The sequence below is a fragment of the Leopardus geoffroyi genome, chromosome A3, assembly GCF_018350155.1.
Source record: "Leopardus geoffroyi isolate Oge1 chromosome A3, O.geoffroyi_Oge1_pat1.0, whole genome shotgun sequence".
NCBI lineage: Eukaryota > Metazoa > Chordata > Mammalia > Carnivora > Felidae > Leopardus > Leopardus geoffroyi.
Genome location: NC_059336.1, coordinates 4,316,081 through 4,437,976, shown reverse-complemented (window position 1 = coordinate 4,437,976; position 121,896 = coordinate 4,316,081). Strand labels below are relative to the sequence as shown.

The 121,896-nt window shown below is 49.9% G+C and overlaps 2 protein-coding genes, 2 long non-coding RNA genes and 1 pseudogene across 15 annotated transcripts; 3 read left to right on the top strand and 2 right to left on the bottom strand.

Moving 5' to 3' along the window:
• Positions 1 to 249: 249 nt before the first annotated feature.
• On the bottom strand, positions 250 to 30,934 carry LOC123579934. 4 transcript variants are annotated; one of them, XR_006703019.1, is made up of 6 exons: positions 29,878 to 30,934; positions 28,120 to 28,300; positions 23,673 to 23,755; positions 22,155 to 22,318; positions 21,204 to 21,708; positions 250 to 810 (listed from the first exon to the last, which is right to left on the bottom strand). It is a non-coding gene; the product is annotated as an uncharacterized LOC123579934 (long non-coding RNA). The 4 variants fall into 4 exon arrangements; XR_006703018.1 differs by having other exon boundaries at positions 21,204 to 22,318; XR_006703016.1 differs by lacking the exon at positions 22,155 to 22,318 and having other exon boundaries at positions 21,204 to 21,279.
• LOC123579933 (neuroendocrine secretory protein 55) lies at positions 19,060 to 72,869 on the top strand. Its single transcript, XM_045444102.1, has 2 exons — positions 19,060 to 20,308; positions 72,799 to 72,869. Exon 1 carries the CDS (start codon positions 19,523 to 19,525, stop codon positions 20,264 to 20,266), a length of 744 nt encoding a protein of 247 aa, XP_045300058.1. The 5' UTR covers positions 19,060 to 19,522; the 3' UTR covers positions 20,267 to 20,308; positions 72,799 to 72,869.
• Positions 32,682 to 87,723, top strand: LOC123579932 (guanine nucleotide-binding protein G(s) subunit alpha). Of its 9 annotated transcripts, none has more exons than XM_045444093.1 (13): positions 32,682 to 34,557; positions 72,799 to 72,871; positions 76,056 to 76,100; positions 80,388 to 80,442; positions 80,533 to 80,652; positions 82,514 to 82,611; positions 85,758 to 85,812; positions 85,946 to 86,019; positions 86,135 to 86,193; positions 86,301 to 86,421; positions 86,569 to 86,699; positions 87,019 to 87,086; positions 87,313 to 87,723. In XM_045444093.1, exons 1-13 carry the CDS (start codon positions 32,697 to 32,699, stop codon positions 87,457 to 87,459), a joined length of 2,907 nt encoding a protein of 968 aa, XP_045300049.1. In that variant the 5' UTR covers positions 32,682 to 32,696; the 3' UTR covers positions 87,460 to 87,723. The 9 variants fall into 9 exon arrangements, with proteins under 9 accessions (XP_045300049.1, XP_045300048.1, XP_045300052.1 ...); XM_045444092.1 differs by having other exon boundaries at positions 80,385 to 80,442; XM_045444098.1 differs by lacking the exon at positions 32,682 to 34,557 and adding an exon at positions 68,509 to 69,035.
• LOC123579935 lies at positions 57,477 to 65,928 on the bottom strand. The gene is made up of 2 exons (XR_006703020.1): positions 63,725 to 65,928; positions 57,477 to 59,711 (listed from the first exon to the last, which is right to left on the bottom strand). It is a non-coding gene; the product is annotated as an uncharacterized LOC123579935 (long non-coding RNA).
• Positions 87,724 to 95,182: 7,459 nt separating the features above from the next.
• LOC123579783 lies at positions 95,183 to 97,900 on the top strand (annotated as a pseudogene).
• The last annotated feature ends 23,996 nt before the right edge of the window (positions 97,901 to 121,896 follow it).

The window sequence follows — 121,896 nt, the reverse complement described above, 5'->3', positions numbered from 1 at the left end:
GAGTGGACGTGTCGCCTGGAATGTTCGCCGTGGCGCAGAGCAGACAGAAAATTCTGAATGTGGCCAGAGCTGGAAGAGGACATCCCCGTGTGGCCAGGACAGGGGCCCTGTCGGGGGCTTGGGGCTCCCAAGTTCTCCTCCCTGGGGGGGGGGGGGGGGGGGGTTGGGGGAGGGCACAAGACTACAAACCTAACCGCCTGGCGCCCCAGACGAGCAGGGAGTGGGCGACAAGCCCGTGGCTACCTCAACCAAGGTCACTGCATTCCACATTTATTATGCAGCAGTACAAAGTGTTTGCTCTATACGTGTTCCGTTATTAATTTTTCTTTAACAACAGATGGTCTGGAGGTTCCCGCTTTCACCTGATACAGCTCGGTGGTAACCCAGCAGGGTAAAAGTCCTCTCAGCTCAGGTGGCTGTTGGGGGGGGGGGGGGTGCGGGGAGCTGCCACCGTGAATTAATCTTCAAGAAGCCTGGGGGTGAACCCAAAGTAAGCTCAGGCAAGGTGTTTGGGAGGGGCCCCCTTGCTGGGCCGTTCCTCAAAGCTAAATAGGACTCAACTCCCAAGTGACATCTGCAGACGATGAGGCACAGAAACCCTTCCGAACAACGGTTCTGGTAAGAGGCGAAGGCTGATCTCACCTCGTTTGTACAGACCCGTGTCTCTTAGCAAAACCTCGCTTCAGAGCAAAGGTTAAACTCCCATCGAGAAGAGGCTGAAGCTTCAAGGAGCATCGACACACAGTGCTGCCAGAGCTTTAGCGGGGACACGGCTGCCGGAGGCTCCGAGGACAGCCGAGAACAAAGAGGCTGGGGACGGAAAGGATGAGAAGAGGGGGAAGGAAGGGTTAACAGGACGAACAAACCAGACACACAGACACGCGTGCACACACACGACGACACCCCACGGCCACACTCGGGTGGCTCTTCAGCTTGAAGAACAGCCACCAGCGCAACCCCTATTGAGGGGCCATCTTCGGACTGTTGTCTGTTGTGGACTTGAGAGAAGCAGTAACGGTTCTGGAAGTGTGGCCCCTCTTCTGATGAGAGAGACCCGGCGCTTCATGAGATCGGCTGGGAGTCACGATCTCCAAGGCCTTCTGGTGGGACCTTGGGCCAATCGCCGGCTCAGAGTTGACTTCAGAGCCTTGGCCGGTAAGAGCAGACCACAAGAAGTCAAGCTCACGGAAGCCTTTAGGAAGGAGACAGAACCACGGCGGTCCCGATGACGCCGCAGAGCAGGGACAGAGGCTGGGGAACAGAGGGAATGAGGCGGTTGGATCTGGGGCCTCATGCACCGCGAAATGACTGCGCTGCTGGAAACCCATCATCTCCGGACCCAACTGGCGTTCCGGAAAGCCATGCAGGTGCTGTCACTTACCCGAGACCACACGGCCAGATCCAGAGCAGGTCCAGGAAGCGTCCAGGGCCAAGGGGACCACAGGAACCCCTACCCAGGGATTCTCCTGAGAAAGGGGCATCGAAAGCCCCGTCAACATCATCACTGCAGCTGCGCCACCTAGTGGTGAGGGACTGGGGCACTTTGTGCCACCCCCTGAGCCCCAGAAACGTCCCTCACCCAAAGAGAGGACAAGGGCGGGGCTGCAGGAGAACCTAGGGGTGTCCACAAGACCCCTTCACGGTGCACCCACAGGGAGCACGGGCCACCCACACACCCAATCCAGCTGCCCATTTTCATCATGGGCCTGAGGAGGGGCTTCAGGCACAGACCTCTCAAGGCTCACTGTCCGCCAGAAAGTTACAATCAGAAAACTCCTATGACACCGTATCAACAGGTCCTACTGCTCCTTCCAGAAGTGCTGGTGAGAGGGAAGGCACTGCTGGAAATCGGGTCACCACACACACACTGGTGTCCATCCGGCCTGTGGCTGGTCTTCCTAACCATGACATCCCCCCTACCACCCACACCCGTCGGCTCTCCAAGGCTGCCTTGCCCTGAGGCCATGTCCGCTCCAGGCTGGAAGGAACCAGCGAGAGAGAGAGAGAGAGAGAGAGAGAGAGAGGCCTCAGAGGGAAAGCCTTCCCCAGATTGGGCCACCTCAGGAACCAGGCCCCAGCTAACCCAGCTCAGACCCTGGTCAAATTAGAGTGACCTTTGACCTGTGGCACATCCACAGGCCGGGGCCGCGAGCCTCCCAAATGCATCGCAAACATACTCATCATGACCACTGGCGGGTCCAGCCGGGCCTCCTCGAGACCAGCTGGTCTCCCAGCCGCTCCTCTGCCTCTGCCAACCCCTCTTCCACGGGGTAGCAGAAAAAAGCATTAGAAGATGTGGATTCAGACCACAGCTTAGACTCCTCGGCACTCCACACGCCCTCACCCACCCCCGCTCGCCTCCCTCTCAACTCCTGCAGCCGGGCTGGCGTCCCTCTGTCCCTGGAGCCCGTGGCCCGCTCTCCACGACCCAGGGCCTACCCCCAACTGGCTCCAGGGAGGGCTCCTGCCTCAGCCCAAGCGTCATCCCAGACTCCTCCCTGGAGCACCCCCACCTCTCCCAAGCAGCATTCAAAGGCAGTGGTTTAGAAGGTGGACTCTGGAGTTCAGACCCAGACTCTACTACTGTCCGGCTGGATGGCCTTGCACAAGTTATTTGACCTCCCTGAACCTCAGGTTCCCTGTAAAACCGCCGTGAAGATGAAATCAACGTATTTCCCAAACATCTGGGAAAGAGGAAGTCCGGCGAAGGAGCAGACAGACCAGGAGGAAGGGCTTCTCCGAGTCTGAGCCTGGCTGTGTATACACAGGGAAGACTCCTCAGAAGAGGAGGGTCATACAGGTGGCCCCGGAGGCCCAGCTGGGTCACTGGTGCCACGGGGTCTTCCCAGGGGCCTGGACAAGGAAGAGGGAGTCTGAACCGCACAGGACAAGCAAGAGATTCTGCGCAGCAACAGGGATGAACTTGAGGGCCCCAAGACTCCCCCCTCCTCGCCACCGAACGCCCCCTTAGCCTTCCTTCCCGGTGCTAAGAAGCCACGTCCAGGTTCCAGACCCACCCTGGCCCCCTCGAGCCTTCCCAAGCCCCATCCTCGTGACCAAGAGGCCCAGGGCCACAAGGGCGTTGGCATCGCCGCAGTAACTGCCCTAACCCTGTTGTGTTTCTGCTCAGGTTACTAAGGGGCCACGGGGAGAAAAGCGGGCAGCGAGCTGCCTCCGGGGGCCTGGCAGGGGCCTTCGTGAAAGCCAGCCGCCCCTTCCTTTGCTTCCCCCGTCCCAGGCCGGGCCACCCAGTGCTCTTCCATGAGCCCAGGTCTCCCAAGACCAATGTCAGGGCAAAGTCAAGGAGGCCCCAGCCAGCAAGTCAGTGGCTAATTCTGATGGCCCTCGCCCCTTCTGAGATAATAATAGCTCCACTTGACTGCAGAGACAGCAAGTGCAAATGCCTACAGAGGCCAGGCCCTGCTCAGAGGTGAGTGATGGGGCCAGGTGGCGCCCGGCGTGGTCTGCAGCTCGCCGACAGGGGGCAGCCGCCCCTCGGTTACGGCTGCCTGCGGACGAGTCCTGGCCGACCCGAGGCTCCCACAGGCCGGGAGAAGTCAACTCTCCAAAAGTTTTGGTAGCATCTCCCGGTATCCAAACGTTGGCGGCTACCAGAACACCGACGTCAAAGACAATACTCTGTGCGGTTGAAACACAACATGTCGCCGGGTGGGATGGGCCTGGAGGGCGGTTTCCAAGCCATTCCACGATGGCGGTTTTCCACAGATTCGCGTTTGCTAGTAACAACAGCAGCCACCATTTAGGGGCTTGCTCCTGAGCGTCAGGTAGCTAACTCGTCCAGCTTAATCCTCCAGGAGCCCTGGTCCCTTCCCTCCGACTCGGGGGGGGGGGGGGGGACCACCCGGGCAGATCAATGAGTTGCCCCAAGGGAGTGGGGCGGGCACTGGGGTGCTGAGGTCAATGCTCAGTTCTGTAGGACACCAGAGCCAGGAACCTTGACCACAGGGTTGATTCCCCGGCCCGTTCCCCCGTGAGCTCGGGGGCTCCACCCTGCTGACCTCCCAGCTCCGGATGAGTCCTTGGCGTTTCCACACTTGTCCACCTGCCCCTGACCCCACCCGCCAGGCGCCTACCACTTACTTAAATGACCCTCCCGCTCTGTCGTCGCTGAACCTCACGCGCTGGGCTTCTTCCCAGGCACTAATCCTCCCCCCGCCCTCCGGACCCTATCCAGCCACGGTGGTGCGGTGTCCTCCAAATCCCCCTGCCCCTCTGGCCGGTGCCAGCGGAGGTTCCATTTGGCCTGTGACACTTAAAAATATCCGTCCAGCCTTGGCAATATAGAACCCAATACCCCCAGCTGTTTAAATACCACCGCCTCGTTCGGCCGGCACTTGCCTGTGCTTCCGGTAAAAGCGTAAGCTGACCCAGAACAACACGGGGCCACCCGAACCCTCTGTTCCAGTCGTGCCCGTCTTAATTTGGCTCCTCTGTCAAGTGCACCGTCCGCCGGAGCCCATTCCTGACCCTACAAGGAGAAGACAGGCACAGGCCTGGGGGGGCTTTGAGCGGCAGGGCAAGGTGTGGGCCATCTGTGTGCCCGTGACACGGGAGCACATGCCTGGAGCATGGTGTGATGTCCGCCACAGCTGTCCCTCCCCTCTCCCTGGCTTCCGACCCCATCGGGCCCCACGGCCCTGCTATTAATACAGCGCGAAGAGGCCCGGCAGCTGGCCGTGGCAAAATCTTTCCACAGGGACAGTGACAACTGACATCACACTGATTTGGGCTCTGTATGTTCCAAATGTGCATTCTTTTAGAAAGAGCAGAGCCGGGATTTGCCCGGTCACCAAAAATGGGTCTGCGCTACTTTGGGAATCGGAAAAGTGTCCGGCGATCAACGTGGGGGCCTCTACCGGGGGACCCAGGAGAGGGGCGGTGGCTCCAGGAGGTTCCTGGGGCTCCAGGGGTTGGCGTCTCCTCCCCTCGCGAGGGTGCCCTAGATCTGTGCAGGGATGGAGTGCCTCGGGGGTTGGGGGGGGGGGGTGCCGGGAGCAGGCTCAGCTACCTGACTTGCTCTCCTTGGGGTGAAGGAGGCAGCAGTCGCTGACAGGCTACCGCAGCCGTGCGGGGCCCCGGGGTCTCACCTCCACCTCCGCACGCTTGGAAACCTCCGTAACGACAGGCTGACGAGTTTAAAAGTACGCACGTGAGAAAAGAGTCAACCAAAACGCAACAAAATTTGAATTCGACGTTCAAAAATACCCAACACATATTCACAACACATGTGTGGAAAAAACCCCAACAAACTGCTGAGAACCTAGCACGTGCCAGGAACACTTCTCACTTGGTATGAAAGAAAGGGCGGGCGGGGAGCAGAGCCCCGATGCGCCGGCCGGTCACAGCCTGGCCCGAAAACCACGTCCTCGGCCGGGACACAACGGGTCCCCTCCCCGCATGCCCTGGATTCATTTCAACTGTCCCATTCCATTGACCCATGGAGACCGTCTCAACACATACTTTTTAAATTTAGGACTTACAAACACACAATGAGCCAACCCAAGCAAGACACAGCCGGGAACCGCATCCACTGGACGGCCTTTCTCCCCCGCCCTCGCCCACCTTCTGTGCCAAACGAGCAGAGCCACAAATCTCCGGTGTATCCCACGCGTGCCTCGAACGTGTTCCTTTTATCGTGTACGTATTAGCCTAGTTTTGCTTGCCTCTGACCTGTCTGAAAAGCGTATCCTACCCCACTTCTGGATCTGTACTTTTAGGCACAGGCTCTTTTCTGGCATTTTCTGGCATCCACTCAAGAACCAAGCACATGATGGGAGAAAAGAGCCACCTCCCCCCCCCCCCCGCCCCAAATCCCCGGAAAAGCCCCTCGTGAGAGAAGAGGCCTCAGCACAAAGCGGGGGAGTGGGTGGGCCCCTGCGAGGCACGTCGGCAGGAAGTGGAAGGTGCCTGGGCTCGCGCTCCCGTTGTTTGGGACAGAGCTCTGCGGAGGCCAAGGGCATGGGTTAAAGCCTCACCGATAAGCCTGTTTCTTGGCTGCGTCTGCAAACAAAAACACGTGAGGTGACGGCAAATGTCATGGAAAGAAAATATGCCCCAAGTAATTCAGTCCTGTCGGAGCTCAACAGGCTTCAGCGGGTTGGAAGCAGAATTCTTCCTTCCCACCACCTCCTCAGCCAGGAGTTGCCTTACTAGATACCAGGGTCGAACTCTCCGTCCCCGTCGATGGTAAATGTCTGTTGGCAAGAATACGGCACACAAGACAGGAAGTCCACCTGTCATGCTATCTTCGCTAGGGTCCAGTCGGGGATTCTCCCCGGTGGATGAACGGACTCAGCCCCTCACCGCATGCTGCGGGGAAGACAGGGCCGCCCCGGACGAAGGCGGTGCCGAGGGGATTCCAAAGGGCCAAGAGCCATTGCTGTCCATTTTAAGAGCTACGCATTTATCTCCTTGCGCATTTAAAAAATTCTTAGCCAGAAGCCAAGTGATATTGGAATAATTTTCCTTTAAAACTAAATTCATTTACATAAATACAGCAAGGTGATTTAAAGAACACCGTGAAGCATAGCTATAGAATGGGAATAAGGCAAAAATCATCCAGCTAGTACGGAAACAACTGAAGTTTGGGCAAGAATCTCAATACTTCTAAAGGACTATAGATTTTTTTCTAATTTCTATAGTACTTTTGAACTCAGAAAGTTTTTGACTACATTCTCTGCCTAAAAATGGCCATTCCCTCCACACTCCAGGCCACCTCCCACCTTCTCTGTTCCAGGCAAGCCACGTGTTGGGCACTTCCAATGGCCCTGCTAGAGAGGGTACACTGGGCCCTCAGCATGGAGTGCGTGGGTTGGGGAGGGGGGAGGAGAGGGGCCCAGAGTCCTGGCCGCTGATGCCAAACCAAGCCCCCAACAACCATGTGGTCACTTACCTCGGCTCTCTGGTCAGAAACCCCCAGGAAAGGTCTCAGAGAAAGTTCCTGTTTTCTTTCTCCCCAGTTTGCTCTTTTCCTTGCGTTTCCACCATGACTTCAGAAACACAGTTGGGCAAATTTCCCTGTTCATGCAGAGAGTTCAACCAGTTTAACTAACAGGGGTTCCCACGGCAGACCTTTCTCTCTTCGGAGAGAAGCCTATTTTAAAACTAGTTGGAGATGGGAAGTTACTCTTTTAAACGTGCTGAAAGTAATATCAATGTTAATGTCATTAATTTTATGTATATATGTAACAATGTTATCATATTAATAACAATACTAATATCACTATTAAGAAAAGCTAGGATGCCCCTACAACTCGGTTTTCAGGAAAGCCCTGGTTAACCCCTGTCACCCCAGCACCCCCTCCAGTTACCGCGGCTTTTCACACTCAAAAATGTCCGTGTTGGATGATAAATCATAAGGGAACTCTGGTTATGCGCTGTGACTACCTCGTCTATGCCAGCAATGAGCCGGGCAGGAAGGAGGGCGGGGGACAGGGTCCTCGATCTCAAAGGCTGGCTGGAGAGCATTCTTTCAATCGTGGTCATTCCCAATCTACACTGTCTAGATCAGGGATCGGGGGAGGACGTCTACCAAGCAGGTTCGAAATGATCACGTGATCAGAGCACTGCTTAGCGTTCCCGAGGGGACACCGGCAAGAGCGGTGTGTCGATGCTTGTCTCAGAGAACTCCGTCCCCTTCGTAAGAACTCGAAGAAACTGGGCGCAGAGCCTGTTCGGCGGCCTCTCGCCTCGTCTCCCTCAGTGAGGTCTCCCCCCACCTCCCTTGGTGGCAGGTCTGGGAAATCTATCTCACTGAAGTTCAACCGCCAAGGTCATGGCCCTCAGGAAAACAGCTCCAGGATCTGGCTCCAAATTGGAGGGGGTCTGGCCACAGACCTGGTGTCACTGCTGTCTCGGCCAGAGCAACTGGGTGGTGTGAGGACAGACACACACACTGCTGGTGGGGACAGACTGGCAGTCTCGTACTAAAGGGAAAACTGAGTCAAAGCTCCGTGTCTACCTGTGACCTACCAGTCCTACCGCTTAAGATTGACCCTAGAGAAACCCCTGTAAACGTGTGCACAGAAGTATGTGCCAGGACAGGGGACCGAGTAGAAATAAGCCAAAGTGGACATCAATTGGGAAGTGACTGTCAACGGTCTTCTACCGGGACCAGAGATGACAGGGTGACGACTGCGAAGAACAAGGGAGATCCTGGGTGAACCAACCAAGGGCCTCCAAGCTGACTCTGCCAAGTGACAGAAACGTGACTTGTGTTTTTTGCAACAAGGCATTTTTCTACGCGAAGCTGGTAGCCTCGGGGAATTTGAGAGGTGGAGTATGGAGACCATGGCTGGTGGTGGCAGGCCATTAAAGCCGACGTTGGCCTAGCCCCAGTCTGTATCATTAACTTATTTATGATAAACCGAACCCACACGCTCCACGTGTAATTAAACACTGCATTTTTTTTTTTTTTTTTAAAGTAACAGCCAGGAGAAGCGGCTGACACCTCACCGGTTTCACAGAGGAGGCATCTTGAAAAAGGGTCTTGAGAACGACAGATTTGCCTTTCTTGTACGTAATCCCCATATTCTGGGGACCAGCTTTAAGTAATAACCGGTGCTCTGGGACTTGGCTGGATTTTTGAATAACCAGCAGGAAAAGAGTGTCGCCAAATGATCTTAGCTTTAACCTTGCCCGAGTCCTTCCCGGCTGCCGTGTGGGCCTTGCCAGGCCTGAGAATTAAGGGCATGGTATAGTTCTATTTCGAGCTTTGAAACCACTCCCAGCCAGCTCTTGCTTTGCTCTTTCTTTAATAAGGAGCCGGCAGAATGTCAGTTCTAAAGTGATCAAGAGGAGAGGGCGAAGCTGTGAGCTGTCCGTTTGGATGCTAACAAAAAATAGATCTGCTATCAAGGGGGTGGACGTCCGAGCCCTCGGTTCACGTTCTGCGTCTACGGGAAGATACTCCACTTGGTGTGCCGCACGGGGACCGAAGCAGGACGGTGAAGAATCCAGTCTAGGAGGGCTTCTGCCACAAACCAGCGGGGCCGCCTTCTCCGAGCCTCCGTTTCCTCATCTGAACGACCAAGGGGCTACGACTCGATCTCCAGTCCCTCGCAGCACCGGAAAGCTTCTATCCACAACGACTCTGGCTGGAAACTCAACTTGGGGGTCTCTCTTGTACTGCCCTTCCCACTAGACTCCTCCGCTCCCACTCCAGCGCCTCCCCCCGGGGCTCTAGACCCGCCCCATCCTTCTGCCTGGTGGATTCCTCCTCACAGGTCGTGCAGCGCACTTCTAACTCAACGAGCCAGGGACAGAACAGAACTCACCCCACTCCCCACCCCTGTCCCTTCAGCGAAAGGCACGGGCTTCCCTCTGGTTCTGGCCAGGCATCCTTCCTCACACAGCGGACTCCCTGAATCCATGCGGCTGCCAAGCCTTGCTAGTCAACTTCCCAAGTGACTCTCAAGGCCACTCTCACTACCACTGGTTTTATGCCTTTATAGAACCATCGACCTTCCGTAGACCCAACTACTCCCATCATCTCTAGCTTCCTTCAAATTCCAGCCCCCGAGCCCATGGCCAGAGAGTTTTTTTGAAACAGACGGCTTGACTGTGGCACCTCCCAGCCATCAGGACAAGGGTTTCCCACCATCCTAAGGGCGTTCACCACACAAGACTACACGTCGTCCTGGCGGGCCAGAGGCCCGACATGGTGGCCCCCGTCCACCCCCCAGACTCACTTCACTCTGTACCCCATGTTCGCGCTGACCTTCTGCAGGTTCTCCTCATGCCCGTTCGGTCCCTCCCAGCAGAGGGCCCGCGGACACGCTATTCCTGCCCTGGAACTGCACCACCCCCCCTGCCACCACATACTCATCCTTCAGTTCACGGCTCAAGTGTGCACGTATCATTTTCTCAGGGAAGTATTCCCTGACGTGCCCAAATCTAGGACAGCTTCCTCTCCCGTACACTCTGAAAAAAGAAAACACGTTTCTTTTCCAGTGCCCTTAGCTTGGGCTGCAACAACACTCTCCTTAATATGATGATTCATTATTTCCAGATCCCCCACTGAATGCACCAAGTGGAGAGAACGAGTCTGATCCAGCTCACCAGCATATTCCTGGTGCCCAGCGCGTCCGTAGTGGGTCCTCGGTGCCTTTCTGGACCTCAAACCAGGTACAGAAGCCACCACGGGGGAACTGGAAACGTATACGGACAAAACCCGATGTGACTGGCCTCTCCAACTTCCCGGCAGGTGCTTTCTCACTGGGCTCCTTCCCATCTTTACCATCGCTCTCCTGCCTACTGGCCTTTGCCACCACCTCCGCCACCACCATCATTCCGGCCACCACCGTCAGTGACAGCTGCCACCAGTCAAACGACTGGTTCGGAGTTTGCTCGTTACAGACCACTGCTAGGCACTCTCTATCTCTTTTCCTCATTAGATCCTCTCTGTAACCCTGGAAGGCAGGGGTTTGGGCACCTTTAAAAGGCCATTTTTGCAACTGAGGAGACAGAAAGCCAGACAGGTTAATGCCACTGGTCCACTATGAAGCAAAGGGGTACAAGACGCACATCCAGGGCCATCTGGTCCCCAGTCTGGTTTCTCACCTCTTACCCCTCTCCGCCTCTCTGTTGGGGCCCTCTCAGGAGATGCCACCTTGTTTCCTCTTAAAAGTCACCTAAATACTGTCAAAGAAAGGACATTGAGAGAAAACCCCTTTAAAAAAAGAAACACCATGAGGACGTCCCCATCCCGTCCCCTCTTTAGTAAAGGAATAAGGACTCTACTCTGCCGTCAGAGAGCACGGAGAGGCACCAGGGGGGTGAGAAGACCTAAAACATCGACCTGACGAAATGACATGACTAACCAGAAGAATACACCAAATTTATTTTTAAATAAAAACAGAAGCCCAGGGGCGCCTGGGTGGCTCAGTCGGTTGAGCGCCTGACTTTGGCTCAGGTCATGATCTCGCGGTTCCTGGCTTCGAGCCCCGCATCAGGCTCCATGCTGACAGCTCAGAGCCTGGAGCCTGCTTCGGGAGCCTGCCCCTCCCTCCCTCCCTCCCTCCCTCCCTCCCTCTCTCTCTCAAAAATAATACACGTTTTAAAAGACCTTTTAAAAAAAAAAAGCCCAGAATGACCAAATATTACAAACTATACAGTCCAAGAGGACATGGGCTGGAAGTTCCTGATTTAGAGATTTCAGACAATGCTAAAATTTCAAAGAAATGTGAGCTGCCAACCTGGGGTTGCCAACTTTTTTTTTTTTTAATTTTTTTTAATTTTTTTTTTCAACGTTTTATTATTTATTTTTGGGACAGAGAGAGACAGAGCATGAACGGGGGAGGGGCAGAGAGAGAGGGAGACGCAGAATCGGAAACAGGCTCCAGGCTCTGAGCCATCAGCCCAGAGCCCGACGCGGGGCTCGAACTCCCGGACCGCGAGATCGTGACCTGGCTGAAGTCGGACGCTTAACCGACTGCGCCACCCAGGCGCCCCCCAACTTATTTTTTTTAATGTTAAGTAAAATCGTTTAAAAAAATGAAATGAAAACAAAATTTTGAAAAAAGAACCTAAAAAACTCTCAAAAATCTTAAAACAAAAAACTCAAATTACTATCTATTGTGATTCAAGAAGAGAGGACAGTGAAATACTAAGAGGAAGGAAGCTTATGTAGATCCCATTATCAAGAACAGTCTTCGGGGGCCCCTGGCTGGCTCAGTCAGGAAGCGTGGGATTCTTGATCTTGGGGTGGGAGTTCAAGCCCCACTTTGGGTGTAGAGATTCCTTAAAATCTTGGAAGGAAGGAAGGAAGGAAGGAAGGAAGGAAGGATGGATCACTGACTTCACCTCTCTCCCTCACGCAGGAATCCCTTCGACAAAATCCTCTGCACCCTTCACTGAGGGTTTGCTTGAGCAGGCTGCTGGCTGCCTCCTAAACCAACCAATTCTAAAAGTCGCCGAATCTGAGAAAAACGCCCCCAAATCAATACTGTTCCTATAAACACATAATAAACAGCCCGAAAATATAATAAAAAAAGAGAGCCCTTTCACAATGGCAACACAAGTAGCAAATGCTTGGGAGATACAGGATATATTTTCACATCTCAGACTCTACATGTGATGTACCAGAATCATGTCAAGAAAACACAAATCCTTAATGAGAGAGACAGAAACTCAAGTAAATGAAGAGTGAGGTCATACTGGGGCCTAAGGCTCAATGCAGAAAAGATGACAGTCTTCCCCAACTTAATTTATAGAGTGAATGCAATTCCAGTCAAAATATCACCAAGGTCATTACAGAACTTGATAAAAATGGTTCTTAAATTCTAGAGGAAAATAAATGGGCAAAACTATCAGAGGGTTCTGAGATAGTATGCCGTAAGAAGGCATTTGCCCCAGCAGATCTTAAAATACAGTATAAAACAATGATCATTAAGGCTGCAAACCAATCACAGCAAAACACTGGGGAAAGATGTTACGATCTAACAAACGGAGCAGGAATAAACTAGCTATCAGCTTTAAAAAAAAAAAAAAATACACAAGCCACATTATGCCACAATAGTCTGGCTGGATGTTTTTCAAAACCCTCTTATCTCAAGTGTGGACAGGAAGTTTTAGGTTTAACTAATTAAGCAACATCAGGAAATTTCAAAGCGACAAAGATGAAGGTTTCCGACAATCGGAAAAAAGAAAAACAAAACACCTTTCTGCTTCCTCTGTGTTTTCCCACGGCCATCTCAAGCCCCACTGTCTCCTTGCTGGCGTGTTTATTAATGACATCCTCTTGTCGGACTCTACGCATGAGTGTGGGTGAGGGAGATGTGAGAGGCGGACGGACACGGATCTTCCGGCCGGGCTCCCTGGCCAGGGCCCTGCGCCCCGTGTCACCCAGCAGGCCCCACGCGGCCCGGGTTACCTGCTGGTTAGCTTCCTAATGACAAGGACTGTTCTGAAGGGCAATTGGGATTGAAGGCTGCACTGGCCTCAAAGCAAAAGAGACCTCTGCGCGTTGGAAAAACACGAGTCTTCTCTCTCTCGTTCCGTGAGGGAAGAGACGGCTGGCCGTGAGGCCGCGTCTAGACCAGCAAAGGGAAAAACTCCCAACGGACAATGATTTGCAGCCAAAACCATGAGTGGAAGGGGGAGAAGCCACGGCCGGGCTAGGAGTTTTCGTTTCTGATTTTGCTCACTTCTGCTGTTATTCTCCCGAGTTTTAGGACATTGCCTTTAGCACGTGCGGCGTGGTGTCCCAACCGTGGGCCCCGCTGGAATCTGTAGGGTCCCCGCACGGGGACGGGCCTGGAGATCGCCGGGGCCACGTGTCTCGGGAGGAGGGAAGGGCCGGGGAGAAAAGACAAGGCGAACCCAGGGCCGCCCCCACCGGAAGCGGAGGTGGGCGCTGTTGATTGCCTACAGCGCCGCATCACTCTCCCCCACGTCCGCCTGGGCCACGGCGCCCCGTAAAACCAAAGGGAGCCACACACCCCGACACCTGCGCCGGGCCGGATGCAGCTTCACCAGACCGACCGACCGCCTTTTGGAGAAACAAAGCCCGGCTCAAACAACAAACAATGCCTCGAATCCTCTTGAACTCAAAGCAGCGCTACAGTGAATGAGGCTGATCCCCCCCCCCCCCCCCCCCCCCCCGTTACCAGGACGGCCTGATTACAGAGCCCAGAGCCATTTGCCTGAAGATAATTGCCTCAATTCCCCACTTCACTTCGCACGTATAGAAACAGTCCCAATCTGCCAGAGCCTCAGTGACTAGATGTGTAAAATTGGTCTAATCATATTTTGAAGAGCTCGAGCGGAAAGGGCTTCTATGAGCGTGAGCCTGAACCACGACACCAACTAAGAGTTTCTCCCCTCTGGGCTCACTGCTCGCTTGCTCACTCCCCCACCAAGTCTGAAGGGGTGAGTCAGAGTCTCGGCGGATGGGAGAAAAACAACGTTGAGGCTCTGTGTCAGTGCTGCTGGCTGGAGGAAGAGGTGGGGTGGCCAGGAGAGCGGGACGCAAAGGAAAACCACGCACCGGAGGACGTTCCGGGTGGCCCAGTCCTCTGCAAGCAGCAGCCCACCAGCCACAGGACGAGCCTGCTGTGCAGGGCAGGGGGCACGTCTGAGACTAGAACCACCTGGACTGCGGGCGACTTGGGACACTGAGGTGTCAGCCGTCCGTGGGAAAGAACCAGACGAGCTACAGTGTCAGTTGGGGGTGGGCAGATGGGCTGAACCCTACCTGATTTCGACAGGACGAAGGCCAGGCAAATGGCCAGAGTCCAGAGTGCGAACCAGGGACCATATGGAAGCGGAGAGCTAGGGCCAAAGCAGGGCAAGGCAGGCACCATGACCAACAAGAACCTGCAGGCCCAAGCGTATGCTCTGTCTCCATGAGGGAGCTTCCAGACCCTTCCCGTTGGATCAGGAGCCTAGAAATCGCTCCTGTGGCGGAGGAGGGTGGGCAGGGAGGCTGGTGGGTGGGTGTCGGATTGGCGGGAGAACCTCGGTAGAGCACAAACCCAAGGGACGGCAAGGCCACTCCGGGAAGACACCTCCTAACGGCTCTGTACACGGGAACAGGGTTCACTTCTGATCCTGGCTCCCTGTAAAAACAAAGGACACACATAGGGTGCCATAACCCCAACGATGGCCCGGACACGATCCCGACGGGTCAAAAAGAAGGTTATTTTCCCCCTATCATTTGCTTGAAGCTCCAGATGGCATTTCCCCCAAATCACAAAATTAATCTACTGGTGAGAGCCCATCGATACCACTGCAGTCTGAATAACAGCAAAACAGCGCCCCAGAGACATGAGCCAAATGCTTCTGTACTGTACCCAGACCTCTTTGGGGGCCAGGTGGGAGGGGCAGCACCAGATTCTCAGCGGGCCTGAGCCTCTGCGGCTCACTGCCACGGGGCAGGGGTGGGGGATACTTTAAACTCCCTGAATTCATTTCTACCCAAAAGAAAGTTTGTAAAGCTCTCCATCTTGACAAGCAGTCCTTTCCAACGGCTGTCCAGAAAAAAAAACACAAAAACAAAAAAAAAAAAAACCACACAATACGTTCAAGCGTGACTATACCCTCTCCCCTGGCAGAAAAGAACCAATCTTTTACCTCATGTCTCATCTCGGAAGCTGTGTTGGTGTCTAGGGGACCCGTGACAATAGCCTGGCAAGCCTTTTGAGAACCCCCGTACTCCATCTCGGCCTCCCCCAGAGCGACAGCTCGTGCACGGTAGGCACACACAACAGATGGACTGAGAGCTAGCCTCTCACGGCTTCTTAAAAAACAAGAAAATCTCCAAAGTCAGACGAGGGGGGAAAAAAAAAAAAAAACCCACCTTTTTCAGAAACCCACCAGATGAACTCCCCCCTCTGCTCGCATAAACACTTCCTCAGCCTCTTCCCTCAGCAGCTTATGTACCTCGTGTAGGATTTGTTATTTCGGCACCTGTTGGCAGCCCCCTTTTTAGAATTTGGGGGCACCTGCGCTGCACGCGTGTGGGGGGGGGTGAGACCGCGGCTCATCCTCGATTACTATTGTCTCCTCCCCCCCCCCCCCCCCCCACGGTGCCTGCGACAGCATCCCGCTCACGGAAGTGACTCAACTCCTCATGGCTGAAGAGTCAATTTCATTCCTAATTTCCGGGACGGCTCTGGGAGGCAGAGGAGGAGTACAGTTAATAGACTTCACTCATTTCTTTGCTCCGACAAGTGAGTTGTGGAGCCAAGCGCCTCAGAGCCCGGACCCGGCTACGAAAGCTGTGCACAGCGGACAGCCGCTTCCATCGCATACACCTGTTTGCTCATGTCCCGAAACTGCCACCCGAACATTCCTTCCTGTCACTGAGCCGCACGCACTTTCAAATGCTTCTAAAATAGAAGCAGACTCGGAAGGGCATGTCCATCAGTAGAGCCCCCAGCCCCTCTCCCAAGGTCTCCAAATGCCTCTCATGGAATCAGAATCCGAGTTGAAAAGAACTTTGGCACGCATCAAGTTCCAACTCTGCCCGGCTCATGAGTCCCGTGGAAAACATCTCCAACATGTGCTCATCTGTCCTTTGATTTAACACCGCTTCTGACAAAGAGCCAACTGCTTCCTGACAGCCGTTCCATTTCAGGGCCCTAATTGTTAGAATATTCTTCCTGGGGTTGAGCTGAAATCTGCCTGTTGTAACTACTACCCATCGCTTATAATTTTGCCCTCTGGAGCCACATAAAATACATCTCAGTGCCCGTTCCACAGGACAATCCTTTAAGGGGCTGAGGACAATGTTCTCCACAATTCATCCCAATCAGAACCTTATTGTATGATGCTCTGATGGGCTGGGAACCGCGCTTTCCTGTCCGACAGGTTGAGGAGCCTCCCTCCGGCAGAGCGCGAAGGTGACATATGACCACATTTTATTTACCGGCAGACAGACAGAGCCCCTCGCTCCTTAGCCTGCTAACAACACGAGGTCGTTCATCACTGGCTTGCTCCTTTTTGAAATTCACTCTGCAGCAAGCACTTTTTAAAGTCATGCACGTAATGCATTTTAAACAGCATTTTCTGCCCAGATCCATTTGCTCGACCTCGGCCCTAAGTGCGAGATGGAACAGCATTTCAGTGCGGTCCTGCTGCTCCAGGAGCCCGTGCGGAATGCGTACCGAAATGTATTTGTAACCGTACAGGACCGGGGCTCTAAAATGCAGTGTTTTGTTAAGTGTTCATTTGCTGATTAAAATGCATCTTGCAAAGAAAGTGCATTACTAATGCAGAATCTAGTCCAAAACTGCGTATTATGTAACGCACATTTGTTAATAACGCAGGCAATCTCCGTGTATCTGTATTAGTGGATCCGCTCGCGGCTGCCATCTCCATTACAGGCATAGAGCACTCCTTCTGAAAAACGGAGCACTTTCTTATGAACCCTAAAGAATCATAATCCACCTCGTTGCTGACAGCTGGCATTCGTCTCCATTGAAAGGGCATTCACCAGCACCCACATATTCCTGATTTTTTTTTTTTTTCCCAGCGTGCCTTGAAAAACCACTTGAACGATGTCTTTATGTTCCTTACGCCGTCAGGGAGGCTGCGCTAATTGAAACGAATAAAGCAGGTGGGTCAACGTGAGTAAAACCTTTAGAGCCGTCCCTCCTCACCGGGGGCTGAGCGAGAAGGATTGGAGCTGGGCGGCTCCAAACAGCCCGTCCGGCGTCCCACACTAATTTCCACATGATGGTGGGAGCCAGGCACTCGTGACAGTAAAAGGCTTTCAGTTTCTCTGCAGACTGTGAGAGTGGGGCACAGCTAGACTACAGACATGTGTCCTTGTATGGGGCTTGCCAAATCAATGCCACTTGATTAGACCAATCAGTACTTGAATGCCACAAACTAACTCGAAGAACACAAGATGCAAGAGAGACACAGCCAAGAAGCCAGGTCAGGAACATTCTAGAATGTCCCCAGCCAAGATGCAGAAACAAACAAAAAAACCTCAACATGGCAAAAGCGGTGGCTAGAATCTTGCTAAGGCCTATACTCTGGATTTGACAGCTGTATGCGGGCATGGTGCTGGCGATATGAGGATGAGTTCCACCAGGCCGCCTAACCGCTGTAGAGAGAGGCAGGACTCTTTAGACACCAAGAAGGGAGCACCAGGAGGGAAAGCCTGGTAGACAAGCTCGAAAGGGAAACCAGAATTAATGGGAGGTCATGCCTCTCCAAAGCTCCCCCATATTGAGTCAAAGACAAAAACAAAACAAACCAGCAAAACCCCACCTGTCCCAGGCAGAGCAACTTTGTTGACACATCCAGGGCCTCTAGGAAGACGATTTGGCTCTGAATTACACCACTGTGGTCCACACCTCACCAGGGAAGGCATCGTGCACAACCCAGAAGAAGCGGTCGGATCACAGAGGGAACTCAAAAGCTTCTGGAGGACCATCCTTTCCTGAGCAAAGGTATAATGACTCCAGGGATCCCCCTTCAGGAGGACGCATTTGGTCTTGCAGGGCTGAGAAAGAGATGTATTCATTTCCTGCAACCTTTTAGCCTTCGGGGTTCAACAGGGTCTGGGGTGGGTAGCCACCACCTAGCCCCAAGACTCTGATTACCCGATAGTTTTCTCCTGCAGAACCCGAGCTGGATCAAGCATTGGTGGGCAAGGAGGGATTCTGAGTCGTTTAACGTTCTGATTACCAGCAGATTAGTCCTAACTAGCCTTTCCTTAATTAATGTAAGTTTTCGTTTTTCTTTCTTTTTTTTTTTTTTTAACTCCAGCACCTGGAGCAGAGCCTGGCGCATGCTAGGCAGTCAATAAATATTCGCCGAATGAATTAGCTTTGTTGAAAACCTATCTCTGTATGAAACGAAAGAGCTTTAAGGGGTACCCCATGAGATCTGCTTGATAGCTGACCAGCCTGCAGCGCCCCACAGGGGCAGAGAACTGACTAGACCTGCTGAATATCAGCTCCGAACGACTTCTCTTAACTAGTGGTTCCAGCTAATTAAAGTCTGTCTTCCAGCGCCCGATCTCAGCCAGAGCTCATGGCGGTCCACTGATGGGTTTGTGGACTTGCTACCCATCACCCCGCCCGTGGGGGCCCTTCCTTGGAAAGATGCTTGTTTGTCCATGAGGTAATTAACCAGTTGAGACTGGGGGGGGGGGGGGGGGGCGGCGAGTATTTTTCCCAAACGCTCTTAATTACAGTCTCTGTAACAGATCCGCCAAAGGTGGTTTCCTGATTAATGACTGCCTGAGGTTACCATCCTCAAACTATTAAGCCCTTGGAAATCGCCTGTGGCTGGATCATTAATACCCACGCATAGACCCTCATTTCATTCCGCCGAGTATCTGCAACTTAGCGGTCTGGTTTTCAGCTTTATTTTACTGAGGATGCTGGAGCCGAGGAGGGGTATGGACCCCTCGGAGAACCCATACCCACCCTAACCTGTGGCTAGCTCGCTCACTCGTTTTGCTCCTTGGCACCCGCCAGGGCCCCCGCCCCTCGCTTCGCCCCAATCCTTCCAAACAAGGTTCCCTCCTGCCACCTGCCGGCCCACTAGGGTCTGCGCCACGGGCTCGGCGCCACAGCGCAGCTCGCGGGGAGGCGCCCCCGCCTCCTTACTGCACATGCCCGGCTGAAGTCCGGGCGCGCAACTTTGCAGAACCTCTCCGCCGCGTCCCTCCCCGCCTCAGTCTCCTCATTCCTCTCCCAGGCGAGAGGACCAGCGGAGGCACCTCTCCCGGGTCTTAGACCGCAGAGTCTGAGACTTAGAGAGAGGAGCCTGGGAGGAGACAGACTCTCTCTTCCCCCTTTTCCCATCCCTTCTTCTTGCTCAGAGAGGCGAGCGGAGGCGCGGAGCTTTAGAAAGTTGAGTGGTCAGGAAGGTAGGTGCTTCCCTTTTCCCCCCTCACACCGAGGTGGGGCTGGGACCTCCGGACCCAGCTTCTCACCTCGTGGGGTGCACCTTTTTCGGCTCCAGCAGCCGATGCGCACCGGAGCCGCTCTCTGCAGAGCCAGAGGGCAGGTGGGCTTCTCGGTGTGCGCCTAAGAGAATGGATCGTAGGTCCCGGGCTCAGCAGTGGCGCCGAGCTCGCCACAACTACAACGATCTGTGCCCACCTATCGGCCGCCGGGCAGCCACCGCGCTCCTCTGGCTCTCCTGCTCCATCGCGCTCCTCCGCGCCCTTGCCACCTCCAACGCCCGCGCCCAGCAGCGCGCGGCCGCCCAGCAGCGCCGGAGCTTCCTTAACGCCCACCACCGCTCCGGCGCCCAGGTGTTCCCCGAGCCCCCCGAATCTGACCACGAGCACGAGGAGGCAGACCTCGAGCTGTCCCTCCCCGAGTGCCTAGAGTACGAGGAAGAGTTTGACTACGAATCCGAGAGCGAGACCGAGACCGAGTCTGAAATCGAATCCGAGACCGACTTCGAGACCGAGCCTGAGACCGCCCCCGCCACTGAGCCCGAGACCGAGCCCGAGGACGAGCGCGGCCCCGTGGTGCCCAAGCACACCACCTTCGGCCAATCTCTCACCGAGCGTCTGCACGCTCTGAGATTGCGGAGCCCCGACGCCTCCCCGAGTCGCGCGCAGCCCAGCACTCAGGAGCCCCAGAACCCCAGGCAGGGGGAGGAGCCCGAGCCCGAGGACAAGGATCCGAGGGACCCCGAGGAGTCTGAGGAGCCAAAGGAGGAGGAGAAGAAGCAGCAGCGCCGCTGCAAGCCGAAGAAGCCCACCCGCCGCGACCCATCCCCGGAGTCCCCTTCCAAAAGGGGACCCATCCCCATCCGGCGTCACTAATGGAGGACGCCGTCCAGATTCTCCTTGTTTTCTTTGACTCAGGTTAGTTGCCCGCCGCTAAACTGGGGAAGCCTGGGGTCGGTGTGGGAGCCCGCGGGAGGAGACGAGGGAGAAGGAGAGGCAGGTTAGGAGGAAGGCGGAAAGATAGCAGGCTCGGCTAGCCAGCCCGGGAGGTGGGTGGGGGTGCCGCCGGCAGGCTGGGAAAGGCTCCCCTGGGCGCCGGGACGGCGCCGGGGGCGCCCAGGTGGCCAAAGGCTTGTTGCACGACGGTGCGCTCCTGGCGCCGGGCTGGAGACAGCCTGAGGTCTCCGAGCTGGTGTCCAGGACGCGCGCCCAGAATCCCCGGCGCGCCCCAGGTTTCCAGCTGCACACCGAAAAGGCAGGGGTAAGTCACTTGTTTCATGCGCTCTTTTCCCCCTCTTAAACACTGGCCTCAAACCGGTTGGCCTTGGCAGGCGCCCGAAACGTGGTTCGGAGGTGCGCGCGCCAACTTTCACCGTGCGAGAGCGGCCGCGCTGTAGCGACACTGTTGCAATGTGCGAAAAGTAATCACACCGGGATTGGGCAAGAACTCCGGAGACTGCCGGCGCCGGGAAAAGTCGCGCGCGGCGCTTTAAGACACTCCGAGCCTGGAGCCCAGGTCCCAGCGCTGCCAATTTGGAGCCGCGGGACCTCGGCGCCAGTGCTCCCCGCGGCTGTGCGCTAGTCCTGGCCGCCACCACCCCTCTCCGGGCGCTCACGGGGCGGGAGTCCGCTGCAAAGAGCGTGCGCACCTGCCCGCGCGCTCCAGAGCCGACCTCCTCGGGACCGCCCGCGGTTCCCCACGAATCACGCGTACTTGGAGGGCTGGCAGAGAAGGTACGGGAGTCTTAGGGGGTGCCCGGTAGGGCTACCAGGGTTAGTGGCGCGGGCTTGGTCACGTCGGGGCATCGCTAACCTTTCGGCGCAGCTGATCTGGCGGCGGGGCCGGGTGCAGCCTGGCTGGAGAGGTCTGGGGCTGTTTGCGCACGGACCTGGGGATAGAAGAGAGGGACTAAGAGGCCCGCGAGGCGGTGCCGAGCGGAAAGGTAAAGCGGCACAAGGAACGGGGCTGGAGAGGGGATCGCGTCTTTCATCGGGGTACCCTACAATGCGTCCCCAAAGAGCACGGCACTACCGCGCCGGGGAAAGGTGTTGGATCCGATCCGACGCAAGTCCTTGGGGGATCGGTCAAGAGGGGGCAGGGGCCGGCGGCGGCTTCGGCAGCCTCGGGGAGGGGAGGCGGCGCACCGGCCATTTTCGGCTCGGGTGGAGCTAAGTTTGGAATCCGTAACCTGGAGGTGAAACCGCCCTGGTGTCCGAGCACAAAAACGGCTGCATTCCGGTAACGCGTCTTCGGTGCGTAAAGTGTGTCATCTTCGGTGCGTAAAGTGTGTCTTACCTGCCAATCCTGGAGGAAAAGACTGACAAATGAAATGTATTTTACAAAACCTCACCCGGTATGGAAATTGATGTTTTCTTGGTGCGCGCGTGCGTCTCGCTTTGCGCGGGTTTGGGCTAGTCTGCGGAGAATGATTTGGGGGGAGGGGGGAGTGAACCGTTTTTAGGCTGGAAAGGAAAGGATCAGTCGGGTTCTTAAACTCCTAGGGGAAGGATGAGGCCGGAAGGAACACACTTTTCTTGGTCCTCCTTCCAGGTCTCTTCTCTGGGAAAGGCGTCGCGGCGCCCCAGAACTTAGTTATGCTGGCTGCGGCGCAAATGGCTGCTGGATGCCTGTGTGTCTTCGTTAGTATGGACCCGGAGGGCGGTTTGGTAGCAGGGGGCTTCCCTGGGCCGCGGGGAGGGGTCAGGAGTCCGGAGGCTGCCGAGGTGGCGCAGCAGGGCCAGGCGCGCGCTGCCTTTGGCTTACCAGTGTGAAATTGCCTAAGTGAGATGGAGCTCTCCGAAGTTGAAATTTCTACTTCAGGTCACCGGTGGGCATATGGCTCCTTTCTGTGGCATTACGTGTTATTTTTTTTCCCGTGGTAACGTCTTAGCAGCCTGCGTTCACCAAGTACGACGTCTTTGGTGAATCTGCACAAGAAGCCAGGGTTTGCTTGGCTGGGTTTTTGGTGTGCTTTTCCGTGCGGGAGCTGTCTTCCCAGACCGGGTAGTGGGGGGGGGGGGGGGGGGGGTCCGCTCGGCCTGCAGAGCTAGGTTTTTCATTGGAGGAATTAGCATGTTGCCATGTCGCAGGGAGAATACACGAGGTTTTTAGGAAGTCCTCAGTGCCCAAGCCCACAACGTTCACCTCAGTCTTGGTCTGTTTTTGAACAAAAGCCTGGATGTCGAGACACTTGCTTTCCTGTCAGCAATACACATCAAGCTCATTATTGGGGGGGGGGGGGGGTGGAAGTCCCCGTCTAGGAACACACAGTCTGCCCTCTTTCATAAAGTGCCTCCGGTTGGGAAAGCCTGGGACCCACCCACACACCCCTCCCCCACTCAGCTCCCTTCCCCCACCCTCCACCCCTCCCACCCTCCCCCACCCCCACCCCTCCAGCCCCGTGTCACGGTGGAACAGCCATCAGAGATGATCCAGAACAGCTGAGAAATATGCCAGACAACACCCCCCCCCCCCCGCCCCCGAGGAAGTGCCCTGGACCCCTCCAAGGAAGACGCTTCAAACCCTCTAACTACCTGAGACACTGGGGTTCCACTACCTTTTTCTTTTCCCCAGAGGCATTTCTGGCAAGTTCTCCCAAGCATTCCCGACTCACTAGGCTCCAAATTGGCCCTTTGTCTCACCCAGTAGAACTGGGGTTAGCATTTGAATGGGCTCACTTGGCTCTTTCAGTTTAGGTGGGGTGTGTCTGGTGAGGAAATTCGCTCAAAAAAAAAAAAAACCCCTGCTAGTTGACCCCATAAGTGAATTACTAGCCAGTTGTAGTTATTTCGGGGGGAGGGGAAGGAGGGGAGGAGGAGAATAAAGCTACTTAAATATGATGGTGTGCTCTGGCATTAGGATTTTCCTTTGCTCCGTGAATCATTTACTTAATAGAAATTTGCTTTTTCTTGGACAGAGGTCCTCTTAAAACTCAACTTTCTGAGTTGGAAAATTAGAGCAGTGTTCACATGCTGTGTGCTGTCCAGCCATCTGGCCCAGGTTGACCTCGAAAGTTTGGCAAACAAAACTTTTCATTTATGTTTATCAGAATTCAAGAACCGGGAAGTGTAAAGTTTGGAATTGTTTTAAGAGGATGTTTCTTTAATGCACTCGAAGCTGGTTTTCGCCCCCTGGAACTGCTTACAGCCGTTTCACTCTTTAGCCCTCACTTTTAGCAGCTGGGATGGAAGATTTCATGAGGAAGCTGAAACTTCCATGTGGGTAAGAATAAGGTCTTTTTTTTTTTTTTTTTTTAATCTGAATGGAGTTTACTTAATTTACCTGTGTTATCGCCGCTCTTCCTGCAGACGGAAGCTATTGAGAGGAAACTGAGCAGAAACCATGGTGTAGGGGAAAGCATGTATCTGTAACAACAACAACAAAAAAAAACACATTACTAAAATCAAATTAAGCTTCCAGAGGTGAGACGCCGGCTCAAGTGCTGCCCTGCTCTTAGAAATTGCCCAGCAAGAGGGATCAGGCTCTCACATTGTATCTTTAACCCCCCTGTTCCAGAATGAGGGATGGGACACCTCGCCCTCCCTTCGGGGTTTTGACATTCATGACCATTTCCTGAATCTTGCTGCCCCACGAGTGGACAGCAGGACCTGTAAGCCCCAAGGACCTCTAGGCCTGGGCCAGCCCCAGCACCTCACTGCCTCAGTTTCCTCACACGGACAATGGAAGGAACTGAATGAGATGTTCACAGTATCCCCTTCAGCTCCAAATGGCGTGCAGGCCGATGAAGCCCAGGCTTGCCCAGTCTCACTCCGTCCGTGCCTTTAATGCTAACGGAGCCAAAAAAAAAAAAAAGTTGTTCAAGGGTGACCAAATAAAAAGCACCAGTTGTGAAGGAATCTGTTTTGCGTTGTTCTCATTTTGATGTTATCCGATCTGTTTTTGAATGGGTGGCAAAAAAACGGTTCAACAGGCAAGTTAGGGAATACAGAATCCCACTGGGTCCTGTCCCTAGCCTGAGGGGGAAAAATGGCCATCCTTCGGAGCAGATCTTTAAGTGTCTGTCTTGTGCCTGCTTGGTCCCCTCACCTGCTCTCTCCGATCTCCGATCTTCATGTGTGAAAACAAGCTTTTCCGAGTGGGAGCAGGGGGCCTGAAGCCAGCGTTACTGCAGCCTGGAGATGATGCTACCTGCTCTGGGAGAGAGCGGTCTGACAGCAGTGACTCGTGTCAAGTGACCACGAGTGCTTGAATGTATTATTCAGTCACTCGTAAGTGTCCCGATTAGGCCAGACCTGCCAATGCAGCTCCGAGGCTGCAGCTAGTTAGGATAAACCCATTTCCTTAGCTCCTGTGTTTGTTTTTATGATCCTTCCCTCCCAAGAGCTTTTTCAGACTTTTTTTTTTTCCTTAATTGCTTCTCTCCCATGAAATTTTAATACCATAGTTATAGAAATGTACTGTATATCTGTTTCTATACTGCAGGACCTTGTAATGGCTAAGATTTTTTTTTTTTTTTTTTTTTTTTTTTTTGCACTTCCCCCTAAACCAATTTTCCTCCATGGCAAATGCATGGGCTAGCGGAGCAAATGGAGTTAAAAAGAAAAAAAAAAAAAAAAATAATAGTAATGGTCGAACATCCCAGTTTTGGTGTTTTGTTTTTTTTTTTTTTTTTTTTGGCTGCACATTACAACACTACATATAAGATAAATCTTACTAATGTTTGGTTTTCCCTTTTTAAAAAATCTCACATCCCCCCCCCCCCCCAGAACCCCTGGTGCCTATCCTGGTGCTGGTGCCCAGTCGATTCACATAGCAGAGAAGCCAGAATAAACAGCCTAGTGACTTAGTTCTCCCAAGGCCAAGAGTCTGCAGTGCAGGGCCCCTGTCACCTGTTGACAACGCTCAGCCAGTAAAGGCAGGGCATCCAAGATCTAAGAGGAGCTGGCACCACAGCCCCCGCCTGCCAGCAGACTCCCCACTGCAAGGTAGAATTGGGGGGGCCGCTTTCCTGGCCTTGCATGTGGACACGGCCTATTTTTATTCTATGAGCTTATTTTAGGGTAGGCACGCTGCAAAGTAATGGGGCGGGGGGGGGGGGGGTCAGCGTGCACAGATGGTAGTGGTGCCTGTTAACCTGCGGGAAGGTTTGCGAACAACAAAGGGAAAGGAAGGTGTTGGGGGATCACGGAAAAAAACTGGAAGGTAGTGGGAGACACGAACAGTAGGGAAGGAACAGAAGAGAAGATTTGGAGACAGGAATCACAAAGCCCGTCCATGTTAGAGCTATAAAGACTAGCACGCACAAATAAGGGGAGATTCAGGGACAAAGAGATTCAGGGGCAACTCCGTGGCCGTCTTCAAAAATCTGGTGGCAGCAGAGGCAGCGTCAGGAACAGCATTTTTAATAGCCAGGCATAGCGGTGGAGGGCCACCCTGGGGCTCGCAGCTTAGGTACCCTTAAGGTCACCTCTCCCTGGAGGGTCTCTATGGTCTCAATTCCATAGGTACAGGGGAGTTTTTGTACACGTGCCTCAGTGGCTTCAACCAAAATGAAAGATTTTACAACCTAGGAAATGTCGTTTTATAGCTCAAGTCCTAAATCTTGGATCTCAGTTCAGGGAGAGGCCCCGACTCTCACACTGGCCAAGGACGGCGGCCAGCTGAAGACAAGTTTCTCCTCCCCCAGGCGAGAGCCGGTTGCTGAATACTCTGGCTTACGTTGCTGTCTCCATTAGAGTTCAAGAGGAGAACGCACCCTGGGAAATTGAGGCTCTGCACTAACATGAGACCCACCACTCCCCTTAAATGCAGGTTACGGTGCCCAGATGCTCCCAGAGTGCCTGGAAGTTCCACCACGGTTTCCCGGAATTTTAAACAGAGCTCCCGCTAAAGCCAGATTTATCTTCTGGGATTCCCTCTTGCCCTTCTAGTCCCCACTTTTACCCCTTTCCTAGTCCCCTTCCCGGGGCACTGTTCATCTTTTCTCCCCTCCACATTCTCTGCTGCATCATCAGCTAGCCTGGAGAAGGAACCCACGGCCCAGTTCAAGCAACTGTCGAGAATGTGCGGGCCCACCACGCTAGCACAGGCCGTCAGAGGACGGCCATGTGCCTGGCCGCAGCAGAAATGGGTAACCCTTCCAGGTCGAGGGCTGCTGAGTTTAGCTAGCGAGCTGAATGAAGGGGTCTGAATTCCTGGGAGGAGACCCTCCGCCCCTGGGGCTGCAGCACGGGGTTTGTTAATCTGAGCAGATCAAGTGTCTCCCTAAGTCTGGTTCGGCCCATCTGTAATCTCAGCCGTGCACCTGCCCCTGACCTCCATCCGAGGCGTTTTCTCTCCGGCTGGCGTTTGCCTGAAACAGCCTGGTCACGCAGACCCTTCTGCAGACAGGAGGCTGCTGCCTCCACCGGCCGAGGCTGGCAGAGGAGATGCTAGAACGGAGAGAGATGAGCACGGCAGGTCTTAACTGAACGGTGATTAACCGAACAGCTTCAAAGTCTTCTCGCACTCAGAAAACACTGGTCACCGGGAGGTGGAAAAACAGAACAGTTGCCGGAATCCTCTTGCCCGGGTTCTCTCTCCTTTTGGCTTTGGCTTTTTCCTCCCAGCTGGTGAAAAGATTCTCCTTTTCTGCGTTCCAAAGAAATCCACGGACAGACAGCAATGACGGGAGTGGTCTGCAGAAGACTGCAGACGGCCCCCACCCCAAACGCTAGGCTAGGAGGAAATACCACTGCCAAAAAAAAAAAAAAGATCATTTTGCCTGGTTTCTGCTCCTTTCCCTCTCGACCACCTCCTTCTCTGCCTGTTTTGCTTTCTCTTTCTTGGATACGGGGATGAAATGAGAACATTGACAGGCAGCTACTTGAACTTTGGATGCGCCTTGTGCTTTTGGCAACGAGTAAGAATCCCCGAATGTAAGCGTACTAACGGCCATTTGCGGAGTGTGACGTGTGCTGGTGCAGGTGTCAATATAGCAGGAAGATGGGAGTTTGGGAAGCCCAGGGTGCCACACGGGGTCACCGAGGCAGGGGGCCACGTCCCTACAGATGGCGACGGTGCTGTTCAGAGAGCCAAGAGTGAAGAAATGCCTTCTTTCCGCTGGGGGTTACTCGCTTACAAAGAGCCGAGCCTACCTGAGGGACCTGGGCCTTTTGGTGAACGGGCAGACTTTCCTCAGATATGCGGGTTAACTGAAACATAAGCAGTGTTTCCTCTCTTGACTCGTGGAGTGTAGACAATCTATATTCTTTTTAAGTAGCAGGTTTAAGGATCTTTGTAAGGATACGCAGTTTCCCACAGACCTTCACCTGGACTTGACAGCCCGCCCTTTCCTTCTCTGATGGAGACACCCGTCTCACTGCACGCCTTTGCTCCCGCTCGCTCCCTGTGGGGACAGGGCCCAGACCCTGGCACACAGTTTTTGCCCTTGACCCCAGCACCCCCTTCTCTCGGGCACCCTGTGACTAGCCTAGCTTGCCTTCCTCTTCGTCATCGGTGTGAACTCATTCACTGATCTTCCTTCCTTGTTCCTGCTTATTCCTACCAGATACAGACCCCTTTCTCTGATAGAAATCCATCCGGAATTGGCAATGTGGCCTAGGCTACCCACTACCACCTGTCACTGGCCAATCTGCATCCAGGGCCAGGCCCCATTTCTGTCTTGAGCCAGAAAGCTCACCAGTCTAGAGTATGCTCACCAGACAGCACCTCCCCCCCGCCCCGCCGCCCCCAGTCAACCCACCAGCTAATCGCCCCCAGCTCTTACCATAGCGGGGTCCTCAGGTCCCCGTGGCCAGGCCCGCCAGCTGCCGTTCACGTTGGCCAGCTCCTCAAACATCTGGACGCACTTCTGAGGCGTCTCAAGTCCCACTGCTGATCTGTGATGCTTTCAGCTTTGAACCCCCTCACGTGAGTGATTTGAGGTTTCAGATTCTGGTGGCCAGTCCCTACGGAAGAAAAAAAAATAGTAAGAGTAGACAACAGGGAGCATCGCAGTTAAACAGCGTAATGTTTTCTCCCTGGTCCTAATTTACCTTTAAATTACAATGATTCCTACTCCCATCTGAGGGTCCCTTCTCAGCCTACAGCAGTGGTTTCATCCGGGGGCGATATTTTGCCTCCCAGAGGACATTTGGCAAAATCTAACAGATTTTTGGTTGCTACAACTAAGGGGCTGCTACTGGCATCTAGTGGGTAGAGGCCAGGGATGCTGCTAACACCCTACAGTGCCCAGGACAGTCCACAGCAGAGAATGATCTGGCCCCGATGTCTACAGCACAGAGGCTAAGAAACCACAATCCTGATTAGGTACATGGCGCTTCTTAGATCCTCCCCTCCCGTGTACCCCCGCCAGTCCTTCCTAGCCCACTGCTCTCTCCTGAGGCAGCTTTTCTTCTCCTCTAGTGCGCTAAGCACTCAAGATTCTGTCACCAGATCTATTCCTCCCCTTGAGGGTGGTATCTGACCCACTGATTCCATATCCTATAAGGACGGTTGTCACTTTGAACTTGAGGTCTCGCGCTTCCTTCGAAACTTCAGGCCCACGCTCTTAATTAACAGGCCGTGAAAAACTCCACTGCGACTCCCATCCTTCCTTCACCTCTGCCAAGTCCAAACCCAAATTGGCTCCGCCACCATGCCACCCCTCCCCAAGATCCTCCCCACTTCCCTGTGTCACCGGTGTCCCACCGTCCAGGGGCCACACTTTGGCTTCTCCACCTTTTGTGCCTTGGGAGCACAGGAGATGCTCGAGGGCCCTTTGGGATCCCTCTTGAGTCCCCTCATTCAGCCTTGCTGCTTCTTTCACTGCACGTGGGTCTCCCCACCTTAAAGGTCAAGGCCAGCCACCGCGTCCTTTGTTCGCTCCGGTGGGACCATCCTCCACACTCCCTCCATCTTTACTAAAACTAAGCGCAAAGCCTCCCTTGCAGCACAATTAACATTCATCATCTCTGTTTCCTACCAGAACAGCCTCAAGAGTGCTTGCCCTGAAACTTCCTGGTATCCTCAGAGAGATCTTATCTCATTCGTCCCTCTTTACTCCCACTGCGCCTCCAAGACTCTGCGCTGTGGCCTGTCCTCTTTACCCAGCTTCCCCCTTTTGCTCCTGGTGGGCCCACACCTATCATTCCACCGGCCCCTCCCCCCCCCCCCCCCCCATTGGCAGCCAAGGGCCCTAGCCATCCACGGAGGCCCATTTGAAACGCCATTTTCCCCACCAACACTTTCGAGTCCTCCCCCCCACCCCACCACCACCAGTAGAGGTCTTTCCTCTCATTTTTATGTTGCTTATCCTTTAGGATGGTGTGTTGGTATCTACCCGGGCTTTATTCCCTCAGTGTATGGGCTCCCCAGGCAAAGAACCAAAGACACCAAAGAGTGCTGAACAAAGGGGGTCCCAGACGCCCCTGAGGATGTCAAGAGACCCTGTACCCATTCCTTGATGAATAGTGCTTTGGGGAAGCAAGGCCCGGAACGGGAGCAACCCGTCCCTTTGGGGCTCCAAACCCCAATGTCTACTGACCTTCTACTTCGGCAGGGCGCAGCATCCCTGGGGCCTCAACTCCTTTTCCGTCTGGGACTGCTCCTCTGCATCGGGGCAGTGAGCCCTCTCCCTCCTCAGGGTCCTGGCCCTCTACCTCCAGGCCCTGGACATTTTCTTCCTTCTCGCCTGGTCTCAGCAGCGGTTCCCCCGGACGGGAGGGTTGGCCCACCGCCACCTGCGAGACCTAGGGTTGACCCCTGTCAGCCCCCAACCTTCCCTTCCAGCCTTTGTGACTTGTGGCATCAGGAAGAGTGACCCCACGGCGCCAGCCGGCCTCGAGGCGTCCCAGGCCTGGCCGCCATACGCCCGCCCACCAACCGCTTCCAACCACCCCAGCAGCACAACCTCTTAGGGCGTTCCAACGCGGCGCCCCCTATTGGACCTCCCATTCATATCCGGTTTCCGGTCGGACGCCCCCTGCTCATTCGCCAGGCAACCTTGATTGGCGTGACCCCAGCCCAATGGCTGACCCGGCACTGGGGTCGGAGGGGAGTGAGTGGACGGTCGCGACCCAGTTGGCCCATTCAGTTGGATGCTCAGAGGGTTGAGCCATCGCTCACGGGGATAGTTGGACAAAGTTTGAGCCAAAGTTCAGTGTTGGCATTTCCAAGTGTGTAGACCCATGGAGCTGACCTGTCACGCCTTTGGGGGGCCCCACACGTTGCCCAGAGTCCGACTTGGTCAGCTTTCTTCCGCAGCACGGCCACGTGGGTGGCGGATGCGGGACAGTGGTGCGCCGTGGCTGTGGTCCCATCGTTCTAAGAGGGATGCGTTGGACTTAACGAGATTGGACCGTGCGTGGTTCACCCGCCTGCGGCTCGTAGATACAACCACCTAAGCGGTGTTCCCGCTCGCCGCCGCCGCCCACCCCTCGTGAAACTCTTCCTGCCATCTCTCCCCCGCCCGCACGCCAGGCGACCACCTGCCTCCTGCCCAGCTGCCTTGCACCTAAAAGGTAGCTGGCAGGTCCGTGTCACCCGCAGGCGAGACAGCCCTCATGCCCACGTCCCGGTCGTACGTGACCCGCAAGCAGCAATACCCGGCCGCCCCCCCCCCCCCCGCCCCTCCGCGACTCAAATCCTTCCGCAGACACCAGACCCTAGACCCAGAGCAGTGCGCGTGCACGCGCCAAGCCCACCCCGCCGGTGCGGGTATTTACCCCCAGCCGGCTCCAAACCCACACGAGCTTCGGCGACAGGAGCGCAGCCAGGCGACCGCTACACTTGTGGCCGGGCTTAATGCCGCGCCTCTGGGGGCTCTAGCAGTGGAAAAGTAAAGCGACTGCCCTGGGATACCCATAGCGAAAGGAGAGGGGCCGGAGGGGGGCTGGCGAGGGGCTGGAGAGGAACTGGGGCGGCGGACCGACCGACCCTGCAGCCGGCGCCCACGGCCGAGAGCGGCACATCACAGCCGCTGCTGCCGGCGCGGCACAGTGTGTATCTTTGGGTTCTGTGCGCACAGGGTTGTCCAGTCTCCGAGACCACGCTAAGCCAGCCGCAGGTGCCAACACAAATCCCGCTAACCCTTCCCCAGAACAGTCGAACCCCTGGAACTCTGAGGCCTGCACCGGATGGGGTCTCTGCGTGTGTCCCGCGGCCCCCCCCCCCCCCCCCGCCAACCCCCGTTCCGTGCCGCGGCAACTACCGCTTAGAGGGTCTCCGTGGTGCGCGCCCAAGACCCTCTTATTCCCCTGCATCATCGTCCACATAATCGGCGGGAAAACCCTGCCTGCGCCACTCTAGACTGCCGCAGGGACCCCCAGAGTGTGATGGGATGGGGGACATTGAGTGTTTTTACAGGAGCCAGCCTGAGCAAACCGGCAAACAAACGCTGCAGAAGCGGTGGAAAGTACCCTAAGGCGTTTTAAAAACGAACTGTGGGCGCACACGCAGCAGCCCGTCGCCCCTCGCCTCTCTCCGCTCTGCCGGTGGGCTTACGACCACCTGTCGCATCCCCGCGCGTGCCCGCGCCCCCTTCCCACGCGCCCAAAGCCTCGTACTCCGGACTTGGAGCTCAAGATTGGAGGCTGCCCAGGTCTGGGGGCTGCGGCTCAGGGGTTCAGGGGTATCCTGGGGTGATGAAACCCTCCTGCGGTTCCCCCCTCCCCCGAGGAGAGTCATTTGGGTCTGGGAGGGAGGGTTTTCAGCTCCTGCGCTCAAGCAGCCCGGGCCCACGTCTTGCGTCACGTGTCCCGCAACGCAGGAGAGCTCTCTCTCTCTCTGGCCAGGGGATAAGAGAGGAGAAAGACTCCAAATCAGTCAGGGAGAGGAGTGGAAGGAGCCAAAACATCCCTGCGAGGCCTGCGCTCATCGGCCCCCTTACCCAAAGTCCGGGGCTGCCGGCGCCAGGATCCGGCTCCCAGAGCCGCCTTGGCACCGGGGCCGGCGTCCTCTGGTGGCAGAGAGCGAGCACTACGAGCGATTTTCGGACCGAATCGGCACGCTCCTCAGATCCAAGCAGGCGGGGCTGGCCTGGAGCAGAGACAGAAAGAGAGAGAGAGAAAGAGAGAGAGAGGAGGGGACAAGGGCAGGCCAAGAGGGGCGCCGAGGGGCAGCCTGAGGGGATAAAAAGTGGCCAGGAAGGAGCCAAAACTGCACCGGCAACAATAGACTTGCTTCCGCTTTGGTCTTGGGTTTGAGGCCCTCAAGCCCCAGACCTCAAGAGGGTTGGAAAGTGAGGTTGGAGAACTTTCTAGCTGATACTTTGAATTTTTTCGAAGATATTTTTTTCACCCTAGTTCGGTTGGGTGCTCCATCTCACGGGGCCCCAAGTTTATTTTAAGAGTCCGCCACCGTGTTATGGGCGTGCGCAACTGCCTCGACGGCAATAATATGTCAGGACAACGCGATATCCCCCTTGAACTCGGGGAACAGCCCGAGCAACCACCTTTGGAGGCCCCAGGGGCAGCTGCCCCCAGTCCTGGGCCTGGCGCAGCCGAAGAGATGGAGACCGAACCGCCTCACAGCGAGCCCGTCCCCCTCGAGATTGAAGGCGAGGCCTGTGGACCCCCCGAGGTCTCCGGACCCAACTGCCAGGACCTGGGCCAGGCCATCGAGGAAACCAGAGCCCTCGGAGGCTACAGCCCACCTCCTGAGGAAGCCATGCCCTTCGAGGTCGAGCAGCCCAGCCCAGGAGGCTTCTGGCCTACCCTGGAGCAGCCCGGAGACACCACTGGGGCCCATGCAGGCCCTGAGGTCTTCAGCCCAGCGGTCATGGAGCCCGGAGCCTTCGATGATGCCAGACCCGGCCTGGGAGGCTACAGCCCTCCACCTGAAGAAGCCATGCCCTTTGAGTTTGAGCAGCTTGCACAGGGAGGTTGCAGCCAGCCTCTCCTGCAGGTCTCAGACCTCGCTCCAGGAGGCCCAGGTGCAGGGGTCTTTAGCACTCCTCCCCAGGAGCCCGGAGCCCTCAAGCCTGCAACCACAGGCTTCAGAGGAGACTGTAGTCCTCCCCCTGAGGAGGCTATGCCATTTGAGTTTGATGGAGCAGCCTTTGGGGACGACAGCCCACCCCCCGGGCTCCCCCGAGCTATCCCACAAATCGACGGCGGCAGCATCGGCCAGCCCGCGGCAGTCGCGGTCCCGAGTGCGGTCCTCCTCGCTCCCGCCGCGAACGAGCCCCCCCTCTGGGTCCCCGGCGCCATCGGCAGCCCATCCCGAGAGGCTGTCAGATCTCCTCCACACTTCGCGGGCGACAGCCCCCCGATGGAGATCTCCGGACCCCCGCTCGAGATTGGCAGCGCCCCCGTTGGGGTCGACGACGCTCCCGTCAACATGGACAGCCCCCCAATCGCGCTTGACGGCCCGCCCATCGAGGTCTCCGGAGCCCCAGTTAAGAGAGAGCGAGCAGAGGGAGAGAGACCCCCAGTTGAGGGAGAAGCAGCCGAGATGGAAGGAGGCTCAGCCGCCGCCTCTGCTGCGGGGAAAGGAAAAGTCCCCTCTCCCGGGGACGGAGCCCCAGCGGCCGGGGCCGACCCTGCTTCTCCAGCCGCCGGGGCAGCCCCAGCCGCCCCTGCCGCTCCAGCCGCCGGGGCAGCCGCTGCCGCCCCTGCCGCTCCGGCCGCCGGGGCAGCTCCAGCCGCCAGGGCAGCTCCTGCCGCCCCTGCCGCTCCGGCCGCCGGGGCAGCTCCTGCCGCCCGGGCAGCCCCTGCCGCCCCTGCGTCTGGAGCCCGACCCAAGCTCCGCTTCCTCCGACCCCCCAGCCCCGAGATCCAGGCTGCCGATCCGCCTACTCCGCAGCCTACTCGCGCATTTGCCTGGCGGGGCAGGTCTGGCCGCGGCCGCGACGACGAGAGGTCGGTCAGCAGCGACGACGACCACAGCAGCGATGAATCCGACGATGGGACCTCCGGATGCCGCCGCTGGCTGCAGCCCCGGCGAAATCGCCGCCGCCGAAAGCCCCGGCGCAACTTGCTCCGCAAGTTCCTCATGCAGGCCTTCGGGGGCTGCTTCGGCCGATCCGAGAGCCCCCAGCCCAAAGCCGCCCCCAGCCCCAAGGTCAAGAAGATTCCCCTGGCGGAGAAGCGCAGACAGATGCGCAAGGAAGCCCTGGAGAAGCGCGCCCAGAAGCGCGCAGAGAAGAAACGCAGCCAGCTCATCGACAAACAACTCCAGGAAGAAAAGATGGGGTACATGTGTACGCACCGCCTGCTGCTTCTAGGTAATGCGGCGGACTCTGCCCGCGGGGAGCAGGGCTGCCCGGTGGGGCTCGGGGCCTGGCAGCGGGAGGAGGGGGGTGTCCAGGCCGAGGCGGGAAGAGACTGCTAGAAACTTCCAGCGAGGGGCCCGAACTTTGCCCTGGGAGCGGGAGGGGGCCTCGGCTGGGTGTGGGTGGTCGAAGTATGTGCCCTCCAGGGAGAAAAGTGGTGCCGAGCAACACTGAGGGTCGTTTCCGGCTGGACAAGCCAGCGCCAGCGACCGTAAGATGCCCCCGAGTCCTGGGGTGGGGGCCGGCAAGGAAGGCGGGGGCTTCAGGTGAGCCAGGAACTGCCGGGGAGGGGCCCCGGGGTCCCCCGGGCTGAGCCGGTTTGGGGCCGCGGGCGGGGGGGGGGGGGGGGGCTGGGGTCGTTGGGGAAAGGTGCGCCCCCGCCTCGCCTGGCCCTGCTGCTTGGACGCAGACGGCTTGTCGTTGGTGTCTGTTGGTGTCCATATTGTGTCCGCCTGTGCATGATATGCTCAAGTGTCCCCCAGTTCCCATCGCTGGCACCCCCAAATTACCCGCCGACCGTGTACTTGTACTGGGGAACGGGCTGTCTTGTGTTTTGCGCCATGGCGCGGGCAAAAACTTTCCGTGTTTGCACACACTCCGGAGGTACCTGAGCGCTGGCGCTCTGCGGCGGGCGGCGCGAAGAATGCGGAGGAGAAGGTGGTGGGGCATCTCGGGGAATGAGTTGGGCCCCTGGCGCGGGGGAAAGGGGGCCGCCTCTCGCCGGCCTCCATAACCTTTTTTCTGTGTGTCTTTCTCTCTTTTTTCCCTTTGCGCTAAGCGTTTCCTCACTTCTCATTCGTTCGCCAAACCCTCCCGCCTTTACGGTTGAAAAACCAGACACTCAGGTATCTGGGGCGTCGGGGGCGACACACATTAAGTTCGATATTCTGCACACACTCAGCTCACCCGGGGTGGGGGGGGATGGAGGGAGGAGGGGGAAGAAAAGAAACCAACCAACCAACAACCACCAAAACCCCCACTTAATCTGCTAAACGCAGGTCTGGATCCAAACCTACACGGGGCTGGTTCCAAGAGGGTGGGCGTGGCTGTGTTTAAAAAATATGAAATGATTTTTTTTTTCCTAGGGAAGAGCCCGAGGTAAGCCAATCATTTACGCTTTTACAAAGCACAGTAGGAGGGGCTTGGTTTAAAAAGAGTATTAGGCGTTGGGAGTGAAATGTTGTCTTGTCCCTGAAATGCAATTAAAATAAAAAAAAAAATTGTTTTTAAATGCTTCGACTGTATTTTAAGCATGTGGACGAAGTGTGGTAAAAACTGTGAATATGACTTGTGAAATATGTAAATGTGAATCTTTCCAAGCAGCTTTAGCTGGGGGCAAAGAGGATCAAAGGTAACATCCTCTGCCAATGGACTTGGGATACCAAGAAATGTAAAAAGGTCTTGTGTTCTTTAAGCACATCGGGTATGTCCCGCCACCCCTCCGCCTTCCCCTCCTTCTCTTCATCTTTGCCACCTCTCGGCGCCCCCTCCCCTCTCTAGGGCCCTCCCCCCCCACCTCCCTCCCCCCCTTCCTTGCCCTCCCCCCTCCCCCTTCCCCTCCCCTCCTCTCCTTCCCCTCTTCCAGCCTCACCTCAGCTCCCATCTGAGACATGGGCTTCTCGTGTCACACCGGTCATTAGAGCAGTCGTTAGCGGTGGTCTGCATGTGTGGCTTGAATGAAAATTTCCCAAGTGAAGCTCACAGTCTAAATTTCTTTATTGTGTTCTCTAAGACCTTTCAAGGGATTTGAAGATCACAATCTCTAAAGCCGTGCTCCATTTGTTAACCTATCATATAACGTGTGATGGTTTTTTAGTAATGACATCAGGCACGTGACTGTTTGCTTTTGTGACACGTGTGCCTTTCACACATCACAGTTTTAAATGCAGTGGTCATTAGCTGTGCCCACCCAGGGATATCACGACATCATCATTTTCCCAAACACCAATAGAAGGGAAGCAGCTTTAAACGTGGGATGTCCCAACTCCACTGAAGCCACACACAGAGCCCTTAAATGACAAGGCTCTGTGTTTCTGCAGACGACTGGTTTTACCATCACAGTCTCATTGCAGTATTCCAAGCATAGCCCCGAGAAGCTGGCCTCTGGTGAGGAGGGGACACAAGGGGGTACAGACGGGAAGCCAGGTGACCGTGTCCACCTGACCCCTAGTTGGCGCGTCCCTGACACGCTGGGGCCTCAGTTGCCTTGTTTGTGCAGTGAAGCTTTCCCAGCAGACCTCCATGTGTGGAGACCCCTATTCTGGGGGCGGGGTGGGGGGTGGGGGTGTCAGCACAGTCCCCTCAAACCAGGACTGTTGGCTTCAACCACAGATTATGCAAATGCCAGTCCTGCCGCAAACCGTCCATGTCTGGGGCCAGGTCTTAAGAATATTAGAAGCTTAATTTGCTCACCCTTGTTTTGTAACCAGGGTGAAAAATTCACCCTAATGAAAAGAAATTTGCTGGGGTCATCCTACGATTGCCCTGACTCTGCTCTCAGGGTGCCACGGGTCCAGAAGCCCTGACCTCAGGCTACATCAGACATGAGCCTGAACTAGGCAGCCAGTGTCACCTGCTGCAGTAAATGCCATTTGTCCATCCAGGTTCATTTCCCGCCAGGCTTCATTCGGCCAAAGTGACGAGAGAGGTCCCCCATCTGGGTGAGGAGGAGGGTGGGGGAGGAAGGATGAGGACTTACTTACCTTTAGGACAAGAGTTCTCACTAACAGTCAAATCCTAGCATCCTAACCTAAAACAAGACATCCATATAGTTCTGCCACTGAAAATGCAGGTCAAAAGACCATCCTTTGATATGGTTCCTGATTTGTGACGTGCTTAACAATTGTGTGTGTGTGTGTGTGTGTATAGATACCATTTCCATTTTTCCTGCCCAAACACTTTAACCACATTACAGGGAACTTTTTAGAGTAGATAGGTAGGTAGGTAGCTCGTCAATAACATGACTAAAATTCTAGAATATGTAAGAGAGGAAGCTTTTTTCTTATCTAACAGTATTCAATACTAGACTATTTCCATGTTTTTGGAAACCCAACTTGGGTACGAATCCCCCATTTTTTAAGAATTGAGGGGCTTGTAGATGAGAATTTTGTAGTATCTGCTACATTTATTAAAAGTGTTCGGGTAAATGCTGTATATAATAATGGCCATCCTGCCATGACACTTTATTTATACGGTGAATCTCAGTTAACTGTATGATAATTTATGGCACCAGGTGCAACAAGGCTACATTGCGTCCCATCATGCAGGAGCGCCTGCCCCCCACCTCGCCCCCAGCACAGACATTTTTCTGGATTCAGAATGCCTCCACCGAACTCTTTGGTGCAGTGGGAAGGACATAGCTTATCAGGCCACCAAATCTGTAGAATTGAGAGAGACTTTTACAATTTTCTCTGTCTCCCACTAGTATTTCATGCTTCTCAGAGGCCAAAATTCTTCCTTGCCTTTCAAAATCCAATTTCCCATAGACTTCTTGCAAAAAAAAAAAAAACAAAAACAAAAACATAGTTTTCTATACGGGTAGGTTCCTCTTTATAATTTGCCCACATCATGTGTATCGTGGGAACCTGGAATCAGGCAAAGAAAAGTAGGGTTCCTGGGCCTACTGCATACCCCCTCCTGACTTGAAAGGATAGCCTCCCTGCCTTCAGGTATTAGTAAGCAGTAATAGTAATGATCACATAGCCATGATACCACATTCTTTCTGTATTTTCTGTATTTTTAAAAGCCTTTCATCTAAGTCACATTTGCCCTTTGAAACAGCCTTGGGCAATAAAAATGTGATAGGACCCCATTTCATAGGCAAATCAACCAAAAGCTCAGAGATTAAAATGTCAGGGACTTTGGCTCAAAGACTGCAAGGTAAGTGAAGGAATCAAAAGTTCCTAATTCGGATAAGACAGTGCTTAACACAAGCTGTGGTCAGAAGCGATAACGCGTTGTGTAAATGTAAAGCATGATTGTTAAGAGTGCTGTGTGCTCTTCAAATCCCTTGTCAAACGACAGGTGCCTAGTAGGTCTGCTTTCTGAAGTGTAGCCGAGCCCGACAGATCCTGGGTTATAAATGTCCATTGAGTGTACGTGAACCGTGAGCTCCCCCATTTCTGAGATAACCTGTCATCGCTATGGTGATCTTTGGTTTCCACATTTGCTTTAACTCATCTGCCAACACTGCAGTCTTTGTTTGTTGGGCTTTTTTTTTTTTTTTTTTTTTTCTGTTTTCACTGCAGGTTTTCTTAGGAATCTTGTTTAAATCCCCTGTGGTTTCCTTCACTGGGGTCTAAAGCTTTCCTTCTTACTCAGAGTTCCAATAATAATAATAATACAACAACAAAATAGATGTACTTTTATGCATAGGTGCCCTACATTTTTAGTGTTAGACTAACAGACTGTTTAAAATCATCTTGGCCTGGATCTAATAACCCTATGACAATAATTCTTGTTCAATAGTCTTCCTAGTGATTTTTTTTTTTTTTAAGTAGTCCTTACTTTTAGTTGGGGCTAATTCCTACTTACCAAGAGTCAGTACATAGCCTTAGAATGATCACCTTTGACTTTTATGCAGAAATGCTGGTATTAAGCAAAAAGTAAATAAATATATGGATACCTTTTTTAAGAGAAGGTAGCCTAATTGCCTAGATTTGAAACTTCTCATACTGTCATGCCTCTCCTTCTTTTCAGAGTCAGTTTTCCCACCAAATAAAACTGACCCTCACCCCCGGCAAAGCTGTGGCACTTCCAATGCCTCTACCTAAAGTAACTTTCAGGAGGTACAGAGACAGCCCTTCACTCAACAGAATTAAAGTTGGTTTCTACACTTGGTTTCTTTAACTGGTGGCAAAGGGGTTCTTTCCAGACCCACCTCGTGCCTCCTGGGGTTCCTGGTGGAATGTGAAATTAACATGCCATTTGTCCATTTCAAAGTCCCCTTTTGCAGGAAGATTAGGAATTTTCAAAATAGGAGGGGCAGGGCCAATTGGTATGACAGGGTCGCCCCCTACCAAGTGAAACAGTCAAGCCCCGGTCAGCCTCATTAACCCTCTCCAGCCCTGGTGGTCCCGCAGTAACAGGAACTCTGAGACCGTGGCCCTGCTGCGCTCTCCTTTAACAGACTTCATTGGGTTATACCAAAAGGGACTTTGTCCCATCAAGTTCCTAATCTGGCCTGTGGTCACCTTGGGCAGGAGACCCTGACCTCTTCAGGGAAGGAGACTCAGCCTGAGTCTGTCCCTCTTTGGAGAGATTCTCCTACCGGAGAATCAGCAAATCCTCAGTGGCCTTTCCCAAAATGAAGAGGAGAGGTGGGGTACCCCAGATACAAACTACCACGGAGGCCAGGGAGCCTCGGAATGAGGGAGGAGAGGGCCATTTCCAGAAGCCGAGGAAGAGACGTTATTCTTCCTGGATTCTGCTAAAGAGAGGACCAGATACTACAAGTGAAGTTTTCCCTCTAGAAATTCTCAACCCAGTGCCACATGTAAGTGCCCAATAAATGGTAACCATTGTTTTTAGAAATTTACTTCTCAGACTTTTCTCTCCCTGCTCCAGGTAAGATTTTTTGGGGGGGAGGGGGTTCTGTTTTCTATACTCCCCACGAGACGGCTACTTGTCAGTTCTAAAAGTACTAGACGCCCATTCTTTCTGTCTCTACCTTTCAGAGTACACTCTTTGTCCACATTTTATAAGTAAAGGTCAACTCAAGCAGGAGACAGACGACACCTGCCAAATTTATGACTGCGTGAAGTCACTCTCAGGCGAGTGACCTGGCCAAAAGAGGAGGGGAGATTTTTTTTTTTTTTTTTTTTTTTGCTTGTCCTGAAAAAGTTTCCCCCACCCCCCACCCCCCACCCTTCTCTTTTCATTATTTATATTATCCTCCTCTCTATAAACCAACTCCAGACTGTGGTTGAACCCAGGGACCTGAGCACAGATTGTTCTATGTTTACCATACATGCAAAAAAAAAAAAAAAAAAAAGATTGTTTTTAGTTTTCCTTCCCAGCAGCCAGACGGTGAAGCAGGCCGGCCAGTGGGGATTGAAGAGGAGACCTCCATCAATGAGGTAGGAACCACAAGAAAAAGCAATGTTTGACTTTTAATTCTTGTCGATCAACACACACTGCGTTGAGACGTAGGCTGCTCTCTGGTCCCCGACAAACGGCACCCAGATGCTCCCCCTGCAAGTTAGAATTACGGTTGCCCCCCCCCGTGGAAAGCGGGGGGCTGTGGCACAGGCAGAATGTTCAGGAACCGATCTGTGACGGAGCAGTGAAGATGAAGAGAAAGTATGCCTCTCTCGTACTCTCTTAGAGGGAAAATCCCAAATTGCTTTGTAGAGTAATTTGTTAAACCTCAGGAGAATTCGGGAGCCTTTGACTCGTGGAGCTCTGCCCACAGAACTTGAACGTTAGATCTTACTAAATGCTTCCTAATGATTCAATTTGGGGCGAGGAAAGAGGTGTAAAGGTATAAATTGTTATCTGATCCCCAATTTATTATGAGTCAGTCAGCGTTTCCCACATCTCACACATTTGGTGTGTGGGACAGAGTTAAGTACCTGAAGCTTCCTTCAGTGCATTGAAAAAGGGAAGGAAAATGTCTTGTACCCACTCTCTAAGGAGTGCCATGGTCCAGCCCCGTGTCACCAGGAGACCACAGTCGCGTCTCCCCGGGAGGTCATCGGGGCGAGAGGCTCGCCCTTGATTACCACGGCCCTTGCCTCCCCCCAGCCGACAAACCTTGTAGCCTCCCCTCCTCGTTCCATTTTGAACAATTTTTCCTTTCATCAAACTGATTGCTAGCGTGTAGATGACTGTGAGGTTTTTTTTTTTTTACAGGGAGCCCAGATTCAGGTAAGTTTGCAGGATTTTTGCAAAGAAGGAATAACGCTTATGTTGATAGCCCAAAACTAAAGCCAGGCCGAGGCCGAGGCGGCCTGTTTCACCGGCCTTGGCCCAATTGAAAAAGGGAAATAAAAACCCCAACCTGTCCAGAGTAGATGGCATTACTCAGGAAGGATATGGGTATGGAGATTCCTGGGCACATGAAAACGTCGTTCTCACCAGATGTCATCTTCTTGTCTGTGGTCACTCCTGAGTGTCCAAAGGACTTAAGCAAAAGTCTCGGAGGTCCTCGTTTATAAAAAGTCAGACATTTGTCATCAGTCCCTGAGCTTTTTGGCCTTGGGCTTCTCGAATCTTAGAAAGTGTCCATCTTAATTCCTTACAGCCCTGCCTGCAAGGTGCTTAATTAACATATGAACGAAATCACATCCGTCATTCAGGGGTCTTTCTGTCCACTGCCCCCACAGGGATGAGTTTTGCAACGAGTGACTTTAGTAGGGCCCAGAGATGGCGAAGGTGAGTTGATATTTCAGGTGGCCACTAGATGGTGAGGCGGCGTAAGGCAGAAGAAAGGTGTCACATCTATGATTAAATGAGAGGGGAAGGGGACAGGCTGCGGGGGATGGGGGAGGGTCCCGCTCTGCTCTCACCCCCACCCGACAAAGCCACATCTAATAGGCCCCAAAGCTTCGGTCAAACCCGGCCTTTTGTTTTTAAGCTGTGACATCTCCCTGTTGGCTCTGCCCTAGGGTTTTCCGAGCATTTTAGGGGCCGTGTCTTACCGGAGGGCCCTCATAGCAGTCGTATTGATATTCTGTCACGAAGGCTGCCTGTTGGAGGCACCGTAGGATGTCTAGCAGCATCCCTGACCTCTGCCTACTGGATGCCCACCTCTCTCTGTCTCTGTCTTTCTCTGTCTCTCTTTCTCTCTCACCCACGCACGCACACCCACGCACACCAGCCCCCCAACCCCACTACATACGGACACATTGTGACAATCTGAACTGTCTCCAGTCATTGCCAATGTGCTCTGGGGGACAATATCATCCCCAGTTGATAACAGACTACCCTAACGTTATCAATATCCAATTCTGGGGAAGACAGAGATCATACATATCATAACCTGAACACCTTAAAAAGAGAAGATACCTTCAGGGAAAAGGTTGTTGACTTCAGTTACTAATAACCAGTCCGAAATGTTTACTGCAATGGTAGCAATCCTGCATTCTTGGGTGGAAGTCATTTCCAAAACATCTCAGAAAAGAAGGTGACCCAGATGACCCGACACAGAACAGGAAAGGGAATGATTCCAGGGAAGAAAGTAATGAATTGGTCTAAGACTCTGATTAACGAGGTCGGTCCCATAGCTAATCAATGGGCCGGGATAAATCAAGGCTTAAATAGATTTTAACCCTTCCATGATCACTCCTGCCACTCAGAGGTTCTTTCGGGGGCCTCTGTCTGTCGCAGGCTGGGAATTCTCCCTCTGTCTTGTGTCTACGAAATTAACTCCCTCTGCAGCCTAGAAGAAGGATGCCAGGGTAATCAGGACTGGTACTCAGATGTAACATATCCGCGCTGGGATGGCTGGGCCCCACGTCGCGTATGTCTCCCGCAGAACATTAATGGAATCTTAAATTGGGAGTGCGCACGCACACACGAGAATGCAGACTCTGTCAGCTGGGTCGCCTCCGTCCCGGGTCCACAGGGAGCCAGCCCACCGCACGGAGGTGACCCATAACCTTTAGCCACTGATACTTCAAGGCAGGAAGTTACCTTTGCAGGGAGCTGGGGGGCAGTGGAAGAAATGCCTCTGAATGACTCCCTAAGGAAGGTAAAATAGGATCTTCTAGAAGTAAAACGTACTTGTGCCAATAGAAGTGATAACCCAAGGACGTTTCCTGATGGAGAGTCTTGTACTTGGTCTTTGATAAGACGGTTGACGCCCCCTGGGCCATGCTAGGGCAGGTTCTATAAGCAGTATCTCTTGTAGTAATTGTAACGAGACTAGATCATAATTTTATTTTTGAACAGCGGCCCGACACCCCCCTCCCCCACTACCTCGCACCTAAACAGCCTCTCCCCCAGGTAGTTGTAATGGAAGAAGACTTTATTATATTTTGAGCCCAACGCATTTACATTCTTGCCCCGGTCTGGTCTTTTGACAGAACTTTTAGATGTTACAGATTCATCAGAAACTTAATTTTTCTTAAGCAAAGTGGTTTTTTTTTTTTTTTTTTTCCTTAGAGTGTTTGGAATTTGTGGTCTTTAAGTTAGTTGCAAAGTCCAGAAGGGGGGGGGGGGGGAGTAAGAGAATAACTACTCTCCCCCCACAGACGTCTGTACGAATTGAAACACTTTTGCCTTTAGTATAAGGATTACTTTTGGGGGAGGGGCGGAAAGTGATTGGTAGTTTGATAAATTATATATTGGACATGTAAAGTTAAAGCTATCCTTTTTTTAGATATTTCGAGTTTAGCTAAGTGAAGTGCTCCCCTAACTAACACATCCTTATTACAGAATCCTCGAAATATTATCCAAGGCGTGTTTTTTGAATGTTGATTTTGACGTCTTGCCTGGGACCAAGTACAATATCTTTCCAAGGAAATGCTTAGAAGGCTCCGGGCAGAACCCAGAAACAAATGCCAGACATTAGGGGAAAATTTTTAAAAGTTGGGCTGCCAGAAAACTAATAGCTATTTATAATTAAACATTTCTGTGACTTCACTTCTTCCTTTTTAGCTGCTAAAAGGGAAGCGTATTAGATCGTTTGGTTTTACAAACAAATGGCCGGGGCTGGCTTTAAGATTGACACTGGCAGGAGGGTTCCCCCTTTTCCGAGTGGGAGTTTTGGGAACTTTTCCTGACGGGATCCAGTCGTTCTGGAGCACTCTTAGGAAATCCTTTATCGTGGGGTGGTTTGGCACCGGTGATGGTTCTTTGCGCGTTGCTCTGATGGGGGAGGGAGTCTGATCTGATGGGGGAGGGGGTGGGCAGAGGATCCTCCGCTTTTCTGCTTTTCTCGGAGGGCCCTAGGAGAGTGGAAAGAGAGCACTGGCTTAGGCGTTAGGGGATTCTCATTCCTGGGACCTTGGTTGTTTCTAGCGCTCTATTCCAGGATTCCATGAATTTGCCAAGTGACATCCAGAAAGGGCCAAAGTCTGATTCTGAAAAGTGTTGACCAGGCTTCGTTCTGTGATGATTCTGCCTAGTAGTCCTGGGGTCCTGCCATGGGCAAGGGAGGGACTTAAATTTGACGGGTGGTCCAAGAGAAAACCAGGCTGTATCTCTGGGTTCATTTTATATGCAACGAAGTGGGGAGGTGGGCAGGGCTGGGGAAAAGGATTCTGGGTAGAGGACATCAGAACCCTTGCAGACGTCTTCACCTGAGAGTTGAGCTGACGGTGGGGGCGGAGGGCTCTCTTCTTTTTCTTTCTGGCCCTGAAACCTTGACTCCCCAGAGATGGGGTCTGACTTCACAGATGAGGGCAGGCTCAAAACTGGGAGCTGACCTTTCATCCTGGAGGAGGAAGGGGTCAAGAAAAGACCATCGGGGCTAATCCTGTTTCCCACCCCCCCCCCCCCCCGAGATCTGCCCAGCTCAGAAATGGGAGCAGAAATCAGCCTTCTGGGGAGATTCTCTTACTGCTTTCTTGCTTTCCCGTTACTTCTCCTCTCTTTTACGATTTCTTAACACATTAGATTCTTGTTTTAGGGGCGTTTCTGAGCAGCAGAGAGCTGGCTTTGAGGGAAAGAGGTGAGAACCCCCAGTATTTGGGGCTGGGAAGTACAATGAACAGTAAAATTGAGCAACACTGTTCAGAGCTGGCCGGCAGGTGGCACTCGGCTTTTACTGTTGGGAGCCTGGCTTTTCGAAACTCACCGTGTGCTCTGCCTCAGGCGGGCCTCTGTGACGCCTTCCCTAATCCTCTTTCTCAGGGCCTAGGGATAGTCGTCAAGACTTTTTCAGCTGGACAGTTGGTATCTGAGGACAGATTCCTGTCACTTTCAACTAGCGGCTCTGGAGACCTGAGCCAAGGGCCGGAAAAAACCACGATCACCGTGACCTCCACATTCCCAGCCCCCGCACGTGCCCTGGTTCTTCTAGGCACGGGCTCTGAGACCTTGGGCAAATGGCTTTATCTTCTGGGTCTCAGTTTTCCTCATCTGAACAATTAGACGTGTGTCCTCCTCACGGCGAAACTTTATTTCTCTTGTATAAAAAGTTTCACTAGAACAGGTATGCTGGCCCCCCGCCCCCAAAGTGTCCTTTCCAAAATGGCAGGAAAGTTGAGGCCAATCCGTTGTCCTTTGGTAAATAAGTAGCAACGTCTGGGTACCCATTGCTAGGGGAATCTTTGCAGGAAGCAGAGGTGAGTGGCGTATCTTTCCCACCCCGGTCGAGGGCTAGAGAAGAGATTCGGAGGTGGGCAGAGTCCCTTTTCTAGCAGGGAAACCCAGGGATCCTTCCTGGAGGAGTTAGCGTTGGAGACAGTATAGGAGGATTCAATATTGTCTCTCTTACGAGAGAAGGTGTTGGCTGAGGGTGAATTCCCACTGTTCTTTCAGTCGCCGGGGTGTCACTGGGGTTTTCAGATCCTCTGAGATTTCAGGGCCAGTTTTAATTTTTTCATTTCAGCCCCTCTCTACTCAGTGCCACAAACCCACAAGGCACCGAGGGCATTCTTATTGACTGAGGCTTTCCTGCCTCGGGATGGGACCCCATCTTCTACTTCAGGATGTGGGGCAGGCCCTGTCTGCCTTCTTCCGGCCAAGATTCCGTGGAGGGGAAGCTGGCCCTGACAGCATCTGGGGCCAGGTTTCCTGGCTCCAAAAAGAACAGGCACCCTTTGGCCAGTTCTTTCCGTCCCCCCCCCCTTCCCTCCCTGCCCGCAGCGGCTATAAAATCATGAGGTCATCCGTTTGAGAAGGGCCATGTAAGCTTCTCACGCGAGGGCTTACGAAGTCTTGTAATGGGAATTCGTTCCTTTCCGACGAAACTTATCCTCTGCACACGTGCCTGGATACTTTCCCTCACTCTTTTATCGTTGAAAAGTCAAAGGAACTGAACAAAATGTATTAATTTCAGGCATAAGCTTCCCCCACCCTGCTATTAAAATTCTTCTAAGTTAACAAACTTGGTTCTAACATTCCTGCCTTAAGCCCATAATCTTCTGGGACTTCTTTAAAGCCTTGTTTGCTCAGTTCGCTCCCCACACCTCCCAACTTCTAGCCCTGAACCTTGGCCAAAGGGCTAGTGACCACGGTCACCCCTGGGGGTGTTACTCCGGATGTTGGGGGTCCTGGGGAACAGGACAGGTGGGCTGCCCCTGTTGGGAAACACCTTTTCTGGGCCGCGAGAGCTCCTCTCCCACCAGAGGTCAGCAAAGAGCTCAGAATGGCTAAGCCCGCTGGCAGGAAGTGGGATCACTTAGAATTCTCTAGATGGAATGTAGGAAGCCCAAACGCAAAAAAGCCCCACCTTTCAGGGATATCTTAGGTTGGGGTCTCATTCTGTCCTGGGTCCCTGGGGGGATCAGTGTTAACACCGATCCCACCATTCTGTGCTTTGAGGGGAACAGGGGGCTCTGGTCTGTTCATTTGGTGGGTTTCTTTGCCAGTGTGTGCAGCCCCCCCCACTACATACACACACAAACACCCCTTTTCCTTATAGGGGACCTCGCCCTCTAGAGCTCAGAGCCTCCCCATGTGACCACGCTGCCCACTTGGGTTGCCCACAGGACTGGGAATCTGCACCCCATACTTTCCCTGGCCCCTTTCCCTTTCTCTTCCAGAGGGTTGTATTTACTGTAAAAATGACATTATAATGTTCCAGGAAATCCCCCTACCCCGCCCTTATCCTGCCATGATTTTACTTTATCTCCTGTTCTTCAGCCAAATGTATGGATATTTCTAGAGAGAGTATTAAGCACAGTATACACACCATTCTGTGTCTGTTCACCCCCCCCCAACACACACACACACACACACACACTGATTTCCTCAGATGTTTCCCCACGTTCTCCATTGCGCCTTCCACATCTTCTGCTCGCCTAGTCCTTCTAGTCCTTTCTCTGGGGTCGGAAAAGGGGAAAAGGAATCTGAACTCCCTTCCTTTGTGTTTACTCCTCTGAACTTGTAAAATCCCAGAATGCTTGTGAACTACTCACCAGTTAAAAACCCAACTCCCCTCAGCCTGATCTTTACTGTTGAAAGAGCGAGAGAAAAAAAGAAGGGGCAGGAGGAAGTTAAGGGTCAAATACAGAGACTAAATGACATTTTTTTAAAAAGCGAGAAAGAGGAAAGTCACCTCTCCTAAATTTAGCTCTAAGCCTCAGACAGACGGGGTCCCTGCCCTCTGGGAACTTCTAGTCGAGAAGGGCGGAGAAGGGAAGATCTGATTCCTACTGCAGGCTGTGCGAGCAGGCAGAGTGGATGGAAGGCGGCCAACCCCCAGGAGTGGCCAGCAGAGCTGAGGGCCTGACCCGGGGCGGGAGTGGGGAGGCACCATCACTCCCCGTCCCTCTGCACCCCCAGGGTCCCACATTGGTGCCAGGAGCTCACTGAGAGAAACGGGCTGGGTGTGTGTGTGTGTGTGTGTGTGTGTGTGTGTGTGTGTGTACGTACCTGCGTGAGCGGGCCAGGGACAGCGACTCTGACCATCACCTCCATGGCACACAGTAGGCCCTTTCCGCCTCCCCAGTTTCCTTTCCCCGTCCTATGGTGATTGTCCAATTTTTGGATTTTTTTTTTTTTTTAATTAGTAACAAGCCCCTTCTAACACAACCCGATTTTCCAAGCCGTTTTTCACATGCCTACCCCACCCGGTGGCTTGGTTTTGCTTTAAGGAATCTGGCGCACGGTGGACCTTTTTGTCCTTCCAAAAAATCCAGTCTTCACGAGTTCTTTGATTCGATAATTAGTCAAAGCGAAACAAAGCAAATCATAAGTTAAAAGCAAACGCCCTGTACGTTACGTATACGTCTCGGATGTTGAGGAAATCCTTAGAAGTTTACAGGTTGCTGTCCTTGAGAATTTGGCTTCAGCCAGACCGAGTATAGGCATTGTTTTCTTTTTTTTTTTCCTTCCTTCCTCCCTTCCTTCCTTTCTTCCCGCCGCCCCCCCCCCCCCCCTTTGGAAAAACAAGTTTTATTCTCCTGGGTATGTTCATTAGAGAGGGGAGACATTCTATTCAGTAAGGAAGAATGGGGGGAGGAAGGGGGGAGCAGGGCTGTGTGCTGCAGGAGACTCACAAGATTGATGGCTCTGTCTGGGGCGGTCAAGAGTGACCACCACACCCGGGTGCTCATCTCTCTGGCCGTACCGAGGAGCAACAGAACTTCAGCTTCCTGGAGTTAGCGGGGGAAAATATTCTGTCAGCTGCCTCTCTATCCTGGGCTTTATTCATTAACTCAAGTGAAAAAAAAAAAAAAATCAAAGTCTTGTCCTAATCTGTTGTGGCGGGACCCCAGTCTCCTAAGTTTTTGCCCTTTTTTTTTTTTTTTTTTTTTTTAAAGCACAGCCCACGGAGGCAGAAGGCATTTGCTGGGTTGACCATGCTTGAGTCTGCTCTCAAGGGTTAGCTTCTCTCCATCAGGAAAAGTTCACACTCTTCCCAAGTGCCAAGAGTTAGAAATGTGTTACTAATTGATTTGACCTAAATTTGTATTGCTTTGAGACTTAGCAAATGGTCGATCAGGGGCCAGTGCGGGGGCGGGGGACAATTGCTGTTCTAATGGCCAAGAAAAGGGACTCGCCACGAATATGGTTATAAAATGGGCCTTCTATGACATTTAGGAATTGTTGAGGGGAGAAGGGGGTCGTGGTTGTTCTTCAGAAAAAGAGAAGGGTGGCTGGGAAATGTTTAGTGGGAATTGAGCACAAACTGATATGCCTGGTTGAAGAAGATCGTGGTTCCAAATGAAAACAGTTGTCACAAATTAATTTTTCAAATTCTTGACTATTGGCAGATCTGAGGTTTACCTCATAGGCAGATTGTGTCCAACTTGGCAAAGAACATGGAATGTTGCCTGGTTCGTGGGGCAGATGTACCCATTTTCCCTCGCTGATAAGTTATCTCCTAATTTGAGGGTTAAATTGAATGTTGAAACAGCTTTGTTTCCTTTTTGCCTTTCTAGTAGCATCTCTTAGCTTGCAGTAGCCGTGGGTGTGTCTGCCAAGCCTCTCAGAAGGATGAACTCCTTGCCGGGTCGGTGAGTTTGCCTTAATTTGGGCATTTTCATTCATTCGTTCATTCATTCATTCAGTTGTTCAATACACATGTATTGAGTGCCTAAGGTGTGCCCTTCCCCATGGGGAAGACAAAGGTATAAGACTGCGGCTCCTTTGATGGTCTTAGAAGCAGAACAAACCCAGGAAGTCTCTCCTGACTAATTAAATGGTGCACGGATAGAACAGTTAAGATGGAAAGACTCAAAAAACTGACTTCAGAAACCTTCTCCAAGCTGGTCGAGCAAACCTAACCAGGGCTCACGTAAATGATTGCTCCCCGATAACTAAAACGCAGGGAACCTGCAAGGTCTGCTTGGGTCAAAACAAACAACAGAGTCTCCATGTTGGACAGGCACCACCATTGGGATTTCAGGCTGAGGCTGAAACTTCCATCCCTATGGAGCCTTCTATAGTGGGTCACGGTGCGGGCCCCATGGGTGATGGGGCATCCTCCCTGGTTCTGAAACAAGGCCTTCCTCCACAGGTGAAACCAGGGGGCGGCTGGCGTGCTGGGGGGACAGGCTTGCTTTCTCAAGGGCTGCAGAGGCCTGGCTGGGGCTGGTGCAGGGAAATGCCCCTGGTCAGCTTCTCTCTCTTTTCTGCTCTGTCTGGAACCAAGCTGTGCCTTCCAGAATCTTCTAGGACTGAAAACTCTCTTAGGGGATGGGCCCAAAGTCTTTCACCCAACTTAGAGTCCTCTTTGAGATTCCTCTCTGACAGCGGGCTGGGAAAGTGCTCAGAGTGTGCTGCCACAGGTCCTGATGGACGGTGGAGTGCTTTCATTTTAGCTTCTAGGCTGCCCTTTATGTTAGCTCCAGACCTCCATCTTGGACCCTGAGCTTTGTGCCTCTTCTCTCTGTTCTCTGATGCAGATGGAAATACTCTGTAGTCAAGTAGTATAATTAATTCCCAGTCATTGTGGAAGGAAAACACACCTTGAATTCCAGAATTAATTTCCAGCTCTCTTTTAACAAATACCTTTATCTATTCATTACCCTTGGAATAGTGTCTTGCCCATAGGCTTCCTGTAATGCTCACCACATACGTGATCTTTCTATAAAGAAAAAAAAAATGTTTTGTTTTGTTTTTAATATGTGGGTATCTGCAGATAGAGATGCTTTACTTTAGATCTAAGGCCAGGGAAACGCTTTAGTGTAGACCACCGGACTGAAGGAGCTCCCGGATGACAGATTGGATTTGTTCCATGCGTGCATTTCAGGTTTACAGAATTAAGTTTCAGCCCCCCTACCCCACCCCTGCCCCGCCCGACCTTGTTTGCACCCGAGGGGCTCACTGAGCCATCAACGCGACCAAAAACTTGTTTTCAGGACATAAACCGAAGCTTGTGTGCCAGATCAGAAAAATCAGTCGCCCAAGTTCCTTTGAAAGCGGCCTTTATTACAAGTGGCCGCCTCCATAAATGAATTAGTTCTGTGCAATTGCTTTCCCACTGCCAGCCTGATGCTACTCTGCTAATCCCGACCGAGCTGTCGGGATACTTGCAAAGCTGCGTCTGTCCTCCGGGAATTGATTGAAAGAGAGGAGGACGCCAAGGCCCAGAGACTTTCAGTGAGCCCCTGATCCTACAGCTGGGGCTTGGGCCCTGGTTTCAGAGTCCCCTTTCAGAGAGACCTGAAGCAGGGATGGGTGCCTGTGTTTTGCGTTCTGGGCGCCCTAAGATGAGCCTGCGACAAAGACAAATTTGAGACGCGGAGATTTGACCCCAAGCCCCCTTACCTCCCTGCAGGTGGCTGTGTTCGGTTCAGTTAATCCCATTAGCTGGCAAAGGCTTACAGGGCTACCCTTAAGGGAAATTTGCATTTTAATAAAGAGCTCTCTGAGGCCCAAAAAGCAGAGAGCCACATTTTTTTTTTTTATGTTTATTTATTTTTGAGAGAGAGAGAGAGAGAGAGACAGAGCATGAGTGGGGGAGGGGCAGAGAGAGAGGGAGACACAGAATCCGAAGCAGGCTGCAGGCTCCGAGCTGTCAGCACAGAGCCCGACACAGGGCTCGAACTCACGAACCGTGAGATCGTGACCTGAGCTGAAGTCAGACACTTAACCGAGCTGAAGTCGGACGATTAACCGACTGAGCCACCCAGGCGCCCCCAGAGAGCCACATTTTTAATGATGGAGCCCCGAAAAGTAGAATTCTAACTGGAGGCATTGGGAAAGGCTAGGGGAGGGGGCTCTTGGACAGTGGGCTTCCCTCCTCACTCCTTGTCCCGGTCGTACCCCCATTCTCCCCAGCCCAGCACCCCCAATGCAGTGGAATCACTGAATTGGCTTTTTCCCTTGTGACCCTCTAGGACTTGGGGGTCCCTCCCCCCTCCCAGCTCGCCAGGTACAACCACGCGACCTTCCTGGTTTCCGCTTGGCAGCTGGGGGGGGGGAGGGTGCACGCGGGGCGGGGGGCATCTGAGTGGCAGTCAGGTCCAGATCGAAGCCTTCAGGTGCCTGACTCATTTCAGCTCAGATCGATAAGCACAAGCCCGTGTTTTTTTCCGCTAGCGTCCACGGCTATGACACACAGAACAGTCAGGAAATAAAAGGCTCGAGTGCTATATGGTTGTTTTCCTTTCTTTAAAAAAGAAGGGGGGAGAAAAAATGTCGGGGGTGGCGGGGAAGAGGAGCAAAGAGGCAGGCGGCCAGGCCAGGACAATAACCCGGCAGCCGAACCAGCCTTGTTGCCGAGATGCGACATCAACAGCCCCCCCAACTGTCCTGCGTTACAGCCTCGGGAAAAACCGGTGCTTAGTGACACTCGGGTTGATTTCACACCTTAGCTTCCAGTTACTCAGAGATGCATTAACAACTAATGATTCAACGGAGGGAGGCCTGGATTGCCATTTTGACTTGCCAGATATTAGCATACCCTCATAGAAACCCGGAAGCCTGCCAGTTAAGCTCCCCAGTGTAACTCAAAAGGGGCCCTTCCAAGATGTGTGATCTTTAGGAAAAGGAAATTAAGCTCATTTTGAAAGCTCCTGACATACGAGTTTCCTTAAAATGAAAGTAGTTGAAGGCTAGGATGAATATTATGATTTCCTCACGTAACACGTATTTGAACATATGTCATGGATTCCAACGGCAGAGCTCAAAGCTACTCAGGGCCGTGGGTTCTCTCTTCTGGCTTCTTTTTCCTTTTTTCTGGTCTTCCTCATTGTTTCCTTCTTTGCCCTCTTTTGTTTTCTCACACGCCGACGCGTGCCCTACCTGAAATGCTCTTTACGGAAAGTTCTGTGAGGGCCGACGGGATCAGAGTGACATTCTCACAAAAAGACATGAGACGCCATTGCCAGGACTTTAGCAAGAGCCCTAAACACTGCAGTGTCCGTGACAGGCAAGGAGTGTCACCCAGCGGCTCAGTGGTGCTCGGCTAGGAGGAGGAGGGCGTTTAATTATGCGTGTAAGTTACAGCTTTATTTCAAACACAAACACGCAGGCCGAGGACGGTATTAAATACGCAGTCACGCTTTCCCTGTGAGCGTGAAAGGCATTTGGATTTTATCTTCCCAGATCCAGAACCTATTACCTTCCTCCCAAACAGCTTCCTCCTGCCCCTTAGATAAGTCAACGGGGAGAATCAGCCTCGAAATGCGGCTGGATTGTGCACCCTGACAATGACTGGTAATTAGGGAGCCCGCGTGGATGGGAGCCCAGAGGTAGCCGCGGCCGCCAGTCCTGCCCGTTAAGATGGCTTCGCCAGCACCTTGCCGCAGAGAGAGGCCGCTCCAAACATCGATTCTCTCCCCCCCCCCACCCCCCCAGGGTTAGGATTCTGCTTCGAACTCTCTGCTTCCAGCTAAAATTTCCATCCCCGAAGGGTCTGATTTCTGGCGGAGAAAGGACCACTTTAGCAAATGAGAGAAGAGAAATGAGGGGGTCATTTCAACTGCGGCAAAAATCAGCCATGCCATTTTCCCTGACAGCACTTTAATTATGATGAAAGAACAAGATGGTTTTTGGTTTTTACAGAGGAGGCTGGGGGCGGGGGGAAGGGAAGGGGCCTCTGGAAGAGCTGCCGGCTGCGGAGCCTGTCACCCAGTGATGGATGCTCCGGGAGGGGGAGCGCCCCCCTGCCCTTGGCCCCCGGGCCCCTCCCCAGCCCCCCGGTCACGCCTTGCTGTGAAGTGTGAATAGGAAGGGCCCACAGGACAGAGCTCAGCAAGCTGCTGGGGGGTGGCCTCTGCCTTCCCTTCCATGCGGGTGAGCTGTGACTTTCACCCCGAGGAGCCTGTCTTCTCCTCCGGCTTTGAAAGCCGGGGAGGGATTTTGAGCGGTCACACACCCCATTGTTGAAAATGATGTTTTTCTTTAAAGTCAGGCGCGTGACTCGGATGGACGAGCAGGGGCCTTGGCGCCGCAGGGAGGGCCGGGGACCGATGCTCTCTGATGGGCAGAGAGGCCGTGTTTTGGAGTGAGCAGAGAGTTAGCAAAGCAGGTGTTGGCCTTCATTTGGCTCAGGCAAGAATCAGGGAAGGAGCCCCATTTCCCCCCCCTCCCACCCTCCTGGGCTTGTCTGTAATCCCCACCCTGACCTTAGGCATTGAGCCCATAGGGAGCCCCCCCCCCCAAGTGGGTTGCTGCACCCCCTGAAGGTGGCCCTGGGACTCCAGTCTGGCAGCGTTTGGAGAGAAACAAAAGTGAAAAGGAGACTCTCTCAGCTGCATACGGCCTCGGCTCCTGTGAATGAGGACGTAGGCTAGAGAAGAGCAAAACACATCCAGGTTAGCTGCGGGGTCCCCAGGGATGAAGGGAGCAGAGGAAAGAGAAAACAGACCCGGAAGGTGCATGATTTCCTGCCACCTTTCACCTCCCTCCTCCCTTTTAGGGTTCTTTCGTGCCCTGCAACGTACAGAGCAGACAGCTTCCTGAGCCTCCAGCACAGAATCACACAGAACAGGAGAGATGATTTGAACCTGCTCATCTAGGCTGCTTTTGTGTCACTGAATTACACAATGTCTCTGCTCAAAGTGATGTCGCTGCCGAAAGCGCCCCTCGGCCTTGAATTAAACACCGATGGGCATTATTTCCCTCCCAGGAGGCACCCTCTGCAGTGACGTCCCCCAAACAATTTGCGATTTTTCTGGGCTCCTATCCCCCTCGCTAAAAACCGGCATGCTGCTGGAGACACTTCCGATGTTGATGATTATTAACGGGCAGCAGATAATGAAACAGCGCGGACTTAGGGCTTTGTGGTGGATGAATTATGGACATTTACAAGTAACCCCACTTTATTTCTTGCACTTAACAAGAGGATTAACAAGCGAAATGCAACATGTGCAGAATCTTAGAGGAGGGGCCAGCGGTCTGGAAATGGTGAGGCGATACTGCAGGCTGGGCTGAGATGCCTCCTTCCCCTAGAACAAGCACAGTCTCCCCAAGCCGAGATGCAAATCCTTGCTCTAGCTAGACACGCGGCGGTTCTGCCCGCTGCAGAGGTGGATCGTGGAGGCGCCATGATCCTGCTGATTTCAATGGGCCAGTTGAGGGGAGAACGTTAGAAAAATATGCTTAAACCCATTCCCCTCCCTCTTTTGCTTGGAAAATAATATCAGGAGCCGGCAGTTTCGTCTGCAAGGAGAAACATTCCAGGACAGCATCTTGACTTAGAAACCTTGGGGTGGTTTGATATTTTATTTTATAGCTTGGAGGAGAAAAAGAAAACAGATAAGATACAGAAGCTGGCGGGGGGTGGGGGGGGCGGTCCAGGCTAGCCCACTGTAGGAGACTGTGCCTTTCCAACGTCAGAAGAGGGACAGAGTGAGGATTTCATCCCCTCTTTGAAAGAAATGGGCCCTTTGGAAAAGGAAAACATCCCATTCTTTTGAGAAACACAGTGAAGTGATCGGTTCATGTCAAGCCATGGTGGTCATATTCCTATCTGGAGAATTGGTCTCGTTTTTCACATCAGAATTAATATTGGTTGGGATTAGATGGCTTCTTAATTTAGACCATTTGCATTTTATACAGTGCTAAAAAGGAGGGCTCGAGCCACTTTCTGGCCACAGCAACACCAAATAAACAGGAACAATGTAAGCCTTAAAAACATCCATTCTTTCTGCTATGGCTTTGTTCTGGCAAATTCTGAGTCAACTCACCACAATCTGAAAACTCGGATTTTCATTGCTAGGAAAATGGAACGCCTTCCACCATCCTATGACTCCTTATTGCCCCCAAATGTCTCTTCTGGTGACCTTCTTGACTTGAGTTTTTGTCTTCTTCACACTGAAGCGTCCAATGGATTTGGTCAAAAATGGAATTGTGAAAAGGCATCTGGTTGTTTCGTCTACAGACAGCCAGTTTGCCTGAATATTTCAGGGGAACAGCTCATCCAACCACCTACCCTGACATCACCCCAACACAGCCCAAATGCCGTAGGTCAACTTATTTTTTGGAACCAGAGGGAAGAGACCGTAGAAGCGAGGTTGCGCTCTGAGGTACGAGGAAGACAGGGCATGAACAAGGTGTCGTTGGAGGGTCCTGCTTTCTCTGCCGTGGCCATCTGAAGTCTGCAGAGGGACGCTGGGGGTGCAGTGGCAAGCCGGTCCTTACAGCCCGGCTCGGGGAGGCAGGCTGGTGCAAGAGACATCTTTATGACTTGGCTCTCGGCAACATCATCACCGAGGTCAAGATTTGTCTGGTGCCTGCAGCCATCTTAGAATTTAGAGGAAGCTGAAGTCACGCCTGTCCTTGTTTTGCCTTAGGTTACAACCAGCTCAGTCCCACCAGGAAAAAAAAAAATAATAATAATAATAAGGATGAGAAATGTAGCTTTTATGGAAAAAGAAAAAAATGTCCATGATTCAGTTTCTCAAAAAAGCTGACACCCCCCCCCCTCCTTTTATCTCACGGTCCCCCAAACTAGAACAAGATCATCAATCTTCTCTCCTTTTCTTTCTTTCTCCTGTGGATAGCAAATTTAGACTCTCCAGGCTACGTTGTTTTTTTTTTTTTTTCCCCCGGATCTTTCAATGCGGTAAACAGCCAGGCAGGTGGAGGAGGAAGGGGATGAGGAGAGGCAGGGGAAGGGTACCGGCTGCCTTGTCACACCTCCCTTGTGTGCTGCAGCCTTGTGGATTTCATTTCTATTTGCAGACAGCTCAGCCCAGAGCGGAGCATTGCTATTACCCCCAGATACTGTCTCTAACCCGTCTTTCTTCCTTTCCCTCCGGGGTGCGCGCAGGACAGAGCCCAGATGTGCTCAAACCCCCAGAACCACCCAGCCTTGATCCTTTATTTTTATGTCAGAGTTACAGAACCTTGAAAACGTGTTTTCAGCAGTTTACCACATACCGCGAATTTCAGGAGAAAAAGGTCAAAAATTGATGACTTAGATTTATTAGTAGCCCCATTAGGCAGACCTCAGAATTCTAATAATGGGTGTTTGCCGGACAAATCAATGTCACGTTTCTGAAAGGAAGAGAGTGACAGCTGGGTGATTTCACAGAATTACCAGGTATTGGAAGGAAGGTTAAGCAAGGGTTCAATTACGATAAATGAGAGTGATTTTTCTCGTTTGTTTCCCTGGGGTTTGCGTGCCGCTATAGCTTTTAAAAAATTTTTCATTTGCAAGACGTGCTGTTTGGCTTTACACGTTTTAGAAGCGACGCGTGTTTTGTCTCCCCAAATCTCCTGCCTTTGGCATCCATTTTAGAGACGGGATTTTTTGCGGCAGGCTTCCCTCCTTTGGTCCTTTTTCCTCTTTCTTTTTACCGAGTCCCCTCTCTGCTTTCTGTACCGTCAGTAAATCTCGCAGATAACGTGGTGACGTTACGCCAGGTCGAGGAAAACACGTTTATTTAACACATTTAAGAACGTGTAAGGTAAAGGGAATACACAGGTATTTGATATCTAAGATTCCAACGTTAAGTGTCCTCGGGGATCACGTCAGTCAGTCAACAATTTGGTTTTCCCCCATTTTGCATTCAGCCAGCTCATTGAAATGATGTGTTTAGAGGGCTTGCTGACCTAATTAATAGCAAACCATCTAAGAGACTCTCTTTTAAGGCTGAGAATGATTTTCAGTTACCCTGCTCTGGGGCGCCCCCCTGAGGCACTGGGTTAATAACATCAGAGTAGGAATTGGGGGTCAGTTAGGTTTTCCTAGACTTGGGGATGCTTTTAGTGGCTGTGAGTAAACGAAGTGTCCATTTAACTTGCGGATTAGAGGTCTTTGGGTCCCACCTAAGTTTTATATCAGCTTCCTTGGAAAGGTTCTTTCACGGCTCTGCTCCGTGGCATCCAGCTCTGGGGAGCCAATTATGAAGGGAACCCCGGTGCTCACGAGGCAGAGATCACCTGTGAAGGGTAGGAAGCAAAAAAGCCCGACACTGCTTTCAGCCGCTCGACACCTTCCACCATCTTAGAAGCAGCGTTACTAGAACCAGTCTCCAAAGTGGCGGCGTCCGGAGCTGGTCCCCTACCATCAGCCCCATCTGGCCAAGAGACAGGGGCCCCGTGCACACGGGGGACGGACCAAGGAAAGCCTCGTGCAGGATCCATGTCGGCTCGACAAAAAGCCTGGCCGCCTTCCTTCCCTCTGTAGACCGGGACGCCCTGTGGGAGTAGTCAACTGTGCCCAGGCCAGACTGACATTCCAGAGTGGCCCTCTAACCAGCATGCTGACATCAGCCCAGAACGCCCAAGGTTTGGTCTAGAGCCTTACTTGGCTTCCTCCACTGCTGCCAAGTTCCCATGAAAATCCACTGCCTTCGCAGGTGACCGCTGACTTCTCGCCCCAGAGGGGACCCACGGACTCCGTGGAGCCGATGCCCCGCGGCCCCCACCCCCAAGGTGTTTGCGTCTCGTACACGTGAAGGGCTAGTTTTCTAGAGATTTCATTTCTTGGCGTTAGGTCACTGCAACCCTGGGGTAAAAATAGGTATAATTAGTATGTTGCAGATTAGACTCTGTGTTTCTAGCTTGGTGCCACTTCCTCTAATAATACCAATTTTGGTGACACGTCTCCTAGAATCCCGGGCTCGCTTCGGTTGCTAAAACCCTCCAAGAGGCGGTTATAGGACAGACTTGTTTGCTTGAAAACCTGGAAGGGTTTGGTCCTGATCAGTTCTCTCGGCTCCCACCTTGTCTTTCCCCCACCTTCCAGGGTCCGGATTTTCTTGTTTTATGTTCAGGGAGCAATGCCTCCATTTTCCGTGCGCCACCCCCCCCCCCGCCCCCCGCCCGCCACCCCGAGGCTGGCGTTTTTGTTGATGGCTGAGCACACATGGTCTTCTGTGTCTGTGGCGAAAGGCACTTTCCTGGCTGGCTCCAGAGTCCCCTACCAATTAATCGGTGGGGAAAATCTGAGTGGGGCACCACTTCAGCCAAGCTGGGCATTCATTAAGTACACCTGTCACTCGAGCCGGTGTCCAAAATCCAGCCCTGCGGGGCACAGCTGTGGCATTATTTCAGCCTGAGCAATTCAGTATTTAATGTTCCTTAGAAAAATAAATCATTCCAAGCTGCTACTGTTCACCTATTAACCCTTAGGGGATTTCAGAGCGGCAGGGGTGGGGGGGGGCGGTCTAACCCATAGCTCCCTTGGCTTTGCAGGGATAGCTCGTCCTTCCCAATGCTGGCTTGTACAAGACGCTTCCCACATAGGGGAGAACAGGGGCAGTGGAACCCGCATCCTCTCGCTGTGCTGCAGCCACCGCCTTCCCCCGGGGTGGGGAGGGGGGAGAAGTTAGACTTTCATTTCATCGATGCCTTTACCTGCATAGTGCAGGTATTGCTTTCTCCAGGTGGCCAACTTCCTTTCTTTCCGCGGTCGCTTCCATTAGCCTGCCATCGTTGGCAAGTCATAATTTACAATTAAGGAAGTGTGGCGGGGGTGGGGGGGGGTTCATCAATAATCCGATCTTCTCATTTTATGTAAATGGACCCCCAAAGCAGTTTGTCCTCCCGATCGCTGGGCCCTTCTGTCACCTGGGTCTTAATAAATGAACGGGCCATCTGCAATTAATCCACGCGGTACAAGTCGTGAAAGCTGCTGAGTTGTGTGCCTCCTGAAAGAAATCGGCTATATTTAGGTTTTAAGGCAATCCTGCTTTGTGTTCTTTGTAAAGTCAGCGACATTCTTTCAATTTTTTCAGTGTAATTAGCACAAAAGGGGCCCGTAATCCGAGAAGGTAGTAGGGACTCAGGCAACGGAGAGGCAGGAATGTTCAAGAAAGCTGCCCAGCAGCTTTCACAGCCCGGGCGGCGTGCAGAGACCCCCGAGACGCGGCTGCGGGTGGAACTGAGGTCTGGAGCTCGTGGAAACCTCTCCTTTTCATCTGATCCCCAGACGGGGGTGGGGGCAAATGGCCGATGCTTTGGCCAAATGGTTTCCTCCTCCTAACTTGCAGTGGTCGGCAAAGACCTGGGGAAGCCACCGTGCCAATAGGGCTGTGCTGCTGTTGAGCGGGCTCCCGCCAGGCCGGCGGGGCGCGGCGCACCCCTGCAGACCCCAGCACCCGAGGGAGGGTGTCGGCGGGGGTGGGGTGCAGCCTGGGCATCTCACCAAATGGTGGCTGAGTGGAGATTGGGGGGAAGGGGAGGGGGGCGGCCGGGAGGAGAGCTGGGGCTTGCTTGGAGCCTCGGTGCAGAGCAGAAGGCCGCCTTCCCCGTCTGGGAGCCAGGCTGTTTGTGCCCCCTCAAAATAAAAACCCGGGCAGATAGGTGGACCTGAAGTAGAATTACACATTTTTTCTAATTCAGTCTCAACGTGTGTGGGCAAACACAAGAAGATGGAAAGGTAGACCCGTTCCTAGATGAAGTAGACACGTGACTAATTATGTGCCATTAATTGCTTAATTCAGGGTTTACCAACAGCAGGTAGAAGTGAGCCTCGGGAGGGGTTCCAGCGGGGAAGGCCAGCGCCCAGGCCTGGCCGGAACCTCGGGCATCTGAAACACAGGCTGGTCAGTAGTTGCAAGGCTGTTTGAAAGGGGTCGCCGACGTTCCGTTGGTAGGTCGTTCAAGTAAAACCCGAGATGGAAAACTTGTATCTCGAAGTCGTTGCATTGGTACATCGGTAAAGCCAAAGCAGCATTTAATGAAAGGAAACTTACTACCCGGTGAAGCCAGAGCGTTTGACTGTCTAAACTCTTAATTATAGGGGGCTAAATTTGAAGAATTGAACGTGATGGCAAAAACCTAAAATCTTTAAAATCTGAGGAGGTCTTATTAGGATGCCACTCTATCGATTGGGCCAACTGGCTTTTTGTTTCTTCCCGTCGATATTTGTTCAGTAAGATGTTGGATCAAAATGTCACTTAAATAAGGCACCTCGAAAATGAAAACAGGGGCGCCTGGGTGGCGCAGTCGATTAAGCGTCCGACTTCAGCCAGGTCACGATCTCGCGGTCCGTGAGCTCGAGCCCCGCATCGGGCTCTGGGCTGATGGCTCAGAGCCTGGAGCCTGTTTCCGATTCTGTGTCTCCCTCTCTCTCTGCCCCTCCCCCGTTCATGCTCTGTCTCTCTCTGTCCCAAAAATAAATAAACGTTGAAAAAAAAAAAAGAAAATGAAAACAGAAGTTAGCCGGCCCTCCTTCCATCACTCCCCATCCTGGATGAGTCTCCATCCTCATGGCCAACGCAAAAGCTCTAAGCCACAGGCGTTGCCATTACCTTGGCCCTCAAGAAAAAATTTCCCCCCGCGGGGAGTTAAAAATATTTTATGTTTAGGGGAATTAATTTTCCTGCTCTCAAGCAGTTAACACTTGTACAGCTCTTTTTTTTTTTTTTTTTTTTTAACCCAATTACAAACTCCAGTCAGTGGATCCATGGGTCTCTGTTTGATGTCATTGTGCCCCAAGTCCAAAGCGTGTCCCTCTAGAATCTTCAGTCAAGGCTACCATGGGTATCATTTTATTTAGATATAAGTTTAAAAATTTTTTTAATGTTTATTTATTTGAGAGAGAAAGAGTGAGAACGAGTGGGGGAGGGGCAGAGAAAGAGGGAGACACAGAGTCCGAAGCACGCTCCAGGCTCCGAGCTGTCAGCACAGAGCCCGACGCAGGGCTTGAACCCACCAACAGTGAGATCATGACCTGAGCTGAAGTCCGGTGCTTAACCGACTGAGCCACCCAGGATCCCCCTAGATTTAAGTTTTAAAAGGAACTGGGGGGGGGGGGCGGGAGGGGTCCTCTGATTTCAGCTCAGGTCATATCTTGGCAGTTCGCGGGATCAAGTCCCACGTGGTACTCCGTGGCTCACTGTCTGCCTCTCCCTTGCTTATGCTTGATATCTCTCTCTCTCTCTCTCTCAAGATAAATAAATAAACTTAAAAAAATAAAATAAAAGGAACAGAGTAAAGCATATAGTCTCCTTTTGACCAGTTCCGCCTTTTAAGGTCGGTGGTGGCTTTGTTAAAAGTCTACTCCCAACCACTCTGGGACTCTTGGGGATGTTGGGAGGAAGGCACTAACAGCCTTGGGGACTGGGCATCCGTGGAGACCAGAAAGCTCCCCTCGTAAATGGGGCCCACTCATCAGAGTCCAAAAAGTGCCTTCACAGTTGTGCACCGTGGTCTACCATAGATGCTTGAATGGCGTCTTAACGCACTGGCTCGAGGAACTGGGGCCAAACACTTTGGCCAGGGTGCTCCCCACAGTCCGTTTGGATTAGCTGTGTTTTACATTTGAAACAGATTGTTTTGGAATTAGTCAACGGAAACTAAAGAGGGAAAGTTCATGTGGCAGGTAGTTAATTCTTTGACTTCGAATCTTCTGAGATGAAGTTTTACTAACTTGAACGTCATGTGTCATCTAGAACGCAAGTTGAGAAGCACGCTGTGATTGAAGTCGCTAACTAGGGAATATGACAAGAAAAAAATGCCCTGGGTCATCGCTAGGTTAGATTTTAAGAACTTTGTGGCCATAAGCGATAGAACCTCTTTAGCAGGGATTCCCTGGGTCTTGTGAGGCACTTTCATCATCTGTACGGCACAGGCTTCACGTCACATCCATTTGCAACAATTTGATTCTACTTAAATATATTTAAGCGCAGAAGGTGCCTTGAAGACCGAAAACACCGTGTGGAGGCATTAAATGCTATTAAAATCTTATAGCTGAGGTTTCTGTTTCAGTGGAAACCTATTTATTGTTTCCTGGGCTATTAAAATATTATTATATTTTCTCTGGGCTCTTTCCATGACCCCAGCTGACGAAAGGCCAAGAACACCCTTGTCCAAAAACTGAATTACATCATTAAGTGTAACAATATTTTCATGATGCCGAGCTATAGTGAGTCTGTTGCTTCTAAAAGCAGACAAGGCATTCTTGCTCGGACAGGAAAATGTAAAAGAGCCAAGGAACACATCCATCCGTAAATACGAAGCTTACAAGACCACAAAACTCAAACTCGGACACGTGAACTCGCCGTCAAATGTGGCGTTGGAAGGACCTGTCGCTAGGCCGTCGCTCTGGGTAGCCTGTGACAGCGTCTGTCTCACCCGGTTGTATCATCAGGAGACCTCGTGTTTTAGGTTAAGGGTGCGTCATCCCAATTTGCTGGCTTTGGAAGGAAGCAGGTCACCTGAGTCAGGGACCTGTGCCCTCCCTGGACGTTTGATGCCCGGGACATTCTGGCCCTTTGCTCCTCTCTGGAGCCTGAAGTTTCCACGACCTCCATCTCTCCCTGAGCCAAACGAGAGGCCCCCTCCATTAAAACAAAACAAAACAAAACAAAACAAAACAAAACTCTAGTCTGAGCTGTTCCAAGAATTATGCTAATGGATGGCTTGTACTTTCCAAGCGTAAACCAGGTCCTTAAAATGGCAACGACCTATTAGAATAAATTACTAATTCATATGAAAAGGTCACGCATGGTGGCCTCCAAATGTGAAAGCCCTTTTTAAAAATTAAAACTTTTAAGGCCAGGGGTAGGTCAAATGCGAGACGGAAAACTATAGCCGGTGTCAGCTCACCACACCAATTAAGTAAAATCTCGTCTTTCCGTTTGTGTTGGGTGAAAACAGAAAGCCGGACAGACCACAACGAGCTTGTGTTTCAGGGCGCTCGGTGCCATTTGCTTACCTGTAAACCCTTGATTCCACCTGCTGTCATTTATTTACAAAGTAAATGCCTTGTGTGTCCGCCAGCGGCCACAACGCCATATAGGTGAAGCCTATGCCGAAACAAAACAAAAACCCCTGGAGGGTGGCCTGCTGGGTTAGAAGTCGAAATGAGCGAAGCCCTGACCTTGTTGGATACGTTTCCGGGACAATAGCCCCCATTGTGCCTTTGCGTGGAATATGTGTCTGTGTGTGACATGGGACAGCTTCACCCCTTTCAGAGTTCAGGTGTGATGTTTATCGAGAAGGGGGGAGACGGTAACCCAGCTCCAGGATTTCCAAATAAGGAGACTCAGCAGTAGAGTCACCCCAGTGATGTGTAGCTACTGGCATAAGTATGGAGGCCGTCTGTATTGGTTACCCTTTAGCTGTTCCTCTTAAATACAGTGTATTTGTGTTTTGCCACATCAGAAGCAGGAAGGAAGATGCTTTTGAACAAATGGAGCGTAACAGAAACTTCTGGCCTGTTCCTCCTCCTTCTCCGTCTTTGCCAGTTTTCCAAAATGACGATCAGTTCGTCGAATTCAATCAAGAAGTTTTTATTGACTAGGGGAAGATAACCAGTCGTTTCGGGGCTAGTCGGTGAATGATTGTGAGTGAGCCGTGACCCCTTCAAAAAGCCGCGGAATCCTTGCCCGTGAGGCCTTCCTGTCCAAGCGGCCTCTAGGCGCATTTGGGTCTGTCCCTTTACCATCTTCATCCACTTGGGTTTAGGGGAAAAGTATTAACCTCCAACATATCTCTTTGGAGCTCTTTTCAAAAGAAGGTGCGTTTTGGGGTGGAAGGGAGGCCAGGCCGCAGCCGGAAGTGTCATGGGAGACGTGGCTCCCTCTGCGTGCGTGTGCAGTGAGAAGGCGCGCTCAGCAGTTCGCGGAGGTTGGAGAAGGTCGGAGGCCCTCGGAGGCCTAGCAGCTGCAGGTTATGAGGCTCCGGAGCGGCTTTTGCTTCCTGTTCTTCGTGCCCAGGGTCTTTAGCGACTTTGCGTTGCCCTCCGTTGTCTTTCAGAGCCATAAAAAAAGGGGGGGGGGGGGGCCTTGTAGAGCAGGGATAGAGGTGTTACCTGACGGGGCCAAGAGAAATAATAGGTAACCTCTCCTTCTCTCCACCTCTTCTTACTTTTCGGCAAAGGGGGATTTCAGTAGTTCAGTTGAATGGTTAACAGTGTCCTTCTGCTTTCAAAGAAAACTTAGAATGTTATAGACAGTGTACTCAAGGCCTCTGGAAGGATCCACAGCCCCCACCCCTCCCGGTACCCCTAGGTATGGTAAGCGTGTTTCCGTTTACAGGTGGGCTTCCTTCCTTCCTTCCTTTTTCCCTAGCCACCCCACGCTTTCCTGACTGTTGAGAAAGTCAGATAAGGCCAAAAGTAAGGGAGAGAGTTTCATGACCACTTTGCCCGTCTGGGTTTCCTGGCAGGTAGGCCGGCCACGCATCCAAGGCAGTCGCCAAGTCTTATTAGCCTTATCACCTGGGCACCAGGTGGGCCACATGGCCCGACCACCTGTTGAATGGATGAATGAATGAATGAAAGAATGAACTGTACCCAAGCAGACACCCGTGTGGCAGCAAGTGACTCATCCAGGGTCCCAGGAAAAGTGAGCAACGGCTCTGAGGAACTTTAGCGTCGCTGCCCTGAACCCCAGTGCGCTCCTACCACGTCCTGGGGTGGGGACACTTGAGAGTTTTCCAACAAATTCGTGGTCAATAAACTACTTCTCCGTCTGTTGCAGGGGCTCCCCCGCAGTGCCCGGGCCGGGCCGCGGGCCTCCAGGACACCCCTCGGCCCTCCACCCCTCCGGCCTGGGAGGACGCCGCCGCCGCGCACCAACTCTGCGGCCTCCGGCCACCGCCGCTCAGGCTCTCGCGCGCTCGTCGCCGGCGCGCCGCCCGCCTCCTGCTCCTTGGCGGTAGGGCTGGCTTTGCGCTCGCACAGCGCCTCTCACCGCAAGAGCGAAACCCTTTCCAGGCGTCGCGATTAATTAGTCTTGCCGACACCTAGCTCCACGGGCACGCGCCGCCGGGGAAGGGAGGGGTGGGGTGGCGGTCCCCGCGCGCGCTAACCGGGAAACTGGAGGTAAGGAGGCGCGCAACAGGGGTAAGCGCCGCCGTCGCACACTTTGTACGCCGCCCAGGGCTACACCACTCACCGAAAATTGGGAGGCAGGTCTGGGAGGCGGGGTCCGGCGCCCACCGCCTTGGGCGGCCCCGCGCCCCGCGCCGCCGCGCCCCCCGCGCCCCCCGCCCACACCCGCACCACCCGCACGGTGGCCCGCACCCCCTGGGTGCGCGGCGGCCCGTTTGGGCGCGTCCCCGGCGGGCCGATTTTTCGGCTTCCCCTTCGCTTTATAGGGGCCGCCGCTGTGGGTCCGTCCTCTGAAGAGGCTGGGGCGTCATCGGGCTGGTTAGGAGCGCCGGTCTTCGGCGGGGACACTCAGTCGCGTCGGCACCGCGGAGCGGGCTGCGTCAGGTGGCTGGCCCGGCGCGGCGCTCGCCCGCCCGCTCGCTCGCTCGCTCGCTCGCCCGCTCGCCGGCTCTCCGGCTCGGGGCTGCGGCGCCGGCTGGAGCGAACCCCTGTCCCGGCGCGGGGCGGCGGCGGGCGGCCGGCCGGCAGGCAGGCAGGCAGGCACTGCCTTGCGTGTGAGTGCATCTCACTCACATGTAAGTCCGGGTGCACCGTGGCCTCCCGCGGAAGTGCGAGTCGCCCGGCGCGGGGCAAGAGCCGCCGGGGCCGGGACGGGGCAGGGGCGCCCCGGCGCCGCCGCCCTGCCCCGCGCCTGCCGGGCACCCCCCAATTCTCTCTTTTCTCTTTTCTCCTCTCCATTGGCGTGCCCAAGAGCCAAACCGAGGAGCGCCTGAGGGTAACAGCAAACTCGTGCCATCGCGCCTCTGCACTTTTCTTTTTTGAGTTGTTTGACATTTCTCGGTGCTTTTTGGTTTCTCGCTGTTGTTGGGTGCTTTTTGGTTTGTTCTCACCCCTTTTTTTCGTTTGCTCATCCTTTTTGGCGCTAACTCTTAGGCAGCCAGCCCAGCAGCCCGAAGCCCGGGCCAGCCGCGCTCCGCGGCCCCGGGGGCAGCGCAGCGGCGGGGATCGCAGCCGACTCCCCCCCGACACGGGGCGCACGGGGTCCGGCCAGGCCGAGGCCGGGGGCAAGCAGGGCGCCCGGGCCAGGCGAGAGCCCGGCACCCCGAGGGGGCCGAGCCACCATGCTGAAGATGGCCATGAAGATCAAAGCCCGAGCGGCGGAGAGCGAGAAGAAGACGGCAGCGGCTGCGGCCGAGGTGGCTGCCGAAGCTGCGGCGGCGGCTGCGGCGCTGGCCGAGCCGAGAGAGCCGCTCGCGCCGCGGAAGAGCGGGGACTCCGAGAGGACCCCGAAGAGCGCGGCGCGGGAGGCGCCCCCCGAGAAGTTTCTGACCGAAAAGGAGCGCAGGAAGATGGAGAAGAAGCTGCTGGAGCAGCGAAGAAAAGAGGAGAAGAAGAAGGAGAAGGAGAGGAAGAAGCTGGAGAAGATGCAGAAGAAGAAGAAGAAGACGGCGCCCGAAGCCCGGGAGGAGGCCCGAGGCCCGGAGGCCGCCGCCGCTGCCGCCGCCGCCGCCGACGACGAGGGCGCCGCGGAGGGCGCCGGCGGGGTCGGCGAGGGCGCCGGCGGCGGGGGCACGAGTAGGGCCTGGGCCGCGTGGGACACGGACTCGGGCGACGAGGACGACGCCTACTACACGGCGCCGCGCGTGGGGGGCGTCGTGTGGCGGCCCGGGCCGCTGAAGGCCGGCGCGCTGAGCGCCCACCTGCCGCTCGTGGTCTTCCTGGTCTTCTCGGTGCGCAGCCCCTCGTGGGTGCTCAACTTCCTGCTGCAGAAGCGCACGGAGCAGGGCCGCGGCTGCGGCTTCGTGTTCGGCGCGACCTGCTGCTTCCGAGTGTTCCTGGGCTGCGCCTTCTTCTCCTACTTGGGCGGCCGCGCCAAGCGCAGAGGCCGCGGGCGCTCGGGGGCCAGCGGTGCCTTCGGCCCGGGCAGTGGCGCCCGGCGCCGGGGGCGCGACGAGCGGCTCATCTAGTCAGACCCCCGCCCCCCGCCCCCCGCCACCGCCGCCCCCACCAGAAACCACCATCGCTGTGTCGTGTGGATTTTTATTCAGTATTTGTGTGTGTGTTTGGACACATTTTCCTTTTCGGTTGCTCTGTCCTTTGGTTCGTGCTCGCCTCGCTTTTTCCACACTCCCTGCTCTCTGGTTCTCTCTGTGTCTCTCTCTCTCTCTCTCTTTTCGAAAATTTTCCGAAGTCCGGGCTCGGGCTGGCGCTCCCTCCCCTTCCGCCCACCCCGGCCCCTCGGCGGCGCCCGCGGGAGGAGGGGGGGGGGGGCTCGGCCTTGGGGGCCGCAAGGGCTACGCGGCCCGGGGGGTGGAGCGTTGGCGTCGTGCGAGGGGTCGTCACTGGCTCGGGGCCGCCCCCTCTCCCCCCCCCTTTCCCGTGGCCGGGCCCTCCCGGGGGCCCGAGCCAGGGAGGGGGGCAGGGGGGGCGGCTCCCCGGCCCGTCCCGTCCCGGGCGCGGGCGGAGGGACCCCCCTTCCCGGGCACCCGGGGAGTGGGGGGGGGGACGCCTCCCTCCGCCAGCTCCCGCCCTCCCCGCCGCCGCGGCCGCTGCCGCGGCTGCTCCTCATCCCTCCTCCTCCTCCTCCTCCTCCTCCTCCTTCCACCCCCCTCGCCGCCGCCGCCTCCTCCTCCTCCCCCCGCCTCCCCCCGCCCGCTGCAAAGCTTTGGGTCGGGGCGGCGGCGGGCCCGGGCCGAGGCAATAAGAGCGGCGGCGGCGGCAGCGGCGGCAGCAGCTCCCGCAGCTCCTGCTCTGGTCCGCCTCGGCCCGGCGGCGGCCATCAGCCCCCTCGGCCTCGGCTCGAGGGGCGGGGAGCGACGCGCTCCCCTCGGTCCGACCGCCACCACCCTCCCCGCGCGCTCCGCGGCCCGCGCCCCGTAGTCCGCCCCGCGCGCTCCTCCCCGAGGAGCCGAGCCCGCGCCCGGCCCGCCCGCCCGGCGCTGCCCCGGCCCTCCCGGCCCCGCGTGAGGCCGCCCGCGCCCGGCCCCGCCGCCGCCGCCGCCGCCGCCGCAGCAGCCCGGCCGCGCCCCGCGCCCCGCCGCCGCCGCCGCCATGGGCTGCCTCGGAAACAGTAAGACCGAGGACCAGCGCAACGAGGAGAAGGCGCAGCGCGAGGCCAACAAAAAGATCGAGAAACAGCTGCAGAAGGACAAGCAGGTCTACCGGGCCACGCACCGCCTGCTGCTGCTGGGTAAGGGCGGGGCGGGGGGCGCCGGCCCCGGCCCGGCCCGGGGGCCCCTCGGGGCGCCCCGCAGGCCGCGCGCGCCGAGCCCGCCCCCCGCCCCGGGCGCGCGCTCCCGAGCCCGCCGCCCGCTCGCGGGCTCTGTCTCTGGGGGGCGAGGCCGGAAGGGGGACCCCGGGGCGCAGATTCGGCCTGGCGGGGGGGGCGGGGGGGCTCAAAACGGGGCGGGGGGCCGCGGCGGCGCGGGCGCGGGGCCCCCTCCCCTGGCCCGCCCGTTCTCCGTCTCTGTTTCTCTCTCTCGCCCTCCCCCTTGCTCTTTTTCCTCTCTCTGTTTTCCGCGAGGCCTACACGACGCCGGGGGTTTGGGTGCATGTTGGGGAGGGGGAGGGGGAGCCCCACAGGGCTCGGGAGACTGCGACAAAAAGAGGGTTTCGGGGACAGGAAATGGGGTGGCGGGCAGAGGGAGGGGGACCCGCCTCCGTGGGGTGTGTGATTTGTTGGGAGAGGGAGAAGAAAAGAGGGGCCAGAGAGGAGGGGGTGACGTGGGGGGGGGGGGGCCGCCGCGGTGGCGGAGGGGACCTCGCCGAGGGGAGGCTGTGGCGAGGGAAGTGGCCGAGGAGAGTGGGGGGGGGGGGGGCGGGTGACATCAGCCCCTCGGAAGGGATCGGAGTGGTAAAGGTGGTGCAGTGAGGGGGAGGGGGCGCGGGCGAATCGTGGCGCCGGAGTGGGGGGGGGGGGCGGGGAGGAGGGAGCGCGGCGGCCGCTGGGCGCGACTCGGTGCGTTTCGGGCAGGACACACTGTGTGCGCGGAGCAGACGTGTCCCGGGCCGGGGCCGGCCGTGGAAGGAAGAGAAGGAGAATCAAATAAAATGAGACCAAAAAAAAAAAAAAAAAAAAAAAAAAAGGAGTTAGTACGCTAAGTGCCCAGTGAAACCAAATGACACGTCATTTTTACAGTATGACCTTTTTTTCCCCTTCCAGACATGCAGGCTTTTTGAAAAGCAAAGAGAATTAATTGTAGCACAGCCCCCTCCCGCCCCCCCACGAGACACACACACACACACACACACACACACACACCATTAACACACGCGCACACACACATTTTCCTGTTGGTTGGCTACATTGAGAGTGCTTTGTGAAAAAAAAAAAAAAGACACTCATAAATCAGAACTGGAAAATGACATTTGTCTGTAAATGGCTTCTTGGTCTGGAAATGGCGTGGGGTTTTTTTTGTTTGTTTTTTTGTGTTTGTTTTGGTTTTTTGTCCTTCTCAAGGTGGGAGGGGGCATTGAGAGCGCTTTAAGGAGACTTTTTTTCCAGGTGGAAGGAGATGGACAGACGTTAATTAGTTGTTTGTCAAGTGACATTTGGTTGTTTGGTTTTGGGTTTTCTCTTGATTGCGGTTTTTCCTCTTTGGCCAAAAAAAAAAAAAAAAAAAAAAAAAGGCGGGGAGGTGGGGGTTGTTAACTATAAGGACATGGCCTCTCCTTTTTTCTTAAAGGTGCTGATGGGGGTGGGGGGAGGCAAAGTGAAACATAAGCACAAAAGAAATTGTTGAAATGACCACAAGAATGACACAAACATTAATTAGCATGGAAGTTTTCCACTTCCTTAGTAATTTGGCTATCTGAGTTAATTTGTGAATTTGCCAGGTTAAACCCTAGTTGATGGTCGCACTTCAAAAACAGTTGGACTATAAAGAATAAAAACGTAAAAGGCCGATTTTTTCCTTTGTGGTGGTGGTTGGTCTGGTGTTTCTGGATGGGTCACCTCTTTGTTCTCCTGGGTCCAGATTTATATAAAGCAGAAAATTATTAATTAAGTGGAAACAAGTCTGGTGTTCTATGCATTTGCAATTTCAATAATGAAATGATACATATGTTGAAGTCTTGCCTACAGCTTCTGAAGGTAGAATTATGCTATGTGAATATTAATATGCATATAACTTGATTTCAAAGTATCGGCTTGGAAAAGTCTAGAATCTTTTCCTGGGAATGCCATCTTGTTACCTGAATACTAATTAGAAACAAGTGTGACACTTAACAGTGCCTTAAATTTCTAACACCTTTGCTCTGTGAACACAGTCTCCACTTAATTTGAGACTGTTACTCTGAATACACCTTTTAGGTCCCTGTGGGCTCATTTTCCCCAGGTGTCTTAGTCTATATGGCTTCATATTACCATGATTGATTGATAGCCTCTGGCAGGGGGGGGTCTGCAACCAAACTAGTAAGCCCCCCCCCCCCCGCAAGAGGAAACCTCATGGGATGCCCAAAATGCATCTTAATGACATAAATGTGGAAACTGAGGCACAAATCTGTGCCTGTAAGAGGTGGTGCACATTTTAACACTTCTGACAGAAGAATTTGGAGGTTCTGATTAATGCCTTGTATTCTCTGCACGGAATCTCTTAATAGTGCCTTTAATATTTTAATTTATTAGACTTGGGCTCATTAAGATAGAGTGTTTGCTTTGAAATCAATGTTTCTGTGGAAACTAATTTTAACTTTTACAGATATTGATTACAGCCTTGTGAAAAAGCAAGAGAAGGAGGAATGCTTTGCCCTCTGGGCAGTAAAACAAAAACAATTAATAAAATTAAAACTGAAAAAGGGGGGGGGGTAAAAAAAAAAAAAAAAACCAAACAGATTTGTGTGGGAGGAGGGCAAAAAATTTTTCACATACACAGTACTTGTTCAAGAGAGTATACGTTTGCAAAAAAAAAAAAAGAATGAAAAAAATAGCAATCCTCCTTCTTGCTGGGTGGAACTGTGCTTTTTCCATAAAATATATGTTTACAAATGAAAGGTGATTTAAAATGGAGGCATGTGCTCCTTTTTACTGTTTAGTTGAGAAGGGCTCGAGGAATCTGAAAATCCAGTGGCTCCCTCATGATTAAAGTCATGTCCTTTTAACAGTACTTTTCATAGTTGTTGCTGCATGCGAATGTGGTCGTTTTCAAGCACTATATTTGATACCAAAATGTATTTTTCGAGAAGATGACATAAACTGGATGGTCTTCCATTTTCCACCCCCCCCCCCACCCCCCGCAACATGGTGGTTGTATCCAAAGAGAATTTATCTTTAGGAAGATACCCTTTGCGGAAAAGGAGGATAAATGGAAAATTGCGGGTTGGGGTTGATTTTTGAGTAGCCTGAGGGGAGAAAAGCTGTCCATTAAAGAAGCTGAATTGTGAAAATTTGCGGGAGGGAAATGCTGCGTCAGTCCGTGAGCTGAAGACAGCGGTGTCTGGGCATTGTTTGTGAATCCTGGGTGTTTTAACCATGAAACCTCTGACAAACCGGGAATTCTGTGGCTATCTACATGTATGTGTATGTTTCACCAGTGAATGCTATTCAGTTTCAGTTTTGACTTCCAAGTTTCTCCCCCCACCCCCTCAAATGACAAAATTGCGTCATCCTGTCTTTGCCCCCCCCCCTTGCTTTCCCACCCCACAAATTTGAAAACAACCAAAAGAAAACAAAACCCTGAAAACAGCAAGCCCTTTAATTCTTGTTACTGTGATGGTGAAAACACTGCAGGTAGACACAGAGTTGGACATGTTATTTCGTTTTCTCTGCGTCGAAATGCCAAGGAAGATTGCAAGTCTGTTGTTTTGTTTGGTGTTTTTGTGTTTCCTGTTGTTGTTGTTGTTGTGTTGTTTGTTTTTTTGCGTGCTGCTTCTGTGGAAAACACGGCAGCCCTCTTCCCTGCCCAAAGTGTGTAAAATGCCTCCCTCATAACCTGAGACTTACTTTCATTTTCTAGGTGCTGGAGAATCTGGTAAAAGCACCATTGTGAAGCAAATGAGGATTCTGCATGTTAATGGGTTTAATGGAGAGTAAGTGTCAACTCTGTGCTGGGGCACAATAAGATTAACACGTTTTATACTAACCTTTAGGAAGTTTAGGTAGATTTTGGGGGCTGGGCAGCCAATTTTCACTTAATTTTTTCAGCCTACATAGGAGAAAATCCAGGGAAGAGCTCTTTGGAGATTCCCCCCCCCCCCCCTTAGACTCTTTGGTGCAGCAATAAATAATCAAAGTAATAATAAAGCACCAGTGTTGTTGTAAAACTATCCCCCCCCCCCACCACCACCAGGGAGAGAGCACCTGGCTGGCCCCATGACAGGTCTGCTGCAGACCTGCCCAAATTTTGGTGCAGTGGGTCTCTGACATAGCTGACACCTGCTGTGACCACCCCCCTTTTCAGGCAACCTGACCACTGCAGAGAAGCGCCCCCCCCCCCAGCAGATTTCAGCGCAATGCGCCATTGCGGGATGTATTAAACTATTAGGGAGGACATTGTTTCAGTAATATTCTCACGTGAAAACAAAGTTGAAGGAGACAGCCCTTGTTAATAATTCCTCATTCCCTCACCGTCCTCCCCCTGCCCCGCCCCCCCCCTCCCCCCCCCCCCCGGAAATTAACATTATGGGCAAATCATTGTTTCCCTTTCTAAAAATCAGTAGTCTTGCCTAAAGAAAGAAGATGGAGACTGGGAGTTAGGTACTTCCGGCTGGGTCAAGGGGCATTTTTGCCTTTGAAAAGTCCTTCGAGGCATTTGGTACAGGACAATGTGACAATACCACAGTGAGAATAAAGATGAAAAGAGAGTGCGTGTACTAGGGATGTAAGAAATGGGGAGGGGGGGGTCATGCTTGCCATGAAAAACATGCAGAGGGGAGCATTCAATACACTCAGAATTTGCTTTTTCTGCCCGGACCCCAGATGGGCCCTTCCCGTGTGAAACAGAAGGAGCTAAATCTGCCAGCCTCTGTTCTCACTGGATGACAGCGATTAACCTTACAAACACCTGAAGACACTAGTTTACAATTACTAGCTGGTTAGCAATCCCATTCCCTTTCTTAAACCTGGATTCAGTTGAAAACTTGTCTCAGTTTGGTTTCATGGGGGGGGGGGGGGGGGGGGGAGGGGACATTGAGTCAAGGTCGCATAGTTTAATTCAGTTATGCGCCAAAAGCCCCCAGAACAAACCAATAAAGAGGCAGTTACTGACACCTACTGTGCACCAAGCACCAGGCAAACAAAGATGAATTTTCTCACCTTTCAGAGGTACAAGGACTGCGCCTGAAGGCAGCTCTTTATGGAACATTCTAGAATTTCTTAGGTCACATAATCGGGGCTAAGGATGATGTCACACATACAAATGGACGGTTTAGTTTAGGATGCTCTTTATCCTTGAACCTCGAATTCAGAAGGATGGGCTGTTATACCAGTTTTATGAATGGCTCGTTATCAATATGGATATACAGGCGGTTAATTGAAGAGCTCGCTCGCAGCTCTTAATTCCTGACAGCCTTCAATAAAGCCCTCTTACCAGAGATTGCCATCGGTTGATAAACAAAAAGCCAGAAACCGACTTTTTAGCTATGTGAATTTGTAATTTAAAGAAAAACCTTGCATAATTATTTCCCTTGCATCTTGCCGGGGAGTGCTTCTGCATGAGGCGAGTTAAGCAAAAATGATTTGACCATGTACCCTCTAGATAAATATTTTGATTAAAACTGGACATGGCTAGCATTTTTAAAAGGATGCAGCAGCCACTGTTTACCTTAGCTCGAGTCCAGGAGAAGATAGGACATCCTTGCAATAATTTACTTAAGGTTTTATTACTCTACAGACTGCCCTACGGTTTTTTAATTTTTAGAGCAAGGATTCTCCTCCCTTAGCGAGCCAGTCTGTAATGCACATGAGGCATTTAAACCAGAACTTCTCTTTTCTATTTTCTTTTTAAAAAGAGGAAGCGACATTCCCAGTTTGCCTGCCTTGTAGAGGAAGCCATAGGTAATCTCTGAGGACGTTAAATTTAGCCCGTGGAAGTGACATACAGGGGAATTCTTCGTGTGAGTCTAGAAACCTTATTTTTATCTCCTTCAACTGAGCCTCCTTTTTTCTTTTTCCTCACTGCGGTATTGCAACAAAAGCGGTTTCCTTCTTCACTAGGAATTCCCTATGAAATGGTGACATCCATCCACTAAAGGGTGTTCTGCGTGGTGCAGGGGCCTTCTCCTCCTCGCTCCCGTAAATGTGCGCTTTGTTAGGGCTGGGCTAAGCTATGAGATTTGCCTTAACTATCCGCAGACTGCCGTGCTGGTTACATTTTGAGAGTAAGGTGTACTATTAATCTGACCTTCAGAAATACAGAGGTCAAGTGCGGATTTTCCTAACTCAAAGCTAACTCTTCCTTACATTTAGTGCCAGGGCAGGGGTGGGGGGGCGGGGGGAAGGAGTGCCATTAACACTGGTTGAGCTAATAAGCTAATCAATTAAAAAACTCTGTAGAACGCTTAGCCGTCCTGCCCTTCCTACCTTCAAGGAGAAATTCCTACCATTTATGAAGATTGGGTTTTGTTTTGTTTTGTTGGGTTTTGTTTGGTTTTTGGAGGTGTAGTGAGTTTTGTTCTTTTAATTTTTTTTTCTTTTTTTCTTTTTTTTTTTTTTTTTGCTGTCTCACAGTTCAGACATAGTTTTAATTGATGACAGTTATCAGGAACGAGTCTATATAAATAAAAACATTTCATAGGTAGTTTCCCTGACCTCAAGAAGGGAGGAAATTAATACTGCACCAGGAAATCATGGGCAAAAATCACCCGTATCTCTGCCTTTGTGTGTTCAGATACAACATGGTAAAAGATTGAGATCTGGGAGAATCCAGGAGCCTTATGCGCGGCTCTGCTCTCCAAAGAATTGTGAGATAAATCACTGCTTTATCTCCCTAATGCATGTACATTTAGTGAAAGCACAAGAAAATAATTATCCGTCCCTTCTGTATACCCTACCGGAGAGTCTCCAGAGGGCTCGGCTAATCCTGCGGCAGAGGTGTGGTGTTCTTTCCTCCACGGCCTGCAGTCTCAGTGGACATTGCAACTTAGCCAGAAAGGCGGCTAAGAATTAACGGGAGGATGGTGACCGTTTGTTTAGGAATGTAGAGAGGCTGTGTGGGGTTTTTGGGAAATTGCGGTGCCTTGCAGATTAGGTGAGCTTTCAATCTCTCTTTAAAAGGGGCGGCGAAGAGGACCCGCAGGCTGCCAGGAGCAACAGCGATGGGTAGGCACATTCAAAACCACAACAACTTTGTAACAAACAAACAAACATGAAGATCATCCTGGGAAACTGAGGGCAGAGCCCCGGGGAGAAAACAAAACTCATCTCAGGGCCATCAGCCATCTTGGTATACATGTTTGCACATGACACATAATCTCTTCACATTTCGGAGCAAGTGCACTGCAAAACATAATTTTTTTTTTTTTCTGGCCATCCTTTAAATGTAATTAAATCCAGGTGGGGGAAAGTTAACAGATTTCAGCTTTAGACGATCAGTTTAAGATTTCGAGTATTGATGTTTTTCCATATGGTTTCTGTTTCTCCACCCACCCCACCCCCCAGCTCTCCATTTGAATTGGCTACTCGTTTTTTAAAACTAGACTAAATTCCATCCACCCGCTGCTTGGTGTGATGTTAAAATTTCAGACTTTTCGGAGAGGGAAAAAAAAATCTTTTTCCTCTATTAAGATACATGGTGCTGCACCGTCTATAATTTGGGGAGGGGGGGAAAAAAAAAACACCTCGGCACCTTGAGGAGGTCATTGTTAAGAATGGTCCCGAAAAGCCTCTGATCTTTTAAAACTTCTCAAATGTATGTTAACCAGAGGCACTTTGCGTTAGCCAGTGGATAGGTAATTCACGATGGCATCCGCTTTTTATTTTTTTTTTCCCCATTCATTATCAGTTTTGTTTTTCTTCACTTCCTGCATCCCCGCTGCCCATCACACGCCGACATGCACACGCATGCCAGGTAGCCATCGCAGCTCAGCTATTTCTCATGAGAACACGCAGAGCCGACTGACCCAGCCTAGGGCATCTCAAAGAAATAGCTTCTGTGGCCGGGGGTGGGGCGGGGCAAAGGATACCGGGGTGGACAAAGTGACTTACACATGTCTGTTCATCTGTTTCTTTTAGAATGTATTATCCCTAGATGGTGGCTACAGTTTCTCCTCTTCCCGGCTATGCTATCCCACTTTGCATGCTGGAATTGCCTGGTCTTAGGAACCTCTAATAAGAATACTATTCTGTTGTGGGGGGGAGGGGGAGGGGGCCCTACCACCTAACCTCTAAAGATAACTGAAAACAAAACAAAACAAAAAAACCAAAAAAAAAGCACAAAAACCCACAAAACCACAAAAAAAAAAAAATGGAATGAAATCCTTAATTGGCAAAAATGTAGTGTAACAGCAATCAAAAAAAGGCATCTACATAAAAGTGACTAATTGACAGTTTACTGTACCAAAAGTTGGCATCTGAGAACTATGACAAGCCCGTATTGACCCCCCGACTCTGTACTAGATGCTGTGCTAGACCCCTGAACCCTACTAACACCTGCCTGCACTTCTATCTGTGACTCTGTTCTGCAAGTAAATATAAGTATTAACATACGTGATAAATAAAAATTCTCTGCATGTTTCAGCAATCCCTGTATCCTGCGTCTGTCTTCTGTCTTTCTTCTTTTGTCTGTCCCTTTCCCACAAATGCACAAAGAGAAAGGTGTATAGGACCAAAAGAAACTTAATATAGCATAGCCTTTCCCCACCACTTGGGTTAGCTGAAGGGGGGGAGGGAAGGGACTTTTAAAATAAAACCCCAGGCGATAGGCTTCATGGACATACTGGGGGAGGGAGGGGGCCACGTCCCAAAAGCATTTCCAGCCCCACCCAGTGTTTTAGTCCGTCAGATCAAAATTGTAGCGGTTGATACATAACTTGGCTTTGTTAAGTAGTTTAGAGACATCTGAGGAATTTTCTCTGAATTTCACAATCAACGTTAAATTCATTAAGCGATAGTAAAAATGATGATAAACCTGCCAGCCCCAGTATAATGTCTCCATCTACATAGTAATTGCTTCAATGGAAGAATTTTATGTTTTAGTATTACACACCCGAATTAGATTTTAGATTTCTCTTTTAGCTGTTTTATACTTGATCTACTCCCACACCTATTCACATACGTAGATGAATACTGAACACGTTCTCAAAATATCCGTATTTAAGACTGGAAGTTTTCCAATTATCATACTACTACTTAGACCAAAATATCAAACTGAATGAAAGAACCTCCTTTCTGGAAGTACTTTCCTCTTGCTCCATGTACATCTGGGTAGTTAATACCCGGACATCTCTAATTTTAACTACTGTGGGACCTTGAAAGCTGGGGTGACGTAATGGCTCTCATTACCATGGAAATGGAGCCTGTTTTTAATGAATGGGATTTGTCCTGTGGGGTTCTAGGTAAACCTGGGCCTGGGTGCGAACATTAGGGGCAAACACGCATCCTTTCGACATTTCTGACGTCTACGTAACTGACTCAGACTCTAGCGCCAAGTCTGGACTTGGTTCCTGATTTCAGAAATGAGCTTCAGTGGTGCACACACACGAGCAGAAAGGTCCCACAGGGCTCAGGGCTCCCATCCCTTTCCATGGAGGGTGGCGGCAGTAAGCAGGAGTCTGGGGGCCAAGGGCACCCTTGCCATCGGGGCGTGGACGCCACGCTCCTGGTTTGCAGGACCTCTCTTGCTGTCCTGCCTGTTCCTCAAATTCTCCTGACTCCCAGCACTTGTAAGTGGCCGTGAGGGGGTTCCTGGTACGGTCTTTTGCCCCCAGCCTCCCCCGCTGATAAGAACACCTGTAAACCAGCTTTTTAAAAAGTCTGACGTTAAAAGCAGTTGCTCCAAAGCCAGTTCAACAGAAAGCGGGCTGACCCTGCCGGGGAAACGGGGGAAATGAAATCAGGAAGTGTGGACCCACCCCTCAGATCAATAGGCAGATCTTTATTTTGGTAAGAATGAAATACTTAATGCTAGCTATTACAGCTCCTTGAAAAAAGTCCCAAGCGGGATCTTCGGCGGCGGGGGCAGAGCTGTTGGCAGGCGAGCACACGGCCGCCCCCCTCCCCCTTCGAGAGCTCTCTTCTCCACTCCGCACTCCTAACCATGCTGCCTGCCAGGCTGCGGTTGCTGTCACTCCCCCTCCGCGTCTTCCCTACACTAACACACTGTCGCGTTCTGCTCCTGAGGGGCCACGGGTTTAATTTCTACCTCCATGCCGGGACTCCTGGTGAAATCAACCGAGCGAAAGCGTCAAAAATGAGGAATTTTGACATTTTCTTTAAAAATTATACACAGCAAGGAAAAGTGAGCCCCGTCCCCTCTCTTGCCTCTGTGGCGCGCTTTTCAGCCTCAGTTTCCTCTGGGAGGGGGGAGCACCTTAACCTCCCCATGACCGTGCTGTCTTGTCCCGGGGCTCAGTACACCATAGGTATGTCCTGAATATTGGTTCCACGCCCCCCACCCAACACCACAAGGTTGAGGCAATGGGTGTATTAAGATTTATACCCCAAGCAAGAGGTCCTTTTTATCCCCTGAAGACACAAACTCTAGAATGTTCTTTGGTCGTGTCTCCAATGAAGGACAGTTGCCGGAAGACCCCTACAGCACTTGAGTTGATGTAACTGGGTGTAAACATTCCTCCAGGGGACCCCAGAAGCCAAAGGGTGTGACCTTTACTTATGGTCCCAGTGACCCTGAATAAAGATCACCATGTCCTATATGACTTACATTCGGGTCATAATTAAAAGGCCACTAAACCTCTAACCTCCAACCCCCCACCCCAGCACACGAGTCCCAGACCATACAGACTTCTGGGGGCAGAATCTCATTTTATCCCTATTTACATTGAGGGACCAATGTATATTATCACCTAGGAATGTCGTTGCTAGCTGACTGACATGATGACTTAATAAAAATGGCCTCAAAGCCTCAGAATCTGTAATCTCACCATCTGCAGTCACTGGTTCTCTGTATACTAAGCCAGTGACCAAGTAAGCCCCAAGAAGAACCATGAAACTTCTTCTCCTCCCTAGTATGTGATTGACATCACCCTCTTCCCCCCAACACAAACACACACGCACACACAGGGATGTTGATAAGGGCCAGGAGGAGCCTTTTAGGAAGTGTTTGTGTGCAATGGGGGCTTCAAAAAAAAAAAACTGGAACCACATCTGAAATAGTCCATGAACCAGGTCTGACTTCTGGTACAGTAGCCTTGATTCTTATCTCGATGCCAATTTGCTAATCTGCCCCAATCGGGTGTGTCCTCGGGACACGTTTGGGAGGTTATAATTTGAAACCACCTTTATTCAGGAACCTCCAATCTGTACAGATCTGAATCCGCAGGTCTTTCAAGAACAGAATACTATGCTTTTAGTTGGAATATCTTGACTAAAGAGACGCTGTTTGCCAATGTGATGCAATATGATTTCTTTTTCTTTTTAATCCCACTGTAGTGAGAAGGCAACCAAAGTGCAGGACATCAAAAACAACCTGAAAGAGGCCATCGAAGTATGTGTTTGGGTCCTTTGTCTCGTTCTTCTCTTAGCTCCCCTTTCAGATAGTGCTGTCCCCCTGACTGCTTTGCTAAATCATTTTCAGACCATCGTGGCCGCCATGAGCAACCTGGTCCCCCCCGTGGAGCTGGCCAACCCTGAGAACCAGTTCAGAGTGGACTACATTCTGAGCGTGATGAACGTGCCCGACTTTGATTTCCCTCCCGTAAGCTAAGCTCTTGAATCATTCCTTTGCCCCCTCCCCTGTACAGTGGGCGGCACAGGGTGATGAGCTCTGGTGACCGCACACCTGTGTCAGAGCCACGGTTCGGGCCGAACACATTTCTGTGATGCTGATTCTTACAAAAAAGTGAATTCCGTTAGGGCTCAAAATGCTAATCATCATTAGGGCTTTGCTCAAGATGGGTGAGTGGAATTCTGTCACCCCTTGTAAATCTCCCCCCCCCCCCACAAGTAAGCATCACACTTTATTCTCACGACATTAGAATGTAGGTTTTTATAAAGGAAAACGTCGTGAGCTGTGGCAGCCTTAATTATTCCCTCATACACGTCTTGTGACAAACAAAACTGTATGTTAAATATGGCACACAAATGCTAATTGTCCAGTTAAATGAAAGTATCCAAAGATACCAAGGAATGCAGAAGTGAAGTGCGAGCCCTGGGTTTTATAAATGGAAGACATTCTCCTTTTGAACAGTTTACTATTTGACCTTTATTAAGGTTTTTTTTTTCTTTTTATTTTTCTCTAAAATCAGTGCTTGCCTTGGGGCAGATGAAACCTTTTCTCTTTCTTTCTTTTTCTTTTTTTTTTTTTTCCTTTGAAAAAAGAAAAGAAAGGACTTTCACCTAAATTAAAACTTGGGAGAGTTTCTTCTGCCCATCCTGGTTGATGTGCAGGACCCTGTTTACAAAGGTTCTCTGTTCCATAAAGAACTATTTTTAGGGAACACAGAAGGAGCCATACCCAGACATACGTTTTGACCCCTCTGTAGGGGAAGAGTGGTTTATAAGAGGGGGACGGGAAACAAGATGGGAAGATGCACCAGTTTATAAGGCCCAGAAGGAAAAGACTTGTCTACAGTTAGAACAATGAGTTATTGTTGCCTTTTGTCAGGCTTTCCTGGGAATTTGTGTTTGTGTATTTTAAATGGGCTTGGCTGCAAACTTACGCTAGCAGGGAAGCAGTATTAATAAGTATGGCTAGGTGAATTTTTTTTTTAAATAGCGAGTTTGAAGAAAACTCCAGCAGTAAGAACAATATACATAATGCGTGTTTCTAATAGAGGGGAAAATGGCAGCCTACTGAAAATGCACCAGAACAGTAACCTTTTATCAGTCGTGCCGACATCTGAACTTTGTGTCCCCTACCTACTTTTAATCCTTCTCTTGGCTGAATTCACACTGAAGAAAAACCCTCTCTTGCCTTGTAAGGGAAGACTGCCCCCGTAGAATGAAAAATGTGTTCAAATGACACGTGAATCATAACCGACTGCAATTTAAAACGACACAGTTTATTTGCTCCATTGTTCCCATTAGGACCCTTCCCAAAGGACAGGCACTGACAGGGCCACGTTTGCCAGTGGTTCCCAACCATATTACTTTTTTGGTAAAATTCAAATTTTCCTGGAAGGGAACTTCATCCCAAGCACATCTTACAAATGAAATATCTTGTTTTCACAACACTGAATCATTTCTTGGCATATTCTCCTAATGCAGATTAATGTATATCTTTCCCATATAAGCAATTGTGTAAAGAAGCAAAATTATTCGGTAGGTGACTATGTCCCGCACCACCCCCCCTGCCCCCCCAAAAAAACCACACCTAGGAGAACTACCCAAGACCCGTAATTCACAAGAAGAGACAGCAGGAATTAATTACTCTGGCTTTTAATTACGTTTCGCAAATTGAGTGAAAATCCTTTTGAGCATGAAGTCGTTAACTTGGCTCTCAACTGGGAATCCCACCCCATGCTGGTCACACAGTGGACCGCGGTGTGGGGGTTAGGGGGGCGGCGCGGTGACAGCGTGGGCACAAGCTCATCGGTGCTCTCTCTCGTGTGTCTCAGGAGTTCTACGAGCACGCCAAGGCTCTGTGGGAGGACGAAGGAGTGCGTGCCTGCTATGAGCGCTCCAATGAGTACCAGCTGATTGACTGCGCCCAGTAGTGAGTAACCTCTCTCCTGCCTCCGCACACGGGACGGGCACGCCTTGAGAAAGTGCTAGAAGCCTCTACTCCCGCTTGTCAAGTTCTTTGCGGAAGAGTTGCGTTCACAGAGGCCAGCCAGTCATTCTCACCTGCACTTAGAAAGTTCTAGTTGGAGTCATTTGTTCTATAAAGCCCTTAATTACACTTTTTTAGTGCAGCGACATTATTTTATATAAACAATTAGTGCCTTTTAGAGCAAAATGATAATTACTTGCAAAAAGGTGATGCTCGGAATTAATTAGCTTGAGGTAATTAATTGGATTGACCTCCAAGCTTTTAGAAAGAGCGGGCAGCTCTCGTACTTGGAATAATGTAAAAATGCTGTATTTTATTGCTATAATTTAAAAACCTAGGGAAATGGTGAGGACAAAAACATACCTCCCCCCTCCTCGGTAGCTAGCGGTTGCCTTGCTATTTCTGCCATCAGGTAAGTGACTACAGTCAGTCGAGTTAGGTTTTGCGTTGAATTCCATGTCCTACCCTTATCCATCCACACTGGGCTTCGATTCAAGGATGCTTCCCCCTACGGGGGGTGGGGGTGCTTCTCTGTCCCCCCCTTCCAGTGTACATAACACATACCTGGAAAGTTGCCTTTTAAATAGCTTACCACCTCCCTCATCCTGTACATGTTAGATAGCAAATACATGATGGTCAGAGCCGTAAAAAAATTCTTAACATTGCTTGTTGGCTGCTGTTGCACAAACATGCTAAGGGGTCGCAGTTAAAATATTCGGAAGCTGGAGTGTCTTGTGACCGGGCAGGTGGGGGGTGGGGGAGGCAAAAGACATTTGTGGGGTTTCAACCTTTCTTCTATAGGTAGCTGAAACTCAGAAATGGCTTTGCTATTGTGTAGAAAATACTAAGTACTCAGGACCAGGGTTCCAGGCTGGCTCACCAGAAGCTGAAATTGCATTACTGAGGAATGTATCGTGAATACCAGTTGAATAAATAGGAGGCAGGAAGAGGTAGCAGCAAACAAACAGCAAGTTCCCTAGAATCCTGTTATCTGCAAATCACAGAGGCATTCGGTAGGGTCTGTGAAACCGATCAATTTATCTTGCCCTGGTCCCGCCTTCCCATAGGAAGTGCACAGTGGATTATTTCCACTTGTCACATAGAGGGCTGTTTCATGGCTGGGTATGCAGGCATATCTGTGTATTTTCTCAAGGACAGAAAAACAGTCCATCTTGGCCAGTCCCTGTGACCCCAACCCCCTACCACTTCTTCAACAAAGTCCCTGATTTTCTCAAAAGTTTGAACTGAAAGCTGGAAGTGCTAATTATAGTAACTCAAAACAAATGGAAATCCTGGAATTGTTTGCGTTTTGTATTTTGGATCCAAGTCAGAAGTACAGGTACAAGATTAGGAGGGTTTAACCCTCCCAGCTTTCAGTGTTCTGGAAGGGGGAGGGTGTGACAGTTTCATTAACAGTCATTTAGCCAGCATTTTTTTGTTTTGTTTTGTTTTTATTTCACACCATTTAAAAGTTTTCTTTTAAAGCAACTTTAAACTGCCCCTGCAAGTTTATCAGAAAATGGCAACATTTGCACCGTTTATGGAAAGTTTTAAGGAAACTGGGGGGGGGGGGGGGGGGTTGTGGAATGAACACGGCTTAAAACTTTTAAAATGTCTTCCCTGGCGGGATGATTGGAACAGACCTCTGTGCACACTGACCAGCATGTTTCTGGTTGAACTGCCTTTATGTTCAGGTTGCCATCCGGGTACCTTGACTATTTCTTAAGCTGCCTATTTTTATTTGTTGAGCTGGGGTTTGGCTGGCCCGGCTCCAGATGTCTCTCTCACAAGATTTGGTGCTGATGATCTATTTATAGAACTGTGGTTCTGTTGCCATGGCAACGTGCTGGAGGCCAGGGCGGCTGGGGAGCTATTTCTGGACTGGTGCTCTAATGTAGGACTGATTGGGCAAGTTAGTATATCCTCTAAGCCAGACTAACTCTCAAGTGGTAAAAAGGAAGGGGGGGAAAAAAACTTACAGAATTTTGTTAAGTAGATTTTTCTGTCTCGGGGATTTTCTTTTCTGATTAGCCCACTTTTAAAACAAATTCCAAGCCCCCTTCCCTCTCCCCCCCCCCCCCAAAAAAATAACCCCTGGTTTTAAACTTAATTTTCCATATTAATTAAATGACCCCAATCTTTCCAAAGTTAGTTTTCCTAATGGTGTGCCCAGTGAAGCAACACGGGCAGGACCATCCTTGCTTTGGGAAGAAAGTCATGGCCACTGCCTGCTCCTCACAGAGAGCCTCCTTAGCGTGCATGATGGGCTCTGGGGCTCTGAGCCCCTCTTCTGTGCAGGACCCTTGCCACGGGAAGATCCATAACCTGGATGGCTGTGAGGTTTCTGAAAAACGCAAAGTCCCCTATCTGGAGTGTTGTATTTCATGGACCCAACAGAACGGAAGGGCACTGTGTGCTTATTTCCTGTTCGGTGTGGTTAGGGCAGAAAGGGGCCCTTTGTGTCCGCCTCCTTTGTTCTCTTTTAATAAGCGAGATTCTTAAAAAGTAGGAGGAAGGGATACCCATTCTGAGTAATTCAAACAATCTCATTTTCATGAGTCCCTGGAGGGGAAAATCCTTGCTGCTTTTAAGTGTGCCATTTTACTCTTTACCCAAAAAAAGTGGAATGAAGTGGGGCAGCATACAGTTTTTGAATTACTTGTCATTTTAGTCAAGGCCAGATAACTTGAAATTTTTAAATTTTTAGTCCTTATCAACGGCACAAGCTCAGATAGGCCTGATTTCGGGCCCTCTGCCGGTTGCCGGGCGCAGAACTGAGACCGGAGCCAGCCCTGCTCTCGTCCCGTGCTCTCCCTGTAGGCCGGGCCCCCCCCCCCCCCAGCGAGAGCCCATTTTCCCGGTTCCTAGATCTACCAGCCAGATAGGTTGACCTTAAACGCTGCCTGCGCTAACCCCTCATAGGCATCGAGGCCTAAGCGTGAACGACAAAGCCCCCAGTGACTTCCTGCGCCTAACTACGACACCGTCGTTTCCATTGAGCTCAACTAACTGTACAGCGAGGCGGGAATTGCGGGCAAATGCGGCATGAGCTCTTGGAACACCCCGGTGTGTCTGTCTTTTCCTCCCAGCTTCCTGGACAAGATCGATGTCATCAAGCAGGCTGACTACGTGCCCAGTGACCAGGTATGCAGAGTTCTCAGAATCAGAGGACTTGGAGCCCCCTTTCCAAGCTCGTCAGGATCTCTGCGCCCAGTGGGCGGTTGTTAATATTCCAGTTGGATTCGGTGAGATCCACTGACCCGGGTTTTGTTTTTAGGATCTGCTTCGCTGCCGCGTCCTGACTTCTGGAATCTTTGAGACCAAGTTCCAGGTGGACAAAGTCAACTTCCAGTAAGTGAACGATCCCCTTCTCAGAACGGACGCGTTTCCTTCTGTCCCGCCAGCAGCAGAGTGGCGGGACGGTGTCAGCCCTGTGGGGTGACCGGGTGTCCTCTGTCTCCCGCAGCATGTTCGACGTGGGTGGCCAGCGTGACGAGCGCCGCAAATGGATCCAGTGCTTCAACGGTACGCAGGCCGCGAGGAGCTCTGCTCTGGGGACACTCCGCTCTCTTGACTGTTCAAAGGTCATTCTCGCCTCTAACCCACACTGCTTCTGCTTTCTTGGGCCGCAGATGTGACTGCCATTATCTTCGTGGTGGCCAGCAGCAGCTACAACATGGTCATTCGGGAGGACAATCAGACCAACCGCCTGCAGGAGGCTCTGAACCTCTTCAAGAGCATCTGGAACAACAGGTGTGTGGTGCCCCGCCCCCCCCCCCCCCGGCTTCTCCCAGGTCTCTCACCCCGGGGTCCTGTCCCCGATCTCCAGGCCCCGTGCAAGCGCGTCAACCCCTTAGTGCGTCCTTTTCCTGGACCCTAAACCTGCACCCTCTCTGCCAGATGGCTGCGCACCATCTCCGTGATCCTGTTCCTCAACAAGCAAGACCTGCTTGCTGAGAAAGTCCTCGCTGGAAAATCGAAAATTGAGGACTACTTTCCAGAATTTGCTCGCTACACTACTCCCGAGGATGGTACGTACGACCTCCTGCCGAGGGCCGGGCCCTTCTCGGGTTCACGGGGCCTGTACGCTCCTGAATATGCCGGACGTGTCCGTTCCCGGAGTGTTTTCATGCCAGTGGAGTTTAAGAGTCCCCTCAATGAACAACCTCTAGAAGAAAGGAAGCCTCTCTGCGTCCCCGCCCCCAGACTCTAAGGGAGCTTGTAGGGAAGCAAGAGAAGCTTCTTTCTGCCTATTTGCCTACGGAGAGAGAAATGAAGGGGCCCCGGTGATGCCAGCTCTCTGGCTCTGCTCGCTGAATGACCTTACCCTGATTTTTCTGTTCTTCGTAGCTACTCCCGAGCCCGGAGAGGACCCACGCGTGACCCGGGCCAAGTACTTCATCCGCGACGAATTTCTGGTGAGTAGAGACCCTTCTCTGGTTCTCTCTTGTTCTTTTTCTCAGCGGTGTGAATTGACGGACTTAAATGTGGGGACTGACCTCTTCAGTTCCCTTTTGTTTCACCAAGGACCGGTGTGAACTTGAGCGGAACCTCGGTAGCCGGTCGATAGTCTGTGGTAGGTGCCCCGCGGGCGACGGTGGGGACGGTGTGGTCTGACTGTGTCGTCTTGTGTTTGTGCCACAGAGAATCAGCACTGCCAGTGGAGACGGGCGTCACTACTGCTATCCCCACTTCACTTGCGCCGTGGACACCGAGAACATCCGCCGCGTGTTCAACGACTGCCGTGACATCATTCAGCGCATGCACCTTCGTCAGTACGAGCTGCTCTAAGAAGGGAACACCCAAATTTAAGTCAAGCCTTAAGCACAATTAATGAAGAGTGAAACGTAATTGTACACGCAGTTGATCACCCACCATAGGGCATGATTAACAACGCAGCCTTTCCTTTTCCCCCCAAGTGATTTTGCGAAACCCCCTCTTCCCTTCAGCTTGCTTAAATATTCCAAATTTAGAAAGCTTAAGGCGGCCTACAGAGAAAAAGAAAAAAAAACAAAGGCCACAAAAGTTCCCTCTCTCTTTCAGTAAATAAAATAACAGCAGCAAACAGAAATAATGAAATAAAAGAAATAAATGAAATAAAAGAAATAAATGAAATAAATGAAATAAATATTGTCTTGTGCAGCATTAAAAAAAATCAAAATAAAAATTAAATGTGAGCAAAAGGATGGGAGTCCTGCCAGTTATTTACGGTTTCGAGCAAAAGCCCCCTCGTTCGTGGTCTTAACCACGTATCAGAAGTCGTTAACCTAACGTGGGTTTCTGAAAACAATTTGCAGACAAAGTCCACCCCTGCCCTGGACCCAAGCCCGGGCCCCACACAAAACCATTAGCCCGTGTAAAGAATTCGGCATTGACCATCGACGGCCGCCTTCTCCGTTCGATCAGCCTCCCTTGTACATGTCTTCACAGTGTGCCTGCTGGACCTGGAGTCTCCCCCAAATGGGTGTCAGGTCTGGGGCTCCCGGCTAGCTGGAGGATATGGACTCGGTTATGTGGGGGGAAATGGGAGGAAGTCAGTGTTGCCAATGCACGAGGGAAGGTGGGGTTACTCGTGAGACGGTGTGCGACGTGGGCCCGGAGCCAATCACCCCGTCGTGCACTTTACATATCTTAACGATTCTGTCGGTTATCCCTCGAAGCTGGGGGCACGATGGAACGGGAGCCATCGAATAGAAAGAAACGGTTTTGAAACAAATGGTTAAACATTTGGGGGGAAACTTAAGCTGGATCCCTACCTTGTTCCATACACCAGGGAATTTTATGTGGCTCAATCATATGATTAAATACAAACAAGTACTTGAAAAAGGATTATTTTTACAGTTAAAATACTGGTTTGTAGAAGGCCTAAGCATGACCTAATATCCAAAAGCCACGGGGGTGGGGTGGACTATACGATACGAAGATCACATGAAACAAAATATGAAGGGGGTGGAGACTGGGTGAAGATCTCTAACAAAGAGTTGATTTCCCTAATAAGCACAATCCTCTTAAAAGCTAATCAACAGTCGTAGAAATGCAAAGTATGCGAACATACAGTTTAAACAAGAAGACACAATTAACATCAGGAAAAATGGGGAGTCTCCTAATGCACGACAAAGTTGCATTGTTGGGGGTGGCGGTGGTCAGCCTTCATAGGCCCCACATGGAACTCATTAAAGCTGTAATGAACCGTGGCTTGAAGCTGGGGTCCACTGGAGCCCCCGTGATCTTCATCCCCGGGCTCATCCCTTAGGCTTGTGGTCCCCCCGGCACTGCTTCCTGGAGCAGCGGGAGGAAGTGCACCACCAACCACCGCACCCTCTGAAACTGGTCAAATGAAATAGTGAGTTGATTCTGTAAATCAGACCAAAACGCCACTTATTTTCCAGGTAAAGTTAATCCGAACCAAATTAATCCTCTAGCATACATAGCTCATCAGAAGTGAGCAAAATGTAAGCCCCAAGGAGGGCAGAGAAAGTAGCAAATAACCTATTTCCATAAACCCTTCGAAAGCTTCCTATGTAATATTCCATCCACATAAAAACTGTGTGTATGCTATGCAGATTTCATCGCAAAACAACCCTCAAAAGCACCCCCAAATTAATACACACTCCCCCAAATTAACAGCAATCTACGTAAGAGATTATGCAAATATGGCCAAAGACCAGCCCACCAATCCCCATCATCCTCCAAAGTACTCCAAATACATAACTAAAACCTGTGTACCAGCCATCAAGACCACATCCCACCAAGATGACCGACTCTTCCAAAATGGCTGCCTGTATGCCCCCTCCGTAGAAATCCCAGAACCTTCTCTGAATAATCCACATAAGATTACCGTAACACTAGCCACAGATCCATCAAAATTAGCAAACAAATCCTCAGGCCATAGAGCAGTTACACCAAGAACATGATACCCCAGAACCCTACCCCCCTCGCTGGTCCACACTGGCAGACACTTTATAATGACCTCCAGAGGGAGGGCCATAAAAGCCACAATTATCCAGTACCTGTTATGTGCCAACCACTGCCCAATGAGCTTGTTTTGGCCATCGCCACCATTTTACCAAGGAGTCAACAGAGGCCTAGAGAGGCCAAAGCACCTTGCTACGAGAAACATGGCTAGTAAACAGGGAAAATGGGCTTCAAACTCAGGTAGCCAAACCCCACTGCTTGACTACCACACCATACTGTCCTTCTAGAAGATACAGAAAAAAGAGGGAAAGGTCTCCTTTGTTCTTTCCAGGATGCCAGCTGTCAGGAGTCCATGACTTGTGACCCCAAAGGGAAATCCTGCAGGGCTCTCCTGGATTCCAGAGCCAGTCAGGTGGTCATGGGACAGATGGGTTGGTGATGGCGCAGGGAGGGGGTCCTGTTCCCTCAGAGAGTGGCGTTGGACATACTCCTGCCCTCCCACCAGTTCAGAGGTTTGCTGTGGGGCCACTGTCGGTCACTCAAATGTGTCTGAGGGTTCCTTCTATTCCTCAGGACTCACTCCTTCTACTTAAAACATTCCCATTTCTGTTTTCCCTCTGAGCTGGCCCCAAACATAACTTGTAGAGGGCTACTTTAAAATCTAAAATCTAAGATCTTCAGAAAGCCAAATAATTATGAAGAATTTCACTTAAATCTTCGATTACAAGTAGCCATTAGTTTTTAAAATTTCAGCTGAATTTTACATCTCTGTTTGAATGCAGAACAACCTATTTTTCTACAGGTAACAGTTTGTTAATCACAATGTTTTAGGTATCACTTTTGTTACTCACGGTGTTTTAGATACCACTTTCCAAAGGTACACAGACTACATATAACTACGGACCTTTTAGAGAATAAATAAAAACATAGTAATAAACCACCAAGCCCCCAATAAGGCCTAATATGAGGAGGGTCTAGAATTGAGCATAATCTTTTTTTTTATTATTTTTTTAATGTTTTATTTATTTTTAAGACAGAGAGAGAGAGAGAGCATGAATGGGGGAGGGGCAGAGAGAGGGAGACACAGAACCCGAACAGGCTCCAGGCTCTGAGCCTTCAGCACAGAGCCCGACGCGGGGCTCGAACTCCCAAACCGCAAGATCACGACTTGAGCCGAAGTCGGATGCTCAACCGACTGAGCCACCCAGGCGCCCCGAGCGTAATCTTTATCCATCTTCATTTTTATTTAAATGTGGGCAAAATCACACCCCCAAAATGACCACCACTGCAAAACCCTTCTATGTCAAATGGCATTCTCTTCTAATGGTTTCTTGGACATCTGGTCATCTCTTTATACAACAAATGTATGGGGATCCCGTGTGGGACCTCAGCCAGCCACTGGGAGTTTTGCTCTCGTGGGGTTTCTATTCTATCAGGGGAGGCATACATTTACTAAATAAATAATCAAAAGAATTCCAGATGGTGACAACATCTCTGAGCTAACGACAAGACTGGGGCAATGGGGAATGGGAAGTATTTACGGAGGGATTCCACTTGAGGTAGAATAGCCAGAGAGGGCCTCTCGAGGGAGGTGACTTTTCTTATGGGAATGCAAAAGATGAGAAGGGGCCAGCCATCCATATATGAGTAGCTAACATCAGTATTTTTTATTGATATTGATTATTAAAGCATTATAATTGGGGCATCTGGCTGGCTCGGTCGGTGGAGCATGCATTTCTTGACCTGGGGGTCATGAGTTCAAGCCCACATTGGGTGTAGCGATTATTTAAATAAATAAAAAACTAAAAAAAACACACATTATAATTAATTCTTATGGGTTACTTTACCATGGGATTAAGTGCTGTCCTAGGCCCTTTTTGTGGACTATCTCCTTTAATCTCTTCGAAACCCTTTGAGGATGCGTCCTATCATCTGTACAAGATGTACCCAATCTGTACCCCACTGCACAAAATTGTGAAAAGTGATATCTAAAACACTCTGAATAATTTATGCAAATTATGCTTTTAACAACAGTTACACTAAAAACGCCACTGCAGTAAGCACTTAATTTGAGGGATTGCTACCCAGGTTCCTATTTTAGAGTTAGGGGATTTGGTGTCTCTGTGATAATCTTTCTGTGCTTAATTAAACACTCATATACTATGAACAACTCAAGTTTTCTGGTTTTTTGTCCCATTTATCCTCTGTATCGGTTAAGAATGTGTCCGGCTGCACATAACAGACCCCTGACCTGGAGTGGCACAGATGAAAAGAGGCTTGTAACTCACTTCGCAAGAATCCTGAAGAATTCTGAGGGTGGTTTCTGATGTTATTTAAGCAGCTCATCAATGGCAGGCCGAGGCCTCCATGATTCTCTTGGCTTCTCTCTCAGGCTCACAAGACGGTATCACATCTTAGCCCAAGGCAGAGAGGACAAGGACAGACAGTGCAGCCAACTCCCTCTTTTATCAAGAATGCAAATGCTTTGTAGCTGCCCTTCCATTTTCTCCACCATGTGAAATACACACAGATGCCTGGATAGCAAGATAGTTAGATGGCTAGATAAGTAGCTAGGTAGCTGGGCAGACAGAAAAATATATATTTAATAACAATATCACACACACACACACACACACACACACACACACGATTGATAATTTTCTGTGGCCCAGACCTTGAAGGAACATCTAGAAAGATATATCGAGTTCCTGCAGTTCTTAAGGATTGGGGAAGAAGACAGGAAGAAACTTTCAAATCATAAGAGATTAATTTGTAGAATTCTATGGAAATCAGTTTGAAAGCCTAGATGAAATAGATGGTTGTCCAGAAAAAACACTGTGTCTCAAAACTGACCCCAGGGGAGACTAAATAAATAAATAAATAAATTCTAAGCAAACCAGTTACCATAATACAGAGCCTAGTGAAGCATCATGACAAGAAGGCTCGGGGCTCTTGCTGGAGTGGGGAGGCAGTGAGTGGAAGGAAACATGAGGGAGGCTTTGGGGGCATCTGATTCTAGACCTAACTGCTGATTAAACAACTGTGAGAAAATTTATTGAGCTATACACCTATGATTCATGCAGATTTCAGTCTGCATACTTAACAAATGTATCCTTTGAAATGAGAGAAAGGAAGAAGGCACCAGACCCAGGTCGTTTCACAGAGAATTCTACGAAACTGTTAACGATCAAATAATTCTAATGCTGCTTAAATTATTCCAGGGTATAACCAAAGGAAAATTTCAAAGTTATTATTGTAAAGCAAGTATAACATGGATTCTAAAACATGCCAAACACTGCATCCGAAAATAAAATTATAGACCAATCTCACTTATGGTATCAGTGTGAAAATCTTAAAATAGAAGCAAACAGAATCCAGCATTACACTTAAAAAATAATACATCCTGGGGCGCCTGGGCGTCTCAGTCGGTTGGGCGTCCGACTTTGGCTCAGGTCACGATCTCATGGTTTGTGAGTTCAAGCCCCACGTCAGGCTCTGTGCTGACAGCTCGGAGCCTGGAGCCTGCTTTGGATTCTGTGTCTCCTTCTCTCTCTGCCCCTCCCCCACTTATGCTCTGTCTCTATCAAAAATAAATAAACGTAAAAAAATTTAATAAACATTTTTTTTTCCCACGTTTTTTTATTTATTTTTGGGACAGAGAGAGACAGAGCATGAACGGGGGAGGGACAGAGAGAGAGGGAGACACAGAATCGGAAACAGGCTCCAGGCTCTGAGCCATCAGCCCAGAGCCCGATGCGGGGCTCGAACTCACGGACCGCGAGATCGTGACCTGGCTGAAGTCGGACGCTTAACCGACTGCGCCACCCAGGCGCCCCAAAACATAAAAAAATTTAAAAAAAATAATAATACATCATGCCTAGGGGAGATGTATTCTACAAATGCAAGGTTGGTTCAATATTAGCAGAACAGGAATATGTGCCAAAATTTAATACCCATTTATATTTCTGGAAATCCAATAAAACAGTAATCAATGGGTGCCTTCTTAATGTAATGACTACATGTATACTATATACACATATATATATATATATAACATATCTGTGTATAATATACATAGTACACCGTATATGTGCATATATAGTACCTAAAATATACTTTATCTCCTACATGTTTTACATATTAATACACTAAATATTATAAATATATTAATTATACTTAAATATATTATTTATATTAATTGATTATGCAACCAATTACTATAGACATATTAAATATCTATAAAATTTTTTTCTCCCCAAACCAACATGTTACTTAATGAGAAACGTCTAAAAGCAGGAACAAGCAGGAACCTCTAATGTCGGGAACAAGAAACAAAAAAGACAAGGATGCCATATTGCCATACTATTTATCATTGTATTGGAAATACACACTAATTCAATTAGACAAAAGAAAGCAATTAAAGGCTTGAGAACTCGAAAGAAAGAAGTAAAACTTCTATTTTTATCTTTCACTGCAAATGATGTAAGTATCAGGAGTCCCCCAAAAAAATCCACAGAAAAATTACTAAAAAGTAAGAATGTAGTAAAGAACAGGTTTATGAGATCAACATGAAAAATCAGTAGTCTTTCAACAATAGATAGAACATCCAGACAGGAAGTCAATAAACAGGTGACATGAACAATACTATCGACCAAGTGGACCTAACAGATATATACAGAACTTTCTTCTGAGCAGGAACAGGATAAATCAACGTTAGGTCACAAAACAAATCTTAACAAATTTAAGAAGACCAAAATTATTCTAAGTGTCTTTCCCATCCAAAATGAAATAAAACTAGAAATCGCTAAGTAAGAAATGAGAAAATTCAAATATGTAGAAACTAAACAATACATTCTTGAATGACTTTGGGGTCAAAGAGGAAATTAAAAGGAATTTTAAGATTTTTATTTCTTGTTTGTTTTAAAAAATTTTTTTAGGTTTATTGATTTGTTTTGGGAGAGACAGAGACAGTGCAAGTGGGGGAGGGACAGAGAGAGGAGGAGACAGAGAACCCCGAGCAGGCTCCACGCTGCCAGCACAGAGCCCGATGTGGGGGGCCAAACCCACGAAACTGCGAGATCATGACCTGTACCAGAACCAGGAGTTGGACGCCTAGCCAACTGAGCCGCCCAGGTCAGGTGGCCCAGATGTTCTTTTTAAGTAACCTCTACACTCAACACGGAGCTCAAACCCACAACCCTGAGATCAAGAGTCACGTGCTCCACCAACTGAGCCAGCCAGGCACCCCGAGGGGAATTTTACAAGTACCTTGAGACAGACAAAAATGAAGATACAACACACCAAAACCTAAGGGATGCAGCGAACAGAGTACTAAGGGGGACGTTTATAGTGATCAACACCTACATTAAACAAGAGGAAAGATCTGAAAATAAACAACCTAACTTTACACCTCAAGGAACTAGAGAAAACAAACTAAGCATAAAGCTAGCAAAAGAAAGGAAATAGTAAGATATGGGCAGACATATATCAAATATAAAAACAACAGGAAAGAAACCCCAGAAGTTGGTTCTTTGAGAAGATAAACAAAAGCAACAAACCCTTAGCCAGACTAAGAAAAAAAGGGAGAAGACTCGGGAGCATGTGGTTGGCTCAGTCTGTGGAGCAAGTGACTTTTGATCTCGAGGTCCTGGGTGTGAGTCCCAACTTGGGTGCAGAAATTGCTTAAAAATATTTTTTTTTTTTTTTAAGAGAAAAGACTCAAATTTAAAAAATCAGAAATGGGGGCACCTGGGTGGCTCAGTCGGTTAAGCGTCCGACTTCGGCTCAGGTCATGATCTCGTGATTCGTGAGTTCGAGCCCCGCGTCCGGCTCTGTGCTGACAGCCTGGAGCCTGCTTCGGATTCTGTGTCTCCCCCTCTCTCTGTCCCTCCCATGCTCTGTCTCTCTCTCTGGTCTCTCAATAACAAACATTAAAAAATTAAAAAAAAAAAAAAAGAAAGAAGAGTTATAAGGGAATATTATGAACAATTCTATGCCAACAAACTGGATAATGCAGAAGTAGATAAATTCTTAGAAACATATAACCTACCAAAACTGAGTAAGAAGAAACAGAAAGCCTGAACAAACCAATAACAATGCAGGAGACTGTATCAGTAATCAAAACTCTCCCAACAAAGAAAAGCCCAGGACCAGATGGCTTCATGGGTGAATTCTACCAAAGATTCAAAGAAGATTTAATACCAATTCTTCTTAAACTCTTCCAAAATAACAGAGAAAGAGGGAAGACATACAAACTCATTTTATCAATCCAGTATCACCCCGACACCAAAGCCAGATAAAGATACCACAAGAAAAGAAAACTACAGGCCAACATCTCTGATGAACACAGATGCAGAAATCCTCAGTGAAATACTAACAAACCAAACTTAACAGCACGTTAAAAGGATCATACACCATGACCCAGTGGGATTTACCCCTTTAAGATGCAAAGATAATTCAATATATGCCAATCAATCAATGTGATACAATACATTAACAAAACGAAGGATAAAAAGTTACGTAAGCATCTCAACTGATGCAGAAAAACATTTGACAAAGTTCAATATCCACTCACGATAAAAACTCAACGAAACAGGTACAGAAGAACTCACCTCAACCCGGTAAAGGTCAACATGAAAAAAGTCCACAGCTAATCCCATAATCAATGGGGGGAAACTCAAAGCTTTGTCCTCCAAGATCCAGGACAAGGCAAGAATGCTAACTCTTGCCACTTCTGTTCAACATAGTACTGGAAATTGTAGCCAGAACAATTCGACAAGAAAAAGAAGTAAAAGTCATTCCAATTGGAAAGGAAGAAGCAGACGTATCTCTGTTTGCAGGTGACTGGATTCACGTATGTGGAAAACTCTAAAGACTCAAAAACAAAAACTGTTAGAATAAATGAATTCAGCAAACTTGCAAAATTAAAAATCAGCACATAAAAATTAGTCACGTTTCTGTACACGAACAACAAACTATCCAAAGAGGAAGTTAATTTTTTTGTCAATTTTTTTAACGTTTATTTATTTTTGACAGAGACAGAGAGAGAGAGAGAGAGAGACAGAGCATGAGAAAGGGAGGGGCAGAGAGGGAGACACAGAATCGGAAGCCGGTCCAGGCTCCGAGCTGTCAGCACAGAGCCCGACGCGGGGCCCGAACCCACAAACCGCGAGATCACGACCTGAGCTGAAGTCGGTCGCTCAACCAACTGAGCCCCCCAGGCGCCCCAGCGACAGAAATGTTTTAACTCTCCTCCCACACCAGAGGCCTTTTCAATTTGGCCTCAGAAGCCAGAAACCAGCTGTTCCTGGAGGAAAGAAGGTTAACAACACAGGGGGTGCTGTGCTACAAGAATAGACTCAAGATGCAGTGGCCACTGAACTTGGTATCTTGGGAACGGAGACTGCTACTGGCAGAGGCAGACAATCAGAGACCTACAACTACTTGCTTGCTAAGAAACTTAAGAGGAAATCTCAAGAACATACACAAAAGAATTAGACAAACAAGTAGATGAATATATGCATGGTGGCAAAAAAAGGGGGGGGGTCAAAGGAAGAGGAAAATGGGCAAGGTCATCTCACACAGAAACAATCTGTTAAAGAGAGTCTGGGGGACAGACTAGAAATGAACTATCAAGGCCGGTAGGAGATCACAGAGGATGATCTGCAAGAGAAAGTGGCTGATGAAATTTCATTCAGGTTGCAGAAACCAAAGAGAGATCTGATAAGCAGTGAGGCTGACTGGGGAACAAAGGGTCAGCTGAACTTTTGATGGAAACCGCTGAAGTCGCCTCAATGGCGGCCTTTCCACAATGCACGCTGGTTGAAGACCAGGTGGCGTTTTCCTGAATCTCCTGAAACCCATTCCTAGTGTCGATGAGGAGCAAATTAAGGACGTTCTCTGCGCTGGAAATCAAAAGGAGTATGAACATAAAAAGGCTGCTCGGAAGAGAGGAACACAAGCGTTGGGGGGGAAAAAAGATGAAACAAGCTATTTAAGAATCTAGATGTTGGGGCGCCTGGGTGGCGCAGTCGGTTAAGCGTCCGACTTCAGCCAGGTCACGATCTCGCGGTCCGTGAGTTCGAGCCCCGCGTCAGGCTCCGGGCTGATGGCTCAGAGCCTGGAGCCTGTTTCCGATTCTGTGTCTCCCTCTCTCTGCCCCTCCCCCGTTCATGCTCTGTCTCTCTCTGTCCCAAAAAAATAAATAAACGTTGAAAAAAAAAAGAAAAAGAATCTAGATGTTCAACAAGTTGACAAGACATGATGAGAAACTTCTGCAAGTGATATGAATGAGGGGCTGGCCTCTCTCTCTTTTTAATGTTTATTTTTGAGAGAGAGAGAGAGAGAGAGAGAGAGAGAGAGCGTGCGTGCGCAAGCAGGGGAGGGGCAGAGAGAGAGGGAGACGCAGAATCCAAAGCAGGGCTCCAGGCTCTGAGCTGCTGGCACAGAGCTCGACGCGGGGCTCGAACTCATAGACTGCGAGATCATGACCTGAGCTGAAGTCAGACGCTTGCTTAACCGACTGAGCCACCCAGGCGCCCCTGGGGCTGGCCTCTCTTGACAAGCCCCTGGGAGGCCGGGGAGAGACAAAGGTGGCCGCAGAGAAGCCATCAAGGTTGATGATTCTCACGATTTGGACTGGGTATCTTTCAGTACATTTTGGAGCATAAGCCTTTCTAAAATAACATTGTAATAAGCCATTTCTACTGAGATTGCTTTGTTTCACTTTGCACTGATAAACACAAAAATCTGGAGAGAAAGAACTGTTTTCTTGTTTAAAAAAGAACTGCATTTGTGGGGAAATGAATGTGATTGACAGAAACATTTCTCAAGTCTGACAAAATACTTAAAAGTATACAGCAGAGCATTTAGTTTCTCAATCTGTTGTATGTGTTGTTACTAATCGATAATTACTTTTGGCCAGGCCATAGTAACATGCCGTTTAAAAATGCTTCCTTTTTCTAATTTATAATTGCAGTGAATTATGATTGATTTCAAAACATTCAATTAAAGGATCTTAATATAAGGCACATAAATTGTTAAGCTATTACAAATGCATTCAAATTTAGTTTTTCTGTGTTCTAAGAACTTTTAGGCAATTTTAAGGATAGAGACTAAAATTAAAATAGGTTCCTACTGATGGCTTTTCCCACTTATCTGTCCAGAAGTAAATTAGCATCAGAAGCTTTTCAAAGCAGTATTGTTTCTTAACTTTAACTTTGTTTTCGACTTCTTTTTAATTAGCTTGACCATACACTAAATACTACATGTGATCCGTACCTGTGTAATCACCATGGACATTTAAAAATTTTGCAGTGGTTGCCTGCCTAAGACTATTTTGCCTTATGTTTAAAAAGTTGGGTATTAAAAATGTTACTTTGGCAAAAAAGAAAGAAAAGAAAAAGAAAGAAACAAACAAAGAAAAGAAAAGAAGGAAGGAAATCCCATTCACAACAGCAACAACAACAAAAAAATAAAATACTTATGTATAAACTTAACCAAAGAGGTGAAAGACTGGTACACTGAAATTATAAAATGTTAATGAAGGAAATTAAAGACAACACAGGTGAATGGAAAGACATCCCATGTTCATGGACTGGGAAATAAATATTGTTAAAATGTCTGTACTACCCCAAATTATCTACAAATTCAATGTACTCTCTAGCAAAATCTCAAAGGCATTTTTTTTTTAATTTTTTTTTTTCAACGTTTATTTATTTTTGGGACAGAGAGAGACAGAGCATGAACGGGGGAGGGGCAGAGAGAGAGGGAGACACAGAATCGGAAACAGGCTCCAGGCTCGGAGCCATCAGCCCAGAGCCCGACGCGGGGCTCGAACTCACGGACCGCGAGATCGTGACCTGGCTGAAGTCGGACGCTTCACCGACTGCGCCACCCAGGCGCCCCATCTCAAAGGCATTTTTTACAGAAATAGAAAAAAAGTCCTAAAATTATTGTGGAACAAAACACTTCAAAATAATCAAAGCTATCATGAATAAGAAGAAAAACGCTAAAGGCATCACACTTTAAAATATATTTCAAAACACATTACAAAGCTACAGTAATCAAAACACTATGGTGCTGACATAAAAATGGACATATAGACTAATGGAACAGAATAGAGAGCCCCAAAATAAATCCTCACATCCATGGTCAATTGATTTTTGACAAGAGTACTAATGAAGAACAGGACAATCTCTTTACTAAAGGGTATAGGGAAAACGGGATATCCACATGCCAAAGAATGAAATTGGACTCTTATCTCACACCACATACACAAATCAACTTAAAATGGATTGAAGACATAAATGTAAGAGCAATTCTAATTAATGGAAGAAAACATAGTGGAACAGCTTATAGACTGGTTTGGACAATGATTTTTTGGATGTCGCCAAAAGCACAGGCAGCAAAAGCACAAAAGAGACAAATAGGATGACGTCAAACTAAAAGCCTTCTGCATAGCAACAGAAACCACGAACAGAGTGAAAAGGCAACCAACCTATGGAACGGGAGAATGTATGTGCAAACCATACTTCTGATAAGGGGTTAATACCCAAAATATATATCCAAAAGCAGAGCAAAAACCCCAAATAACCCAATTACAAAATAGACAAGGGACCTGAATAGATATTTCTCAAAAGAAGAAACACAAATGACCGAAAGGTATATAAAAGGTGTTCAATATCACTGATCACCAGAGAAATGCAAATCAAAACTTCCATAAGACATCACCTTACACCTATCAGAACGGCTGTTGTCAAAAAGGCAAAAAGTAAGTGTTGATGAGGATGTGTGGAATAGGAAATCCTTGTACGCTGCTGATGGCAATGTAAATTGGTACAGCCGTTACGGAAAACCTCAAAAATTAAAACAGAACGAACTCATGATCCAGCAACCCCACTTCTAGGCAGAGAGCCAAAAGGAATGTAATCAGTATCTTGAAGAGAGATTTACTCTCCCGTGTTCACTGGTGTTACAATAACCACGACAAGGAAACAACCTAAGTCTGTCTAGAGATGAACGGATAAAGAAAATGTTGCACAGATGCACAACAGAATACTACTCAGTTTTAAAAAAGAAGGAAGTCCTTGGGGTGCCTGGGGGGCTCTGGCGGTTGAGCGTCTGACTTCAGCTCAGGTCATGATCTCCCGGTTGGTGAGTTCGAGCCCCACGTCGGGCTCTGTGCCAACAGCTCAGAGCCTGGATGGAGCCTGCTTCGGATTCTGTGTCTCCCTGTCTCTCTGCCCCTCCCCTGCTCATCCTCAGTCTTGCTGTCTCCCTCCCTCCCTCTCTCTCTCTGTCTCTCTCAAAATAAATAAAACATTCTAAAAAAAATGAACTCTTGGGGCGCCTGGGTGGCGCAGTCGGTTAAGCGTCCGACTTCAGCCAGGTCACGATCTCGCGGTCTGTGAGTTCGAGCCCCGCGTCGGGCTCTGGGCTGATGGCTCCGAGCCTGGAGCCTGTTTCCGATTCTGTGTCTCCCTCTCTCTCTGCCCCTCCCCCATTCATGCTCTGTCTCTCTCTGTCCCAAAAATAAATAAACGTTGAAAAAAAAAAATTAAAAAAAAAAAAAATGAACTCTTTTATGTGTGACAGGGAATTAAGAGTTAAAGGTCTGAAGGAATTCTAATCTTTCAGGTGTACCCACTGAAAGAAAATAACGATGCTCCCAGATAATCTAGCCGGGTGGAGGGCAGGGTGGGAGAGGGAGCAAGGGCGTGCCGGTAACGGCCCAACGGCAGGCTCCCTGGCACAGAGGCGGGGGCAGGGGAGTCCTGGTCTGTAGTATTTGCCAATTTCCGCGACGTAAGCACACCCATCGCTCCCAGTAGTACACCCCCCCCAGCACGGAGTTGGGAAGGGAGGAGATCTTGGCAGACGGGGCGACACAGCTACAGCACGTCACCAAGGGGGGCAGAGGCGAAACGGGATGGGCTGGGACTGGATATGTGCTGAAACCGAGTGATGCGGATGCGGGTTCGTTACACTATTCTCTCTAAATTTGTTTACTGAGCTATCACAGACATAACATTGTATTCGTTTTAGGTGCACCACATAATGATTTGATATATGTATACATATCCCAAAACCATCATCAGAGGAAGTTTAGTCAACATCCAACACCACTCATAGTTACAAAACCTTTCTTTTCCTGTGATGACCACTTTTAAGACCTACCCTCTCAGGAGCTTCCAAACACACAATACAGGACAGTAAACTATCTTCACCATGCTGTACATTACAATCCCATGTCATCCTGTATATTCTTGACATTTCAACCAAAAATTTAAAAAGAAAAATCCTTGGGATACCTGGGTGGCTCAGTCGGTTAAGGGTCTGACTCTCGATTTCGGCTCAGGTCATGATCTCAGGGTTCGTGAGTTTGAGCCCCGCATCAGGTTCTGTGCTGACAGCGTGGAGCCTGCTTGGGATCTCTGTCTCCCTCTCTCTGCCCCGCCCCCACTCACTCTCTTGCTCTCAAAACAAGTATTTTTTATTTTTTAAAAAAATTTTTTAACGTTTATTTTTGAGACAGAGAGAGACAGAGCATGAATGGGGGAGGGGCAGAGAGAGAGAGGGAGACACAGAATCCGAAGCAGGCTCCAGGCTCTGAACCATCAGCCCAGAGCCCGACGCGGGGCTCGAACTCACAGACCGGGAGATCTTAACCGGCTTAACCGACTGAGGCTTAACCGACTGAGCCACCCAGGTGCCCCACAAGTATTTTTTAAAAAACAAGAAATCTCCAAAAAAAATGAAAACCCCTAAATTTCAAGATTAAAATGTTTAAATCTTTTTTTTTTTTTTTTTAACGTTTATTTATCATTGAAAGACAGAGAGAGTCAGAGCGTGAGCAGGGGAGGGGCAGAGGGAGAGGGAGACACAGAATCCGAAGCAGGTTCAAGGCTCTGAGCTGTCGGCACAGAGCCCGACGCGGGGATCGACCTCACCAACCGCGAGATCATGACCCGAGCCGAGGCTGGACGCTTCACCAAGTGAGCCACCCAGGCACCCCTAAAATTTTCAATCTTTTAATGTTACCATCGGTCAGTGCAGACGATTATGACTAGGAACTGCATGAGCACAGCAGTGGTCCGTGACTGCAGTTAACAGCTACTATGCTACCTGCTCCACCCTGGCTTAAATGCTTTACAAGGAATAATGCAAGGGGCTATTCGTATCCTGTTTTACAGATGAAGAAACTGAGGAGTAAAAAGCCAAACAATTTCTTTGGTTTATGTTCACGCAGCCAAAAATGCAGACTCGGAATTCAAATCCAGGCAGTCAGGCTCCAGAACTTGCAAAAAATATATTTATATTATATATATTATTGTTTATATATATATACATATATATATATATATATAGTTTATATATATATATACACACATATGTTTATTTTTGAGAGAGAGACAGAGCACGAGCAAGGGAGGGGCAGAGAGGGAGACACAGAATCGGAAGCAGGCTCCAGGCTCCACACTGACAGCACAGAGCCCGACGCGGGGCTCAAACTCACGAACCGTGAGATCATGACCTGAGCCAAGTCGGATGCTTAACCGACTAAGCCACTCAGGAGCCCCCAGAACCTGCGATTTTAAAGTCTGACCCAAGACACTTTATTTGTTTTTATTTATATGCTTTTTTTATTTCCTTAAGTAATCTCTAAGACCAACGTGGGGCTCGAACTCACGACCCCAAGGTCAAGAGTCACATGCTCTACTGAGCCAGCCAGGTACCCCACTTAATTTAAAAAACCACCCCAAATTGGTAGATTGGAAACAAACTCTGTGATGCAGCCCACTGACAAAACACTGTCTAGAACTGTTTTCTAATCGCAAACTTGGTGAGTGCCTCCTTTAGACCAGAACCAGAGCAGATCACGGTGACCAAGGCAGATGTGGCTCCTGTCTTCACGAAGCACGCCTCTGGAGGAAGGCAAAGTACTTTCCTAACGTGGTATTTCACTGTTACGGGGCTCAGTGAAGCAGGCTCAAGGGGACTGTTGATATCAAGTTTGGGGTTAGTCTTTTATCAACACGGTATTCTGGTAGTTCCTCTGCATAAATCTGTTAAGAGTAATTTTTTCTATAGTTTAAAAACACAACAAACAACAGGTGTCGGCGAGGATGCAGAGAATCAGGGACCCTCTTGCACTGTTGGTGGAAGGCAACGCGGGGCAGCCGCTCTGGAGAACAGTCTGGGGTGCCTCAAAAAAGTTAAAAAGAGAACTTCCCCATGATCCAGCACGGCACTGCTAGGTTTTTACACAACGGATACGAAAACGCTAGTTCAAGGGAATACGTGCTCACTGTCGACAGCAGGCAAATTATGCAAACAGCCCCAATGTCCATCGGCCGATGAATCGATAAAGAAGATGTGGTTCACACACACACCGACACACAGGGATAGCATTCAGCCACAAAAAAGAAAGAACGCTTGCCATTTGCAAGGACACGGATGGGGCTAGTAATTAGCGTGCGAAAGCAAAATAAGCCAGAGAAGGGCAATTACCGTACGATTTCACTCATGGGTGGAATTTAAAAAGCAAAAGCAGGGGCGCCTGGGTGGCTCAGTTGGTTGAACGTCTGACTCTTGGTTTTGGCTCAGGTCGTGATCTCAGGGTCGTGGGATAAAGCCCCATGTCAGGCTCCAAGCTGAGAGTGGGGCCTGCTTGGGATTCCCACTCTCTCTTCCTCTGTCCCTCTCCCCTGCGCGCACGCTCTCTCTCTAAAATAAATAAATAAATGGAACAAAACAAAGGAGCAAAGGGGGAAAAGAGAGAGAGAAAGAGAGAGAGATGCCAAGCAAGAAACAGACTCTGAACTACAGAGAACACACTGATGGTCGCCAGAGGGGAGGCGGGCAGGGGTTGGGGTTTAAGGAGCGCATTTGCAGGATGACCACCGGGTGACGGATGGAGGTGCTGAATCGCTGTATCGTACACCTGATATTACACTGCGTGTTAACCATTTGGATTGAATAGAAACTTAAAAAGATGCTTTCACTGTCTGCCATAGCGCAGACTATTTCACCCGCTCGGCAAATAGTTACTGGGCACGTACTATCTGCCCGGTGCTGTGTAGGCACCGCTGGCCGCAAACAGGGCAGGGAAAGCCTTCTCGTTCTAGAGAGAGAACTCAGACAGTAAAAGGGTAACGTAATAAATAATCAAGGTGACTCAGCGGGTCACCAGGTCCACCTGAAGCCCTGCGATGTGGTGGTGGCTGCATCACTTTAGAAGGTGTGATCAGGGAAAAATCAAATAAAATAAGGGGGGCCCGGGTGGCTCAGTCAGTTAAGCATCTGACTCTCGATTACGTCTCAGGTCAAGATCTCACAGTTTGGGAGTTCGAGCCCCGTATCCGGCTCTGTGCTGCCAGTGTGGAGCCTGCTTGGGATTCTCTCCCCCAGCCACCCCTCCCCCCCGCCCCTCCCCTCCCCACCACTTTCTCTCTCTCTCAAAATAAATAAACTTAAAAAAATTTTTTTAATTTAAAAAATAAAAAAAGAAGGTGTGATCGGGGAAGTGTGTCTGAGGGGGTGACACTGGCCTGAGCCCAGAAATGTGGGCAGAGGGTGGGGGCTGAGAGGGGAGCTCAGGCACAGGGCACAGCCCCCAGCAAGGCCCTGGTGCACCCCATGTCCCCGAAGCACACATCTTGAGACCCAAATGTGTGCTTGTAATTCAGGACTTTTACGACGCTGCCTGGGACCTCTGGCCTTGCACCTCGGTCCTTCCTTTCCAAACTGAGGTTCTCCAGAAACACAAACCAGAAGTGGAGAGTTTGGCTGGGAGGGGTGGCCTCGGGGGTGGGATTAGCAGGAGCGTGAATGATGGAAAGACTACCTGTTGGAATGACAGTCGTGGAATGAACCCACTGGAGAAACAGGACGGCATTTCAATCAACTTTCTGGTGAAACAAATAAGCTCGTCAACGTGATGCTCTTGATATCGGGGAGGTGAGCATAGGACTTCCCTGACCCCCACTTACCTAGACCGTTCACACACACACACACACACACACACACACACACGGCTGCTTCAGAGATGAAGTTCAAGTTTGAGAACTGAGTTCAGCTGTCAGAAGGATCCATGAGCCACAGATAAGAATCGGTTCCTCATCTTTTTCCAAAAGGGAAGAAATTTAAAAAAAAAAAATGCTGTGCGGTACCAAGGTTGGGGTACCTCAAAAGAAAGAGAGAGAGTCTCCATTAAATTGGGTTTCAGTGAACAAAGACTTTAAGAAATGGCTAACTGCACACAGGGCTGGGATTACTAAATAGCCCCTCAAACTAGGGATCCTTCGACATTGTACTAAGTGGCCAGTGAGGGCATGTGAAACTACATTCTTTAAGGTTTTATAATTTAATAGTGCTTAGCAAACATCTGAAGACCCGTTAAAAATCACACCGCAAAAACAAAATCACACCGTATTTGGTAAATCTGCAATTATTCAGTACTCCTCCCACTGTTCTGTGTTTCTCAATTATTAAGCAGCCTCTGTTGGCAGTGTCCACAATGACGTTTTTTCTGATGCCTCTCAAGTGTGAAATGTCTCAGACTCCTAAAGTTCAAGGAACCCTCAATATAGTTTCATTTGGGTAATTTGGTGCTACAATTTTTTCCTTAGTTTCAAACTGAAAACACAGGTCACAAATAGATTGGCCATACAAAGATGTGGATCAAAGAAACAGAGGCTCCTAAAGAAAAATGGTTAACAGGTAAGGCAGAAACCAGACTGTTAATACAGAAAGTTTTAAGGGAAAATTCACATTTTCTTGCCTTCACACAGAAAGGAATTATTGTCACTGGAATAGCTAGAATAATTCTTATTTGTCTCCTGGAACACGAGTCCAACACAGAAATGAATACGTTTCACAAGAGAAGAGGTCTTTCCTTAATTAGTAAGTGAAAATCTAAAAATCAGTAGGTAATACAGGTTAAATTCAAAACGACAGTACATGGTAAGAAAGCATTAAACCTTTACCCATAAAATTACAGCTTATTATACAACCAATTGAGAAATTACCCCATATAGAATTCTATAATTGCTTCCATCCACAACTACAAACATTTCCATTATCTTCATAGAGAGGTTCAAATATTCTTATAATAGTTTCAGCAATAAATTGAAGTTGTAATAGTAGCTTATCATTTGCCTTAAGGCTTCTACTCTTATTAAGTAGTAATACTAATATGGAAGCCACAGGAGTCCCAAGTGTGTGCCTGTGACAATAAGAGTCCACGTGACCAAGGTTCAATCCTCAATGAAACCCGCTGATGTGCTGAAATCAACAGCTCAGTCTTGCGTTTCTTTCTACCCAACAAAGACAGAAACAAAGACAGAAACAAAAACCCAGGATTTGCTTTATACCTACCTACCTCAAATAAAAATTCTACTTAAGGGCCACCTGCTTCTTCTGCAGTTAGGAATTTTAAGTTTGCACGTAGAATTAACTCACCTACACCCGTGATCAAGGCAAGGGCTTTTTCAGGTATAGTTCAGTGCATCTTCGGAAACCCGAACCTTCAATGTAAGAGTTTAAATTTAGATGAGCTTTCAGATGCATTTAGGTTTCCACCCACGCCCGCTTGTAGAAAAAGCAATTCTGACCATTGTTCTTTTGCATTCTACTGCTGCTTTGCGTTTGTCAAAGCTGCTTCAACAACTTGGCAGCATTTAGAAGGATGCTGTCGTGTTAGGCTTGCTTCTTGCCCATTTGGTTCTTCCTAAAATGATAGTGAGGCTTTGTCTTCTGACCCTGATGCTTGACACACTACTTATAAAGTGAGAGATGGATTACATTAGAGACAATGGGATCCAGACAACAGCCAGAGGGGTTTACGGGACAGGATCACAAAACTGGCCAATGGGATTCTCCATATCAATGGGTCCAAAGAGCAGACACATCGCGCTGCTCAATGAAGGTTCAAAAGGCATCTGAGTTTGGTAAGTTCTTTGTAGATTTTGGATGCTAACCCTTTATCCGATAGGTCATTTGCAAATATCTTCTCCCATTCAGTCTGTTGCCTCTTAGTTTTGTTGATTGTTTCCTTTGCAGTGGAGGAGCTTTTTATCTTGATGAGGTCCCAGTAGGTCATTTTTGCTTTTATTTCTCTTGCTTTCAGAGATATGTCGGGCAAGAAATTGCCGTGGCTGAGGTCAAAGAGGTCGCTGCCTGTTTTCTCCTGTAGGGTTTTGATGGTTTCCTGTCTCACATTTAGGTCTTTCATCCCTTTTGAGTTTATTTTTGTGTCTGGTGTGAGAAAGTGGTCTAGTTTCATTCTTCTGCATGTTGCTGTCCAGTTCTCCCAGGACCATTTGCTAAAGAGAATGTCATTTTGTCATTGGACACTCTTTCCTGCCTTGTCAAAGGTTAGCTGGCCATACATTTGTGGGTCCAATTCCAGGTTCTCTATTCTATTCCATTGGTCTGTGTGTCTGTTCTTGTGCCAGAGCCATACTGTCTCGATGACTACACTAGTAATGTAATATATAAAGTAATGATGTAGTGGAGGCTAAACTCAACACCCGAAAAACAAATAATCCAGTGGAGAAATGGGCAAAAGACATGAATAGACACTTCTCCAAAGAAGAGACCCAGATGGCCAACAGACACATGACAAGATGCCCAACATCACTCATCATCAGGCAAATACAAATCAAAACCACACTGAGATACCACCTCACACTGGTCAGAGTGGCTACAATTAACTCAGGAAACAACAGATGTTGGCGACTATGTGGAGAAACAGGAACCCTCTTGCACTGTTGGTGGGAATGCAAACCGATGCGGCTGCTCTGGAAAAGTGTGGAGGTTCCTCAAAAAATTAAAAATAGAACTACCCTACAACCCAGCAATAGCACTACTAGAAATTTATCCAAAGGATACAGGAGTGCGGATTCACAGGGGCATACGTACCCCAATGTTTATAGCAGCGCTTTCAACAACAGCCAAATCATGGAAAGAGCCCACATGTCCATCAACTGATGAATGGATAAAGAAGATGTGGTTTATATACACAATGGAATACTACTTGACAATGGGAAAGAATGAAATCATGCCATTTGTAGCAGCGTGGATGGATAGAACTGGAGGGTATTATGCTGAGTGAAATAAGCCAGGCAGAGAAAGACAGATATCATATGCTCTCACTCATATGTGAAACTTGAGAAACTTAACAGAAGACCATGGGGGAAGGGAAGGGGAAAAAATAGTTTCAAACAGAGAGGGAGGGAGGCGAACCCTAAGAGACTCTTAAATACAGAGAACAAACTGAGAGTGGATGGAGGGGTGGGGGAGAGGGGAAAATGGGGGATGAGCATTGAGGAGGGCACCTGTTGGGATGAGCACTGGGTGTTGTACATAAGTCATGAATCACAGGAATCTACTCCCGAAACCAAGAGCACACTGTATACGCTGTGTGTTAGCTAACCTGACAATTAATTATATACATATATATTTTTTAAAAAGACATTGGAGAACTTTGGGTCCCTTCCTGGTTGTTTTTTAAAGCCCTTGGCAGGAGAGTAATAAAAGGGATATCTCCTTCACGTCACGTATACATCTCCCAAGTGAGCATGGGTCCACCAGCCAGCGATATGCTCACCATTCTTGAAGTCAGGAGCAACGAAAACAGTGCCTGCTCTCATCACTGCTATTTAATTCCACTCTGGAAGGTCTGGTTACACTTCCAGTACGATTCCACAAACATAATAATTACTATTGGAATTAAAAACCTGAGGAAGTAGGAGGAAATACCATCATTACCTGTGGATGATATGATCGTACAGCTTAGGAAAACCCCAACGAATAGTCGCTGCGTGTACTGTAATTAGACTTAACACCTACTGAGTCAGCACTGTGCTAAGGACTCACATAGGTACGACTGTGGTGATACAAGCCACCACCGACAGAGGACTTACCATGTGCCAGTACCGTTCAGTATTTTGCTACTCATATACATACAACTGTAATAGTAAAACTTTGTATTTCCTGAGTGTTTACAATGGGCCAAATACTTTTTAATACTTTTATCAATTTTCAGAGATTTTAAATACTATTTGTGCCATGTCGCAAGATAGTACAAATTATTCATAACACATCGCTACAGATGTATTTCTGTAATATGGTTTGTATGTAATTATACATAAGTTATACGCTATACTACATCATAAATTTCATCTTGCTGTAGATTAAATTGTGTCATATTTTGATGTTGTTACATATTTACATAGCTCATATAATGATACATGTATAAGATGCTATATTACATATTAAGGTATATATAACTTATCATTCTACACTACACTAGATTTATGATATAAACTCCCTAACAGGATACACAGTAAACAAGGCATGATTAGATGGTTTCAGGAGGGGGTTCCAAGGGGGAAGTCTTTTTCCCTTTAGTGGAACCCGGGAGAAGAGTTGAGCTAACTGTCACCCCAGGTCCCAGCCAGGCCCTCACTGGCCTGTGCAAGGTCACGTGTTTCGGTGATTTACTCGTGCCCTCTTGGCTGTATCTCCCTTCCCACCATCAGCAGCAATTCTAGTATGTTCGAGGTATAGCCTTTTGTGTGTTACGTGTTCTGGGAAAAATGCGTAAATTGTTTGGGGCACATTATTTTTAACTGATGTAAATGGTGTTGTGGGAGAGATCTCGTTCAGCTTCTCCCCTACCCAGAACTCTTTCTAAGACCTACGCACACTGCTGTGTGTGCCTAGTGCACAGCTTCCAACGTCTACCTGTGGCCACTGTACCCGTCAGCGTCGCTTACACGACGGTAACAAATACGCCCCAGACTGAAATGGTTGAAAGCCACAAAGGCTTACTTCTCATTCATACTGGCTGCCCACTGCAGACTGCAGGAGGGCTTTGCTCACTGGAATCGCCCAGAGACCGATGCATCAGCTCTATCGCTGCCAGGTGCCATGCCAGAGGTAAAAGAACATAGCAAAGCAGGCACTGACTTGAGTCCCGTCCGGAGGTGACACACATCCCCTCTGCCAGTATTCCGATGGCCAGAGCGTGTCACGTGGTTCCACCTAACTGTTAACGGCAGGGAAGTTCAGTCCTACCAGGCAGCTATAGAAAGAGAGTCGAAACAGTCACGGACGGTCCCGGCGAGTGGTCCCACACGCCCTGATGCTGCCTTCACCCCCCTGCCACCCCAAACCTTGATGAACACTCCCGTACGTGTCCCCCACAGGCCCACTGGACCACCGCTTCGGACGTGCGCCCAGGAGTGGGGCTTCTGGGCAGGCAGGCACGTATTTAATTTCACTAAGAGGACCAGATCATTCTCCACAACGGCTGCTCCAGCATACGCTACGGGCATTTGTACCCACATCTTGCCGATGCTTGACAATAACCAGTTTTGAAAATTTTGCCAAATAGGTGTAAAATGATAGCTATTACTGCTCTAAATTGTAGTTCTCTGATTTCTAATGAGTTTAAGTGTCTCTCTGTATGTTTATTGATTTTAGGTTTCTTCTTCTCTAAATTGCTTGTTCATATTTTTTCTATTAGGGTTTCTATATCTTTCTTATTGATTTTCAAGAGTTGCTTGTAGAGATTTTTACTGCATATCCGTTAGTATCTTTTGGACGTGGACAAATACGTATATATTCCTGTTCTGCCAGAAAGTAATCGATTATTTTAATGGACTGCATCTCATCTCCCAGCTCTTTGGGGAAAAAAACCCTCAAGAATGGAAGATAGGCCAGGCTTGAATCAGGAGCCTTTCCTGGACCAATCAAAGGTGAGTGGGAAGGTGGACCTATAAAATGACAGCTTTTACTTTATTCCATTCCATTCCATTTCATTTCAGACAAAGTGCGCATGAGTGGGGGAGAGGCGCAGAGAGAGAGAGAGAAAATATCTTAAGCTGGCTCCATGCTCAAAAAGGAGACCAACGTGGGGCTCAATCCCATGATCCTATGATTATGACATGAGCTGAAATCAAGAGTCGGTCACTCAGCCAGTTGGATGCTCAACCAATTGAGCCACCTAGATACCCCCGACAGCTTCTATTCAAACCACAAGGCAGGAATAGAAGAAAAAACTTTCCCAGAACAAGTTGGGAGGAAGTGGGCGGAGAGGAAGGAACGGACACTCTTCTGGGCAGACAAAGCAATAGATTAGTCTAATCTATTAGACTAATAGTCTAATATTAGTCTAATCTAATCTAAACACTAATCTCTAGCTTAGTGTTTGATGTAAAAACTAAGGTCATATATCCAAGATGCTTCTGACTGTAAGTGACAGACACTCAGTTGAGGCTAATTTTTTGGGGAAAAAAAAAAAAGGAATGCTTTGGGGGCATCTGGGTGGCTCAGTCAGTTGAGCTTCTGACTCCTGATTTCTGCTCAGGTCATGATCTCACAGTGGGAAGACCAAGCCCCCATTAGGCTCCATGCTGAGCATGCAGCCTGGTTGGGATTCTTGCTCTCTCCCTCTGCTCACTCACACCCTCTCTGGAAGGAAGGAAGGAAGGAAGGAAGGAAGGAAGGAAGGAAGGAAGGAAAGAAGGAAGGAAGGAAGGAAAGAAGGAAGGAGTAAAGAAAGGAAGAAAGGAAGGAAGGAGGAAGGAAGGAAGGAAGGAAGGAAGGAAGGAAGGAAGGAGAAAAGAAGGAAGGAAGGAAGGAGAGAAGAAAGAATGGAAGGAAGGAAGGAACGAACGAACGAACGAACGAACATATTGGTTCCAGTAACTCAAAAGTCTAGTGGATAGTAGGACAGTTGGATCTAGGTGCTCAGATAATGTCATCAGATCTCCATCTTTCTTTCCATGTCTCCCAGAAGCTCTCCCAATGTGTGCGTGGTAACTTCCAGTAACCAACACACATAGCACCTTGAAGATTTAAGCCTAAAGACAGTGGTTCTTTCCTAATCGTTGTGGTAGGAGAGAAAAAATCCAATCATAGGCAGAAATTCTGATTGGCCCAACCTGTACGACAAGCCCTGGACCAATCACTGTGGCTAGAGAGAAGGAACAGTCTGATCGATCAGACATGGATTAAGCATGTGTGCTAGATGGGCTCACTCCACCCGACACTGCAATGACGGGTCGCCCCACAGGATGTGAAAGAGAGAAAATACAATGGACAGGCAGGACCCAGAAATGCCAGATTTCTGCCTCATTCTTTATGTCAGTATGTATTCTATATGGACAAGGATTTAAGGGGGGGGGGGAGGAAACCATTCAAGAGCTGGCAAAAAATATTGGCGACTGAAAGAATTAGAGAGTTGGCAAATGCCTTTCCAACCGTGACACTACAATTCAACGTCATAAATAAAGACACAGGCACATACTAAACATCCACAGCACAAAAATAAGCTGAACCACCAGAATCTCTCCAAGCGAGATGAAGGGACTAATGACAGGTGGGGGTGGGGGGATTTGTAACCCCCAGGTCACACAGAGCACACAGAGCACAGAGTACCCCATTTATGCTAAAGAGTTCTTAGAGATGAATACAAGATGGACACCCTGATGGAAGTCTGAAAAAATGACATAAACAAACAATTCTGAAAAGATACGACAATGGAAGTGTGATACATGTGTGAAAGACGTGCATACCAAAGATTTTAAAAGACTGAATTCCCAGTAGAAAAGTCAGCGTGCTCAGGCATGGCTGCTCGAACTGTCAATCGGCCCAACCTTTCCAGAAGACAGGTTGGCTCTAGGTATCATTCACTGGTTCATTCAGCAACTATGACTCGAGCGTTCCGTGTCACGAGACACGACTCCAAGCGCCCGAGAAGACAAGTGCACAAGCAGACACAGTCCCGGCCCACTTGGAGTCCACGTTCTACAGGGAAGGTAAAGGTTAAAAACCAATTGACAAGAGGGGCGCCTGGGTGGCTCAGTCGGTTCAGCGTCCGACTTCAGCTCAGGTCACGATCTCCCAGTTTGTGGGTTCGAGCCCCGCATGGGACTCTGCGCTGACAGCTCGGAGCCTGGAGCCTGCTTCCGATTCTGTGTCTTCCTGTCTCTCTGCCCTTCCCCCACTCATGCTCTGCCTCTGTCTCTCTCAAAACTAAATGAACGTCAAAAAAAAATTGTTTCTTTAAAAAAAGAGAGAGAGAGAAAAGGACGAGGCATACCTAAAGGCAAAAAAAAAAAAGAAAAGAAAAACTTGGAAGAGACAGAGCATCGGAACCAGACACAGCAGGGATGTTGGAACTGTCAGACAGGAAATTTTAAACAATTAAGAAAACACACAGGCATACCTCACCTCCTTTTATTGTGCTTTGTGGATACTGCTTTTTTTTTTTTTTTTTACAAACCGAAGGTTTGTGGCAACCCTGTGTCGAGCAAGTGTATCAGTGCCATTTTCACCAACAGCATTTGCTCACTTTGTGTCTCTGTGTCACATGTTGGTAACTCTTGCAATTGTTTTGAGCTCTTTCATTATTATTATATTTGTTACGGTAATCTACGATCAGTGGTCACAACTTGCTGAAAGCTCAGATTATGGTTAGCATTTTTTAGCATGAAGTATTTTACTTATTTACATGTTTTAATGTTTATTTTTGAGAGGCGGAGACAGAGCACAAGCGGGGGAGGGGCAGAGAGAGAGGGAGACACAGAATCCGAAGCAGGCTCCGGGCTCCGAGCCGTCAGCACAGAGCCCAACGCGGGGCTCGAACCCACAAACTGTGAGATCGTGACCTGAGCTGAAAATGGATGCTTAACCGACTGAGCCACCCAGGCGCCCCAGCGTGACGTATTTTAAATTAAGGTATGTGCATCGTTTTTGCAGAAGTGATGCTCTCGCACACTTAATAGACTATGTCATACCGTAAACGTAAGTTTTATATGCACTGGGAAACCAACACATTCATTTCACTCGCTTTACCGCAGTATTCGCTTTGTTGTGGTGGTCTGTTTGGAACCAGCCCCACAAGGCCTCTGACGTGTGCCCGTGCTACGGGCACTATCAGATTAAGTAGGCAGTGCACAAGAACAGGTAGGCAGTGTGGCAGGGATGGAAATCCTAAGGAAGAACCAAAAGAAATGGTAGAGATTAAAAAAACACTGAAACGAAGAATGTCTCTGATGGGCTTATGAGCTGACTGGGCATGACTGACGACAGTCTCCCAGCTGAGGACATCTCAGTAGGATCCTCAAAAACAGAAATGCAAAGAGAATTAACAGCGTAACGTGTGATGGGGATTCTAGATGCAGAAGAAAGAAACGGCAAAAATATTTGAAACAATGACGACTGAGAAATTCCCCCAAATTAATGTCAGACAGAAAACCACACACTCAGGAAGCTCAGAGAACACTAAGCAGGATAAGTGCCAAACAAACAAAACAGAAAACTACACTTAGGCATATCATTTCAAATTCTGATTTTCAGAAAATCAAAGATGAATAGGAAAAATCCTTAAACGAGCTGGAGGGAAAAACCCATTTTACCTATAGAGGCCAAAGGTAAGAATTATATTTGGGGAACGTAAACTGGTGCGGCCACCCTGGAAAACAGGATGGAGGGTCCTCAAAAAACTAAAAATAGAACCACCCTACGACCCAGCAATTGCACCACTAGGCATTTATCCACGGGATACAGGGGTGCCATTTCGAGGGGACACATGCACCCCCGTGTTTACAGCAGCACGATCGACAGTAGCCAAAGTATGGAAAGAGCCCAAATGGCCATCGATGGATGAATGGAGAAAGACGATGTGGGATATATATACAATGGAGTACTACTCGGCAATCAAAAAGAAGGAAATCTTGCCACTGGCAACTTCGTGGATGGAACTGGAGGGTATTATGCTAAGTGAAATGAGTCAGTCGGAGAAAGACAAAAATCCTATGACTTCACTCGTATGAGGACTTGAAGAGACAAAACAGAGGAACACAAGGGAAGGGAAACAAAAATCATATAAAAACAGGGAGGGGGACGAAACAGAAGAGACTCACAATATGGAGAACAAACTGAGGGCTGCTGGAGGGGCTGTGGGAAGGGGGAGGGGCCAAATGGGGGAGGGGCACTGAGGCATCTACTCCTGAAACCAGCGTTGTGCTAGAGGCTAACTAACTTGGATGTGCATTTTAAAAAATAAAATAAAATAAAAATATATTTACCAAAGAGCTTACCAGTCATAAAAAAAAAAAAAAAAAAGAATTAGATTTGACTTCTCAGAAACCACGCAAGCAAGAAGAGAATAAAACGAAATGTTGCAAAGTGTTGAGAGGCAAGAAACCCCACCCATCTACAAGTCTGTATGTGTGAAGGGGAAATAAGGATCTTCTCAGACAGAAACACAACAGACAAACACGGGGGAGGGAAAGGAAAATAAGATAAAAACAGAGAGGCAGGCAAACCTTTAGAGACTCTTAAATAGGGAGAACAAGCAGGGTTTGTGGAGGGAAGGAGGTGGGGGATGGGCTAGATGGGGGATGGGCACTCAGGAGGGCACATACGTGCTGGGACGAGCACTGGGTGTCGTATGTAAGTGACGCATCACTGGGTTCTACTCCTGAAACCGATACCACTGTATGCTAACTAACTAGAATTTGAACAAATAAATTTTTTTTTTAACGTTTATTCATTTTTGAAAGATAGAGACAGAGCACAAGCAGGGGAGGGACGGAGAGAGAGGGGGACACAGAATCTGAAGCAGGCTCCAGGCTCCGAGCTGTCAGCACAGAGCCCAACACGGGGCTCGAACTCCCGAACCGTGAGATCATGACCTGAGCTGAAGTCAGACGCTTACCGACCAAGCCACCCAGGTGCCTCTGAACAAATACATTTTAAAAAATCTTCTCAGACCAACAAATCTTGAGGGAATTTGTTGCCAGTAGGCCTGCCCTGCAGGAAGTGCTAAAAGTTCTTTAAAGAGAAGAAAACCAATGTGCTCAAAGAGTCAGACATGCCTACAGCAAGGTAGAGCATCAGAATAGGATACTGAAGATCAGATAAAAACTTTGTATTTTATTTTTCATGTTCTTTTTATTAAAAAATTCTATTATGTTTGAGAGAGACAGAATGCAAGCAGGGGAGGGGCAGAGAGAGAGAGAGAGAGGGAGACACAGAATCTGAAGCAGGCTCCGGGGTCCAAGCTGTCAGCACAGAGCCCGATGTGGGGCTCGAACCCGTGAACCACGAGATCATGACCTGAGCTGAAGTCAGACACTTAATTGACTGAGCCACCCAGGCGTCCCTTATTTTTCACATTCTTAATAATAGATCTTAATACTTTGTTCAAAACAGTAACAGCAATAATGTATTCAGTTATGCATGTTAACATATATGCATGTGCTTACTTATGATTGTGTAGAAGTGAAATGAATGGCATAGCAACACAAAGATGGGAGGAAAGATTAAGGAACAGTTTCTTGCACCACCTGTGATGGGGTAGAGCAGAACAGTGTTACTTAAAGTGGATCTGGACTCGTTGTAAGCGTATGTTGCAAACTCTAGGTCAACTGTTAAAAATAGCCTACCGAATCCAATGATGTATAAAAAGAATTATACACTATGACCTGTGGGGGTTTATCCCAGTGGTGCAAGGACACTTGGTTCATCATTTGAAAATCAATGGATGTGATGCATTCCCACGTGATCATATTAGATGAAAAAAATCACACGACTGTATTAATGAATAAGTGCGGAAGAGCCATGTGTCAAAATTCAGCACGGTTCGTGATAAAAACTCTTAGTAAACCAGGGATGAAGGAGAACTTCCTCAACTTTATAAAGGATATCTGCAACCCATTCCTCCCACAGCTGACCTTGCACTGAAAGGAGAGAAACTCAAAGCGTTTCCACTAAAATCAGGTATAACGGGGGCATGTCCCTTCTCACCACTGCTTTTCAACACTCTACTGGAATTCCTAGTCAATGCAACACGATGAGAAAAGGAAATAAAAGGTACACAGATTGGGAAGGAAGACATAAAATTGTCTTTGTTTGCATCTAGATGACATGATCATGCATGTAGGAAATCCAAAAGAATGGGGGGAAAAAAACCACAAACTCTCAGAGCTAATGAGCAATCATAGCAAGCTTGCAGGACACAATTTTAAAATACAAAAAGTAAACCGCTTTACCCACGTCCCAGCAATGAATAAGTGGAGTGTGATAAACTCACACGTACACGCACACTCACGAGACTATTTCTGTTAGCACTCCAAAATACTATTTACGTCAGCGCTCCAAAATGAAATACTTAGGGTATAAATCTAACGAAATATGCACAAGATCTACGTGAGGAAAACTACGTGAAGAAACTTCTTTGGTCAAAATCGAAGAAGAACGAAGTAAGTGGAGAGCTCTCCATATGCGTGAAGTAAGAGACTCACTATTGTCAGACTGTCAGTTTCTACCAACTTGACCTCTCAACTTGATTCACTGCAGTCGTAATCAAAGCCTCGGCAATTATTCTGTGGATATCGACAAACAAACTCCAAAATTTATGTGCGGAAGCAAAAGACCCAGAGAAGCCAACCCAATATTAAACGAGAACAAAGTTGGAGGGCTGATGCTACGAAATTTTCAGACTTATGGTAAAGTAGGGCTCCTGGGTGGCTCAGACGGTTAAGCGTCCGACTTCAGCTCAGGTCATGATCTCGCAGTTCGTGAGTTGGAGCCCCAAGTTGGGCCCTGTGCTGACAGCTCAGACCTGGATCCTGTTTTGGATTCTCTCTCTCTCTGTCCTTCCTCTGCCTGTGCTCTCTCTCTCTCTCAAAAATAAACAAACATTAGAAAAAAAGACTTACTGTAAAACTATGGTAATCGAGATCAGGAAGTGGCAAAAATACAGACAAATAGCTCAGAAACGGGCCCACATAGATACAGCCAACTAATTTTTAACAAATGCAAAGGCAGTTTGTTCAACAAATGGTGCTAGAACTACTTGAGGTCCATGGCAGAAAAATGAATCTAGACCCAGACCTTACACCTGTCACAAAATTTAACTCAAAACGGATCATACATCTCAATGTAAAACACAAAACTCTAAAGCTCCTATGAGATGACACTGGAGAAAACCAAGGTGACCTTGGACACAGGGACGCATTTTTAGACAAAACACCAGGGACACAATCAATGGAAGAAATGACCGATGAGCTGGACTTCACTACAATTAAAAACTTTTTTTTTTTTTTTTTTTTTTTTGTCGTTTTTAGCACAGAGAGAGAGTGAGAGAAAGCTAGTTAGAGCTCAAGCGGGGAGAGGGTCGGGGGATGGGTGGGAATTTAAACAGGCTCCACTGCTCAGTGCAGAGCCCGATGCAGGGCTTGATCTCACGACCCTGAGATCATGACCTGAGCTGAAATCAAGAGTCAGATGCTTAACCGACTGAGCCACCCACGTGCCCCCCAAGTAAAAACTGCTGCTTAGCAAAACGCAGTGTCACAACAGCATGAGAAGACAAGACACAGAACAGGAGAAAATATTTCCAAAAGACGTATCTGATAACAGACTGCTATCCAGAATATACCAAGAACTCTTAAAACTCAACAGGAAGAAGGATGAAAAACCATTTAAAATACGGGCCTAAGACCGTAACAGACAACTCAGCACAGAAGACGTGCAGCTGGCCGGGGCACCTGGGTGGCTCAGTCGGTTGGGTGAACGACTCATGATCTCTGCTCGGGTCATGGTCTCGAGGTTCGTGGGCTCGCGTCCTGCATCTGGCTCTGCACTGATGGCGTGGAGCCTGCCTGGAATGCTGTCTCTCCCTCTCTCTGCCCCTCCCCCACTTGCGTGCCCAGGCTCGCTCTCTCGAAAAAAAACCCCCAAACCTAAGAAGATGTACAGGCAGCAAGCAAGCACAGGGAAAGATGCTCCACATCTTATCTCGCCGGGGAAACGCGAACTGAAACCACGACAGGATACATCACACACCTGCCAGGCCAGCCAAAATCCCGAACCCTACGACGACCAGGTCCTGGCGGGGATGCGAGCATCAGGAAGCCTCATTTGTCGCCGGTGGGAATGCCACATGGCACAGCTGCTCCACAAGGTAGTTCGGCCGGCTCTTCCGAAACGAAACATACTCTTGCCATACGTTCCACCAGTCACGCTCCTTGGTATTTACCCCAAAGAGGTGAAAACTTATGTCCACACAAAAATCCGGACACAAGTGTTTACAGCAGCTTTAGACATAACCGACACATGTTGGAAGCAAGCAAAATGTTCTTCAGTAGGTCAATGTGTACATCAACTGTGGGACCGTCCAGACAATGGAATATTAGTCACTGCTAAAAAGAAAGGAGCTACCAAGCCACAAAAAGACATAGAGGAAACTTAAATGCATATTACTAAGTCAAAAGGCTACATGTTGTAGGATTCCAGCTGTATGGCGTTCTGGAGAAGGCAACACTATGGAGATGGTAAAAGATCAATTAAAAAAAAAAAAAAAAAAAATCGGGGCGCCTGGGTGGCGCAGTCGGTTAAGCGTCCGACTTCAGCCAGGTCACGATCTCGTGGTCCGTGAGTTCGAGCCCCGCGTCAGGCTCTGGGCTGATGGCTCAGAGCCTGGAGCCTGTTTCTGATTCTGTGTCTCCCTCTCTCTGCCCCTCCCCCGTTCATGCTCTGTCTCTCTCTGTCCCCAAAATAAATAAACGTTGAAAAAAAAAAAAAAATCAGTGGTTGCCAGGCACCGTTGGGGGAGGGAATCAGTAAATGGAACAGAGAGGATTTCTAGGGCAGTGAAACTACTCCGATACCATAATTACGGATACATGTCATTATATGTCCGTCCGATTCCAATTCATCAGGGGCTGAAATACGGTCAAAAACGAATAGTAGCATCCCGTTTCCATGTATTCGCTGGAATGCTGCTTTAAAAAGAAACTTCTCTCTCTCCCTCTCTCTCTGCCCCTCCCCGGCTCACGCGTGCACCCTTTCTCACTCTCGCTCTCACAATAAGTTAACTTAAAAAAAAATAAATAAATAAGAAAAAGAAACCTCCTCTAGTCTATTATTTGGTTACCCAAATAGGGTTCAAAATAACGTGTTCATCCTCCAACAACCTCCATCTGCGGCTAACTAAGTAGGTTTCAGTGACTATCATTAGTATCAATTCTAATTGCATCAATTCTAATCTAGTATCCTATTAATATTTTTTTCAAAGGAATTAAAGACCCTATTCTGCGGGAAGACTCAGGGTGATTAGAGTTGCCCCCTGAACTATGCAGGACTTTGGGGCATCAACCCTCCACACAGTCAAAACTCTGCTTATAACTTTGGACTCCCCCAAACTTAACGACGAACAGCCTACCGTTGACTGGAAGCCTTACTGATAACACAAACGACACGTATTTTGTACATGCGTCGTCTGTTATATCCTTACAATAAAGTAAGCTAGAGAGAAAAAGCTTAATTAAGCTTAAGAAAATCGTAAGAGAAAGTACATTTACGGTACTATATTGCATGTATTGAAAAAAATCTGCGTGTAAGTGGATTCGCGGGGTTCACAGCCATGTTGTTCTACGGTCAACGGTATTTCCGGGTATCAGAGAGACGAGCCCAGGGAAAGAAGAACAGGCCTCTGTGGTGTGCTGGGGGCAGAGGCCTGCGCTTGTGCAGTGAAGGCTCAGCAAGTAGCTGTTAGGTTCACCAAGCAAGATCTTCCTCCTCCTCCTCCTCCTCTTCTACTATCTTTACTTTTTTTTAATTTTTTATGTTTATTTATTTCTGAGACAGAGAGAGACAGAGCATGAGCGGGGGAGGGGCAGAGAGAGGGAGACACAGAATCGGAAATGGGCTCCAGGCTCTGAGCTGTGAGCACAGAGCCCGATGCGGGGCTCGAACTCACAGCCCGCGAGATCGTGACCTGAGCCGAAGTCGGTCGGTCAACCCACTGAGCCACCCAGGCGCCCCTCTTAACTAGTTTTTTAAAAATTTGTTGGGGCGCCTGGGTGGCGCAGTCGGTTAAGCGTCCGACTTCAGCCAGGTCACGATCTCGCGGTCCGGGAGTTCGAGCCCCGCGTCAGGCTCTGGGCTGATGGCTCAGAGCCTGGAGCCTGTTTCCGATTCTGTGTCTTCCTCTCTCTCTGCCCCTCTCCCGTTCATGCTCTGTCTCTCTCTGTCCCAAAAATAAATAAACGTTGAAAAAAAAAATTTTTTTTTAAATTTGTTATGTTTATTTATTTTTGAGAGAAAGAGAGAGAGAGAGAGAGAGAGAGAGATCAGGGAAAGGGCAGAGAGAGAGGGAGACACAGAATCTGAAGCGGGCTCCAGGCTCTGAGCTGTCAGCACAGAGTACTATCTTGACTAGTGTTAAGTGTGTTCAGGTGTATTAAATACACTCATAACATTGGGCAACCAGCACCACCATCCATC

What these genes read in the sequence shown, in the direction of transcription:
- LOC123579932 (XM_045444092.1), top strand. Translation starts at nt 32,697, where the DNA reads ATGGGCGTGCGCAACTGCCTCGACGGCAATAATATGTCAGGACAACGC. An exon ending in AAGAGCATCTGGAACAACAG is followed by an intron (nt 86,422 to 86,568) that starts GTGTGTGGTGCC and finishes CCTCTCTGCCAG; the next exon opens with ATGGCTGCGCACCATCTCCG. An exon ending in CTACACTACTCCCGAGGATG is followed by an intron (nt 86,700 to 87,018) that starts GTACGTACGACC and finishes TGTTCTTCGTAG; the next exon opens with CTACTCCCGAGCCCGGAGAG.
- LOC123579933 (XM_045444102.1), top strand. Translation starts at nt 19,523, where the DNA reads ATGGATCGTAGGTCCCGGGCTCAGCAGTGGCGCCGAGCTCGCCACAAC.